This window comes from Medicago truncatula, chromosome 3 (genome assembly GCF_003473485.1).
Source record: "Medicago truncatula cultivar Jemalong A17 chromosome 3, MtrunA17r5.0-ANR, whole genome shotgun sequence".
NCBI classification, from domain to species: Eukaryota; Viridiplantae; Streptophyta; class Magnoliopsida; order Fabales; family Fabaceae; genus Medicago; species Medicago truncatula.
The window spans coordinates 48,956,092-49,065,608 of record NC_053044.1 but is presented as its reverse complement, the minus strand read 5'-3'; the positions used below and the strand labels follow the sequence as shown (position 1 = coordinate 49,065,608).

General features: G+C 31.8%; 9 protein-coding genes and 1 long non-coding RNA gene across 16 annotated transcripts; 4 read left to right on the top strand and 6 right to left on the bottom strand.

Moving 5' to 3' along the window:
• Positions 1-2,988: 2,988 nt before the first annotated feature.
• On the top strand, positions 2,989-3,730 carry LOC11424392 (uncharacterized). The gene has a single exon (XM_003602789.4). It carries the CDS (start codon positions 3,097-3,099, stop codon positions 3,577-3,579), a length of 483 nt encoding a protein of 160 aa, XP_003602837.1. The 5' UTR covers positions 2,989-3,096; the 3' UTR covers positions 3,580-3,730.
• Positions 3,731-13,966: 10,236 nt separating this feature from the next.
• On the top strand, positions 13,967-18,085 carry LOC11434669 (O-fucosyltransferase 7). Its single transcript, XM_024779013.2, has 12 exons — positions 13,967-14,172; positions 14,785-14,859; positions 15,238-15,337; positions 15,427-15,494; positions 15,660-15,748; positions 15,851-16,031; positions 16,144-16,272; positions 16,371-16,504; positions 16,591-16,804; positions 16,907-17,091; positions 17,176-17,271; positions 17,549-18,085. The coding sequence occupies exons 1-12, from the start codon at positions 14,017-14,019 to the stop codon at positions 17,682-17,684; spliced, it is 1,563 nt and encodes a 520-aa protein (XP_024634781.2). The 5' UTR covers positions 13,967-14,016; the 3' UTR covers positions 17,685-18,085.
• A 440-nt stretch (positions 18,086-18,525) lies between these two features.
• Positions 18,526-22,616, bottom strand: LOC11434218 (serine--tRNA ligase, chloroplastic/mitochondrial). 4 transcript variants are annotated; one of them, XM_003602786.4, is made up of 10 exons: positions 22,295-22,616; positions 22,052-22,200; positions 21,433-21,526; positions 21,185-21,333; positions 20,964-21,056; positions 20,306-20,485; positions 19,918-20,084; positions 19,541-19,675; positions 19,360-19,453; positions 18,526-18,968 (listed from the first exon to the last, which is right to left on the bottom strand). In XM_003602786.4, exons 1-10 carry the CDS (start codon positions 22,599-22,601, stop codon positions 18,696-18,698), a joined length of 1,641 nt encoding a protein of 546 aa, XP_003602834.1. In that variant the 5' UTR covers positions 22,602-22,616; the 3' UTR covers positions 18,526-18,695. The 4 variants fall into 4 exon arrangements, with proteins under 4 accessions (XP_003602834.1, XP_024635499.1, XP_039687678.1 ...); XM_024779731.2 differs by having other exon boundaries at positions 21,433-21,533; positions 22,295-22,507; XM_003602787.4 differs by lacking the exon at positions 18,526-18,968 and adding an exon at positions 18,997-19,280 and having other exon boundaries at positions 22,295-22,594.
• An 885-nt stretch (positions 22,617-23,501) lies between these two features.
• On the bottom strand, positions 23,502-27,980 carry LOC11431241 (alcohol dehydrogenase-like 2). Of its 2 annotated transcripts, none has more exons than XM_003602785.4 (10): positions 27,683-27,980; positions 27,466-27,608; positions 27,335-27,381; positions 26,883-27,208; positions 26,531-26,613; positions 25,280-25,355; positions 25,030-25,097; positions 24,766-24,861; positions 24,496-24,657; positions 23,502-23,914 (listed from the first exon to the last, which is right to left on the bottom strand). In XM_003602785.4, the coding sequence occupies exons 1-10, from the start codon at positions 27,738-27,740 to the stop codon at positions 23,798-23,800; spliced, it is 1,176 nt and encodes a 391-aa protein (XP_003602833.1). In that variant the 5' UTR covers positions 27,741-27,980; the 3' UTR covers positions 23,502-23,797. The 2 variants fall into 2 exon arrangements, with proteins under 2 accessions (XP_003602833.1, XP_013461678.1); XM_013606224.3 differs by having other exon boundaries at positions 27,466-27,587; positions 27,683-27,902.
• Positions 27,981-35,522: 7,542 nt separating this feature from the next.
• LOC11430482 (uncharacterized) lies at positions 35,523-37,135 on the top strand. Its single transcript, XR_003009988.2, has 2 exons — positions 35,523-35,758; positions 36,780-37,135. It is a non-coding gene; the product is annotated as an uncharacterized lncRNA (long non-coding RNA).
• A 10,257-nt stretch (positions 37,136-47,392) lies between these two features.
• LOC11425587 (VQ motif-containing protein 9) lies at positions 47,393-48,849 on the top strand. The gene has a single exon (XM_003602778.4). It carries the CDS (start codon positions 47,547-47,549, stop codon positions 48,477-48,479), a length of 933 nt encoding a protein of 310 aa, XP_003602826.1. The 5' UTR covers positions 47,393-47,546; the 3' UTR covers positions 48,480-48,849.
• A 6,821-nt stretch (positions 48,850-55,670) lies between these two features.
• Positions 55,671-58,660, bottom strand: LOC11424391 (14-3-3-like protein). Its single transcript, XM_003602775.4, has 4 exons — positions 58,061-58,660; positions 57,632-57,754; positions 56,290-56,406; positions 55,671-56,194 (listed from the first exon to the last, which is right to left on the bottom strand). Exons 1-4 carry the CDS (start codon positions 58,544-58,546, stop codon positions 56,138-56,140), a joined length of 783 nt encoding a protein of 260 aa, XP_003602823.2. The 5' UTR covers positions 58,547-58,660; the 3' UTR covers positions 55,671-56,137.
• Positions 58,661-60,745: 2,085 nt separating this feature from the next.
• On the bottom strand, positions 60,746-71,542 carry LOC11429707 (F-box protein At1g78280). Of its 3 annotated transcripts, XM_003602774.4 has the most exons (16): positions 71,187-71,540; positions 70,494-70,604; positions 70,339-70,397; positions 70,074-70,216; positions 69,245-69,442; positions 68,917-69,116; positions 67,643-67,742; positions 66,932-67,507; positions 66,721-66,843; positions 65,927-66,007; positions 65,524-65,855; positions 65,144-65,401; positions 64,688-64,772; positions 64,377-64,587; positions 62,763-62,931; positions 60,746-61,213 (listed from the first exon to the last, which is right to left on the bottom strand). In XM_003602774.4, exons 1-16 carry the CDS (start codon positions 71,333-71,335, stop codon positions 61,075-61,077), a joined length of 2,934 nt encoding a protein of 977 aa, XP_003602822.2. In that variant the 5' UTR covers positions 71,336-71,540; the 3' UTR covers positions 60,746-61,074. The 3 variants fall into 3 exon arrangements, with proteins under 3 accessions (XP_003602822.2, XP_039687677.1, XP_024635253.1); XM_024779485.2 differs by lacking the exon at positions 62,763-62,931 and having other exon boundaries at positions 61,004-61,213; positions 71,187-71,542; XM_039831743.1 differs by lacking the exons at positions 70,339-70,397; positions 70,494-70,604; positions 71,187-71,540 and having other exon boundaries at positions 70,093-70,217.
• Positions 71,543-74,644: 3,102 nt separating this feature from the next.
• Positions 74,645-78,254, bottom strand: LOC11429706 (uncharacterized). Its single transcript, XM_003602772.4, has 5 exons — positions 77,934-78,254; positions 77,492-77,740; positions 76,691-76,769; positions 75,164-75,251; positions 74,645-75,066 (listed from the first exon to the last, which is right to left on the bottom strand). The coding sequence occupies exons 1-5, from the start codon at positions 78,168-78,170 to the stop codon at positions 75,003-75,005; spliced, it is 717 nt and encodes a 238-aa protein (XP_003602820.2). The 5' UTR covers positions 78,171-78,254; the 3' UTR covers positions 74,645-75,002.
• A 13,306-nt stretch (positions 78,255-91,560) lies between these two features.
• Positions 91,561-93,213, bottom strand: LOC11434668 (F-box protein At5g50450). The gene is made up of 3 exons (XM_003602769.4): positions 92,840-93,213; positions 92,593-92,755; positions 91,561-92,498 (listed from the first exon to the last, which is right to left on the bottom strand). Exons 1-3 carry the CDS (start codon positions 92,983-92,985, stop codon positions 91,752-91,754), a joined length of 1,056 nt encoding a protein of 351 aa, XP_003602817.2. The 5' UTR covers positions 92,986-93,213; the 3' UTR covers positions 91,561-91,751.
• Between the last annotated feature and the right edge of the window lie 16,304 nt (positions 93,214-109,517).

The window sequence follows — 109,517 nt, the reverse complement described above, 5'->3', positions numbered from 1 at the left end:
TGATTTGGGGAGTGATTGGAAGGAAAATGGGATTTTTGGGAAAAACCAGTTTTCTGCCCGTACAGAAGTTCATCGCTCGCCTCACGAGTAGCTGTGCTCGCCATGGCGAGTGAGCAACTTCATAGCTCGCCTCGCAAGCAGTCCAACTCACCATGGCGAGTAGCCCATAATAAAACTTGATTTTTGAAAAGTTGTTATAAGATGTTTTGGGGATGGTTTAAGGTACCTAGATGATTTTAATGATGAATGGTGAAAGTTTTAGGTTAAAAAGATGAGTAGGGAACTTAGAATTTGGATTTGAGTGAGAAAATGGCATTTTTCCCGAGAGTACCTGATTTTCACTCGCCTTGAGTTCGCCTTGAACTCGCCACGGCGAGCTAGTGTTATTGTGAACTCGCCATGGCGAGCAGATGTGCTCGCGAGGCGAGTTGCACAGTTTCTGAGTGTTGACTTGCTTGCATGATTAGTAGTGGTTGGTGTTGTTGTATTTGAGCATGGTTGTATATAATTATACATTATTTTGGTTGATTGGATTGTTGGATTGATGAATACTGATGATGGTTGAAATGTATGCTATTTATTGAATCATACATATTATTATAGTGGAGTTGCATTGCATGGTCAGTTGTATGTAGATATACACAAGTAGGTCCATTGCATATGCATAAAACAGCGGTGAGGGCTTCGGTCCTGGAGTACTAGTTGCTCAACAGCGGTGAGGGCTTCGGTCCTGATGAATGCTTTAACCATTCAAAAGCGGTGAGGGCTTCGGTCCTGTTTGGTACCACATGCATATTGCATTTCATTAAGAAGTCTAAGATGGTGTCTTGGCAGTGGTCATGTCATTTGCATGAGTCTTGGTTGTTGATTTCAGTTACTTTCTGATGGATGATGTTGGTGTTGAATATGCATTTATATATATATTCATTGTGATCATGGTGTATTGTTGATGTTGTTGTTGCTTGTGACTTATACATATATTTGTTTACAAGATAAAGTGTTGTTGATTAGGGTGTTAGATTCAATTGATGATTTTAATATCTATATTTATTGTTGTGAATCTCACCCCTTCTGCTTGAAAATGTTGCCCTTCCTATGGGTAACTTGCAGGTGATCCTGAGTAGTAGGTGGTGGCTCAAAGTCGTGTTTAGGGCTCTGATACGTGGGATGAGATTTATCATTTTTATTATTGTTGTTTTTTCCTTTCCATGTATCAAATTTTGGAACTTATGGTGTGGAGCCTTTTGTTGTCTTTGAACTATGATGTTGAATTATGTTAAGGCCTTTAATGCCTTAGACTATTGTTGGATGTTCATGAGGTTATGGATTTTGAAAACTATTCCGCTGCTATGTTTTCATAAATAATAAGTTGCTTGATTAAATAGTTTTATTTTCTATTTAAGAAATTTTGAAATGACGTGTAGCATACCCGTTGTGGAACTACTCTGATGTATATTTGCTATTTAATTGCTTTTGAGTAACGGGGTGTTACACGGCCTAAGAGGCTTTTTGAATGGCATGCAGTCTAACCTTTTAAACTAAACATGCTTCTAAAAAAAGTCTACCTTAGCCTGGTCTATCGTTGGCTAGACCGTAGGCCGCTCTGGTCTATTTCCATCCAAATGATGATGATGACGATGATATTTTCATGGAAAGAATATTAAAAATGTAACAATATTTTATTTTTCATGGTTTTCAATTTTCTTGAATTAGTTTTTCTTGAAGATTTTCCTTTACAAACGGGATAAAAACCCCAAAACAAAACAACAAAAAAGACTACATACAGGTACTTACAAAATTTTGATTTTTATTGAAGAATTTTTTTTTTTGTTAATAAAATGTTTTGTTGAGTTAAGCTCTAAAGGCTCGTTAGAGTACGATCAAACATCAATGTTTCCGTCTCAAAATGTAAACAAAATTTAGTTAACATAAGTTGATGAATTTGATATAAATCTTGAACCAAATACATTAATTTTAGTTGACCTATTTTTTCGTACCTTTTGGAATAGAGGGAGTACATAGGTACTTATGAATCGTTCACTAGCAAACTTCATTCCCTTTAGCAAAGGTCAATCCTCCAGCGACATTTGATTCACTTGAGTTGAAACCCACAATCTTGTGTGTGAGTCAACCATACCAACTGAACCAATTAAGTCAAATACACCCACGACATTGTTAGATATTTTATTTGTTATTTGTACCTTCATTTTTTCTTTATATTTCTATCAAATTTTTTTTGTAGTGATATTTCTATCAATTTAATTTGATGTTATTTGCTCAAAATATATTAAGATAGGTAGTTTGTAATTAAAGTATGCAAAAGTAAAAAATAAATTTATATTTGTGTAAGAATTCAATATTATCTTGATATTTTAAAATCTAGCAATTAGTAAATAATATCTATATTAAATATTATTTTCAACATATATGGTTGACTTTAGTGGAAAGGGAAAAACTTTCACAATATGACGAATCAAAATTTGAATTTCGACACGCATCAGATGGAATTACTCTATAGAAAAAAAATCTTATATTTTGTGTTATTCTTCCTAAACACACTTAAAAATACCTCTATTTAAATTTCGTTTTAGGCCTATAAATATATTGGGTTAGTGGTGATACAAGGCATGTATAATATATATTTTTCCAACGGTTTATTATTGAAATATATTTGCTCTTTTCTTAAGGCTAATCTCCAGCTTTATTATAAGTTGGGAATATGAATACGAAACGACTACGTTTTAATCATTTACCACAATTCCTCCACAAGGTTGATTTGATCTTGTCGACGCCAACCCATGTTTACAAATTGAGAATTTCCACGCCGCCCCATAGAAAAAGGTTTGGTCTTTTTCACACACATAAATTATAAGGCATGATCACAACCACCGACTCACTCCACCTGTTTCCATCACTATCGTCCATTTTAAAATTCATCCTAGGAATTTATCAACTTGTACTAAACCGTCAAAAAGACCATTTTGAGGAAACTCCCATGAACCATCACAGAAACTCGAACACACCCTCATGATATAACCCTCTGTCTTTATATATCCAACCAGCTTGTTCACATTATAATGAAAAGACAAGGACAACATGTTCAACCTCAAAGGTTGTCGTTCTAAGAAACACCCTAAACATATTCAATCACGCGGTGTATGTTCTATTTGTTTGAAAGATAAGCTTGATCAATTATCCACATCTTCTAGTTATAGCTCTCAAAAAACAACCTCATCCTGTTGTTCTTCTTCTACTTCTTCTTTGTCCTCTTATTATTCTTCCTCTTCAGCTTCTTCTTGTTCTTCTCCAATGCATGATTGTTCTTTCTCTACCGAGGGAAAGACTTCTTCCATCTTTTTGTTTCACAAACAAGGCGGACTCGTGAAGAGCAAATCAATGGTTGTTGTTCCAAGAAGAAGAAAAGGAGATAACGAAAGCAATGATCGTCATAGTAAAAAAAATGGGTTTTGGTTCAAGTTGTTTCATCCTAATAAGAGCAAGAAAATGATGGAGAATATGGGCATTTTTAAGGTGGTTCGTACAAGTTCTGTAAGACAAACTGTGACTGTAGCTAGCTAACACATAGTGATATATATATGATCGATCAACATTAATTGATTACTCTTCTTTGGTTCATTAGTGATTCTTTCATTCATAGTTCATCTTTCCAATTATGTGTAATTTTCACAAATTAAATCAGAAAGAAAATAATAGAGATAATATTCTTGAATTTGCATTATGTTTATGACATTAATTTCCCCTAAAGAATATATTTGTAGAGACTAAGTGAGTTTTAGAATTGACTAAAAATATAGTATTATGGAGTAATTTGATTGGTCAGTCTATATAAATCAAATCTTATGTGTATATAAATGTTTAACTCCAAGAGTTTGATCTAATGGTATAAAATCACGTCTTGAATTTGAGAAGTTGTGGATTCGAATTCCGTTAGTATTTTTGGAGGATCATAAATATATAAATACATATAAGTGTTTTTTAAATGCAAAAGTCTTTCATGTCTTATAGTAAAACACCATCTTCTCAGCATAAATATTTATTAGAAAAATCTCATGTTTAAATCTATAAATAATCTATAACTCTTGTTTCTAGATTTTCTTTCAGTTTTATCTAAGCTACTTTTTTTTATAACATTATGGTAACAAACTATTTATAATTAATTAGTTAGAGAAAAATATATAAAATTATAAATAACTATATTATTTAATAATTTTATTTTTATTTAACAAACACTTAAAGAGAAACAATAAAGGAAAAGAGATCATACAAAATGGGAAGAAAAAAATTAGTACCATGAAGTTTTATTGGATATTTGTGTGTTTTGTAGGTAAAATTAAATAAAAAATTAAATGTTGAGCACATATCCAACAAAACTCAAGGATAACGAAATGTTAAAAAGAAAACAAAAATGTTTTATAGCTTGCGTGTAAATAGATGCACATTTTTTGTATGAAAAAATATGTAGACTTGTGTAACACCCCGTTTTCTTAACATAAAAATTTCGCATAAATAATCAGAGTTTTTCAACATAAACGGAATGTCACATTCTTTTCTTAAAATCATAAACTGAATAAATAACTATTTATCCTTTAAAATTCAAATACAAGATCTTTAATACTTCGCAGCGGAATTTATTTCAATAACTAAAACAGTCTTTGGCACGAAGGTCTCTTCATAAATGTCTCATAAAAATCCAATCTAAAAACATAGTCATAAATCTTAAAAAACAATACGTAAGGAATAGAAAAGCAATAACAAAGTTCTCATCCCGTTACGTATCAGAGCACCTAAGACACACGAGAAGGAAAGTTCACACGACATCAACTATTCTTGGTTACCTGTTAGTTACCCATGGTGGGCAAACAGAAGGGGTGAGATTTCACAAACAATAATATTAAGCATATAATTCATCAATTACATTTAACAACATAAGCATCATCAATCATATTTAACAACTCATAGACAACATCATGTAATCATCATAATATTCATCATAGATAATAATATATCATAATTCACTTCTTTAATAGTTCATATAAAGAATCACAGCTTTAAACAATTTCATGATTTAACAACTTAACAACTCGACAACTTGACAACTTAACCTCTTGACTATGCAACTTAATCTTCTAATCATGCATGTGGTACCAATCTTTGAGCGTAAATAGGCTCCCAGGGCATCAAGCCCTCAACTTTATTTGAGCGTAAAAAGGCTCCCAGGGCATCAAGCCCTCAACTTAATTGAGCAAAGGCTCCAGGGCATCAAGCCCCCAACAATGAAATGCTAATGCATGGACTCGACCTCGTAATATCTTAAATCGACAACCTCTTATATAATCCAATAATTTGGAACTTCATCATCTTAATCAACTTAGACCGACTCATGCAGCTTAGTTAAATAACAACAGCAACACAACAGTATACAAAAACAGCATGACATAATAATATCAAATGCAAGTCAACAACGTCTCAATTATTCACATATAATTCAAGTAATGCATATACAATTATATCACAATATAACAACATCAAATAATAATCAACATCTTAAAACATCATATATACATATAACACTTCATCAATCATGGACAATATCGTATTCACAAACATATACATACATATACTAATTCATCAATCATAATCAATTATTCACTGTGACCTACATTCAGTAATTTGACCATAACTCAAATTCTATAAATCCTTTTGAAGTCAAACCAACGGCATTAGAAAGCTAACATTTATACCTACAACTTTCGTGTTTACACCTAAGACCAATTCTGTACCAATCAATACCAGTTTTCATTTCAAATTCGGACAAAGTTGTGCTGAAATTCATAAAAATTCACGGTGACCTATGTGCAGTAATTTGACCTTAACTCATAAACCAAAATTCATTTTCAAGTCAAAACGACGCCACTGGAAAGCTAACACAATTATCTACAACTTTCATGTTTACACCAAAGGCTAATTCAAAACAGAAACGTGTGAAAAAGACGCAAGAACATGAAACAAAGATATGCTGTCACAGAGCAACTCGGGAAAAACACACTTTTCAACCCAAAATCCCAATTTTAACTTCCCTATGCCCAAATTTGATGCCAAAGTTTGTCTAAACATTTATATACATCAAAAGAGACTCAAAACCACATAAAACTTGACCCAAAACATTATTTTAGAAAATCATCAAATAATCACTTTTAACCCTAATTCCCAAATTCTCAAAAACGAAAACCTACAGAATCAATGACTTAAGATTATTGAATGTTAGTCCCACCCTTACCTTATAGATGAAAATCACAGCACTCATAGGTCTTCTCCCTCCTCTCGGCTTTTTCTCCCTTTTCTCCAAAATTGATCGTACGTTATGTTTTTTCTAAACTAGGTTTCTCCTATTTATAACCCTTTTTCTATTTTATCTTATTTCTCTTTCTCCCCCAAAACTCTCTAAAATCTCATAACAAACTCTCAACTCAATCTTATTTCTATTTTCAAATCTTAATCTATTAAATAACAACATAAACCACTTAATAAATCACATAATCAAATAAATATATTTTAAACTCTTTTTAATAAATTTTAGACTCAATTAAATAATTAAATAAATCAAATAATTTAAAGAGGGCGTTACAACTTGCATTTAAGGCTGGACAAAACAACATAAGATAGAATATCACATGAATTGAATAATTTTTGGTCTTATATGATTTTTATGGATAAAATATTATGTTGCTGTTTTAAACAAATTATACGTGGGATAAAAAGTTGTATTGTAGTGAGAGATAAAAATTTCAGTTTTTGTCTTATCTTTAAAACAGTTTTATAAATCAAACACGGTACAACTAGATCAAATATATTTTTTACTTAAAAATGTTTTTAAAAAATATCATGCATATATATATATATATATCTGTGTGTGTGTTGGTTTTTGCAATAATACACGTACGATAACAATACGGATATAGTATTGAACTATTACTTTAAAGAAAGTATTAAACTGTTGATTAAATTAATGGTGGACGGATCTGTATCTCATAGATTATTCCTGTAGATTTGATTCTTAAATTTATATATGTCACATGTAATGACCTAGCGGTTGTGGATCTAGAATAAGAGTAGAAGTCTCATGGAAATGGAATATCCAGTTCGGTATATTACTGACATGACTTGGCTCCAGCAGTTTTTTTATTTTTTATTTTTTTAACAAAGCAAGACTAAGCATTTCATTGCCAGTAATAATAAAGTCAATACATACATATACGAATATCACATAAAATTAGGTAGTATATAGCTTAAATTTGTGGTCATCGACCTAGGTAGCAAATAGCAATATCATTTGCTTTAAATAAACTTGTAGTTTGTAAAGGAATATAAAATACAAATGTCTACATTCTAATAATATATGACACCAAATTAATATAGAGGCATGTTATTGTGAATACGTTTAATATAATTCACCACATGCTTGCATGAATAGAGTCTAACTAAAAGAGTCGAACTAACTTAAAATATCAGGTAATCCATATATATTTTCTCCTTCTCCAGAGTAAAGAGGATTCTTTTATATATTCTTTGAGCAAGAACAAAACAAACTCTTTTTTGAAACATAAGCACAAAACAAACTTTTTTTATGACAAAGAGCACAAAACAAACTTGATCACCCCTAAAGTAACCAATGCATGCCATCATGGCACATTCAACTGTTAAAGAAATATTAAAAAAAAAAATTAAGATAAATTGCTTTGTAAAAATGATGTGTATTAATTAGAATTTGACTTACATGTATACGTTTTTTACATGCATTCAATTATATGTCATTATGATGGCTTTCAATTTGTTTTTCTATAAAGTATTCCATAAAAAATATATAAAAAGTGGATTAATAGCTAGAAATTCAATGAGTGGGAAATTTGAGTCAAACCCAGGTCCATGTATGTATTATACAATATCTCTATCAATTGAATTACATTCATAGAGACAAACACAAATTTTTAATCACGGTAAACGTATTAAGAAATCGATGTTTAATTTAAAATTAACAATTATAAGATTTAATGTATTCTTTTTGACAAATTACACTCATCTCTCTTGAAGAAGAAAAACTTGAGTTGTTCTATGTTAAAGTCTATATCGTCATTTTTTATATAAACAAAATATGATAAGAATCGTACAACTTTTGGAAAATAAATATAACTTTATTTTATTTTGTTTTAGTATAGATGACAAGACAAAAGATGGGTTGACTCCAATCAAACTCATTTATTTGTCTTTAATTATTTAGGTTATAGACATAACATAAATAATAAATAATAAATAATAAAAGCCAAATAAATGATTTTTATTCGTGTCAATTCAACGGCGTAACTTTTCACTCACCTTTTATTAATGAAAGATTCTAATGGACCTCTCCATCCCTAACCTCCCAAATGTCACTCACCAAACCATCCTTTAGAAACGAAATTAATGTTTTGGCTAATGAAATGTTGGGGGTGAAAATGAAAGCATTGTGTTGGGGGTGTGAAGATGAAATGATGTTGGGTTGTAAAAAAAAGTTGAAACAGCTGATGGGCTGAAGTTTAGTAATGGTTTGGACCTAATTTGCCTTTATTACTATATATACCCCTTTTTAACCAATTAATTCTATATACGCCCCGACATAAAACAAAATGTTTGGGCCCCTACGGGCATGGGCCTAGGGAGCCGTACCCCCAGCCTATGCCCTGGGCCGACCCTTGCTTAGATCGTCTCCAATAGGGGAGTCTTAAATTTTTAAGACTTGGTATCTATTAGGAACCCCCATTTGGGAGAAAAGTTGTTGTGAGTCTTATAAGACCCAATCTTAAGTGGGAACCCCACACTTTAGTAATATTAAAAAATTGAAATGTAGGGATATAAAGTTAATAATGATATTTGATTAGTGGGTCACATTTAAAAAATTTGTGTGAGATGTTGGATTTAAGGGATTGAGTGTTTATTAAGTACTATTATTATAAAATTATAAATGAATGATGTGTATACGTGAGACTCATTTAAGTACCAAAAAATATGGATGTCGCCATTATATATGATCTTAGATCTCAATTCCAAACGGGATTATCATTCATCACTATTCAATTTGATTGATACTTTTCAATTTTTAATTTTGATTAAATAAAATAAACAAGAAAACAAAAGGAACGCACCATTTTACATTTGCCCTTCCATGTTATATTTAAAGAAACTAAGAGCTTCTTTGAAACACTTCCCAAAAACTCTTTTTTAGTTTTTAAAAACTTGAAAATTAAAAACTTTTTTGCTAAACTATTTTTTAAAATTATAATTTTGGAAACTGTTTTGAATTTTTTTAGTTTTGAGGACTAAAACTAAAACATGTAAAAGGATAACTATTGTGATAAGATGACTTGTATATTTCAAAAACTGAAAACAAAAACTATTTCAAACAGACTCTAAATTTTTTGTTTTGTTTTGATTGTAATGAAAATTAAGAAACTCGAACAAATTCCAAAAAACTTCTCCATTTGATAGTCTCTGTAATTTTCGAAAAACTTTGAAAAACTTCCCAACTTTTTTAATTCCGAAAAACACATAAAAAATTTCCATTAATTTTATAAAAACTTTGAAAAACTTCTAATTTATGACGATGATGGGGCGAATGAATGTGATTTTAGAAAGAGTTTAAATTGGTATCTTTCATAGTTTGTAGGGGTAAGAATATGATTATTGGGGCGTAGGATAATTTTTTTTATTTTAAACCTTATATATAAATACTTTTTAGTTAACCTTTCTAACATAGGCAATGCTATCTACACCAGTCGTGCTTACTAGCCCAAACTATTCTCGTGTTTTTGACAAATCCAGTCCTTTCTCTTCAATGTTTCACGAATCGAGTGTTAACTCGCCGAGTTTACCGAATTTACGTTTTTGGGTATTAAAATTGTGTCAACTCGTAGGTAAACTCAATTTCTGGTAAAATCGAAATGTTTGACGAGTTTGACTCGAGTTAACTCGGTCAAACTCGGGTAAACTCGAGTAAAATATTATAGTTTATAGTTTAAATGAGTTGTTTTTTGAAGAAAAATATTATTTTTTTATCATTTATAAATATAATGATTAAATCTTATTCACCAAAATCGTCTACGAAATAAAATTGATTTTTTTTTGAATTTTTAACGCTCATAATAGAGAACTTTGATTATTTTATATGATAATATGTCAAAAATTTACCATGATTCGTATAAACAATGAATGATGTGTTTTTATTTTTATTTTTATGAAATGATACTTTCTAAAATATAAATGCTGGCAAATAACTATTTATTTCATAAAATTAATCGTTAATTTATAGATTTAAGAAGCAAGAATACCGATACACCTCAATTTGCGAGTGTACAGTATAAGTTCCCTTAAATTAAACTCTTGATGTTACTAAATGTTGGAGACCATAGGTTGGTGTTGTTGATGTGCCACACTTATTCCATTCCAAAGGGACAATAATGATAATGAAGTTCTATCTTAGTGGTTGCTTATACTCCCATTAACTTATCGTGCACATTGCATTCACTTTATTCTACAAATTCCCCAGTCGTGTTGATCGCTCATTAGCGTTTTCTTCGCCATTATCCATCAAATTCAAAATGCTACACCATAACTTAATGTTTGTGACCACATAATTTCGATGCAAAAAAATGGAGAAAATGACAGCGTTTCTAGTTTAACATATCATGATTCATACCTACTACCAAGTCCTTACAGCACCATCAAAATTTATCATCATCGTCATCATTTGGTGTTCAAACTTGGGTTATGGAATCATTAGGAGGACGAAATCATGCATATTGTCTGACATTTTCTTTTAAGAAGCATGCTAATATTTTGAATTGCGGAAATTAAATTTATAAGTTTACACGTATTTTTCATTTTAAAATTATTTTTCACGAAGATGTCAAGTTAGTATCAATTTTTAACAATTGTAACGCAAAATAATACAAATTAGCTCTTTCCCCTCTTTTGCTCCTAAAAGAAGGAAAATAAACAATCAAGTGGTAGCAATGCACTCTCTAAGTTGCAACATTTCAACAAATTATCTTTTTGTTTTTTTTTTTGGAAAAGAAAAAATTATCTTTTATTGATTAAAATTCATATATATCTAACCAAATTATGTGGGTCTTGTAAAATTGATGAGACTCACATATATTTTAACCAATAAAAAAGAGTGTTGAAAGTTTATACTAAAAAATATGGGTATGTGTTTCTATCAGTGAGATAACATTGAAGTCCAAAACAAAAACAAAAAGATTAAGATAACAATAATCCATTTTTAAGAGGAGGATAAAAATAATCTTAAAATGTGTAATTTATTTAAGGAGCAAATCGTCACTTTAGTCCCTGACTCTGTCCCTCGCTGTCACATAGGTCCCTGATTCAGGATTAAATACAAAGAAGTCCTGACTCTGCACTTCCGTTATCACTTTAGTCCACGACGTTAAATAATTCTGTTAAGTGTGTCACAGAGATCAAAGTGAAAGTAAAAAATGGCCAGTTTAGTCCTTGAACCAAAAATCAATATCCCCAACTTGAATTTCAAATCCCTAAATGTCATCCCTTAAATTGAAAATCTCAAATCCCTAATTTATTATCTTATTTGACAATATTAATATAACATTTTTTTCTTCAAAATATACCATTATTTTATTTAAAATTAAAAAACAGAGATTAATAATATCAACATTTTTTTTACACAATCGGTTGTTTAATACTGTGTTTTTTTGTCAAAATATAGTGTTCTTTTATTTAAAATTAAAAAATAGAGATTAATAATATCAACAATATTTTTATTTTTTTTACACAATTGGTTGTTTAATACCGTGGACAAAGTTTTATCGTTAAGCATAAAAAAACACATAAAACTTTCAATACAATTTAATAAAACATACAATATTCAATATATATGAAGAAAAAAAAAAGTACAATGTTTAGAAAAAAGTCACTTTTTTTTTTTTTACAACAGAAAAAAGTCACATATTAGGTACCGTTTGACCCAGCTTTTTTTCAGCTTTTCTAAGTTTTTAAGGAGAAGCTAGGCCAAACACAATATCAATAAAGTACCTTCGAAAAAAAGTACTTTTTTTAGAATGCATAAAATTGAATGGAATGAGCTTTAATTAAAAGTTGTTGAATGCTACTTCAAAAAACTATTTCTCCCCAATTTATTTCACAAGCACCTCTCTTCAACTCCCGCCGGCAACCTTTTGTTTTATTTTTTCAATATGCTTTTTTCTTCCATTTTTTATTTTTTTTTAACCGGTCCATTTAATTTTTTAATGAGGTTCCATTTAAGTTTATTATCTATTTTTTTAAGGAATTTTATTATCTTTTTATCACTTATATATTAATTTCAATATCTTTTGATCATCACAACCTCGCAAATATTTGTATTCACGCTGTCAATTAATGACACCGAATATTTTTATTCCCTTTCTTCAACCACGGAAATACACACACACGTTAGCGTTTAGAGTAATACTTTATGTTCTTCTTTCTGTTTTTTTTTTTTGTTATGCTAATGCGTATAATTTTTGTTAGTATTGTGTAATGCGTATAATTATTTTTATAAAATTTTGATTTTAATTAAAAGTACAAGTGTAGTTGCCTAAAAAAATTATACTTATATATAATTTACACATTTATATTGTAAGAAACTATGCATATCTTTTTCTTATTAAAAAAACTAAACATATCTTTTTCAATGATACCAACAATGTAACAAATATAATATTATATAATATAAATTCTTATCTTTTTGACCAACACTAAAAATATGGTATTCTTATAACAAAATTTGTTATAGAGTATAATTGGAAAAGATACTGTACAAATTTGTATTCATGTTACACAAAATAAACGTCATTGAGTAAATATAGTATTGGTAAAAATATATCTTTTATATTTTAAACATTTTTTCCCTCAAAAAAATATTTTAGACATTTTTTTATTTATTATGTTAATTCATAATGAATTCAAAGTTTTTTTATTTACAGACAATGCATAAATATATGCAAGGTCCCGGGTTCGAACCCCAGACACCACCAAAAAATAATAAATTCAAAGTTTTGTACAATATTTTGCCAAACAGCTTTTAACTCAAAAATAACTTTAGAACTAAAAAAAAAATAAAGAAACCAAACAGCTTTGGCCTTTTTCTTAAAGAGCTTTATTTTAACTTTGTTTTAAAGTAGCTTTTAGACCGAAAAAAAGCCTGGCCAAACGGTACCTTAGTGTATATTTAGGGATGACATTTAGGGATTTGAGTTTCAAGTTAAGAATATTGATTTTTGGTTCAGGAACTAAAGTGACCATTTTCTACTTTCATTTTAGTCCATGTCATACACTTAACAGATTATTTAAGGCTAGGGACTAAAGTGATAACGGAAGTGCAGAGTACTTATTTAATCAGGAGTGAATCAGTGACTAAAGTGACCATTTGCTCTTTATTTACGTTTATCTTTTAATTAATTAAAAAAGAAAAGAAAGAATGAGAGAGAAAAATAAGGAAAAGGCCCCGCACAAAATCTTAGAAGTAGTAGGAAGCATTAAAAGAGGAGTCAGTTATGCAAAAGGAATTACTCGACTGAAGTGATCATCGTGAAATAAATATTCAGATATATAAAGAAACCGTCCACATCAAGGTGGCAATAGCACATAACATTCACAAAAAGCCAAAACCAAACACCATCAAACAAAACAAATATCATTGTTTCATTTAAATACTCATCATCATCCTCGTTCCAAACATGAGCACTCCGAGAGTCCGAGGTTCATGTTCTTTTTCTGTTATATTATTATCATTATTATTAACAACATTCCCGAACCTAGTACCTGGTTTTGTTCTTTTTCTGTTATGTCATTTTTTTTTTACTTATAATGTAATTTATTTATGATTGTTTAGTAGGGAGAAAGAGCATAATCAACTTAGGTGAATTCAGTGTTTTACCAAAAGGATCAATGCAGAAACGCAGAAAAGTTTCATTGGCCATTCTAATAAGGAGATTCCTCGGTGCAATCATTCTTTCAATAACCATTACTTGTTTCTTCTTTGTTCATGTGCACGTATCAACTTCTCCAACTGATCCTAATAACTTCAATGAAAAGATTCACATGGTTAGTATCTTTCTTCTTTTTCTCATAATAATTCATCTATATTCTGTTTTTATTTTTGTGCCATTAAAACAAAAACAAAAACACTTTTTAGGTTTGGTTATTTGGTGTGAGTTTGTTCCTATTGTTTTGGATACTCCGTGGTCTTCTCTAACAATATTTGCTAAGTACCAGATTCTGTTTTTGACTTTTTATTTATTTTTTATTTTTTATTACTTTTCTGGCCTCTCTCAATGACCCTATTTTGAGATTCTTATTGAGAAGCTTCAATTTTAAGTAAACTATTGACTTCAACAATGTTTTATTTAAATTTTCCAATTTTGGTTCACGCTTTTCTCTAGGCACTTAATCTGTCTATCTATTACCACCCATAAGAGAAATTTTTTCATAGACACAATCCAAATTGAAATTGTTAGGCACACCCTCAAATGAAATTAGAAAAAATATTTAGTCACCATCAATATTGTGCCCAAATATATTTATTTAGACACAAGTATATCTCTATGCGTAATTGTTTATTTATATTATTGCATATAGTTAGAAAAAATTGATATTTCTGTTAGACTAAATGTCTTATTAATCGAAATGTTTTTTGTTAAATTGAAAATGTGACAGTTTCGTAACCTTCAAAGCTGGACCCGAGAGTTTGTTCCACCCCATTCATCTAAGGCTCCACCCTCTGCTCCCAAGGTCTTGTATTTCCAATCTATACTACCTAAAGAACTAGTTTATTGATCTCTTTGTTTAAAACTTAACTGGTTTTTGTGTTTGCAAAAAGATAACTCAATTATTTCAATCTATACTACCCAAGGTCTTATAATGTACTAATGTTTATTAGTATCATTTTTTATTTTTTTTAAGGAATGTTTATTAATATATATCATCCAAGGCTTGTTATATTTGATTTTTAGTGTTTACTAGCTGCATTGGTGTGTCGTGTTATGTATTACCTCCTAAAAATGTGTTTCTACGCATATATATTTTAAATTATACAGAGGTATTATGAGTTTTTCCATTTTTTTTTTATTTTTTATTTTTTATTTATTTTGACTCCTTTAGTTTTGACAGTTGAATGATTCAAGTGGGGATCCAGACTATGAGAAACTATGGAAGCCACCTCCAAATCATGGGTTTCTACCCTGTACAAAGCCTACTCCTAACTACACTAGTAAGAAACTTTTAACTTTATGTTGCAATTTGTAATCGTGTGTTTGTGTTTATTGTACTTAAATGAAATGTTAAATGTTTCTCCTCCAGCTCCTGAAAATTCACAAGGTTACCTCCTAGTTCATACAAATGGAGGACTCAACCAAATGCGCGCCGGGGTATTATTTCTCTCTTTATATTACTCTGATATGAAATTTCTTTGTTTTAACGCCAAAACTTATTTCACATGAATTTATCTTTTGTATTTGATTTTCATTAGATGTTAAAATGTTTTTTAAATTGTTGTTTTGCTAGAAGCTTAAAATTTGTTGCTTTTTCTGCAGATATGTGATATGGTAGCTATAGCTCGCATTATAAATGCTACTCTTGTAATTCCAGAACTTGATAAAAAGTCATTTTGGCAAGATAGTAGGTATTTTTTATTTTAATTCTCAAGGTTTATAAAAAAAAAAATCTCTTTTTTGTTTTTGGATTTTGCATAATTATATTTTACAATCTTTTGTTTAATTTGCAGCATTTTCTCAGACATCTTTGACGAAAAGAGGTTTATTAGTTCTCTTGCTGATGATATAAAAATCATTAACAAACTTCCCAAGGAGCTGGCTAATGCCCCTAAAATGGTGAAACAATTCAAAAGCTGGTCTGGTATGGATTACTATCAAAATGAGATTGCAGCCCTTTGGGATAATTTCAAAGTATGTAATCTCTTTGTATATAAATTTCTATCTTATTGTTGATTTATCATTTATTGACCTTAATATCTAAGTTCTCTAACATACTCTACAATTTTCTTACGATTGACTAAAGGTTATTCAAGCTTCCAAATCAGATTCTCGACTAGCAAATAACCATCTACCTCAAGATATTCAAAAGCTTCGCTGCCGTGCTTGTTATGAAGCTCTTCGTTTTTCTCCTCGCATTGAACAGATGGGGAAGGTATATCAGTAGATACAAACTCTTGTTGGCTTCTTTGTTTCATTACTTTTGGATTTTTTCTTTCTATCGTTTTTTAAATACTTTTTGGGTATTTGCAGATATTGGTGGAGAGGATGAGATCATATGGTCCTTATATCACATTACACTTGCGCTATGAGAAGGATATGCTTGCATTCAGCGGCTGCACGCATGATTTATCAACTTCTGAGGCCAAGGAACTACGGATTATCAGGTAATGATGCTTCAAAATTCTGTCAAATTTTCAGTTTAATTTTTCTTCCTGATGTTTGAAATGACTAACATGAACCAAACTTACAGAGAGAATACTACTTATTGGAAAAGAAAGCACATCGATCCAAAAGAAGAGAGGGCCAAAGGGTATTGTCCCTTAACTCCAAAGGAAGTTGGAATTTTCCTTAGTGCTCTTGGATACCCTGCAAAGACTCCAATATATATTGCTGCAGGGGAGATATATGGGGGTGAATCCCATATGACTGAATTGCGATCACGCTATCCCTTTTTAATGAGCAAGGTTAGAAATTACAAGACTTTATTGTTGTTTCTTGGTGAATGAAGATTGATAAAGCATTGTTTGAACTGGTTTCTTATTTAATCTACATGTAACTAATATCAGGAAAAGTTGGCATCTATTGAAGAGCTTGAACCATTTTCTAATCATGCGTCGCAAATGGCTGCTCTTGACTATATTGTATCTGTTGAAAGTGATGTATTTGTACATTCTTACCCTGGCAACATGGCGCGAGCGGTTGAAGGCCATCGTCGTTTTCTTGGGAGAGGAAGAACCATTTCTCCAGATAGGTGAGCCTCTCTTTCTCTCCTAAGCAGATGAATTAATTTTGTAATTCATTATCCCTAATGTTTGCCTTTGCTTCTTTTTAATAGGAAAGCTCTCGTTCGTCTGTTCGATAAACTGGCGATTGGATCAATAACTGAGGGGGAACAACTGTCCAAAAAAGTGAATGATCTCCACAAAGGAAGGTATGTAATTGGAAAAAATAGAAAAACATTAATGTAAATGTCAAGTAGTTTAATAATAGTTGGATAAATATGTTTTATATACATATCGTATATCATATTTCATTTAAGTGTGATAAGATCGTAAAATCATTTGTTAGGGGTCGTAGAATATGTTAATACGTAGTTGGAATTGACTTGCATATTACTCATTCAGAGACATGTTTACACCTCAGATTATACTAATGATTAAAACAATTTATTTATTTGATTGATATTTGGTTTGTGGTGTGTTTGGTAGGGTTGGCTTATTAAGGAAGAGAAAAGGACCCATTCCTGGAACAAAGGGAGTGGACAGGTTTCGTTCAGAAGAAACATTTTATGCAAATCCTTTACCTGATTGTTTATGTCGTAAAGAATCACCACCTACAGTATAAAAAGCCTACTCAAGTTAAAGCAAAAGCATTTTCCTTCACAAGTTAACACATTGGTGAAAGAATGACTCATAACACAATCTGAAACAAATTCAGCTGGAAGAAGGTGTTATAAGGACTGGTAGCTGAGTGTATATGTCTAGAAGGAAAAGAAAGAAAAAAAGGAACGAGGGAATTTTGATATACAAAGCTGGAAGGTGACAACATGAGATTCTTATATGATGGTGCTTTTGGAAGGAAAACTTATTCATTCATTTATTCTTTGATTTATTGAGTTGAGTGAGCATCACTTATTTATGTAAAAGAGAAGAGCTGTTTAACATAGCTAGGGAGTTGTTTACATGCTTTATTGCAAATTGCATTATTGTAATTATACTTTTTGTTCCTTAGAAGATAACAAAATGTTAAGCATGATTTAATTTGTTTTGTTCCTCTCATGTTTATGTTTCCCTCTGTCCTGATTTGCTACGATGACTTCACCAAAATAATGTATAATACTCCTGAATGTCGCTTTAGTCAAAAAAAATTGTGACATATGGAGAACTTTCATAATCTATAAAAGCAATTTCTATAATAATAAAAAAAAATGGTCAAGTAATCTGGTAACTGGAGTTTACTTAGATTTACACACGAGGACAATTTTTATAAATTATTATCGAACTTTTACAAAAATTCGTGGACAAATTATTTTTAGTTTTTCTAATTTTTGTTTAAATATATCATAAGATAAACTCAAATGAGCTCTTGCAAACTCCCTTTATTGTTGGTATTCGTTAAATAGAGAAGTAATTAAGTAAAAATCGTACTAAGATTAAAAAAGGAAAAAAAAATTGACATGCTGACCTGATATAAGATTATTTTGTTGTAACAAAAAAAAATATAAGATTATTTTGTACAACAAACTAATCAGTGCCATTTTCATTTTAATGAAATTGCTTCAACTCATCTATGACTACAATCTAATGCCGCAACAGCATCCTTCAGATGAACAAAAGAATGTTATGGTACACAATATCATGATTTTCTTGTGATAATATCAAGTCCTCCCATGAATGGCCTCAATGGCTCCGGAATAAGGACAGATCCGTCTTCTTGTTGGTAATTCTCAAGTAGACATATAATCATTCGCGGTACAGCACATGCTGTTGCATTTAACGTGTGAACAAACTGTGGTGGAGCGAGATTGCCTTTAGATTTTTTTGGACCTGGGACAAGTACTTCTGATGGACGATACCGGATTCCCAGTCGACGGCTCTGATAGTCTGTGCAATTAGATGCACTTGAGATCTGCCGTTATATCAAACATGAAGAGGAAACAAGCTCAGCAGATTGTATATATAAAGCCACAGTTTTTCATGAGATGATGTTAAGCTAAGCTTCAATAATCACTGACTTAGTGCATGCAGCTATAGTGGGGATGTATTTTTTTTTTTTATCTTAATCCTCCAATTCCCTTGATAATCCACATTTCGACCGGGAGGTAATTAAAGTTTGACCAAGAACTGTTTCAGTCAGGGTTCAAACTCAAATACTCCTGATTGATTCGACCTTAACTAAAACCCATTACCCACACGAGTCCAACATCTTAGTTTAGTGTGGCTGTATTTAAGATGATTAACCAATTAGTAATTACATTAAAAAAGAGATGATGTCAGACCAAAGGGAACAAAATACTGACCTCACCAAACCGTTCTAAACCAGGCATCCATGCCTCAACATCAAATTTACGATAAGCAGGTGCGCCTAAATCTTCGGAGGCCATATCCAAAGTTCTGCAGAAATGCTCACAGTTATAATAGACGCAGTAATGGGATCATGTTATAGAATGGAGAAAGGATGTGCTAAGTAGTAACTCTCACTTGAAATGTAACCCTAGGGATGAGAACATGTCTTCTTCAATTTTAATAAGCTCTTCGTGGTAATAATCACTCTCTTCTGGGCGGCAGAAAATAAACATTTCAATTTTGCTGAATTGGTGGACACGATAAAGACCCCTGCTCATTATCAATCAATATCATAAAGTTTAGAAGTAAATACACATAAACATGAACATTGATATGTAGGATGAGACTTAAGAGTAGGAACTTTGACTGATTATATACATTTTGGCTGGCAGAAAGTTGAATATTACTGCCGATATAAATATGTGGTCAAATGAATATTACTGCCGATATAAATGTGGTCAAACCAATACCTAGGGACATGGTAGGAACAAGTAAGCTCAATAATCAATTACCTTGTTGCAGTGCCAGCAGCACCTGCCTCGGTACGGAAACAATGAGAAAATGCGACATATTTTAAGGGCAACATTGACTCAGCAAGTATAGAATCCATATGAAGTCCCCCAACAGGAATCTCTGCAGTGCCGATAAGGCATTGGTCACTGTCATCGATAGAATAAACCTGTTTGATGTTGGGATGAAACATCAATAGAAGTAATGAAATTCATTCATCACACCAAAAACACAAAGCAGAAGTATTTTTAGGGAAAATCTAATGGTGTTGCAATGCTTTGCACCATGAAGCAAGGTTGGGCCTCATTATGATTACCATTACATTGTGAGAAATAAATGGCCAACAGCCATTTACAATTTACATTGGCTAAGAAATACACAAACACAAACCTGGGTATTTTTCGCACGAGGTTGGAACCCACATTTTTCAACAACAGAGGACCGTACAATTTCAGGTGTTGTTAGTGGAGTAAAGCCTCTCTTCATCACTTCTGAGAGTGTCCAATTGAGAAGAGCCATCTCTAATAAAACTGCTTCATTTTTCAGGTAGTAGAACTTTGAACCACTGACCTGTGAAGCACCATATGTTAGATGCATGAGAGATGAGACATCATGTTATTTCTTTTGAAGATCCAAACTTCAACATAATCATTAAAATAAAAAACAAGGAATAAGTTACCATCAAGTTAACGCTTAAGATAAAGTCTTCCAATCCAACAACATCATACACAGGAACGGTCATGGATATAAACATTTAATTATGAAAAGTTGAAGGTTTATTCAATCAAATATCATATACTTTTCAAGCAAGACGTTGCACCTAAGACACTATTGTGTTTCCTATAAAATAATAAGAGTACTTTGGTAAAAAATAATAATAAGAGTACCAAATAAGTAAATTCCAAGAGAATCACGTTGACAATGAATTGTTTCACCTTTACCTGTTGCTAATATGTTATATGTCATTAACCTACACCTCAAATTTACACTATAAATAGCCATACTTTGAATAAACAATGCTTTAAGCGTTAAATTATTCATACTATACCTCTGCAGCAGCATCAAAATCAAAAAGATCAAGTTCCTTTCCAAGTTGGAGATGATCCTTGACAGGAAAACTAAATTTAGGAGAGCTGCCAACCTACAAAAATCCCAAAATACATCATTAATACTTGAGAGATACGAAATTGATACCTGAGCAAGACCAACAGGCAACCTTTTCACTCAGAGAAGAAAAAAATGAATGAAATTGGTAATAATTGAAAATACCGTCTTCCTTATCGTGGAAGAATCCTCCCCTCCTATTGGAACATCTGGATGTGTCATGTTTGGTATACACTGCGCTTCCCGTTGAAGCTCATCATTAAGCTTCGCCAGGTCTTCTTCCAAAGCAGTAAGTCCCTCCTTCAAATTCTTCCCTGCATTCATAATGTGACGGTTTTAAAGAATTTACATAAAAACACGTGCATGCAAACACAAACAAACAAATGGTTAGAAATCGTGGCAAGAGCAATGACCTTGTTCAATTAGTGTTTGGCGTTCAGATGGTTCTAATTTTCCCTTCATCTTATTAGCCACTGCATTCCTCTCTCCACGAACTCTCTCAACTTCCTGCTATCTGTAAGAAACGAATTAGCTAAGCCATTAAAAGAACAAAGATATTTTGGAAATTATGACATTACTACCATCAAGCATTTGATTGGCGGTTGATTACATTTAGGGTTTGTTTGAATTGACTTTTTTGAACTTATCTACTAGCATAAGCACTTGTGAGACTGTTTGGGAGAGCTTATGATAAGTCCATAAGTTATTTTCAACTTATTTCCATGATTTGTCCTGGATAACTTATGAAAACAACTTATATCTTATATGAAAATAGATTGACTTCAACTTAATTAAGCTCTTATACCATAAGCGATTATCATAAAGTACATTATATGAAAACAGTTTGAGTTTGACTTAATTAAGTGCGCATATTACATAGGTACTGCATTATAAATAAGCAATGCTGTGATAGAGCTTAATTAAGTTAAAAATTTGAACATTCATTCATCATGTAGACACAAACATACAACGCAACTCATTTTAGTTATTTTCCAATTAAATTAAAAGGGAATGGATAAAGAGAAACATAACCTTCTGAAGAATAAACAATTTATCATAAAGATGAAGAATGAATTCCAAATTAGCATCAGAATTGCGGTTCTTTATATTAACAGCAACAGTTTCTTTGTTATCCTTTATCCACTTGAAGTCTATAGTAGCTTTCCATTGATGTTTTCCACCTACAATAACAACGTTTTTTTTACTTCAATTACATTGTTAAGGAATGAGAAACAAACTAAAAAAAAGAATTAAGAGAAGAGGGAAATGAATGACCTTGGTCGTCGGAGATGGTGGTGGTGGTCGGAGATGTTTGGACGGCGGCGGAAGAGGTGGAGAGAGCTTTGGTGGTGAGTCGTGGAAATGGAAATTTGTGGGTTTTGTGAAGTGAAGGAGAAAGGAAGCGCGAAGAGGAACATGTGGGAGTTGAACTGAGTTTGAGAGTTTGGAAGGTTGTTCTGTTCAGATAACCATGTAAATCCATGTCTCTCGCCAGTACTGTACTAGTGCCTAAACCTCCTTCCTTCGGTTTTATCCTCAAAAATTGATAATTTTCGGATATGGCCAAAAATGCATTTGGCATTTTTAAATGGGGCACAAATATTATTATTTACTTGATATTTAAATGGGATTTGAGTAGAACTATTCATATTTTGTCCATCTCCATTGTTTGATACCAAGTTTTTTTTGTCAATTAGGCCGAGCTCATACCGCGAGTGGGTATAAACATGAGAGTACAACGATCGAGCTAAGAACCAACTTTTCACGACGCTGAACCGATTTAATGAATATGAATATGTTTCTCACTGTTCTACGGTCCTAAGACACTAAGTCCATTAAGACATGTGCCACTTCCCATATAAGGCAGGTCTTGCCCTAATTATAGTATCTCTCAGCTTTTTACTCTTTTACTCTTGTATTGGACTCACTTTGGAATTAAAATGTCGTTTTATAGATACCCCTTCGATTAAACACCATCATTATAGAGGACTTCCACCACCTTAATCAGAAATCCACTGCCACTAACCTCCCTGGTTAATCTGTGTTCTAAACCATACCAACCGTCATAAATATCACAAAGTTGCATACCAATATCATCATCATCACGAGTCCAAGGTATCCAATAATGAATGGGAGGGTCATCTTTCAACAACCTATCATTCCAAATGGATACCTAATATTGCATCATAACTAGTCCGACTTTGAAATGTATTTTGCTAGAATTCACTCAATTTATTACGGGTGTTTTTTATTTTATTTTTTTACTTTTTATTTGTTGTTATGTATTTGAAATGTTGAATTGTGTCATACATTAACGTTTTGAAAAATGACTATAAGTTTCTCCTAAATATTGCATCTTTCTTGTTAAAGATCTCAGGAAATATATCCAACCGTATTCCTTAAAAAACGACTTTCCTAAAAAATGAAAAATCTTTTTTTTTCTTTCTAAAATATCCTCCAATATTAAGAAGTTAGAGATTAATTCTTCAAAGTACGAAAATTCATTCAACGGTTTGACCTCTTTCAACAAACATCGATGTTAAAATGTGGACATTTTCACGATAGATGCGTAATCTCTGAGGTTTAACTCAAGTAATGGAGGACAAAGATCATTCATTAGCGAATGAAATTTCCATTTGTACCATTAGTATTATTAACCAATTTATTTATGAAGCTGTTTACTATCAATTTTTATTGACAGATGTTTACCATCATATGTTGGAGGTAAATGAAAGAAAGAGTTTTGAGGTAACAAAGAAATGTTGTCAAGTTAGCTAATCAAGGATCCATCCTTATAATGCAACGGATACTCTTTCCTTGAAGGAGATAGTCAAAAGCTTTGTTAATATCCTTGAAGTCCACCTCTTGTGATATGAAGCCATCCAAGTTAAGTTCCTGTAACAGAAATGACAACAACCAATTACATTTTTAGTTTTTTTTGTCAAGCGTTTGTTTTAGTATTAAAAAAGATATTAAAATCTAAAACTATTTATGTTAGTTTACTATTAAAAAAATCAATCGTTAACAAAAATTGATTTTTAACTAGTTTATGTTACCTCGTTATTTTTAATAAGAAAAATAGATTTTTGAGAAAGTTAATCCTAATAACTTTTCACTTTAGAGACAAAATGATTCTTCAACCAGTACAAGAATTTTGGTTATTATTGGCGGAATTAATCCCCCAAAAATGAATCAAATCTCTCAGTAATACATTAATGACGGATTTGTGACTAAAAATACCATAAATAAACGCACCTACATCTTTGGCTTGTGCAAACATTTTGCTGAAATGTTCCAGAATAGTAAATGATATTTGAATAATATTCATTCATGTACAAGTGAATTTAAAAATATATTTAAGATTAATCGATTGTAGAGTCAAAATCAATTTTCTCCATAACATTTTAAAGATATAAATCAATTTTACACCTCTAAATTCTCCTTAAATTGGAACCAAAGATACATAGAGCACTTACTTTGTCTAAGTACTTCTGAGCAAGGAGGGGGAGATCAGATTTTGGTTTCAAGCCTCCAAATAGTGATCCCGTAATGGTTTTGCCTTTTAAAATGTCATAAGGATTTAAAGTCAATGGCGAACCGTGCATTTCCACCCCAATTATCACCGTTTTCCCCCAACCCTAATCAAAGTATACCAACCATTAATTAGTTAATGTTATGTTATTCGGTTTTTTAAATGATTTATTAATTGCATTAAAAAGCATGCAAATGCATGTTAGAAGACAAACTTCTCGACTGCTATTAAAAGCCTCTGTCATTAGTGATGCCAAGCCTATGCATTCGAAGCAATAATCAGCTCCTCCATTTGTCATATCCTTAATCACCTATAAGAGGGGGAAAGAAAACAAAAAATTAATTCAAGATCAAATAAAAAAAAAAGTACATACGTTGTGTGAGTATTGTAAACTTTGGACTATCACGGTGGCACGATTTTGGAAGAGGTTTCTAAAATATGCTACAATGATACCAAACATTTTATTCACGTAACTTACCTCGCTTACAGATTTCTCGTTGGAGGTGGAGGAGGGATTCACAAAATCAGTTATTCCAAATTGTTTTCCTGTGTGTGTATATATGATGAGAAAGAAAATGAGGCTTCCCTATATTCAAAATAGCTAAAAGAAAACGGTGGCATTTAGCATACGTAAATTTATAAATTTGTGCACCGCAAAGAAAACTTGTAGTATATATAGTGTTTAAACAAAAGAAGAAAAATCACTGAAAATAAGGCTAGACAAAAACCTATTTCAAATTTGTCATGATTTAGATCAACGCCTATAATCTTTGAAGCTCCTCGTTGCTTTGCTGCTACAGCAACCTGCGCACCATTCAAAACTCGAGGTTAGTTAAATCACACTAAAAATACTATCTCACACCCTTTAAAAAAATATATTTGTTTTATCAGGAAGAAATATCCTAACCTAAATGTTATTTTATTTTAATTTTATCCTAAAACTAATTCTCAATGTTTTTTTTTTTTACAAAGATTTTATTTTCGTGTATGAGAATGAAAGATATGGACAGGATTTGGTGTGTGGTGTTGTTTTAAAAAATCAGTTTTAACCTTTTTTGGATTTTTTCATCCTCCTCTCATTTCTATTTTTTTTTTTTAAAGATGTAGCATGTTCACTCATGAAATCGTAGTGTTTAATAGTCATGTATTTTGTTGATATAAGTATTCAGTCTAATTTAATAAGCAATTATCATAAAAAAAATTAAATGACTAACCAAAATTCAAAAGAAGAAAATAAAAGCTAAAGAAAGTACCAAAAAGTTAGTTTTTAAAATAACAGGGGATCAAAACTTCTATTTAAAAAAAATAAAATAGGGATCAACTAAGTACATTTAAACTTTTTTTTTTTGTCTTTGATAGAGTGGGTAATCTCAAAGGTGGTTGCACTATAGACTCTTCAAATTGTTCAAACAATCGGATCATAACATTTGATCTACTCTTTTTGTGAATAAATCTTAATCATAATGTAACTCTCAATAATCACTTTTAAGAAAACTAGAACAATTTGAAAGGCGTGAGCGTTTGTTATAGCTTTTTTTAAGAAAAAAATTATTATTTTTTAAATAATCACTTTTAAAAGTATTGAATCCGTTTGTTACAACTTTTTATTAAAAAATCAAAATTAAAAAAAAATCTAAAAACAGCTTCAAATGGGGAACTGTTAAGAACAACTTCTCAAAAAATAGATTTTTTTTAGAGGAGAGTGAAAATATGGTTCAAAAGATTGAACTAATTTTGTAACAAAAAATATCTTTTATATTGTTGTATTCAAACAAACTAAATTATTTGTTTTAAAAAGGTGATTTTTATTACTATAAAATGTAAACAAACACAAAATAAATTCTAATTTTTCATAAAATCTCTATAAAGTAATCTCTAAATTATTTTATGTAAAAATCACTTTTATTTTAAACTGTAGCAAACGGACCTATAGAATAATCATCAATCACAAATGTGAATTATAAGTCCTCTAAACTTACAGCCAAGCCTACAGCACCAAGCCCAAAAATAGCCACCGTGGTCCCTTTTTCTACATCCGCCACCTTCCACGCTGCCCCAATCCCTGCAAGGATACAAATACAATGCAACCACCAAATTGAAAATATCGTATAATTTGTAGAATTTTCCTTAGATCCTTGCCGAATAAAAAAGATTCTTTAAACCGGATGCAGAAGCAGTGTTTGATTAACACGGTTGTTTTTAAAGAGACAAAGCTAGAGATCGATATCGTGCACGTCATTATGGAAACCAAACAAATGCAAACAAACTTAAAGGTTCTATGTTTTTTAATCAAAATAAAGGTCGCAAATTAAATTGAAAGGTGAGTCTAACCTGTGGAAACACCGCAACTAAGCAAGCAAGCCTTATCAAGAGGAATATCATGAGTAATTTTAACCACATGGGTTACATCCACCACTGTATACTCAGAAAAGCTACTAACACCCAATAAATGATGCACCACTTCTCCTTTCATGTCTCTAAACCTGCTTGTTCCATCTCTTGGCATGTCACGGATCGGTTTGTTCCCAAACTTTGTGCAATTGTTGCTCTTTGTGCTCCCGCAGTCTATGCATTCACCACAGTTTGGGAGGAACACTGGCACGACCAAGTCCCCCTCTTTCACTTCTTCCACATTCTCCCCTACACTCTCCACGAGTCTACACTTAATTGTAAATAACAAATATTAAATGAGAAAGTTTAAATCTAATATGTAAACAATTATAAAATAATCATTAATATCAACGTTATATTTTTTTTTTCTCCTTCAACTAAAAAAATATTACCCCACAGCTTCGTGTCCTAAAATTCTTGGAAACCTAGCAGTAGGTGCCTGAAAAAGAAAATTACGGGATTTTCATTTGAAATAATTATAGTAACTACTACTACTAGTACGATGCTTTGGATTTGTGCTTACTGAAGAATTCATTTTCCAAAAGGTGACATCAGAGTGGCAGAGAGATGTGCATAAAATTTTGATCCGTACTTCCCATGATTTAGGTGGGTCTAATTCAACTTCCTCTATCACAAGGGGTTCACCTGATTTTTTGCATATTGCAGCTGTTCCATTTCTTGAACAATTGTCAAATTAAACAAACACTTCACAGAAATTAAAGACTAAAGAGGAATCATACCTTTGCATCTTATTGGCTTGCCAATATATTCCCTTGTAACGCTTCTGATGATCGGCATAGCAGCTATCCACAAAGATTGAAGACTCTCAATTTGGTGATTACCCTTCTTCCTTTCTTTTGTAGAGTTAGGCTGTGCCTTGCCAAACCTGTTAAAACGGGGAGATAGGATTCAAAAATATTTCACAACTAGTCCATTAGAATCACGAAATTATTACATATAATATTCTATATCTTGGACATAGCTGTTTTGGTAAACTATTATTATAGAGGCACATTATTGGGGGCTATTGGATACTAGTAATATTTCTGTCTAGTTAACGAGTGCTCTTTTAAGCATGTTAAATTAAGTAATTATTCTTTTAAAATATAAGTTTTTAATTTTCAATATATTGATTACACAAACTTTCATAAAAAGTTAGTACTACAATTTAAAGTCTTTAACCAGTGCTCGTGATACTAGTTAACATTTCCCATAATATTTTATCGTTTTTAGTTAATTATCGGTGACCAACTACCACCACCGGCCTTTTCTTTTTAGCATATTTTACACCATTACATTACATTTTTCTATTAGACAATTATTTCATCTAAAAATTACTATTATACTACTAATTTAAAATGTCAAAAATCAAACTGTTTTAGCTTTTGAATTATGTGATTCAACCTTTGTTCACATGCATGCATAAGTACTGTGTTGAATTTTTAACGAACCAATTCTTGTATTATCAAAAAGATTTAAGTTCCCTCGAGTCATCAAATGAATACTGTGCTTGCCACATAAATTCCAACATTTTGAGAATCGATAACTGTGCAAGAGACAGGATAATTTTGAAGAAAAAGACTTTGTAAAAAATTCATAACTGGGAGGTCTTTAAAATTTAAATCGGGGAAGAATACCCCTTTCGAAAAGTAAAAAAGGGTTCAATTTGATTTTTTATTTATTGTGACTTGGTAATTGCTAACTCAGTTGTTAGAATCATCAGTTTTTTTAAAAGGTTGTTGGATCATCAGTTAACAACCACATAATCTTTTTTTTTTTGGAAAGATCAAGACCACATAATCTAATATCATCATCATTAGTAAAGTTTTTTTTTTTTTTTTTTTCCAGAGGACGTTCGAATAATGTTATTTGTAGCGTGTGGTGTGGAACCATTTTGAAACAAATCTTTATACGTTTTTAGAAATAGCTTGTCCTCATGAGCTTTAGCAAAGCTCATTTGGTAAGGGATAATGCATAATATATATAGGGGTTAGGGTTCGAATCCCAGACACCCCACTTATTCATCATCTTTAAAGTAAATTTCTCTAACCACTAGATTACCTGACAAAAAAAAAATAGCCTCTTCTAAAATCCTTTCTTTTAAAGATGTCCACATCATCATAATTCTACTTGGCATTTGTTCCAAAAATTTCTTCTAATTTTTAATACAAACTTAATAATTATAAGGCTTAAACACACTTTCTAACCCCTAAGTTTGCAAAAGTTGCAATTTTGGCCCCCTATTAAAAAAAATGGTAAAAGTGACCTCCTATGTCTACCCCTTTTGTAAAACGTCAATTTTGACTTGGTCATACCTACATGGCATGCCACATGTGTAATTAGTTATTTAAAGAAAAATAAAAATGTCATGCATATATATATAAAAATTAAAAATAAAAAAAAATAAAAAAAGGAAGAGGGAGAACCAAGCACGACAATAGCAGCAACTACATTATCATTCATCTTCATTCAAAAAATATGTTCATGGTATCCTTCTCAAAATTTTCATAACATTTCTTTTTCAATTATTAGGAAATTCTATAACATTTGCCCTTTTTCCTTCTTCAACAGCGAGAAACCATAAGCAACTTTTTCTTCTTTTTTTGTCATATATTTTCCTTCCCAATCTCATCTATTGCAACAATGAATTCAAGTTCCCATCAACAAGATGAAAACCACCAACAACAACATCACGTTTTTTAGGAAACAAAATTTGTATTCAATCCCTATCAAATACATCTCCCAAAGACTTAATCCATCTATCATTTTCCTCCTCTTATCCGGTTCAATTGTCCAACTAAACAACAACAACACTGGCATTCTTACTCTTTTCTCTTTCTCGTTCCTGACTTTTCTCTCTCTCCCTGATCTAGTTGTGGCGAAACATGGTGGAAAGGATGGTTGTTGTAGGAGGTCGTAAGTGATGGTGGTTGTCAGATTTGAGAGTATCACATGTGGTGGTTGTAACAGCCCGATTTTTAGCTAGATTTATTTTAATTACTTTTATTATGTGTTTTATGTGTTTGTGTGTGATTATTCATCATTGGGTGCATTTTCATGGGTTTCCGTGTTATAAGGGTATTTTAGTCATTTTAGACTTAGGGGTATTTTGGTCATTTTGTGAGAACGGTAAAATTATAATTTTGGGTGAGAATTACTTTTAGTGATTAGTGAGAATAGTTATTTCATTAAGTTACTATAGTAAATTGAGATTTTACCGTTTAGTGACCGTTAGTGACATTTTACCGTTAGTACTTAAATATCGTTTGGAGTGTAGAAATATTTTTTTGTTTGAATAGAAATGGGTTAAGCCCACTAAGGGTTATACCTAATGAGTTGTCTTAGGAGAATATCACTTCATTCATTTCATAAGATATTTTCTAGAGAGAGGTAGAGAGAGAAAGTGGGAGAAGAGAAGAACAATGGTTAGAGAGAGAAGAGGAACTTGAAGAATTCAAGGGTTTGAAGAATCATAGGAGAAAAATGAAGCTAGAGCTAATAGTTGGAGATAATTAAGGTAAGGGGGGTTAGTTTTTATCATAATCATTTAGTTAATTCTTTTTCTCTTGTTCTATGCATAATTGATTATGGGAATAAGTGATTATCATGAACCCAATCTTTGAAATTCGTGCTTATGTTGTAGAGATATGTTTGAATATGTTAATTTGATGATTAATGAATTGTTGATGATGAAATTGCAAGTTCATGATGTATGAAAATGGGTAGTTTGTAAATTATGCTCAATTGGTGAATTATGCATGATTGTTGATGAATTGTGATATGTTTCATGATTAATGGTTGTTGTTGTTGTTTAGTCATATGGTTGATGATAATTCATGGCTTGGGTATGCATGATTCATAATTTGTTGTTGAGAAATAAATTGTTGTTGTTGGTTTGGTGAAAATGGGTACTTATGAATTTTGCTCAATTGTTGGATTGGGATATTGTGCTGTTGAATTATGGTTGAATTCATGTCTAAATGAAGTGTTGTTGAATTAGATATGTTGTTGTTGTTGAATGATATCATAGGTATTCCATTTTGTGAAGTGGTGGTTTGATTTGGTGAAGTTGAGTTAAGTGTTCATGTGAAGGACCAAAATGAACTTTTGATATATACACCACATGCATTTATGTGTCAATAAGTGCATATTATGACATGAGTCTTATTGATATATGTGATTGGTGATTGTTCATGAAATGTGATTAATGACTATTCATGATAATTGTGATTGGCAATTATGAATGAATATTTGTGAATTGATAATTGTTCATGAGATTGATGATTATTGATGTGAGATATGGGGGTGTGATGTAAGTATTAATGTGTGGTTATTATTGATCAAATGCATGATGTTAATTGAAATATTCATGATAACTGCTATTTGGATTATGATAATGTAATATTTACCCCCAATGGTTTTAACCGCCTACCTGTCTGTATGGATGGGTAGACGTTGTGCAGGAGTTGTGCTTGGCGATATCGGGAGCTTTCTCCGATATCGGTTTTGAGTCGGCTCTGATCTAGGCTTGTTGTGTCGGTCTAGATTAGGTTATTTTTGGATTTTGTTTTGTTGGAGATTACCCGTTTGTTTGGGATTTTTGAGATGCATCTATGTGATGTAATTTATTGCTTCATGACATGTACATATTTGGATTACTCTGGTTTATATTCTGCTGCAACTGTTGAGGTTTATATACATGTTTATTGGTTTTTGAATTTTGAATGTGGCGTAGCCTCTATTTCTTGAATAAATGTATTATTCACATGTTTAATTGTTTAAATAGAAATAGGAGTGTTACAATGGTGGTTGTGACCAATGGTTGTCGGAACTGAGACTCATCTCTCTCAAGCAGCAGTGGATGTAGAGAGATACGGTGGTGGAGAGGACGGTGATGAGAGTGGTGTTGGTGGGTAGAGATGAATCTGAGAAGGTTGATATGGTGGTGGTGGTGCTGTAGACATAGATTAGAGACGATCTTGTGGTGGTGATAGGAGAATAGCGGTGGTGGTGGTGGTGGTGAACAAGATCGGAGATGAAGGTTGAGGTGGTGTGGTGATGTAATATTCTGCATTTTTTAAAAAGAAATGGATGAAAAAGATGAAGGAATTAGGTGAAGAAGATGAATGTCGCATAATCTCTTCGATTAATACTTTCATTTTTCATTTTTTTAATTATGTAAATACACATGTGGCCTTTTCCATTTTTTTAATTAAAAAAATACACAGCTGACAATTTTTTAAGTTAAGTGGCATGACACATAGGTTTGACCAAGTCAAAATTGATTTTGCAAAAGAAGCTAAACATGAGGGGGGACTTTTGCCATTTTTTTTTAATAGGAGGCCAAAATTGCAACTTTTGCAAACTTAGGGAGTAAAAAGTGTGTTTAAGCCTAATTATAATTATTATTAAAAATCGTTTTTTATTTAACATTAAATTGTACATAAAATATATAGTTGGTTACAATCAAATAATTATTAATATAATTATTGTTTAGATTAAAATTTATATGTTACATAAAAAAATTTGTACGTTACAATCAAATAGTTAATAATATAATTAGTATTCGATTAACATTTATACGGTACCTTAAAATTTTGGTATGTTACAAAATTATAATAAATAACTTGGTTAAATTATATTTTGAATTTTTATACAGTAACCTACTAATTAAAAATTTAATTGTAGTAATTAATTTTTAAGGATATATAATTAATTTTTATTCGTTACAAAATTATATTATTTAATATTAATAAGATATTATTAAATTTCAAATGTTATGAAGTTAATTTTTTTAGGTTACATGAAATATAATCTATCCATTTAATGCACATTTTATAATATTAAAGACGTTGCTATGGTACTACCTTTCCATATAATATTAATTTTAACACGGTCAAATTAATAATTAATAGATATTAATTGCTATGGTACTACCTTTCCATATAAATAGTAGCGCTTTTGGGTACGAGTACACAACACTCACAAAATATAATTCTTCTTTTTCTGTTCTCTGGTTCTCTGATATCTATATTCTAAGTTATTTCTGTAATTTTTTCTATTGCAAAGAAAAATGTCTACGTAACACGACTTCATCTATGATGTTTCGCCAAGAAAACAATCGTGAACATTGGTTGTGAGGGTTGTTCGTGCTTGGTTTGTTCAAAACTACAAAAATAAAAAACTACCATTTTCATGGAGTTGGTTCTAATGGATCGAAATGTACTTTTTTCAAATCATTTTTTTTTTAAAGTATAGTGTTTTAATCTTTGTTATTTAGGGTGGTCGAATTGGTGCGTCTATACGAAGAATATTGATCAACAAGTTCAAGGAGCAGCTCCAAGAGGGAATGGTGTTCACGATTTCCTCATTTGATGTTGCTTGCAACAGTGGTTCGTGTAACACCCCGTTTTCCCAACATAAAAATTTCGCATAAATAATCAGAGTATTCACATAAAACGGAATGTCACATTCTTTTCTTAAAATCATAAACTGAATAAATAACTATTTATCCTTTAAAATTTAATAACAAAATCTTCAATACTTCGCAGCGGAATTTATTCAATAACTAAACAGTCTTTGGCACGAAGGCCTCTTCATAAATGTCTCATAAAAATCTAATCTAAAAACATAATCATAAATCTTCAAAAACAATACGTAAGGAATAGAAAATCAATAAAAAAAGATCTCATCCTGTTACGTATCAGAGCACCTAAGACACACGAGAGAGAAAGCTCACACGACATCAACTATTCTTGGTTACCTGCAAGTTACTCATACGAAGAGCAACATTTCCAAGCAGAAGGGGTGAGATTTCACAAAACAATAATATCAAGTATATAATTCATTAATTATATTTAACAACATAAATAACTTCATCTATTAGTAATAATAATTCTTCATGTAATAATTCTTAATAGTTCAACCAACTTCTAATCATCATTTCATAATAACATAACAACACAACTTAATCATCAGTTAATAATAATAACCATATACAACATGACATAATCATCACTTAATGATAATAATCATATAAACAAACAACATATTCATCTTAATCATAATCATGTAAACAAACAACATATTCATCATCTTATATTGATATAACAACAACATAAACAAGAATGATTAATAAATATTAATACTTCACTTAGTTCTTTATTAACAACTCATTGACAAATGACAACTCAACAACAACGACAACGCAATTTCTACAACTTATCAACTCGACAACTTGACAATCTTGACAACTTGACTATGCAACTTAATCTTCTAATCATGCATGTGGTACCAATCTTTGAGCGTAAATAGGCTCCTAGGGCATCAAGCCCTCAACTTTATTTGAGCGTAAAAAGGCTCCCAGGGCATCAAGCCCTCAACTTAATTAAGCAAAGACTCCAGGGCATCAAGCCCCCAACAATGAAATGCTAATGCATGGACTCGACCTCTTAATATCTTAAATCGACAACCTCTTATATAATCCAATAATTTGGAACTTCATCATCTTAATCAACTTAGACCGACTCATGCAGCTTAGTTAAATAACAACAGGACATACTGTCAGAGAGCAACTCGGGAAAAACACACTTTTCACCCCAAAATCCCAATTTTAACTTCCCTATACCCAAATTTGATCCCAAAGTTTGTCTAAACATTTATATACATCAAAAGAGACTCAAAACCATATAAAACTTGACCCAAAACATTATTTTAGAAAATCATCAAATAATCACTTTTAACCCTAATTCCCAAATTCTCAAAAACTAAAACCTACAACATGTTAAATCCAATTTTCAGAATCAATTACTTAAGATTATTGAATGTTAGTCTCACCCTTACCTTATAACTCAAAATCGCCGCTTTCTAGGTCTTTCTCCCTTCTCTTGGCTTTTTCTCCCTTTTCTCCAAAATTGATCGTACGTTATGTTTTTTTTTCTAAACTAGGTTTCTCCTATTTATAACCCTTTATTCTATTTTATCTTATTTCTCTTTCTCCCCAAAACTCTCTCAAATCTCATAACAACCCTTAAATTCAATATTATTTTATTTTCAAATCTTATTCTATTAAATAATATAATAAGCTACCTAATAAATCATATAATCATATAATATATTCTAAACTCTTCTTAATAAATTCTAAACTCAATTAAATAAAACAAATAATTCAAAGAGGACGTTACAGTTCGTATCAACCATCACGCAGCGAATACAAACTGAATTTCACAATCAACATAAAAGTCAAACTATCTCAAATTGCTTTGTTCCTAACAAATGTGTATTCATTTATGTAACATCCTCAATTTTCATGACCAAATAATTGTGTTACTATCATTACTTATTATCCTTCAATGTAAGAATATTTACACTATTTATAAAATCTTATGTGTTCTTAATTATGGGTTAATGTTAGAGAATTAGACCAAGTATAGGTTAGAGTGACCCAAACCCATTTGGTAAGAAACCCAAAATTAAGGTAAAGAATTAGGTGGAATTACTACTTTTAACCAAAGATTTTTCAGTAAATGACCCACCACCAATTTACCCTATATAAATAGTCACAACACACACCAAAGCCTCATTTTTTAATAAGAAAAGAAAAGAAAAAGAATAGAGGGAGAGAAACTGAAACACGAAGAGAAAGGAAAGAAGAGGAGAGAGAGTTGCAAGGCAGGAAGAGAAGAGGAGAGGCTGAGAGAGACAGAGAAGCATGCTGATGGAGAGAAATGAAAGGGAGCACCAACCCTTATCCAAACAAAAGAGGAGAAAGAGAAAGGCACCATTGTAGGGGTTAGAGCCACCATGAAAATTGCAAGGTAACATAGTCTTATCCCAAATTCAAAATCTCTCTAGGTGTACCTAGGATCCCTTACTAATTAATAATGATTGCATGTGTTTGATTTAGGGTTAATAATAGAAGTGATAAATTAATTTAAATTAGAAAGATGCAGAAAGGGATCTTGAATACGCAAACGGTACTTTATACTGTGATTATGGTAGTATTATTAAAAGTTAAGAATCACTTGATTTGATAATAAAATTGTTGTATATTGTGGGAATTAGTATGGATTTATAATATATGCTTTTCTTTTGGTTGTTTCCAATTCCCTATTTAAGTTTTCAAGGAAAGTACTTTGTATTTGTGACATTCATTGAGTGTGGTTGAATTCTTGTTTGACCTTCCATGTAATTAACTCTTTTTGGTTCACTTTTGTGCTGAAGGTGCTTGTGTTCAATAATAATTAGCCCATTCAAAAGAAATTTTGGACATACAAGCAATAGGAATAGAATTCCTTAAAAATAATATTCTAATTTGTTTGTAGCTTGAAGTAAACCATTTGATCATTGATCGCATATTTTCTTCTACTGTTGTGAAGTGTTTTGAGTAAGTGTTTGTGTGGTTGACTAATAGAAGTTAGTTTTAGTTTAACCTAACTACAAGAAAGCTAGCACCTTTATGTCATCATTTCATTAACAGATGAATGGTCTTTAGATACACTCATGCTCAAGACTACATAAACATTAAAAAGAATAAAATAACACTGCAGGGCAAACCTGGGTAACAATGGATCCCCAGTTGAAAGGCAAATCCTGAGTGTTCAGCTAGATATAATACTGCAGGGCAAACTTGGGAAACGATGGAACTCCAGTAGAAAGGCAAATCCTGAGTATTCAGTTAAGATTAATGACACTGCAGGGCAAACCTGGGCAACGATGGAAATCCAGTAGAAAGGCAAATCCTGAGTGTCCAGCTAAAGTGAATAAGATTATATTTAATTTAGGAATACGAACTCCTATGTACAGTAATCATTGTTTATTTGATCAATTGTTTAACAGGTATAAGAGTTCATTATTTGCTAAAACTGATGAGAGGATTTTCTCCATGCCTAGTACACCAGGCATGGTTGGGAACATCAAAGTACTTTTTATATTCTATGTTATTGAGTCTTTGTGCTCACTATGTTTGGGTGATATTTTCACGTTTAGCTCGACATTGGAAAGTTGAAAAGTATGTCCGGACTACTCGTCGGCAATTCAATGTAGAGCTCCTTTGTTACCGGATCACAGTCAGGGTCGTAGATTAGAAGTTGTTTTCTGTTGTGTCATATGATTTTATATTTAATGAATTTGGTATATTTAAAGTTTCACAAGGATTCAAGTTTTATAAAATGTCATTGTACATTAATTTTTAATTTTCCTTGTCTCTTGTATTAGACATCTTTATAGATGTTACAGTTTACACCTACACTTGATGTTTTCAATCAATCTTACGACAACAACTACTTGGTTGGTAAATGACTATAAATTTCTTCATGTACATTGGAAGAAATATTATTGTTTGTTTACAAAAATAACACAATAATTTAATTATTTTTGTAACGAAGATAGTTTTATTTTTCAATGTTACAGTATATTTTTAGACGTTATATAATTATCTTAATGGTTGAATTAATAAAATGTTTTGTTTAATATGATTCAATTATACGTTATATTCAATCGTTAAATTATGGAGACAGAAATAACTAAAGAAAATGTATGATTATTTTGATGGAGGATTTTTTTTTTCACAATCATTTTAGTAAATACATTTTCTAATAAATGGTAATATTTATGACCTTTGTTTTTTACCTTTATTTTTAGTTGTCAGATCTATCTCGCATTAGGATACTAGAAGAGTTTTTTTAACCTACTCTTAGGATCACCATTAATGAGTTTTAGAACTTGCATGTAATTGAATGGGTTGATATAGATTTCGTACTTTTTTCTAACCAACGTTTGATGGACGTTTTAGTCTGTGAGATTCAGTTAGGAACTTTAAGAAGGAGGAAGTGTTTGTTTGAAAAAAGGGGAAGCAGTGAATTCGAAATCAAAATTACAGTAAAGTATAACAAAATTAGGTTAGAGTGTTTTAGTTTGTGACTCATGATCTCTAATTAAAAAAAATGATGGGAGGAGATTAAAGAAAGTTGTTTTCTCAATTTTTTCTCATCGAAGATAATTTGCTTCCGAGAGAAATACCATCTCCAATCTTAAATATAAAAAATAAATAATTATATTTTTTTATCTGAAATTAAAATAAATATAACTTACTTTAACTCTATTTAATGTTATTTGTCTTAATATACATTTTAAACCAACGTGATCATACTTGTTTAATATATTGAATGACTGAGAAACCAAAGTTAATTTGAACTCTTATTAATTAGATATATTTTTAAGAATATATTAATTATTTATATTGTTTTTATATTTTAAGTATAGTTGTACTTTTGCCCATTAATTTATGGCTCTCATAAAAATATTTCTTTTAAGCAAGTGAGATGCAAATAGATCGGCATCACCCTAATTATATTAAAATATTTTTGTTTGTAAAAAAAAAAAAGACTGAGGGACATAGTGCCTAACCCAATTAAACCAAAAAACTAACCAGCCATATGATAATACAATACATGACAATTCAATGGATAAAGAAACAAATCCGAATTCATAATTAGACTCACACATCACATTGCACAGTCCAGCGAACCCGCAGTACGGGCACGAAACCAAATTGTAAAAGAAATGTGATGTGTGAACTGACGAGTCCTGAATCCCAATTTTGAAGACGGTAAGAAAATGATCGCCAACACGAAAACAGATCCACACGCCACCAACCCACTGCATCTAACATGACAACAACAAGCTTCAAAGGCTATTTATAGCCATACAGTTCACTGTTGACAACGACGATAGCGTCCCCATTTTCGGTGAGACTATATATGAAAAAACGTAACTTTGAAGCAATGTTGAGCTCATAATCAGAATCAGATAGTGAAGGAAAAATTCAACCACGATTTGCAGGATAACACAAAACCCGATGACAATGACGGCGAAAAACCCAACCACCGCTGTTGAAACACAACCACAATGCTCACTAACCCAACCACTGCAAAACAGAGATTCACGGCGGTGTCAATAAACCAAGAAAAAAAAACCTAATCCGCAAAACATGAGACAACCGCACCAGACTGTCTCCGTCTAGAAATCAGATTTGAGAGTAACAATCCATGGCAGGTGCCGACTGGTTTGATGGAACCGATCCTAAAAAAGGGTTCTAGGAGGTGGTCAAAGAATCACACCACCACCTCCTTGATGTGTGGGGTTACATCGTGAAGGGAAGGTTTGGATTTGGTAGGATGAGCAAAGAAGGAGGGTGGAGGAGAAGGAAGGCGGTGAATCTCACAAAAATAGTTATATCTTTTTAAAATTTATCTTTTTTTGTCCTAATAAACGATGAGTTATTTATTCAATTTCAAATATGAGGATAAAGTACCACATAATGTCCTACTTTTGGTATGAAATTAAACAAAAAAAAAATCAAATAATATATGAAAAACCTATTTATGTGTAAACCCCGTTAATTCTTTTTTAAATAAAATGAATCCCGTGCTTGACACGGGAAGTTACACTAATAATGTACAAGTACAAGACACAAAATTAAAACCTAAGGGGGTGTTTGTTTCAAGGTTAAGAATGACATTCCCGGGAATACATGGCTAGGGAATGATTATACCCATGTTTGTTATGAGGTTGAGAAAAAAATATTCCTGGGAATGGAGTAACTTCCCATAACTTCCATTATTCTCATGAATATATTCCCATGTAAAGAGATGGGAATGTGCATTCCCATGATATTATGCATAGATTTAAAAAAAAAAATTGTAACTTCCAATTTTTCCAGGAATGTCAAGTTATTTGCCAAACACTTTTTTTAACAAATACCCAAGAATCAAATTTTCATATTTTCATTCCCGGGTATGTTATTCCCGAGAATAATTTATGTTTCCCAAAAACAAACGCCCCCTTATATTGATCCAAACTCGATCCTTACATGAGATTTGAGTCCAACAAGTACGTGACAGTACTTTGATAAGATTAGGTTGATCTCAATACAAGTCACATATAATATTTTTGTTTGAAAAACAATCAACATATTTTTGAGTCATAGAAAACAACAAGACAATCAAAAGTAACATAAGAAACAAGGACATAATCAACAAATCAATAAAAAGTAGTGGAACCATTAACGTTACAAATCAATTAGCAATTAGTACTCTATATGACCAAAATAAATGGTCTATAAATTAAAGAGTACAATCGTCACTTAAAAAACAACGTTTGTGATGGTGTGAGGCTGAGCTGGAGAAACGACGACGTGAGATTGAGTCGATAGAGGCGAGAAGTGGTGGTGTGTGAAGTGAACTTTAGGTTGAGGTTCCAAATAGAAAGTGAGTAGTATGAAAGTGAAAGAGAGACCAACTATGAGAGAGTATGTAAAATAATGTAAAAAGAAACCGAGTTTTAACCGCCGCAAATATTAAAAAAAAAAAAAACGCTAGAAGTTTTTGTGACCTTTAGACCGACCGTAACTTTTGCGGGTAAATCTATACCTTCTTGTAGTGGATACTGAATACATGCATAAAAGAAAGAGGTTTGAATACTTTAAGCATTTTAGAGCAATGTAAACAATTTAGAGCATAAAAAGTACCGCAAATAAGAAGTACAAATGTCATCAACAACAAAATCTAAAGCTTACAAACACTATAACTCACGCAAACAAACAAAAATCAAAGACCCCAAATCCTAAACACCCATGAGACCCATTAAACTTTTCACATGAGTTTTGAAACAACACCATGAAATAAGTTTAACATCCTCGGTGTATAATGTGACTCCATTGAACAATTTAAAGATTATTAAAAATCATTATATTTATCATTTTCAATAGACCAAATCAAGGTCAACCAAATAACATACAGTCTTTTGCGAATAATACGCACAAAAACAACCCACCAAACAAATGAACATGAAATCTATAACCAAGATAAAATGTCATACCACAGCACAATCACACTTGTCCAAACTAAGGACGCTAAAAAAATGTTGAAGGCAACTCCACTTCACATTCATTCACATGAATCGAGATTTTTCATTTAAAATACCAAGTTTAAACATAAAAAAAATTAAACTAGAAATTTATTTATGAAAAGAAACTAAGGACATAAACCTAACTCACTAGAAAATAACGGATTAGAAACAAAAATTAGAAAAATAAAAAGCATCTCATATTACATAAAGATTTCATTCCTATATTCTTAAGTATAGTCATATATCACTGCATCCCTCCAAGAACCAACAATACACATATAAAAAAATAAACAAATTATCATTTGTTGATAACCATTTTTTTAACTGTCGCCGGTTAATGAGTTTATGATAAGTTTAAATTCTATTTAAAAGAAAATTTCATTATATTATGTCGACCTCTCAACCAAACTTTAGATAGAACGGATTTGTTGAGTCTCTTTTCTTTTAGGCTTTGTTTACGAGTTTAGAGGGGAAGACTTGGAAAAAAAAAAAAGGATGAACAAATGGAAGAAATAGAGGAAAATGGAAGGGGAGGGCTATGGGGGGTTCATTTTTCTTCATAATATTAAACCCTCCTCATTTGGGGGAACTAAAAAATTGTATTGGAGGAGGATTTTTGGGGGGTTTAAAGGGTTTATATGAATTATTCAAGTTTAATTTATGTTGTATATTATTTTTAAAATTAAAAATATAGTAATCATATGCATTAATTTATTATTCTCTAAAATACTACTCTTATAAATAAATTGAAAGATCTCTTTATTTTTCCTCATATTTTCCACCCTTCAAAGCCTTATCTTTTCCTCCCCTCCAAACTTGCAAACGAAGCCTTAGAATAAGGGGGTTAAAGACACAAACAACAAAATCCATTCCAAAAAAAACTATTGTTGCTTGCATGTATGAGCTTAATTACACGGAATATTTGGAATGTATATTCTTAATATATTATAATATCATTGTTAATTAAGTGAATGCCTATCCAATAATAGAGGCTGTTTACCACAAAATGGCCTTGAAGAACAAGAGATTAAGTTCTTTTTATCTCAAACTTAGAAGAAAACGACATATAAACTTCACGTCATTTATCAATGTGATCAAACAACATTGTCGATACATTGATAGACCAATCAATATAAAAAGGAAGAAATGGAAAAAGCATAATCAGTGGCATATCTGAGATTCCTACGCTCTTGCAACCTTTAACACGCATAAACAAATAATATATATAAGTTGCTTTCTTATTTCTCAGTCAAAAGACTTGGAAGGAGAGTTAATTCAAGAAAGAAACATTACCAATGACCTTTAACAAAAGATATTTCTTATTGCCGTTTATTAATCATTTGCCTAGTAAATGTAATGTAATGCATCTAAGGTGGGATCACAGTCCCAGAAAGCAAGGGCACCCAGCACATAGGGAGGGCCAACTCAACAAGTTTGTTCACGACAAATATCTCGAAGTACATTTGAATAAAACTTTCTAGGTTGTTCATAATCAATACAAAGTCTAAGATACACAAGGAAGATATATCTTGTGTCATGCTTATAGTTATTTCAATAATTGGTTCAATAAGGTTCACCATAAAATTAAATAAAATCTTTATTGACCTAATGTGGTAGAAAATATACTTATGTATGATGCAAAAGCGATGTATTTGTGCACATTAGAAAATATACGAATGGAGTTTTGATCCTCTAATGTTTTAATCTTTAATCTACAAAATTGTGATATGATAACAATTTTTTATTTACTCATTACATAATTGTTTTACAAAGTCTTGCACATGCAACACGGTATATCCGACTTTAAAAAGAAAAAAAATTATATTAATTTTTAAAAAATATTAAAATAATTTGTATTCTTGGTTCTTTTTTAATTGATTATTACAAATCATGTATCTAGGGCTGACCCAATTAAATTGAAGTTCATGTTCAAATATTAACTGAACCTATTCACTTTTGATGATTTTTTTCCCTCTTCTAGTATATGAAACCAAACGTAAAGAGTGTATTTTTTTTTTAAAGACCAAAGAGAGCTTTGTTATTGTTTGTGGTACAAGATTCTTATTCTTAACCAAATTAAAAGGAAAAACATACAAATTCTAGTACAATTCTGAGATTCAGAAGTGTTCCCAGAAACAGCCAAGTTAAATTTTAAGCTCTTATACATAGATCACCTTAAGTGACATATACACCTTTTGACATCCACGCACAATTGTAATATATGGCAAAAACGTTGAAAGAAGAGATGAGATGGAATGATGGTGTGATATGAAATTATTAAAATACTCCTGCCACATAGGGATGTTACATAAAAAGGGTGTATATCTATTTTTTTTCCTTAAATTTAAGACGGAAGATAAGCACTATGATGAGTGAAAAAGTCAAAGAAAACTATTTTGAAGACGTAATAATGATTTGGTCTACATAAAAGTGCCTTCATATGCTTAACATTTTTCTTTGTGCATATTTCTTTGATCGTGTTGGTGGCCATTAACGGATAGTGTATTCTGGCCAACGGCTGTGCAATATGGATCACCTCTCTTAAACTTTGCCATTAAAGTTTATTGACTAAAATTATATAGTCGGAATATAAGTTAAGAAGGTAAAAAAGATATTAAAAATCAAATTTACATTAAAAAGTTAAATTTTAAAATTTTTAAGATGTTAAATGTACCACTATTTATGAGAAAGAAACTTTTATATTTAATTTGTAAACTTGTGTCGCAAGGGTACTAGTTAACGTTTCACTTTATACTGAAGTGTTGACGGTTTTGTCTTATAGTAGTATCAAAATAAGTCATCCTCGGAGCATATGATTAATCTAAAAAGTCGGCCCTAGTTTTCTAGTGAGAGAAACTCCAACTTCTCTCTAAACTTTCTTTCTCCTTCGTTCATCGAGGAGGGGTGGTTTTAGGTCATTTTTTGATCTAGAATAATCCATCTACATCTTTTTTCCCCTTTTCTTTCAATCTAAATAAGTTGTTTTCACATCTATCAAGTTTTTTCTTTTCTGTTTTTGTGATTTCGTCGTCTAAGTGCGGCGTTGTGTTGTTCGTCGTCTTGTGTGGCGTTTGATTTCGCGTCTTGTCACGGTGTTTGTTCAGTTCCTGTTGAAATAACTACATCAATCAATTACAAATTCAAACAATGATTTGGACGTCAACTTTGCAGATCCGGAAGCATGGATATTTGGGTGATTTAGGTTTTATCATATTATTTGTAGGCATTTTGCCGTTGTATGCTATTAACTTGGGTGATGTGAGTTTATTCGCAGATTCACCCTTTACGTTTTTAGCGATGTTTGTATCTGATGTACTCTATCGATTTGAATGAATGAATATCGTTTTGTTTTTACAAAAAAAAAAAGTCATCCTCGAGAAATTGTGGTTAGACCAAACACAACTTCGCAAAAGCGGTTAAATGGTGGATGACCCGATAACAAAAATTTGATAGCAGGTGGTCCAACATATCTTGAAGGAGACTCTAGTATCATTTTAGAGATCTTGATTAGGCCTAGCACAACGCCACAAAATTGACTTGTGGGTGAATGATTGCTTTCACTTGTAAACACATTGCGAAACCATTTTTATCCGACGTGAAACTCTTTAACGATCTAATGAAAAAATTATACCATAAATTATGCGTTCATTACATTAAAACTTTTAAAATTGATTTTTGTTTCTTTAAACCCGTCAATTTTTATTTTTTTTTAACATTTGTTAGTATGTCGTTTATTCTTATTACAAAAATACAATTAATATGTTAGTAAACAGTTTAAAAGATTTTTCAAAAAGATAGACGAATATCGACTTAAATTGAATTAGTGGAGGAAATCTATAAAGAAAAATAGACAAATCTATATAATTTTTTTTAGGCAAAATTACACTTTTAGTTCCTTAACTTAATTTCAGATAATTTGATCATTATTTTTTTTTCATTTCAATTTGGTCATTTTTGTCCATTTTTATATACATTTTCAACCTTCAAATCTAATATTTTTATGCAAACATAGACGAGAATCATAGATTTGAAGATTGAAAGACCATAAGAAAATGAAATCATGAATTTTAAGCTTAAAAATTTATATGAAAATGGACAAAAAGGACCAAATTGAAATGAAAAAAAGATAAAAGACTAAACTGTTACCTAAAATTAAGTTAAGGGACTAAAAGTGTAATTTTGTTTTTTTTTATTATTATTTAGAGACGTAAAACATGTGGTTAAAGGCTTCCTTAAAAAAAAATGCGGTTAAAGGCTCATCAGTTTTTGCGGCTTTTTATTTGACATTGATATCCTTTTTGTTGCTAAACTAGTGTAATGCTACTACTCAGAATGGAAAATTAAGGAGGTAGAATGTGGTCAAAAGGTTGGAAAAAAGAAAACATTCATAGAATCACTGACTAATACAGTACAGAATAACGGACTTTTGACCAGAAGTTTTGGAAATAGTGAACCCTTTAATTACATGCTTAAAATGCTAAATGCCCACAACCACAAATAAACCTACGGTGAATATGGCTCCTAAAGAATAACAGAGACCTACTCTTAATTTAACATTTCATCCGTTTTAAAATGAGTGTCATTTTAGCCAATTGCACATAGATTAAATGTAATAAAGTAGTCAAATGTCATAGCAATTTTACCAAATTATCCTAATCAACCATTGGTTTGTTTTTCATTAAAGAAAAAACAATATTTTAAAAGTAATGTAATATAGTATTAATTGAATGATACAATTGAAAAGAAAAAGTTATTATTGTATTGAAAATGACATTCATTTTAAAACAATTTTATTGATTAAAACGACATTCATTTTGAAACGGAGGGAGTAGGACTTCCATTGTCAGTGAAATAATTTTCTCATATGAATTGTACTCCATATGGCATATATATATATATAAAAATGTCAAATTATTATTATTATTTGTAAGAGGAAACAAGGACCACCACATGATTTAGGTTACAGTACATACATGGAGATAGAAATCCAGAGCCAAACAAACATTTTATTTTTCTGGTTTATTTGTTCTAAAGTGCTAAAACATCTTTTTGGTTTTTCTATTTTTGGGCGTGTCATCATCCACCTTGTACAGAAATGATTTAAGATTCTGTGCTTACGGCCAATTTGGTACTAACATCCAAAAGAACCCGTAACAGGTTTGACCAGCCATGAATGAGGATGACTGAATTTGAAATCAGCCACGTCAATTGTTTCCTTACAACTTCAATTTCAACTCCTTTTTTTTTGCAATATTTTTTGTAAAGAAAAATGACAATAATCATTATAAATGTAGGCGCATAAGTAGAGAAGTATGAGTTTCAATAACATTGTTACTTTTTCCTTAAAAAAAAAATAACATTGTTACTTTTTTTTAAGGTTTTGTAACGAGTTCTAGGAGCGCTTTTTAAGTATTTTAATTAAAAAATTATTTATTTAAAAAGTTAAATATTTCAATTTTCAATGTATTTATTACATAAATTTTTACAAAAAAAGTTTTTGTTTAAGGTCTTTAAAAAGTGTATTTAGGTAGGGTACTCATTAACATTTTTTTCTTCATATAGATAAAAAAAGATTCATAGTAATTTAGAAAAATGCTAGCAACACATTTTTTTTTTATTTTGGAAAACTCATGTGAATCCAATCACCTTGTCTGAGACAATTTTCAAAATTTGGGATCGACATAAGTTTGATCCAATAAAAAAATGTGTCAAAGATTTTTAGAAAGAAAATATATATAACACTCCTATTTTTGTTAAAATAAAAAAAACACTCCTCGTAAATTTAACATGCTAAATTTGTGTATGTCCACAAGAAAACATGTCGATTTTGTGTGTAGGTTTTCCTAAAATATTATTTTAATATTTTTTTAATATTGATGTGTCTAATTTAATTTTTCATCTTTCTTTAAAGTGTGCTCTCAAGTTCAATTTTTTTCCTTGCTAATTTCAATGGACGAGTTTTGTTTATGAAAAAGGAAACGCGTTAGAAAAAATAATATTAAAGAAAATGTATATAATTAAGAAAATATATTAAAAACATATTTATTTTAACTTTTTTTTATGGTCAACATTTGAATGTCACTTAACGTGAAAAAGAAATAATATAGATTTACGTACAATGTAATTCTGTGTGCAAATGTGATGTGCGAAGAATCAAATCTAATTAAAAATATTCTAAATCTATTTTTTGGTCAAAATAATAAATCAAATTTACAAATTAGCACATAAGACCGAATTAAATTTTATACTATATTTAAGCGAAGAAAAATAAAAAAATAGGAATGCAATGGCTTTCCTTCTTTTGCGATTCTTGTCTGTTCTCTTCTTTTTATCCTAAACTAGACTCTAGAAAACAATATAAAAAGAAGTGAAAGAGATGCATGAAACAAAAAGAACACAAACAATATCTCATTATTTAATTTTTATCATCAACATCACTATTCACCACCTCACTCAATAGTTAATTTCATTTTTTGTTTGTTTATCAGTGGTGTATTGAACCATTCCTCACTCTATATTTAAACCATCCTTGAAAATATAAGCACACTAAATATTATTCTATTCAATATAATCTTCTCTTTCTGACCCTACTCTACTCGGTGCTGAGATAAGAGAAAGAAAAACCCATATCCACACACAACAACAACAACAACAACAACATAAGTGAAATCAAAAATCAAAATTGTGTGTAGTGTGATGGATAATAAAAGCTGTGAACAATCCTCTGCTTCAGCTTCAGATTCTAATACTTCTGATAGAGATCAATATTTGAGACACCTTAACAAGCTTTCACACAAGATCTCAAAACCAATTATCAACAACAAAAAACAACCCACTTTTGAACCTATTCAACCACAAACTCAAACTCAAACACAAAACCTTAATAATCCACTGCAACACCAACCACCAGTGTACAACATAAACAAAAACGATTTTCGTGACGTTGTTCAAAAACTAACAGGTTCGCCTGCACATGACCGTATCATAACACCACCACCTATTCAACAACCTAAACCTCAAAGTTCACGTCTTCAACGTATCCGTCCACCACCGTTACCTCATATCACTAACCGTCCACCTCCGTTACTTAACCACCGTCCCAATCTTCTTCAACCGCAAAACTTCAACTTTAACTTTAACGCTGTTAACTTTAATCATAATAGCAACAACTTTCCTGGTTTAGGTAGACCTCAAGCTCCGTTATCTCCGTTACCACCGTTTCCCACCGTTCACGCCGCCGCTGAATCTCCGATTTCAGCTTACATGCGCGATCTGCAGAATTTCTGCTCCACCATCGATTCCAAAGGCTTCTCTGGTTTTTCTCCTTTGCCTCTTCCTACTGTTTTACCACCTCAACCAGAACAGCAACAACAGCAAGAAAATCAACCGCCACCGCAGCAGGAAGTTGTGCCGCCGCCACCACCACCGGCGACGGTGGCTCACTCGACTTCTTCATTTCAGATGCCGTCTTCTCCAGGTCCATTTGGGTGTTTGAATTCACAGCTAGCATCTTATCCTTTGTTGTCACCAGGTTTATTGTTTTCCCCCAATTCAGGGAATTTAGGGTTTCCTCAACTTCCTCTTTCTCCAACTGTGCCTGCACCAAGTCCAAGATGGAGAGAAATTTGACTTGAAATGTGGTAAGAATCGAATGAATCGTGGTTTTTTGGCTCTGATTTTGGGATGTAAATGGTAGTGGTGTGGTGAAATGTGAATTTATTCAATTTGTGGTGGTTGGACTCAAAAACTAGCTTAGTCCATTTCACTGCTTAGTAGTACTAGTTTATTTTATTTTATTTTATTTTATTTATTGTGTAAATGGGGTATCAAAGACAGAAGAAAGGAACAATTTTGCAATTGTTTTTTTACTCTTTTTGGATATTTTGGGGGGATCACAAAAAACAGAAATTAGAAGTTATTATTATACAGATATAGTTGGATTATCATGCTGTTTTCAGTTTACAAAAACTATATTGTTATTGACAGTTTATTTTATTAATTAAACATGTTTTTTTCTTCAGTTGTGTATTATTGTCCTGGTCAAGCTGATATGTTATTTGCAGATAAAGTTTGTTTAATTTTAGCATTTCAAGTTAGTTTGATATGTGATTATGGTCCCTTGTGTTCCTTTTTGAGGGACTGTGGCTATCTGTTGTTTGACATTTCCCTTGGGATAAAGGGGAAATTGTTGACTGGTCTTGCAATTATACATGTGCTAGGTAGGTAGTGTGTGCTATTCAAAGATGATTTTTGTTTTATAAAGTTAGGTATTCACAGTGTTTGATATTATTCTTTCATTTGGTCAAGAGGTTGAAATTATTCTGGCATTTTTGCTCAACATTAGCATGATTGCTGATCAAGATCCTGAACAAGATGGTAATTTTACTTTCAATGTACCATTTTGTTTTTACTGCCTGCAACTTTACGACGGACATCTGTAACTCAATGCATACAATGTAACTTAGGCATTCAGATTTAGTGTGTCACTTTGTTTAATAGGTCTTTTATAAATTTATTCCGCTATTTATTCTGGTTATGACTCTCAATTTTCGCTCTTTGGTTGCATTCTTTATGCTTCATATGTTTGAGGTTATTGGTTGTGGTTCTTTTATTTCATTTATTTGGTTTTACATTGGTTGTGGTTTGATATCTTTTGCATGAAATTTTATTTTGATGGCATCTCAACTGAGTTTATTCTATCATAAGTATACGAATTTAAGATGATGACAATGCAGCACGAATATGGTGTCTGATTTGGATTGTGGTTTTTGAGATCAGTGGTTTTGATTATATGTGTGTAAGCTAAAATCCCAGGACAAAGAGTAGGATTTAAATTGGTTTTAATGAATCTCTATGTAGACACTGTTCTATTGGTGCCCCTTGTAGATGTTCTCAAGTAATTGTTGTGTATTGCTTTCGGGTTGTGAGTATGTTTATATGATTACTGTAACATTATTACAATATCTACTAGTTTTCTGCTGTGATTGTGGAAAACTACTGATTCCTTTGGTTTAGGGAATTGTTGTTTCTCTCATTTGTGTTCAGATCTGTGAAGTTGAACTCTGCATTTTGATACGAGCTCGAACACAATATATCACTAATTCCTACTAACTCACTTTTTATTTATCTAAACAAACAATGCCTCACTTTTATCTATTGAGTTCTTCTTAGTTCTGACACGAGAACATTTTGATTGCTTAGTTTTAGATGTGTTTGTTGGGAATGGATCATCTCGTTGAAATTTCCACCTATTGAAAACTAGGTGCTTAGTTAATAGCGGCATGGATTAAGGGCGCGGCTGCCACATCAAAGATTGTGTTTGGTGTGTGGCGAAGTGCATCGTGTTTATTGCAACACTTCTCTTCCGCGATATTGAAAACTAGATGAAAATCTCCATTTGCCCTTAAAATCTAAAACATTAGAAGGATTCTGGGTTTTTTGCAACGAACCATCCTCTGCGTTCGCTGCGAGCTTCCTGTGTCCCATTTTCTTGTAGATGTTTCCTTCCTTCTCAGCTTCTTCCTTCTCTTCCTGCGAGCTTCCTGTTTTTGTTTTGTTAATGTTTGCTTTTGTATTTTGTGGTTTTGTTTTTCCACTTGTTCGTTACTTTAAAATCTTGTGGGCTTGAGTTTCTCTACTTCCTTGACTTTTGTTGTTATTTATGTTTGTGTTTTTGATCAAGACGACTTGTGACTTTCGCTAATTATGAATTTTTATGAGTTGAGTTATTTGTTTATTTTAAATTAAATGTGTTTATAGTATACTTCATGTAATTTGTCTAAAAATTGATAAAATAGCGGTCAACCCACCTCATACTATCCCATTTTTAGGGTTGGATCCTCGATTGACTATCTAGATTTAGCATATGTTTAGTTTCACATTTTGGCTCCTTTCGCTGCAATTTAACAAAAGCTCCAAAACCAAGCTTCTTTAACAACTGTTTCGTCAGCACGGATTTCATGGACGCACCATTGGAACATATTCTTGACGAGAAGAATAAATTGAGAGGATTCATTTTTGTGATTGTTTTTGTTTAGATCAACCATCAAAGTTGATGACAACATTATAGCAAATAATCATCTAATCAGTTTGGAGTTAATAAGCCGATTTTAATTATATGTTACCAAGAATAAAGATCGATCCAATTTGACCCTTCATAATTTCTTTATACTACAATTTAGAATTTAACAAAATATAATATCCGAATAAGTCTTGAACATTTTCATCAAGAGTTTAATTCACATTTAAGCTGTGATTTTCCTCAAGGCTTTATCATAATAAAATGTGATTTTCCTTAGAACTATTAAGCTGGTGAACTAATCTTGATATTCCTCTGGATAATGTGGCTGTGTTCAAAGTTTTATGGTACTTTAACTTTGTGCTTTTGAAAATTACTAGGTTATGGTAGACCTCAGACCATGTAAAGGTAGCATATCAGCATTGAGCACTAACATTGCCTTTTAAGGAACACTTCCATTAGAAAATCAATTCGTTTTTATGTCTTTGACTAATAACTGTACTAGAGAGCATCCAATGTTTTATTCATTTGAAGGATGAAAAGTAGGCAAAACTAGTTGAGATACTTAAGCACCTGAATTGCAACATTAAGTTTTCTGTTTGAGCAAACACTTTACACACGCAACATAAAGACTAAGATTTATTACATACAAGAAGTGTTTTGGATTAGACCAATGCTCAATCCATCAAGAGACCGAGTCTTTCTAAGTCACTAGGTCATAGGCGGACAATCATATAGACTTGCCCTAGAAACACCCTAGAGGACCGAGTCAATTCGCCTGATCGAGTTAAACCCGTCTGACTGAGGACAAAAAGCATGATCAGTCTACAGTTGTCCACAAAGACAACAGTCGAAGCTACAATTTCCGGTCTTAACACACTTATCATCCTACGATGAAGTCCTACTTATTGTTGAGGCCCAAACACAATTACACAACTCTTAGATTATATAAGCTTTACTCTATCACCTTTTGAAGGTGATGCTTTGTTCCAACCCTAGCCACCACCTCAAGCACATGATCAAACCAAACACCACCGTTAAAGACGCCTTCTTCCACCAGTCTGTTGTACTAAGGTCTTGAACTGAACATAAAATTGAAGTGATTGAGAAATTAAAGAAAAATGTGATAATAGAGTGGACGACTTGAGTAATGTTGTGTTGTTTCTCAATTACAAGGGCCAAGAGTTTTGTATTGTTATATAGTTTAGTGCATGTGTGAAATCGCACTAAATTTGATGAATGCACAGTAGCATCTTAATTTTGTTGAAACTTCAAATTGTAGTTTTTGTTCATTGTGATCCCACTAAACTCATTGTTGTTGATGAAATCTCTAAGACTGAACCACGTGTATCTTCCGTCAAATTCTCTTCCTTTTCATTTCTTTAATTTTCTGCACTTATTTTTGTACAAACCAAACAACTGAAACAACATCAAGATCTTTTTCTGCTCACACATTCTAATACCAATAAAATTTTACAGATTCAGGAGAAACCTATACGTATAATCTTGCTGCAAAATATAGTTTTTCACTTTCAGTCTAGCTGTGGAGCACATGATTGTGCATGTCCTTGGCAATCCTTTCTAGGAGATCAGTAAAATCTGGATGCAATGATGCTATAGCTAGTCCCTATTAATAAAAAAAAAATTACTTATCGGAACTTAATATTTATTCAACTAATGTAAATTAGATCATCAAAAGATAGGATCCTGAAACAAAGAATAGTAAACAAATATAGAAATGCCATCTTTTGTAGATTACTAGCTCTCACCGAGTATAAATGGACAAGTATTTTTCCCTAGATTTTGTTGAGAACTATATAAGTTATAAATTTTCTTTGATCAAATTCAAAGAGTTTAATGATACTTTCGTAAATTTTTCCTTTGTAAATTCTTTGGCTTGCGCGAATCGATCAAAAATATGTCCAACGAGCATTGCGATGGTATTTTTTATTTATAAATAATTTCGACCAAACAATATAAGTGGTGGCGTGTAGCATATATAAACTATGGTTCCAATTTCACTCAATATCAAATAAAAAGACTACTTAAAAAGACTACTTGATGCAACGTAAGTATAAACAGTAGCATGATCAATGTTGAGAAAACAAATAATTAATATAAAAAATAAAAAAAAGAGAAAACAAATATATATAAATTCAACCAATAAGTTTAGGCCACCGTGAGACTCTTATGCACCTAAGTTTAGGACGTAATCGGAATCTGACCAATATTATAAACGATAATTTAACTTCTGAAGCTAGATCATAAGTTTGACATTTGAAACGTGCTACATGGAGACGAAGGTTTTAGTCTCAGGAATTTATCGAACCCATACACGACGGATTGGAATTGAGCGATTTGAATGAATAGTTACGGTGATTTTAAGACATTTTATAATAAAGATGAAAGAAAAATACTACTAGTTAAAATGAAAGAGAGTAATAAAGGAAAGATAGAGAATGTCATTATATTTTGTTGCAAAGAGTAATTTTTACATCGGAATGTGTAGTGAATAGGCACACGCACGACCCTCAATAGAGTGAAATTACAAGATAGGTTGTACGCTGCTTTAGTTAAAATAGTTTTCAACATTAAAATAAATCCTTTAACGCCATTGTCTTGGAGCTTTTGGAAGGATGAAGTGTGGTTGGTTAACACGTGAAGGATTAAAATAAAAATATGTTTTCTTGTCATGTTGGTGGCCGTTTTGATTAACGAGTGCATAAACAATAACAATTTTGTAATTTCACTAAATTAAGATAAAGCCCTAATTTTAACCTAAACTCTATTGCATAATTTTATTGTTTTAACCCTAATGCTTACACCTAATCTCCTATTTTCATGAACAATCCTAATGTTCTCACCTAATCTTCTTATCTTCTTATATATTAAAGTTAACCCGTAAGACCTAATTTTAACCTAAACTCTATTGCATAATTTTACTGTTTTAACCCTAATGCTCACACCTAATCTCCTATTTCCATGAACAACCCTAATGCTCACACATAATCTCCTATTTTCATGAACAAAGCAAATCGGCATCGCTTTATTTCCCCTATTTCTTCAAAACAAATCACCCTATTTCTTCAACAAAACAAATCGCCCTATTGGAATAAAAGAGTTTTGAAAGATTATAGCAACATTTTTTTTGTTAATATTACACTTTTCATCAAAATTAGAACTGAACTCTCTTTGTTAAATATCTACCACAAAATGCACCAGAATTTTGCAATCTATATAAACAAGTGGAAGAAACATTTCAATAAACAGTTAAAGGGTATCATTTACGGTAAAGGCCAAATATTTGATAAAAGGAAAATTATTTAAATAAAACATTTTACATGTTGAGGTTAAGAATGAGCTATTTTTAGGTACATAATATAACATTAACATATAATTTTTACAAAAAAATGAAGTAACATTTTGTCAAAAATAAAAAAAAAAGATGAAGTAACATACCAATAATATAATATTGACATATAATTTTAACAAAAGAATGAAGTAATACACGATTGATAAAAATTAATATTTTTAAGGTGAATAAGTGTGGTGTCTGAGGTTCGAATTTCAACATCTGCATATACTTGGGACCACATATTTCATTCTCTTTGATATGCATTGAGATTTGTTTTTGTCTACTACATCTACAATATATATGACCTGTACGGTAGCACTGGTGGAAAGTCTAGTTACACATTATCAAACAAACAAAAAACTATTAACCCTACTTTTTTTTTTTCTTCTACAAAGTCACATAATCCTAATCCACACACGACAAAAAAAAAAAACTATTTTGCCCTACATTTTTTTTTTCTTCTACAAAGTCACGTAATTCTAATCCATTCACGACACAAGACACATGACGTGAATCGAGGGATAACTCACGAAAATGAACTACCAATAGAAAAAGGTATAACATGTATCACGCTAAAAAGAGATGTGATGCAAGTCTTGGGTTTATCCATATTTATTCTATATTATGTTAGTCAACTGCAATTGGGATTTAGAAACCATTTATACCGCAACATAGAATTGTTTGAGGTTATTGAGGGCATCTCTTAGTGACTAGACTCCATAGAGCTATCAAGTGAGCTACATTCAAGTACGACTATTGTTTTTTGACATCCAATATGTCTTGGAAACACAAATAAATAATTAAAAAATTCAACAATAATTATCTGCAGTCAGTTTTTTAGTTATAAGTCAGCAGTTGTTAACTACCGCCGAGGTATATTTTCCTTGTGTTTTTTGAAAATTATGATGTTAAAAAAGCAATTGTCTTCAAGTACAGGTCACCTCTAATATTGAAAGTTCAAAGTCCGGCGACTTTAAGTACACGTCGTCTCTGGGGCAATAAGAACCTTAAATGCTTAAAGAGTTAACCATTGCTATTGAAACAGAACCTTAAATAATAAATTTTTATGAAAGTGTGTATAATCAATGTATTGAAAATTAAAAATTTAACATTTTTTAAAAACAACCCGCTAATCAATCTTTTAGAATGCTTAAGGGAAAAAGTTGCGCAGGAAAATAAAAACATAACCCGCTAATCAATCTTTTAAAAAAAAAAAAATATATATATATATATATACTTTAATGGATTAATATTAGTGATTTACTCTCCTTCGGTGTTATTTAACTAGCCAACTAAACTACATTCGCGTCAATTGATTAAAAAGACATCAATCCGCTAAAAAAAAAAAGGGTAAAGATACGGTGATAAGGAAACCATTTCTCTGGAAAACATGAAAAAGAAAGCATTGCAAATAAATCAGATGACATGTTAAAAATACATTTCGTGATATCAAAATGAAATAAAATGAATTAAAGCCTAAAAATGTCTTTGAAAACAGAGTTGAAGAACCAACAATTTAGAAAACAACGTGAATGCCTCAAATATAAAAACTACCAAGAGTTCCCTCGATTATAACAAGTGATAATCACTGACGCCCTACTACGACTTCATGACCCATACAAAAACTAATATCGTCACCAAATTTGGCGAGATCAAGTTTTACTAGAAAGAAGAGAATCTTAAATTTTCAATTCCATATAATAAAACTTAAGTGTCCTCAAGAAAATAGGCAATAATTTGTAAAACACTTAAAAATGGAAGGACAAACTAAAACAGCCCAGGACATCCAGAACTCATAACAGACATGAATTCCTAAAATCTCAGCACCCAAAGAGATTAGCAACAAGAACCTTCTTCCTTCATTCATTAACATATAGAGGAGAAGTTTTGATTCTAATTGGCAGTAAAATTTGTTTACTGCTGTTCATCAGGTTTAGGTGCTGCTTCTTTAATTTCATCGGCTCCATCGTCCTGAAATCAAACAAACCAAGATCAATACACCAATTGAACAGGAGGAAAACTAAAATATATGTGATGCAGGAGTTATGGTATAACCAAATCAATACCTGCATGTCAGATGTCCATAGGGTGAGGTTATCACGAAGAAGTTGCATGATCAAAGTGCTATCCTTGTATGATTCCTCGCCAAGGGTATCCAACTCAGCAATTGCTTCATCAAAAGCCTAGTGATTACCAAACAAAATATATTCTTCATGAGTATTTAACGTAATATACTATTAGAACAGAAAAAACTAATAACGAAGTTATGCTCTTGCTACTTGGACGGACTATAGAGAATTTCAAAATGAAAACTAAGGCTTTGTTTGGGAGTTTGGAGGGGAATGGAAGGGAGGGGAGGGCTTTGGGGGGTTGGAAATATAGAAAAATGGACAAAAAATTCACATTTTTTGAAAGAACAATTTTTTAGAGAATGATAAACTAATACTTATAAGTTATGATTAATATACTTTTAATTTTAAGAATATTATAACATAGATTGAATTTGAAAAATTCATATAAACCCTCCATAGCCCCCCAAAACCCTCCCACAATACAATTTTTGAGTTCCCCCAAATGAGGGGGATTTTTTATTATGAGTAAAAAATTAACCTCCAAAGCCCTGTCTTCCCGATGTCTTCTATTTCTTCCACTTGCTCCTTCCATTTTTTCCAAAACCCTCCCATCCCCTCCAAACTCCCAAACAAAGCCTAAAGGTATAAATTCCATGGGGACTACACAAGGTGTACCTAATGTTATTTACACCAGTTCCTACAGGCTAGAGCAAGGTGTCGAATATTGATTAGTTGCGAGCTACTTAATTTAATTGTTCATAAAACATTATTTTCTGAGCAAACCACCAATAAATAAATAGTTGACAACTCATTTAGGTGTAGGTAAAGTAGGCAATAATAAGGGTACAAAAAAGCGAGGTCCATGATCCAAAAGTGGTTAGTAGAATCCAAAACGCAAACATCATTGTTGCTTCAATAAAACGAAATGAAACATTAAGTATGCACGAAGTTTATCTAATTAATTTAACAGCAAAAGTAGTAGATTCCACCGCTGGGGGGCCAATTTCTTCACAAATATCAAAAACTCTGATCAAATAGTGTAAGGGCATCAGAGTTTATCTAGTTTTACACTGTTTAAGCTAGCTTATGTAGACAGCTTATGCCATGTTCATAAAATGTTTTCAGCTTATTTCCATAACTTCTACAGGAAAGCTTATTGAAAAAAAACTAATAGTTCAGACAAAAACAATTTGGCTCTATTTTATCTTGTGCTTTTAGATGAGAAAAGCACTTATGCTATAAGCTACAAAATAAGATGTTTATCCAAAAAGGCCTTAAAATAAATACATAAAAACACAGTAAATGATAATCAGTCTCGAAAATTCTAAGTTCTAACCTGTTTAGCAAGATTGCAGGCACGATCAGGAGAGTTAAGAATCTCGTAGTAAAACACAGAGAAATTCAGAGCAAGACCCAGCCTAATTGGATGAGTTGGTGGCAATTCAGCATTTGCAATGTCCTGCAAAACAAAGGAACACATTCTTCCATCACAAACCTTTCAATTACAGATTCACAACGTATGATATTCATATATTAACCAAAGATTATGAAAAATATTGCAAATGTCTACATGAAACATGAATAATCGTTCAATATAACCCAGTAAAACAAAGAATCATATAAACATTAACTAAAATTAATTACTATAATCATGTAGAATTGATAAACTTCGTTGAAAGTGAAAATTACAAATCTGGAGAAAAAACCTAACAGATCTGATCTGAATCGCAAAATCGAAAAAAAAAAAAAGGAAAAAACGGTTAACCTGAGCAGATTTGTAAGCGGCGAGAGTGCTCTCAGCAGCCTCCTTACGCTCGGCACCAGTCTTGAACTCAGCAAGATACCTGTGATAGTCTCCCTTCATCTTAAGGTAGAAAACCTTGGAATCACCGGAAGCAGCGGAAGGAATGAGACGAGAATCAAGAAGCTTGAGAATACCGTCACAGATGTTAGAAAGCTCTGATTCGATCTTAGATCGGTAGTCACGGATGACGGAGACATGATCCTCGTTGCCGCGGCTCTCCTCTTTCTGTTCGATCGAGGAAATGATACGCCACGAAGCACGTCTTGCTCCGATGACATTCTTGTAGGCTACAGAGAGAAGGTTCCTCTCTTCAACGGTGAGTTCTTCGTTATCGGCGTTGGCGGAGACTTTTTCCATGAACTCCACCATTTCTTCGTAGCGTTCGGCTTGTTCGGCGAGCTTTGCCATGTAGACGTTCTCTTCCCGAGGAGAATGAGCGGCCGCCATCGTTGAATTCTAGAGAGAGAAAGTGAGATCTGGTTTTAGGGATTTTTTTTAGAGAGAGAAAGCGAATGAGTTTGTGAGAGAAATAGAAAATGATGAGGAAGACGGAAACCACGAAAGGGAAAGGGTGGTTTTTGATGCAACTGTGGCCGATAATTGCGTTGGTGGGGTCGTTTTGGAGATTCAATATGAACCGTTGGATGTGAAGTTTTTATTTTTTAATTAAATTATTAATACATGGAAATTGGAAATTTGTGATAATTAAAGATTAAAAATAGTAAAATTGACAGCTGTATAACACGGGGTTTTGATTCTCTTGTGTATTGTGTGGCGGAAATTATGGTGTCTCCCTGTCATTTGTTTGTGAACCGGGAATAGGGTTCGTTTTTGTTGGTTTGAAAAGTTTCAACTTTGGGTATGAACCATTTGAACCAAAAAGGTTACCGATTTCTTTTGGAAAAAGGTTATCAAATCAAATGAATAATAATGATGAATTTGGAAAGTAAAGTGAATGGGGTTAAGTTGGTTGTTAATGGGGACATTTGGATATTGGATTCGACTATCCATTGCTTGGGCCCTTAACAGTGCTTTTTCAGTACTTTTCTTGTCTTCTTTTTCTTTGTTGGTCCAAGTTAATTAAGATCAATTAAATTGGTGGCAGGGTAGGTCATAGTAGGCACTAGGCAGGCACTAGTAGATTCTGAAAAATAAAATCTGACAAACCTGTTACTGCAATTGGTAACAGCATTTCAAAACCATGAAACCACAAATTTACTTCTTGTCTTCCAAGACCCGAATTCAATCAACATTGTAAACTTGTAAATAGAATTTTCAAAACAGGTCATAAAAAGAAGCAAGAGTTTCTTTTTTCATCCTCCACATTTGCTTCGAATAATGAAATATGATGACTTATAATCCAAAAAACTAATTTAATGGAGGATAAGACCATCTTCAATGAAGGAGTCTTAATCTTTTAAGATTTGGTACCTGTTATATACCCTCATTGGGGAGAAAAGTTGTTGGGATCTTGCAGCTTAAAAATACCAAAAACATCATTTGTTGTAAGGCTGTTGTTGAAACGTAAACAAACCAATCCAAACTTTCCTATACCATAAACTATAAACTATTGTATAAGTTTTCCGAACAACCAATCTAAATCAGAAAACATATGATATGATTTATCAACACCATATTCAAACTGAAAAACATACAATTTGTTCAAAACCTTTCAAAACGCTCACAATGTGGAGGGACTTCCCATCACTCCCTTCCTCTCTTCCTCTCTACTTCATTTATCTTCGAAGCTCTACTCTCCATTTCCCTACAAACTAAAACAAAAACCTAAAAGTGCAAATGTCCAACTCTTAAAAACTTATTATGGGTCTCACACAAGTTATACTGTATCATCGTACATAATTATCTGAATCCTTGTGTTGTCCTCCAATTGGGAATCAAAGATATAAAACCATCAATGCAAGCAAAAAATTCTAAAATTATCCAAGCAAAGGAAATATGGTTGTAGGTTACAAAAAACACCTCTTGTTGTGCACTGTCATTGAGATGGTGTCACAAATCACAGTTCATGCAAACAAAATTTGCATAACAGTTTTGCTGTGTTAGTTGAAAACACACCTCTTTAATAAAACAACAAGGGTTTGAGTAGCAGCTCCTGGATTTGAGTGCTCCGAACAACACTCCTTCTACACAATTGTATACTTGAAATTCTTCTGTGAACTTTAATTTTAAAAGGAAGAACAACACTCCTTCTACACTTGAATTTTGTGAACTTTAGTGTTATGTGTTATTTCTAACGCACTTCAACCTAATACAACTTCATGTACCAGTTGTAAATGTCCGAGCTTGGATTTCTAACTTATTTATGATGTACTTTAACATACAAAGCCATGTATTTCTAATGTTTGTTTGTTTTTTCATCTCATACCATACAACATTTTCTAATCCAGCCTGTTCAAAAAAAAAAAAATACATTTTCTAATCCAATAATAGGCTCTAAGAATCCCCGTGAGCTTAGCTCAGTTGGTAGGGATATCGCATTTTATATGTAGGGGCCGGGATTCGAACCCCGGACACTCCACTTCTCCACAATTAAATTGTGTGAGCTCTAGCCACTAGGCTACCTGACCAAAAAAAAAAAAGGCTCTGAGAAAATAAGGAATGCATATCCAAGGCCGTCTCAACCAATATAGGTAACCGATCGGGACATATTTATATATTATATAATATAATTTTGAATTACACAATATTTTTTTTTTAGATTTACGGTTAATTTAAGCCAAGGAAAAAAATGTTATATCTTCACAACTGCAAGCAGATACACTTTATTACAAAACTAAAGAGAATATAATTATTTAAAAAACAATAATGTTAAAATTTTGTCTTTTCTAGATAAATATTCTCTTTTTCTTCTCCTATCAGATAAATTAAACATGTATGTATAAAAATAAAAATGTATTATCACTTGGGCTCGATCATGCATTCAGGCTCCGGAAATATTTAAATGCAGCAAATGGTCAAAGAAAGCCTTTGTAATTGTTCAACTCTCCCCACACTGTCATCTCAACTTCTTCCCATGACTCTGATGATCTCAGTTTGTCCCATATGCTAAAAATAGCTCCCAAGACATTATCGTCATGCAAAATACAATAACACCTACAATGAAAAACAATAAAGAAATCAAAAGGAGTTACATCAATAACCGCATAATCCGTGAAAGCCTGAAAGTCAGGGGAACAAGGCAAACATTTTTGTTTGTATGGGCACAAAAGATTGTTCGTCTAACTATAATGTATAATTCACATTAAACAATATTTAGGCAATATTGGATATCTAATGACGGGTGAAATGGAATTGAATAAAAGGATATGGTTTTAAGGTATGAAGTTAAATAGCATGGAATAGAGGTATTCAATTAAATTCTACTTCATCCTATCAAACAACCCAAAAATTAACAATTAATGTCATTACATTAATCCGAACATTAACAGATAACCAAATTGGCCACAAGAAAAGTCAGTAAACCTCAACCATTCAAAGATCAGTTTATTTTCAATTTCATAATCAAGGCAACTAATAACTTCATATGCATGTAGATTAAAGTCTTTGTTGCTTGAGCAAAATCAGATGCGATAATCATTTGTAAACAGGAATTAGAATCCATTTCTTAGAATTTGAGCTTTCTGCCTAAACTCAATCCCAAAAGTTAGTTCAATAGATGAGCATTGCACAACCTTATAAGGTGTACTTTGGTCATACCTCTAGTTGATTTGGAATCTCAACACGCACATACTTCCTAGGATTAGACATATGGACAAAGTCCATTAACAATACCTTATCATGCTTAGAAGTTAGAACTGGACATCTAGAGCGCTAAGAGCGGAGACAAATATGGTTGGCCCAATAACAGATCTAGAATAAACTCGAATATCATATTAGAATTTAATCTATAAGGCTTAATCAACCACAAAAGTTAGCTCAAGGGGCGAAGATTGCTCAAGTGCTACAAGGACTCATTTGACCATATCTCTAGCAGATGCGGATTCTCGACAACATTGACCAGCATCTATAGAAACTTAGTTTCAATTATAAATCAATAATTTTACGAGTTATACAAACAATCACAAAACAAGGTGGGACTCTAATTTAAGTAGAGAAGATAATAACATGACTGATTTCCTAGTGTATATCAATCTTCTCAACTACTACTACCTAATTGGGAGAGCAATAAGCATGACTATTTCCCTGGCGTATGATAGAACACTAATTAAGTAGAAGATAATGACATTAAACAACACCAAAGTACATATTATTAAAGCAATATCTTGCTGTTCCAGTGTTCTGCCACTCCTTAAAAGATTATCTCTGTTCATAAAACTGCTAAATACCTCATATAACTGTCCCTGAAAGGTACCCCACTAATAGATACGAAAACAACAACAACAACAGCAGCAATAATAATAATATTTCATAAGCTGTCACTTTACAGTTATTTAAACAAATCAACTGCAAATAGCAGTTTCTAAAATTAATAAAACTAAGACCTAAGTTTCCTAGAATGGACTTTCCAGAGAATGGACCTAAGTGGGTTTTGGTCTGCAACCTTATCAGGGTTATAGGTATATTACTTCATATATAAATTAAATCCATAAATTCAAATTGAAATACTTGATTAATGAAGAGAATTATATTGAGAGTCACTTACATAGCAACATATGAAAGTCGACCAAACTTTAGACCACCCTCTGTTGACTCGTACTTTGATATGTTGCCAGAAAAAGGAAGTTTGTAACTTTCTAAAAATTGCTTAAGAAGATATGAATCGCCTCTAAACACATCCAAATAAATTGGTATCAAGTCAAAAATAGGATCACCTGCAAAATAAATGAAAAAAGTCGGCTAATATAACACCCAAATAGGAAAACATTGCATTTCTTTCACGGCAATAATATGTTTCAAAAATATCTTTGAGTGGAGTCTAAGGTGCTCTAGACAAAATTGAGTCACTTATGAATTATTTTGCAGTTGGTTATAAATAGATTTGAGAGATCAACAGATGGAAGTAAAGCAAGGACTAAAAGTTCAGGAGGCAGACAAATCACTACTCGGTTTCAAAAAGGTTAAAACAAATGAGTATGAAAATACCACACATATAAATATAGAGAAAGAATGTTTTCTTAATGGGTCTTGGTTAATGTGACACAGATGAAAAGGTAAATCTTGAGGCTGAATCCAGAGTTCCTCAACTCTCCACAGTCCACATGTCCAATCTCAACACCTTTCCCCACTAGTTCCCCTTTCACCAATTTATAACATCTTATAACTAACAGAATTTGTATCCTGTTAGATAGATCTTACAATACCCTTTTTATTTCTCCTCACATACACTCTCTTAATGAGTGGTCTACTATCAAATATCATTAGCAAACTATGGAATACTGGACCAGTAGTTTTTGAAGTCAATTAGTGGCTACTCATCAAACACTCTTTAAACATCATAGGCAAACAAAGGGTTGATGATGATTCCTAAACCAGAAACAATTTTCCCAAAACAATGATGAACCAGTAGTTTTTGAAGTCAATTAGTGGTTACATTTTTCCCAAAATATTTCTGTGATTTCTGTCTTTTCATGAACTATTACCAGTTGAGAACTGGAGCTGAAAAGAGATAATTCACACAGAGAAAACAATGATTTATTGATAGATCTTGATCAATGTGACAGACACGCAAAAGTACAATCTTGAGGAATTTGAGAGCTACTCAATCATCCGTTATTTCCAATCTTAACACCCGTCCCCACAAATTCCCTTTTATCCTATTTATAGCATATTCTTATAACTAACTAAATTGTTTTCTTGAGGTAGTTATTACTTACAATACCCTTTTTATTTCTACTCACATACACTTTCTTAATGAGTGGGCTGCTGTCAATATGCATCACAAGGCCAACAATGACTTCATAACAAAAATTAAGCAAGTGAATTGTAAAGGATGAAACTGCAATATTACAATTACATGCAGAACATCATTTGGCTGAAAATCATAAAAATGGTGGAGAAAGAAAGGAAGTGAAGTGATGATCATAGGAAAATTAAACCCTACATGTCGGGGTCAATAACACAAGCCTTGCTCTTCTTTAAAGAAAACACAGCTCAACTCTACGGATAACTAATAAAATCTTGCAGATACTGAAAGCCCTTGATAAATTATGATACCATGCCATGACAACATTCCAATGTAAGCCATTTCTAATAAAGACGGGTATTACTGGAATTGGATGTAAATTTATGAAACAGGTAGAAAAGAAAAAGTACTGACCCAGAGAAAGATCACTGAAATCAAGGAGGTAACTAGGGCACCAGGATTTCACTCCAACGTGGTCACTCAATAAACCATTGTCCCCCTCGGCAGCATCTTCTGTATTCCCACTGGAGGTAGAGCAAATTGATGATGGTTCCATGTAAATATTATCATCCATAATGTCAGTGTGTATCCAAGAGCATTGTTTAGAAGCGCCACTTGAGAAATTCTGAAGTAAAATAGAAGTTGACAAAAACCAAACTTAATCTAGCATATCCAGTGGGAAAAAAAAATATATGTTGGGATGAAAGAGTGAATTTAGAAGAAACCTCATTTATATTTAGCAGCTTAGATAAATCAGATGGTAGATATACATCGATTTTCTCAATCAGTTTGCTAGGAATTGGATCTCCCCTACAAAGTTTTAGTACGAAGCATCAGAGGCCCTCCATACAAATAAAAATGACTAATGCGAAGATTCACCATAGAAACTAGCATGCAACAGAAGCACCAAGGCAAAACCAAAAATGGAATACATTTATCATGCATGGATAAAATATAATCTAAGTGAGCCAAAGTCAAAAGAGAGTTTATAAACAATTGAAAACACAACTGCCAAAAGTAGCACTTCCTTTAATCAGGAAAAGCCATAAAACTTTGAAACTTCAAACTTAAAATGATAAGAAGATCATTAGATTTTAAATTTTATGCATGATAACCCCTCTCTCATTCTTGAACTATCCTGTTTATCAAGAAATTGGAGAGCTCAATAGAACTAAGTGTACCACTTGGTCAAACGGCTTGAGACATCCTTCCTCTTCTTTTTTAAGATTCTGGTGAAGATTCCCCATTCTGCTGCATTGTTTGATTTACAATTAACATTTGCAATGCAACCATTCACCTCAGACCAGTTTAATTCACGTTCAATATCAGATATAAATGAATTATTTAAAGGTGGATGTGGCAAAAGATGAAGGTGGCGCATTTGCTCCCCCAGGAAGGAGGCCAAGTTTGTTTTATCTTCCCACGATAGTCTGTCTCTTCTGCAAAATAATGAAAACAAACTCTAAAATATTAAGAGAGTTGTGTAGCTTGCAGAAGTAGGAAATTTGAATTGCTATGCTGTATGATGAAATTATTTATAAACCACAAGGACAACACTTACAAGTCTGCAAACATATTCCCTTCGCATCGCTTAATTATCAAATATGGCCATAAACTTGAGTTACCAGCTAAACTAACTGATCCGTCCACCGGAACCCCAGCATTCCTATACTCAAACAATTGCTTGCCCCATACCCCAAACGGGAAACCATCCACATTGCATTTCTCTGTGATAATATTGCTCTTCAAAATGACACTGGGAACTCCTTTTCCATCCCAACTTAAATTGGTATAGGATCCGTCTTCAAGATAAACAACCCCACTGGCCATAACACTAGGAATATGTTTCCTGAGAGGGGAGTTGGCTTCAAGCAGCAGACTATAAAACTCTAACTGTAAGAGATACAATATGAAAGTTAGATATGTACAGAAGATGGAATGAAAATAGAATACCAATCAAGTACCTCTGTGCCTAAACCATAAAGCGATGCTTCCAGTCCTTCTTCGACAAAAATCTTAACAACATAGTTCCCCACTAGATAAACCTATTTACAGAATGGAAAATGTTCCTAGTTAGAGACTTTATACAAGTACTCTACAAGATAATGAATGACTATACCAGTACCGCAAACCAATCTCATGTCAGAATTCAATAGCAGAATCATAAGAAACATGGCTAAGTAAATAGATAGCATATCATGCCAAGTTATGGTAAGCACCAACGAGATAATTTCAGAATGAATCCTACTGCTTGAAGACAAATTTTAAAAACAAGCCATCATGTTTTACTAATTGCTGCCCCCGGCTCCTTTGTATGATTAATATTACAAAGGCATAAAGATACTATACAGATTTCCAGTTCCACCAAAGGTAACCTGTTCTATTCTCAATTCAATATGGAAAGGTATCTTGAAATGAAAACTAGTTTTTAGATCCTAAGACTGTTGTAATTAGTCTCCAAATACAGGTCCAAAATATTGATAAAGTACAGTAAGGGAGGACATGCTGAGGATGAGAATTTGTTTCTTACATGGGAAAGACTTTAAGTAAAACATCGGAATTTTGATTCAACCAGAAAATCCTTCTAATTTTCTAAATGATCCACTGAATTATATTCTAATTTTGAAGCAGTCATCAATATTGTTTGGGACACCTAGGACCAATTATTTTATATGAAGCATTTGAAATTTTGATGCACTGCAAGCTTCTCAAAAAATACAAAGAGTAAAAATAATTAACTACATAGATAAAAACTCACAGGATTGCTACCCGAACCAACAGGAAGCCTTTCGTCATCTGTGGGAGGGGGCAAGTTGTTGAAGGCACAAATTTTTGACAGGCATTCTACCCACTTGCCGGCATTTAGTGCAATACATGCTCCCTGGACATGTATAAACAGAAAGAAGTCAAAATCAGATAATATACTTCCTTTGTGAACACAGAATGCATTACTTTAGAAACAAAATTACCTTCCATATTAGATCTCTCATATCTGGTTTTTGAATCCAAAGCTTGGATAACCATTCTCTTAGTTCCCGTTGACCAATGCTGTTGCCCGAGCTCCACTCAAAATTGTAGTGGTCTCTATCCTTATCCAAAAACATGGATAAGAAATTTATATCATAAGAAAATCCACCTTTCCATAAATTATAGCTTCTGGACGCACCACTTATATTTCTTTCTAAACATAGATCATCTACATCTTTCAGAGTTTTGGATCTTTTCTCTTTCCTTGACAAATCAGAGTAACTTAAGTTTTCTTCATTACATGACATGTTCTGTATGACATTTTCATAATCATCTTCTTCAAGAGCAAGCAAACCTACACGGCAGACTCCTTTATGACGATAACCAGGTGCCATATCCAAACATACAAATTCGAAGTTATTAGAATTCACAAAATTCTGCGTGACTGCAATAGTTGTTTCCAAATTTAAAATGCAGTGCCACCATCCACTCGGAACATAAATTGTCTCTCCAGGTAGTTGTGTACATTCAATTGGCTTGTCTTCGTCAGCAAGAAGAGGATAAAAATCTAACCACCACTGTAAGCAAACATATATGTAATTAATAATAAAAAATTCAACAGATAGACACAATGAACTTGGCATCCTAATGGCAATAATTACTTAAACCCAAAAGAGGATATGTAAATCGCTCAAATTGCAAGACTGTAGAACCTGCAGTGATGAAGGAGTCTCAATACTGACATCGCCATCTTCTTCATTAACATGTACCGTCACACCTAAAGGCACTTTTCCAGGAGGATATAATGCCCACCTATCAAACATTAAGCAAATCATACCTCTTGAGCATTAATTATTTGGAAAATAATCAAGCACTAACACAGAAAATCCATGTACCAAATTACAAAAAATTCAAGTTATTAGTTGTAGAATCATTAAAGAACAAGAACTCTAATTTAAGTTAAATAGTTAAATACACTTCTGGTCATTGTAGTTTTAAGAATGTGTTAATTTTGGTCCATGCAGTTTCACTTGCTCAAATCAAGTCCACTCATTTTTCCAATTAAGCAAACCTGGTCCTAGTGTTAATGTTTCAATAAATTGCTAATAGAATGTGTTGATTTGGACAATAATTTTTGACATGACAAGAGTGAAGGATGACCTCCCGGCCTATTCACGGGTGGTAGATTATTTTCTGTTCAAATGTAGCCACTACTCCGTACTACTACTGCATAATTAAGCATATTTGTTTGTATCTAGTTGAATTTGATAATACTTGGCGACTTCTTGTCCTTTGTGCATTTTTATTTCTAACTCCTATCTACTCCCATCGAAGACGCAGAAGCCTGAAAATAGTTAAATGTCTACAGAGGATTCAAGAGTCTTTGTTTTAGGAATCCTTTTAATATTTGTCTATATAATTTTTTACAAAACTAGTCCTAACAAGATATTAGCACTCTCAGTCTAAAAGTGGCTAATCATACTTCGCAAAAGCTATTTCAATCCTAATTCCTACAATCTTACTAATTCCAGAGAGAAAATTTTGCTTTGAATCATTAAAAGCATAAAATGGTGAGCTAGTTTACGTTGCATCAGCAGTCAAAATCAAAAGTGAAACTTGTAAACAGAACAACATCTTTGCATGGACGAGCCAATTGACTTGCAGCCTAAAGGCACCTAGCTTCCCAATGGGGAAAAAAACACCTGATGCCAAGTTAGATCCCTAGTGATGTCTCAATGCTCATATTTTATCCACCTCTCCCTATCCCCTTCCTTATGTTTTGGGAGCCTAATTGTAACTAGAAAAAGAAAAGAGCAGTAATAAGCTAGAAGAACCAAGTAGCCAACTAATTATGTTTAAGGCTTGAAGTAAAAATAACGATGCACATGGTTTCCTCAGCTACCATGTAAACAGTCATGGTCCAGGCTACATGATTCAAAACCATAATGCAGATAAAAAATTCATGTTGAGCATCTTATTTTTTTACCTTTTACGGCCAGAAAGAAGAGTATTCCATGCACTTGTAAGAGCTGGATCAACATGCCAAGACGCACCAGATCTCTGTGGTCCAATTATAAGCCACCTATAGGATGGTCGTTTATCTGTATCTAAGATATCAAAGAGGTCTTCTTGAAAAAGATGAGGTACACAGTAATCCTTCAATAAGCTAGGGGCATGTTCGCCAAACTGTTTGTTAAATTAAAAGTTAAAAGAACTCCCAAAATCTCAAATTTGAAAACAAGAAAAAGTGAAAGGAGTAGTGCGGGGAGACAGGGAAGAGCATTATTGAAACGGGAATATCTCAACGCAAGCACCTTTTCGTCAAAAATATACAATGGGTCTTCATCGTGTTGAACTTCCATGTATGAGACATAATCCTTGAACTTCATGGAGACCTTTTTGGAACTCCTTTGAGAAATTTTAAATGCAACGTCTCCATAGTTTTGTAGCAGCTGATCAGTTGTCCATTTCTGCCTGGCAGGCCATGCATCCGCCAGTCCATTAAGCATGACCTGAGAGGTGTGATCCATCAAAATTACATTTCAACAAAACGAAAACCACCAATGTTTGATGGTTCAAAATTGATAAATTCCAAGATATCTAAAACGCAACATCAACTATTATCCCAAATACACAAAGGACGGTTGTAGTTATAAAAATAATTAATTCACATCTCTCATTTTCCATCTTTACAAGAAAAAGCTGGAAAAAAAAACACTACAGCTACCCAAATGCTTCAGAGATCAAGAGCAAAATATGTAGACAACTATATATATAATGAGAAAAAAAATAACAATGATTCCACTTTTTCAAAAGAAAAATACTATCAACACATGCTTTTGAACACAATCTTCATTATCATCCACGTTTTAAAAGTCAACACACTGGCCTCGTAAACTGATCATTTTTTAAGTGTATTGACTTTTAAAAAAGAGATATTTTCTATCACATAAAAATGTGTATTGCCACAGCATTAATTTCTTTCACAAAAGTTCTAGCAAAATAAACAATGGAAAATAGAGCTCGGGATATTTTCTTTTCTCCAGGAAGACAGCTCAAAATTAATGGTTGACACTGAAACAGAACCAACAGAAGGGGAAAAATTTATGCGGGTTTACTACTAAATTCTTTAAATCTCTGTACCGGTTTCTTCATGTCATACTTGTTGCTGAAGTCCTTCAATGAGATGTCATTTATTCTTTCCACATTACCACCCTCTGTATAAAATGTATCCAATGTGGTATGACACCGGTATAATCTCCGATACAAAAACAAAGAGTTGAATCCTGCAGGAAGGTTAACATCAGTGGTGTATACAAAAGCCTTGTGACTTTTTAACTCCATACAGCAAAAAGTTTCCTGAAAAAATATAGGACAGATCAGATCCTTATGATATCAGAGTTTTTACCATCAAAATGTAAAGGCTGCTGTCTATGGCACTCTTTGTACTTCTCCGAAAGATTCAAACTGCATTCAAAATACCCGATTCCAAATATGTTAACATTAAATAAAAAAATGTATAAAATAGGCAATTGTACATTGAGAGAGTGAGCGACATCATACTTATTGAGAGCAGTTTTCTTCCAAGAGCCTTTGTATTGAAGAAAACCAGATGCTCCTCTTAGGCATAGAGTCATCCATAGTGGTTCTTCGTTGGATAGTATATACATCACACTGCCAATAAATAAATGAAGAAAAAAATTAACCGTCATTTATAACAGCTAAAGTGCTCAAGAGCTACGTCGTGGTTAATAAAATTATAATAGCAAAAGCAAAGTTTCTAAGAGCCTGTTTGGATTGACTTATTTGAGCTTATTTAATGGTATAAACACTTGTAAGACTGTTTAGAAGAACTTATGAAAACAGCTTATGACATGTTCATAAGCTGTTTTCAGGTTATTCTCATAAGTTATCCAAGATAGCTTATGAAAATAAACTATAGCTTATACGAAAATAATTTAACCTTGTGCTATCTTTTGTAATAGAAATAGTTTATACATAAGCTCTTATGGTGATAAGTGTTAATGCTTGCAAATAAAGCTATTTATCCAAACAGGACCATAATCAATCCTCAATGACGCTCATATAAGAAATTCAAAATTCAAACGGAATCATTTATACTATTGCCATAAACAGGTTCCAGTGATTAATGCGATGAATCAAAACAAAAGCCAAAGTAAAATTGAATGAAACAGTGCAATCAGATTCCTTATCAAATCGATATTGAAATATGAAACCAAACGATGAAGGAATTACCTGCTAACGCAAGCAACGCGAGCAGCATCTTGAGGAGTGAGTCGTTCGAGAATTGAGCAGAGGATTTCATCGGGAAGAACTCGAAGATCGCCAAGAGCGTCTATTCTGCGATCTCTCTGAATGTGAGTGTGAGCTTGTTGAGAATCCATCAAATCTAAAATGGAACTTCGATTTTGCTTTCGATTTCAATCAGTCGCCTCTTCGATATTGCGCAGAATGAATGAATATATACATTCCTGGCATCTTAACCCGTTTTTCTTTTCTTAAGCGCTTTCTGTCCGTGTGAGAAGTTTCCGTTATTCCTACGCCACCTCCATCACATAGACAAAAGTGATTCGATTCCTCTTGCACCAAATTGATTGTAAAATATTTTGTTGTAATCTCACTAATTAATCCGAGCAAATATGTAATTGTAAAATATTTTATTGTAATCTCACTAATTAGAAAGAAAAAAAAAAAGTTATTTATAACACTGTAATTGTAACTTGTTAAAAAAACTGTAATTGTAAGAGTAGTCTCTATTTTAATTTTTTTTTATAGTCTATAAAATGTAAATAAAGATTAAAATTGAATTAAATATTTTAAGGATTAAACTTAAAGGTTATATTTTTTGTACGAACTGAAAACATATTTAACACTTAATTTTAATACTTAGTTCTTTCACAAACAAAAAAACTAATTATTTTTTAAGGAGAAATAAAAAATTAGGGGCAAAAAAAATTCATTATTATTTGAAGTTCTGATTTAAAGGTTTATCACAAAATAGGAATATATTTTGTGATGGTCCCCCTAAATGAATCTCTAAATATAGTTTTTATCTAAAATTTATTGTTAAATTCATTTTCACATATCTTTATTTAAATATAAATTATTTCATATTCATATTTTTACAAGAAGATGGCAGTGTCAAAGTTAATTGAACACCTAGACATTCAAGCGTCGAAGATGTCATCGAAGATGTCATCGACGATGAGATTTAGAAGATCTATAGAAGTTGGTTATAAATACTTGAATTATGCTTATTTTTATAGAGGTCTGATCATATTAAGTGTCATTTTATATTGATATATTGATTGTTGCTTTAAGAAAATAAAAACATATTAAGTATCACTAAAATTACATTTTTAGTCCCTTAACTTACTTACAGGTAATAATTTGGTCCTTTATCTTTTTTCCATTTCAATTTGGTCCTTTTTGTCCAATTTCATATACATTTTCAAGCTTCAAATCTAATATTTTTATGCAAACATAGACGAGGATCATAGATTTGAAGACTGAAGGACCATAAGAAAATAAAATCATGAATTTTAAGCTTAAAAATTCATATAAAAATGGACAAAAATGACCAAATTGAAATAAAAAAAAGATAAAGGACCAAACTGTTGCCTGAAATTAAGTTAAGGGACTAAAGGTATAATTTTGCCTTATTTTTAAATACGACATTAAGTTTTTTCTCCAATATTTTCTCAAGTAAATAGGGTGTTCCCTAAGCCATTAAATTATAATTCACAATGCATTTATAAAAGGGTTAAATATGTTTTTGGTCCCTACATTTTACGCGATTTTAAGAATAGTCCCTACATTTCAATAAATGTTTTTAAAATCCCTACATTTTTTCTCCGTTAGCGTAAATAGTCCCTGTTGTCAAATTTCTAACGTGATGCCAATGTTGGCGGTTCAATCTCCCCGGAAAACGGCAGGGAACTTCACCACGATCTTTCTCCGCAGCGTCGTAGATGCGGATCGCCGTTGTTCGTCACATTTCTAGTGAAATATGTTGGTTTAGAGGGGAAGATTTGGAGGCCGAAAGCAATGATGTTATCGTTGAAAGTGCTTGCTGTTGCGGGTGTGGAAGGTGTTGTGGTGGAGATTTGGTGGGGTGGGGTTGAACTTGTTATGATGGCTTGTGTTTCATCAACATGACACTGATGGCAGGGACCAATTGCACTAACGAATGAAAAATGTAGGGATTTTAAAAACATTTATTGAAATGTAGGGACTATTCTTAAAATCGCGTAAAATGTAGGGACCAAAAACATAATTAACCCTTTATAAAAATAACAATTAATTCTCCAATATTTAATGAGAATAATTCAATAAAATCATTTCACTCTTTTAAATCATTTATTAATGTTTTTGTCTTTATGTAAAACAACCTTAAACACTAAAATTGAAATGGAGAAACCTTAAACACTCAAATTCAAATAGAGGGAATAACACCAAACTTATATGGCAAATTCTATGGTACACCCACTCTTTAAATTAATAGTTAAATAAGTTATTTTTTGAAGAAAAATATTATTTTTTATCATTTATAATTATAATAACTAAATCTTATTCATAAAAAATGTCAACAAAATAAAATTACTATTTTTTGAATTTTTATCACTCATAATCGAGAACATTCATTATTTTTTATGATAATATGTAAAAAAAATTACTATAATTCTTATAAACAATGAAATGATGTTTTTTCTTATGAAATAATGTTCTATAAAATATAAATATTGAAAATAGCTATTTATTACATAAAAAATGATCGTTAATTTATAAAATTATGAAACAGGAGTACCGGTACACTCAAATATATTGGGTGTACCATAGAAGTTAATATACCTCAAACGATACATAGATATTAATCTTATTTTTAAATACTAACGGTGTATTCCCCTAAAAAAAATATACTAACGGTGTATTATGTATTCTATTTTCATGGACCTGGATTGATCAAGATAACTGATTAATCACTACAGTGTGAGTATTTGAGTTGTTGGGATCACTACCATGTCCGCAGATTTAGCTTGTTCACAATGAAGATATTTTGGTCAGTGTATTTAAAATTTTGAAAAAATCAACTTTACGTGCAAAGGCCAGGTTTGGGGAAGTTAACATTATCAGAATGTAGACAACAATGAAATCCAGGATTATCTTGTTCATTTTTTATTGAACAACAATTTCAGCATTGATTCTCCAGGTGTTTAGCGAAACTGGTGGTGCTCTTGTTCTAGCTAAGGCTTCCAACTCTCCTCGCGCTACATTTCATCTTATTTCTAGTTGTATTTTTTTTGTATGCAAGGGAGGGGAAGAGTCCCGATAGAAAACAAAATTCAAGACTTGTATTTGTAACATTATATATGATGTAATGACATGAATTTATTGGCGTAAGACAAAAAGGATTATGATGCGAGAAATAATTCAATCGGTAGTTCAATCAAGTCATCCTTGCTAACCAGAAGGGTAGGACTCCAGAATTGACGATAATACCACGTGCTGTTGAGGGTAACTTTAAACCTAACTAGTTTCATGTATTCATCCCTTTACAGAAATCATTAAAATGTTTCATTAATCATAACATGGAATCTTTGGACCAGCTCAGATTAATGATTTTCGAAGAAGGTGTAATAGGTTTGGGTTTAATTCATACACATCGACGGTGTAAAAGGGTTATACACTGTTAATTAATCATAAGCATCAAATTATTAAAAACTTACTTTAATCCTGACTAGTACCAAAGTCGCACAATATTTTGGTTATGATGTGCTAAAAGTATAAAACTTTCTACACTGAATGTGTATCATAATCAAACTCAATAGCTATATGATCATAAAAGTAATTCACTACACTACTTTCTAGATTTAAAAAAAAAAAAAAAACTATGTGCTACGTCCCTCTAATGAGAATCATTACCCTCTAATGTGAACGTTTAGGAGAGACAACACTGCTTCATTGAACAGAAACCATGAGAAGATGAATCAACACAAGGGTACCTCTGGAGTGGGGCCGAATCAGGAAATAGTTGATGTTTTCAACATCGCCTTACTGGTTTGTGATAGGAAGCTTCGAGAATATTGGGGAAAACAGCTTCTCCAACTCAAGTAAACTGAAACCAAATCAATGTAAAGAAAACTGAAGTATGTTAACTGATGAACTTCTAGTTCCTAAGGTGCAATATAGAAATAATCTGTTAATTCACTTACATCTGATATTTTTGATAGGCTTCATTTTTTTTGGCCAAGAACAAATCACTATCTTTGGGAACTCTGGGAAGATTGATTACAGGAGTACCTGCAAATTTTACAGGGGAAAAAACATAAAATATCATTATGAAGTACTGGTAACAGCATTAAACTAAACCTATAATTACAAAGTACCAGTGACAACATTAACCTAACACCCATGGAGCCAGTGTGATTCAAAACACAATTTTCTAAACGGCTTACATTTACAGAATAAGAGATATATTACTCAAAACACGGTGGAACGATCGAAACTGAAATTAAAATTCAGAAACAAGTACATTAAAATAACAGAAATTTCTGAACTTTTTGAATAGTTTATTGCTTCTTTCATTAAGTATGAAATATAAGTAAATACATGTAATAACTTTTTTATATAGTTTACCGTAATAGAAATAACAATTGTTAATGCTTTTAGCCACGCAAATATTCCTGGAAAAGTGAAATTGGCAATACATGATATTCCCATTTTGGTAAAAGTTTAGAAGAAAAAAAATTGAGCCTTTTTTATTTTAAAGTAATTGACATAGGTGTGTTCCTTTACATGGGTATGTAAATGGTAGCAAGTAGGAATATCCTGCAACTCGTTATCTTCAACATACACTTCTTTCAATCACATTATTTCTCTCTTTTGAATTTGAAATAACATTCCCCAAAATTATTAAATACTAACCAAACATGTTTACTAAGCATTTCACTTGGGAATAACATCAGTAATCATGATACTGAGGGAATCTCAGAAACTTAGGAATATGCTATTTACTTCACCAGTCCAGAAAATAGAGACGAGCAACTTTTGTTCAACTTCTTCGGAGATAGACTAAATGTAAGAGTAGCATGGAAGAATAAATTCTGAAACTTAAATTGTACATAAGTGATTTACTATATGGACATGTGTAAATAACTACTTGCATAGAATAGCGCAAAATTGCAGGCAGCATATCTGTCCAAATAACAGGAACTTGAGAAAAAAATCCAATGCACATAAACAAGGGGAAAATATGTCATATGATAGAGATGTTAACAATAGTTACTCATCACAAAAGTATAACTAAATCTTAAACAAATAATCCATCCAGATTTTACCCCAGACAAGGAACAAACCAAAAACCAAAGAACAGTACCCCACAGCACTTCACAGACTTAAACAGAAGGCTGGAAATGCCACAGGAGAGTAACAAAAACATAGAAATTGTACATGACAAAGTAGCTCAAACCACGAGTTATTAGAAAGAAAGTTCAATTGATAATACGTGCACAAAATTAGATTGATTACACATGGTAATTTACAAATGTATTAATCTAAAAGAAGTTCTGATAATATAATCTTTATATTCCCTTCCATTTCCCATAAAATAGTTTCAAATAATGTGCTCCCACATTGCAGCTAATTCACAGAAATGTGCAACCTTGGAGAAGTGAAACTGAAAATCGTTCTTCTATACACTACCATGTAAAATTTTAGAAGGTAAGATGAATAAAGCATACTTGGAAGTGGGGCTGGGCGTTTCATTGGCACATCTTTCTGAACTTTTAATGACAACTCTTTGCCAGGCAGCTCTAAACCCTGTCCAAGTAAAGGTGTAACAATAATGTTAATATATACGATGCAATGTAAAGCAGACAAATATCTTGGATAATCTATAATATAAAACTGGCCTTGATGCTGTATGGGTGTGTGTTTGCTTTAAACTTAGATCATGTTTTGATGAACAACTTAATAAGCACTTATAGGCTATAGCATAAGCATTTATCATGTAAGCGTATATGTAGAAACTATTTCTATAACAAAAAATAAATGCATAAGCATTTATCATGTAAGCGTATATGTAGAAGCTATTTCTATAACAAAAAATAAATTAAAGTCAAATAGTTTTTATATAAAGTATAAGCTATTGTAAGCCGACCCAATTTAGTGGGATAAGGCTTTGTTGTTATTGTATAAGCTGTTGTAAGATGTTTTCATAAGCTATACTGGAGAGTTTATGAAAATAAGTTGAAATCAGATTATTGATGTTATAAGTTGTTTCCATAAGTTCTCCCAAATAGTCTCACAGATGGTTATGTCACTAACATAAATAAGTCGATCCAAACAGACTCCTAAGAGAGAGCGAGAAATAATCACAGCATTCTGCTAAATACCAGGGGAGATACAAGTTGAAGGCACACTCGATTATAAATATGGTTTTGATGTTTATATGGATATGTTTACAATGGCATGCTAGATCATTATTCATCACTATCGATTGAACTTAAGAATCAGAACAAAAGCGAAAAATAAAGCTATACCTTCCCCTTTTGTCTTCTTTTCAATATTTTGAAATGGCATTTTTTGACATAATGCATCAAGTGATAACGAGTATGCCTGGAGCATAACTGTTCTTGGATATCAGGGTTCTGCTCTAACCACTCAGAAATTTCCTTAGACTTAACTACCTCGTCCTTGTTTAATGTTTCTAACCAAGCATACACAGGAAGCCATTGATCAGTGCGTTGAAATCGTGCATGAGGAACATCAACATTATTTCCTTCCTTTTCCTGCATAAGAATGAAATGAATGATTATCTACGACGCACACGGATACAGACAACAGTAAAACTTTAAAAAGTTAATTAATCGCATATTATAAAGTTAGTTATGATTAGTTGAAAGAAATATCTTCCATCAGAGGTGTCGGTGCTAGAGAAACAAGTATGAATAATTAGAATTGAAAATAGAATGAAATAGTGACCTGATTAGGGAGTCTCATGCAATTTTGAATGGAGATGAGTCTATGGCAAAGATCTGGGCGAGGCATGGATTGGATACCCTCAGGGAGAGAAGAGAGGTTAGAGTCGATCCAAGCTTCAACCTCCGCCATGGTCACTTCCTTGGGCTCCGGGAAGGAGCACAGCCATGCTTGAGCCATCGTCGCCCATTCTTGTTCTTGCTCTTGTGCTGCTGCATTTGCGTCGCCGGAGTTCGACATGTTTGCTTCCTGGTTGCGCACCGAGGGTGGAGGGTTTAGTTTGGGTTCCGAGTAAAAGGGGGCAATAAGTAAAAAGCAAAGGGTTTTGCTGCAATTGATTTAGGCTGAAATGTTATTTTTTCCTATTTAGTTGTTATTGCTTTGGTCCATTAACTATAAAAAATATTGTTTAACTATTTAGTTTTTTTTAATCTTGTTTTAGTCCCTTTTGTTAGGTTTCCGTTAGGGTTTAAAAAAAAAAAAAATTAACTTCTGGACACGTGCCACTTTGTCATTGGCTCTGAGATTTTTTTTTTACAAAAAAAATAATATTCTTATAATATATATATTATATATATATATATATAATTTAAAAAGTCCCAAAGTCAATGACAACGTGACACGTGTCCTTTTGTCATTGGTTTTGAGAATTTTTTTACAAAAAAATAAAATATATATATTAAAAAATATTTTTTTTTGTAAAAAAAAAAATTAAAAAAAAATTATCAGAGTGAGAAGGTGACATGTGTCCACACTTAACGTTTTTTATTAAATCTAACAGAAACTTAACAGAAGGGACCAAAACGAGACTAAAAAACAACTTAAAGTACTCAAACAATCTTTTTTTTTAGTTAAGGGACCAAAGCTCTAACACCCCGTTTTTCCCAACTTGAAAATTTCACATATAAATCAGAGTAATTCAATATAAACGGAATGTCACACATCTTTTCAAAAAATAATAAACGGAATAAATTCACTATTTATTGTCCAACTTAAACATCATATCATTTATTACTTCGCAACGGAAATTATTTCAACGTTTAAAACAACCTTGGCACAAACGCCTTAATGTAAAATCTCATAAAATTATTCCAACAACGTGTTCATAAAACTTCATAAAATAATACGTAAGGAACAGAAAGCAACAACAAAATTCTCATCCCGTTACGTATCAAAGCGACCCTAAGACGATGACACGTGAGAGAGTCGACTCACTTCACAACTAATCTTGATTACCTGCAAGTTACCCAATTGTGAGGGTAACATTTCCAAGCAGAAGATGTGAGATTTCACATTCAATAATAATAAGCATTTAATTCATCAAATGCATTTAACAACTCAAACCTCATCAATTAATAATAATAATTCTTCATATATTACTTCATTAAAATATCAATCAATTTCTAGTCGTCATTAATATCATATTCATCACATCATATACATTTGAATCTCCTGCGAATCCTGCATCGATACCTGCCCGATACTTCCCGATACGTATCCGAAGAGTATCCAAATATTAAATTTTATTTTTAAAAAAAATAATTATCCGATACGTCTCGATACGCACGGATACTTGTGTTCTTTATATTATTTTGATTTCTGTTTTTTGTTTGTAAAAAATAAGAATAAAAATATTATATTACTATAATATATATACATTTCCTTTATCTTTCTTTGGTGCCAGTACGAGTCACACCACACCACACTTTGGCCACCGTCGAGAAATTAGGGTTTAAAGCTTCTTGTGCAACCTTGTTCTTCCTCATGTTGTGAGAGAAATTGGGGTACTTTCTCTTTTATCCATTCTTTGAAAAGAAACAAAATGGATCCAAAAAGGGTAGAAGATTTGGTTTATGTGCATACTAATCTTTGACTCTTGTCAAGGAAAGAAGATGGATATAAGAAAGGACAATCAAGAATGTAAGACATTGGTGGAGATGCGCATGAACCGCTTGATGATGTTGGAATTGAGTTAGCAGAGTTGTCTTTGGATGAACTTGATTTGGAAGCTGATTTGTATCTTGATGATGGGAATGGAGGAGAGGAGATGTAAATGTTAGTTACTTGTTAGTGTTAACTCTTAGTACTGATGTGTTCTTTTTTGGATATAGTGCTTCTTTTTTGGATTGATATAATATAGCACTAACAAGTTCCTTTTGGATATAGTGTAGCATTGATGTATAGCACTGATGGTGCTCTTTTTGTATATATTGCGTATGTAATTGACTAATGACCACCCTCTTAATCGTCAATATTATTTATATTTATGTTAATGTGCTACGAGTCTGGTTTCTTGTGTTTGTTAATATATTTGCATATTAAAAAAATGGTTATAATTATATTGTACATTTAATTATATAATTTTTTTTTATTAACGTATTCCAGCCGTATCGTATCTTTATTTTTGAAATTTTTCCGTATCGGCGTATCGGTGCAGTATCGTATCTCGTATCCGGGCTTCACATCATATAACAACATAATCATCACATCATAAACATCATCATATAACAACATAAACATCACATCGTAAACATCGTCATATAACAACATAATCATCACATCATAACATCATCATATTATAATATAAACATCACATCATAACATCATCATATAACAAAATAAACAACGATTAATAAATATTAATACTTCACATAGTTCTTCATTAACAACTCATTGATAAATGACAACTTAACGACAACGACAATGCGACATCAACGACTTCAACTCGACAATGCAACTACAACTTCTTAATCATGCATGTGGTACCAACCAGGGCGTCAAGCCCTCAACATAAAGAGCATAAATACACTCACAAGGCATCAAGCCCTCAACATATAGAGTATTATTATACTCACAGAGCATCAAGCCCTCAACTTAAAGAGCAGAAGCTCATAGGGCATCAAGCCCTCAACTTCCAATGAGTATGCATGGACTCAGCAACTTACAACTTAGACAACTTCAACAACTCATATGACTCCAAAATCTTGGAACAACTACTTACGACTTGACAACTTTGACCTACATATGCAACTTAATGATTAAATAATCAATAACAGCAGAGACAATAACATACAACAACTTCACAACATAACATCATTAATAATAACAACTTGAATGGTATAACAACATTATCTTTTATATCATACATTTTCCACATAAATATATGTAACTCAAATTAACAACTACTTAATCATTTAATTCAGACTCACTGAAACACAATATAATTATGAACAACTTTCATTCCTACCCCAAAGACCAACTCACGAACTCATTAGACCCTTTATACAAGTTATTTCTTTTCTAAAAACATCTCTAGATGGCTAGGATAAAGTCCCTATACTTAGGAAGAAGTTTAGAAGCAATTGGAGTGGAGAAAATTGCATTTTTAAGGTTTCTAGTGTGACAGAATCGTGGCACGTTGGTCTCCCATCGTGGCACGATTTTTCCAGCATCTCTAGACAACATCATATTTTCAACCCTCACGTTTTCGCTCATAAAAATCAAACCGTTAATCTGTTTTCGATACCGTTTTCACCTACATGTTCCTGACACTTGGCCCTATCATAATCTACAGAAAAATTCAAGTTCCAACCACCCAAAAAAAATTGATTTCCAAACCTCACATAATCCCCTATTTGCAAAAACGTTTAGACACCGACTTTTCAAGCGAAAATCCTAATTTTCATCAACCCAACCCCAAAACAGGTTCTAATCATTGTACTGTGAACAATCTAAGGTCTGAACACTGTTTGTTCATTAATTCGACGGGTTTCTATCATCTAATCAACCAATTACAACTTCTAACCCTAATTTCGCAAATTCCCAAAACTACAACCCACAACCTGTTAAATTCAATTTTCAGAATCATATACTTAGAATTATTAAATGTTAGTCCCATCTTACCTTAAATTAGATGATCGGACTCTACAAGATTGCTCCTTTTCTCACAAGATTCTTTCTTCTCTGACTTCTCTCTTCTCTTGGTTTTCTCCCTTTTTCTCCAAAAACAGGTTTCACGTAATCCTTATTTTCCAATTCTAACTCTCCCTTTTATATAAATCTTTAACCTACTTATTTTATCTTATTTCCAAATCTGCCCCTCACACCTCAATATTCTATTTTAATATATATATATATATATATATATATATATATATATATATATATATATATAATATAAAATATTTCTATAACAAATATATCTCTATAACAAATATATTTCTATAACATATATATTTCTACACCAAATAAGAAATATATTTTTACACCAGATAACATATATATTTCTACACCAGATAACAAATATACTTCTACACCAAATAACATATATATTTCTACACCAAATAACATATATATTTCTACTAATAAATACCAACATATAATATAACAAAATATCACTCATCAAAATAAATAGTCTAAATTATAAAAAGACATCTAAACTCAATAAAAAAAAAAAAAATAGGGCGTTACAAAAGCGATATCAATTAAATACTTAAGAGACCAAAAGAGCATTAAGCCATTGATTAATTAGGATTAAATAGGCAACTACCAACCCATTTGGGGTTGGCCTAGTGGTTGGCTTGGGATCTTGGAGTTTGCTCCTCCAGAGGTCTCAGGTTCGATTCCCTCTGGAGCCAATTTCGATGGGCTAAGTCCATACAGAGCTTGCTCTGGCTTTAAACGGGCCCCCCGCAAGTGGGCGGTGGGATTGGTCCCCTCGGATTAGTCGATTCTTGATCGGATACCGAGTTTTCAAAAAAATAAAAATAAATAGGCAAATACCCTGAAAATTCATCGCTCAAGTTTAAATGAGAAATAAAGTTGATTGGTCCCCCATTGGAAGTCACGTGGACGATGCAGATGAGGGGACACGTTACAGTGCGGTGATCCACATGGCTTGGTGTGATTGGGCGTCTAGCCCGTCCAGGACATAATCCATGAGTGTTTTGTTATATGTGTATTTTGAACATTTAGTTGCTATTGGATTCAAAACTATTGGACTTGGCTTACGTGGTGGCATTTAACATAGGAAAGCATAAAAGTTTCCCGCTATGGGAAAGTTAATTTTAACCACTAAATCAAGTAAAGAACATTATGTTATCATAGACTCTCAACACTACATTATTTTGCCAACTATCTTCCATCATCTCTCTCCATCGGAAATTAAAAACTCATCCTGAACTATGATCTAGAAATCAAATTAAAATCATACAACTCTAACAAATCAAATCAAATCTCAATAAAAAGAAAGGGTATTCTTAACGAGTGCCCTCGGGGCACTCTTTAAGCATCCCAAATTTAGAAAATATTCTTCAAAAAAGTCAAACGTTACAAGTTTCAGTGCATTGATTACATAAATTTTCATAAAAACTTACTATTAAGGGTGCTTAAAGAGTATCCCGGGGGCACTCGTTAACATTTCCCAAAAAGAAAACTACTAGAAAATGAAAGAATTTAATTTCATTTATTCTAAATCAAATATCAAATGAAGAAAGAGAAATGATATTTGTACAACTATTTTTTGACAACTTTTAGACAAATTTCTTTCTCATACTCACATTAGATTCTTACTCTCTCTCTCTTTCTCTCTCTCCATTGTTTTGACCAATGAGAAGAGAGAAAAAAGGAGGTTGTCATAGAAGTTGTTAGCAAATGGTTGTTCAAATATCATTCCTCATGAAACATGTTTATACACAAAATCAGATTTTTGGATCATTACTTTCGGATGCCATTTTCGGCCACCTTGAGCATGCTCAAGAAAAGCATACATCGGATTTGTGTTCTTCGTGATGAGATCTTTCTATTGTTATAATTCTTCTTGCATTATGGGCAACTCGCCAGAGAGCCACCGCACACCACCGCGGGCGAGTTTTTGGTCACCACTCCGATCGGAATTGAAGAACGAAATTCAAACCCAGATGGGTGGTGGTGGTGACCGAAGAGCCACCACACATCTCTCTATAATACTTTTTAAAAGTTTGTATCGTTTTGCTTATGCATCAAATTTTTCGAAAAATTCATTTTAGTTACTTTGTGTATTTTACTTCTTCTTAAAAAAATGAGGCGGTAGATTTGATGTTGGTGATGGTGGGTGAGTGAGGCATGAAGGAGAAAGGATAGTGTTGGAAGATGGTGTGAAAAATAATACGGTGATGAGAGACTATAATAAAAGTGTTTGGGTATAAATTGTTTGTTTGTGTAAAACTATTTTCCTATTCGACATAAAAGTAAAATGAGAAGAGATAGGGCTATTTCGCTTGCGGTCAGAGACATCAACCAAGCGTAACAGCTGCAATCTCTCGATCGATTAACGGATTCTAGCTTTTTAAACGATATTATCACAATCACTCGACAATGTCATTCGTGTCCAAATGTTGTCGTTATTTCTAAGGGATCGTTTACACATCGATTTCCCAAACATTTAAACAATCACAAAGTCGATTGGATAGTTTAATCGACGATTTCCCAACCGATTAAATTACCCAAAAACATCAAGTCCTAGATTAAAAGTGATTATCAAATATTAACATCCATGTCTAGAGTGATAACTTAAGATAGATTTTTATTTTATTTCTAGATTCAAAAGTATGTGTCCATATCATTTTGAATCTCAATAAAACATTAAAATGCAAGAATAACAACAATATTGAATAAATAGCTAGAACCATGTATTAAATGATCAAAAGATTACATAATAGCTTGTTTGAATACCTCAAAACCACAAGAGTAGATGTAGCTAGATATGTCTATGATAGCTTTGCAAAGGATGATGAAAAGATGAAGATTCCATGACAAGATCCATGATGTCTCAACAAATCTTGGCTTGAATCTACTCCTAACTACCTTGCTTTGTGTTTCTCTCTAAAAACCAGAAAAATGTAAATAAAACAGTAATGGAATAATGTGGAAAGGGAAGAGAAAACTATTTATATGGGCAAAATCCGCAACATTTCGCTTGCGCGAGATGCATCTCGCTTGAGCGAAGCACCTAAAAATCCCACTCTGGCCAGTGAAGATATGCCATGTGGACCTTATCCTCTGAAGCTGCTAAAACTCGCGTAAGCGAACTGGAATCGAGCTTGAAAGCGAATCCTGGAAGTGCTCTCTGGACAAATTTCGCTTAAGCGAAGTGGCTTCTACTGATGAACTTTGCTTGAGCGACTGGGAAGCGAGATTGGAAGCGAAACTGACTATTGCTCCCTGGAACTTTCTCGCGTACGCGAGACATCTCTTCACTAGAAGCGAAGTGGAAGCGAGTTGGCTACGAAATGAGGAGTTGCTCCCTGGAACTATCTCGCGTAAGTGAGTTATGCTTGGCTTGGAACATTGTTTCTTGGTCCTTGCTTGTCATTCTTGCACAAGTTGAGTAGAGTAAAGCATTTAAAGCATAAATGGTTTAATCACAACAATTGATTAGTTTTCCTTAGATAATTTGTATAACAAGTCACTGAAATGCATATTTTAACATAAGAAATATATTACTTTTGAGCACTTATCAGTGATCCCCAAATACGTTGATGGTAAAGTATATAGTGCACCTCAAATCAATTTTATCCTTTGTGCATATTGTTCAAGAATTTGGGTTAACATGATTTAAAGGGAATTTATATAGGATGCTTCCAACTCATAGAGATTTTGACCATGTTTTAAGACCATTTCAAAGTGTTAGCTCGTGACATTAATCACAGGTTCCATTTAGCTTGGATCTATTGAAGTTTTGGTCTATGATGAACCAATTTTTTCTACCATTAGATTAGATTGTCCTATAAAATCTTATCATGGTCCATCAACATCAAATTTGACTCATCAATTCTCTCTCATTGCACTCTATTCTTCTTCCTTTGTCTAGCCAAAAATTCATTCACAATTAAAAATGAATCAGTTTCTTCCATTGATGATCTTTTGGCAATTGATTCATAAAGCATTAGTGAAGCTAACTAGCTTTCTTCAACTTTCAACAATTTTCTACTTCACACCAATCTTATTCTTTCTAAAAAATGAACCCACCGTGCAAAATGAAATGCCAACCTCACTGAAAAAGATTAATTTATAAATGAGTTATGTATATAATTGAAGAATCTTAGCTTCAATTGCATGTAAACTTATGCATTAATTTTACATCTTCCCCTATTAATATTTTATATTTTTTTTGCAATCCTCTATTTTTTTCTGGGTCACTGAAACTTTTTTTTTTATTTTAAAAAACATACATTTGACTTTTCAATTATTTCATTTTTTGATCCATAACATTGGACTTGCTGCTATCTAGCTTTTAACAGATTAATAACTTACGTAATGTTATCTTATTCAAGAAATTAATGTTAATTCAAATTGACAAAACTCAAACAAATTAGTGAGATCCATAAGATGAATAACCCAAGATACCAAAATTATTCATAAAAAAATAAAAATAAAAAAAATTATACCATTTTTCTCTCAAATTTTTATTTTAGGATTGAGTTTTTGTTAACAATGAAACAATCGGTTCAGAGAGAAAAAATTAGAAAGATTGTAGTTGTACTACGTAGTTGAAAGAGAGAAGAGATAAGGTACAATGAGCGAGATAGAGTTGGGGTTAGATTTGGTATGGGTGGAGCATGATAGAAAATCTAATCAAATGGTGGTTAAAATTGGTCCATGATGGACCAATATTTTTATGGGTTCATTTTATACAAAACCTTAATCACATGTGTGAAGTTATTAAAACAAGTGTCTCAAATAAATGCAACGTGCTTACATGCATCTTTACTTTAATTATCTAATGTTAGGTCATGAGGATGTTGAGTTTGTACATGATATTCATGCATGTTTAATCGAGTTGATGATATTGAGCAATGAGCATGTAGATAATATTGATGATAAAGACAATCATATGGTTTAGGATGTTGAGCTAGCTTAATATCTCGTGTGACTATGGAAATAGAGAGAGAGGATGTTTCCAGCAACAAGCTTTATCTTTCCAAATAAAATGTTGATGATAAAGTTACTGAGGAAGTGCTTTGTAATATTAACAAGGATACATCATGAAAAGGTAAAAGAAAGAATAATATATTGAATGAGTCGTGTGGTAAAGATAGTTACAAGCTTTCTTTAGGCCAATGGGTATGCTTATTATTCTGAGTATTTGAAGACTTTTGAATCTACGATGAAAATGGGAACAAAATCTATATTATTTGTGTTTAACTCGCTTTTTTGATTTGGCCAAGTTAAACTAGAACATGGGATGGAGTTTGAGTGTATCTCTGAAGAGATAATAATATGGAACTCAAATAGTGTGCCTTCAATAGATGTTGATCTAGTAAATTATTTTGACATTGTGGCATTATTCTATAATTTGGGTTATCGTGACTTTAAAGGAATGTATTGGATGAACTCAGCTCACTGTAAATTTTAGATATAGTTTAAGACCACTACAAAGTGATAGTGGAATTATCCGTATGAGTGAGGTAGATATGAAAGCAAGCTAGCGACTCAAATGAACGTAACATGCAATATATACTTTAATTTGAGGATCCAAGTTAGATCTTGAAAATTAACCATGAGTTTGTAGGTGATATTCATGTTGAAGACACTCGTGAAGAAAAAACACATTTGAAGTGCAAATTAAAGGACTTCACCACAAGCTTCCAGCTTCCATATAAATTAAAAGTATTGATGATAAATATAGCGAGGGAGTGCATGGTAAGATTAACAAGCTTGTAGATCAACCATGGTCCATGAAACAATAAAAAAATTTATTTTAATTAGTTTATGAAGAGGAGGGACCAATTTGAATATTTCTAGATGAGTATGTGTGAATTTTGAAATGTGAATAATAGAGATTTATTTTGGGTCGTTAATCGAAACATAGAGACATGTTGTTAATCGATACATAGAGACCATGATGTGTTGAAGAGACTGATTTAAGTTTTTTGAAGGAGAGATTAATTTGACCATTTTTCATGAGTCCGATAAAATTAAGGTAAAAAATAAATATAAGGACAAATTAGCCTGAAAATTTGACATATTATTGTCATTTTACACATTAGCAACAACGGAAAGCTTCGTAACATTACATTTTACATATTAATGTGTCCCCGTTTGTGATTGCCAAATAATATTTCACGTTTTTTTCTTGATAATTATTATATTATTTTTTTATCATAAACTACTATGAATATTTAATCGTAAATAAATGATGATAGTCAAGTGATTGAGATCATTTAGTCAATAAGTTCCACTAGAAAACGAATTGTTTAAAGAACACCGATTCGATTCTTATGTAGAGCAATTATTGAGAAGACCTTGTTAAACTCCGGTCTTTACTTACCACATGAAGAAACTCTAATCTTCTCCTATATAGAGAGGCCTCTGTCTAAACTCTAATTCATTCACTCTTTATTAAAATACTTTACATTGAACGCCTAGTTTGGTTAATTACAAGTAATTCTACCAAAACTTATAAATAAACGAAGTGAAAAGACAATGCTTCATTGTGTTTTCTACGGAAAAAAAATAGGATAAATTGATGTCTCAAATAATTCGAAGATCTTAATTCTCAAAATTTTAGATAGATGATGATTTGACATTTGAAAGAAAAAAAAAAGTTTGTTTAAGATGAAGGATATGAGATATGAGAGACAGAAAAAAAAAATGTGTGAATCCTTTAAAAATTAATAAATAAATAAATAAAATAAAAGTAATTTGTTAGATTTCATTTTAAATAAAATATTATATTGTTCGATGTAACTTTATCCAAGTTGGTAGGAATTTTGCATGATATATATATATGGTGTGGTGTTTAAACCTCAGACATTCACAGTTAATTCTTAACTATTAAACTTGCTTAACAAAAAAAATTCATTGTTTTTTTTTAAATAGTTGGATGAATTAGATTTATTCAGTTATCAAAGAGTTAATGAATTAAAATTTAAAATATGATAGATTTGACAGATGATGGATAAATGGACTCAATTGTCGCGACCATTTTTTGTTTTTTGAAAGGATTGTCACCACTAGTCTTATCACATCATTAATGATAAAAAAAAATATCTTGATGAAAAAATATCATAAACAATGATGGAGACAAAAAAAGATCCAATGGTTGTAATTGAGGGACCAAAAATTCAATTTTAGGAATAGAATAATTAAAAATTATTTTTGGTCAAAATATGGAAATAAAAAATGCATTTTAAGTCTTTAAGTATTTCTCGCAAAGTTAATTAATTTAAATTTACCAAATATCTCTATTGTTTTAAAATTTTAAAATTAGGGGCTAAAGATTTTTTTTTTTTAAGTGTGTACACCTATAACCTATTAAGCTCTTCAATTCTGAATTTTTAAGATTACTATGATATAATATAAATATGTTTTAATATGCAAATGACCTCTGATAATACGAAGAGCTTTGATTGATTTATTTATTTATTTTGGAATAAAAAGGATTTTGATTTTTAATCCTGATAAATATTTTATATTTTTATTTTTTTACTAACATACAACTTTTTTATTTTGATCTTTAATGCTTTGTTTTTTTTTTGGTCAAGTTTAATGCTTTGTTTTAATCCATGCAAAATTTATTAATGTTGAAATTGGTAGAGTATTTGATTTTTATCTCTTTAATTAAGGACTACAACAATAAATATTAACAAATTTCAATATCAACATCTTTTGTAGGAACTAAAACAAAAACATATTTAAACCATGTAACTATCTCCTATCAATTGCAGGAGAGTTTTGTACAAGAAGTCAAGCAAATAGACATATACTGATGGAAGACTCTTATATTCCAGAGATCCTATTATTTTCCTTGATATTTTAATGATATTTTTTACGACTATAATAAGAGTAGTTTTGAAATGCAATTGATGTGAACCTTTGGGCATTAGTAACCATCGAAATCGTCATGAGTGAAAGAGATAGGCTCTTTGTGCTGTGTGGAGACAACAACAATGACGTATCTATCTAACCTGGAAACCTGCCTCATTGCGCACTGCACATGTGTGCTGTGTCGTATTGGGCTTTTCAACAACAACATCGATAATTGTCCAAACAAAGCCCATTTTTGAAAAATGTCATGAACGTGATGTACCGTACCCACGTCACTGCAAGGTACTACTGCTGGTAGAACCGTAGTTAGTGGTCTGGTTGGTATTTTATACGGATCATGCATGCCACTCTCATCCACCACATGCATTACATATGAATATGATGCACCACACCAAATCCAAACTCACGCAATCCGCATGAGTAGGGCACCCACAAGTGAATTTCACTAGTACTATTTTTCCTCTGGGATGAAAAGGTCACTACTTTAAGCTGATAAGATTTTTAGCCAACAAATATAGACTTCATTTGTCTCATTATACGATTACGTGTTTTGATTTTTAATAATGCAAAATTAATTCTAATAAAAACCCATCAAATTTAAAGCATTCAAATATGCACTATATACTTTTTAAAATAAGTGTGCACTATATACCTTAATTCGTGGTTAAGTCGCCTCTAACTTTAACCAAAATAGCTAATTGATGTACTCACTTTCCACTTAATAAGAGATACCAAACAAATAAGATGACACAAGACACAAACACCATTGGACAATATGCTTTTAGATTTCCCACTTTATGTCATTCCCTTGCAATCCTTTTCTATCACTACAAAATTATACACTTAGTACACTATTTATTTAAGGTTAAAATATGGTTTTAGTCTTTGCAAATATGTTTCGTTTTGGTTTTAGTTCCTGTAAAAAAAAAATTTAGAGGGACCTTTTTTAAAAACAAAATATTTTGCAGGGACCAAAAACTACAAAACTGGTTCAGTTATAATGTGTCACGTATGCAAATCATCAAAAAAATGGGATAAGTGACTATTTTCAAAAACAATAAATTTTGCAGAGATCAAAAACAATTTTTTTTATACAGAACTAAAACCATATTTTAGCTTTTATTTAATTTCCTCTTTGTTTTCCATCTAATGCTCCTGTTTTCTTTCTTTACGATAACGCTACCGTATTTATTTCCGTCTAAATACTGCTTGCGTCGTCATAAATACGACTATTCCCATGTTTTTTTCTTTTTCCTCAAAAAAACCAATTGTACAACTTCCATTTGTTAGCAAAAGTTATAATTGATGACCTTGAATATATTAATTGGAAAAAACCCAAAACTATGTTTAGAGAAATAATCTCAAATGATTGATGTACACTCCAAAAAATAGGATGACTTCTCATATCATAAAAAAAAATAAGAAACTGGTATCTTTCACTCTCAAAAGATAGAAAACTAAAATGTCAGTTTAATCAAAATAAAAAACCAATGAATTGTTGCTTGTATAGGGAAACTAAATAAGTACTAGTTCAACTTGTAAAATGTCGAAATTGTTAGATTAGATGTCATGATCAGACTAGTACCTCTACTTGTATGTTAGTTTATAATGACTTTGTCATTTCGTCTATCTAAAAAAAATGATGTTCTGATTTTACAATTAACCGGTGATTATTACTGTATAAACCAGTATAGTACCATTTTTGTTTTGACCAAAAGTAAATATTAATAATTTAAAAATAAAATATGACCGTACTTCTAGTATTTTAAAACATTTTTTATAGATTAAAACAGCAGTTAATTTGTGATGCATGAAGTCCTAGCTAGCTAACCAACAAGTTTTTGAATAACATTTCCTGATATTTTACTTGCATCTAACAAGTAATAATAAACTTTCAAGTAATTTTTCAGACTGGAAAACAAGACAAAAATTTGTACCAGCTATACACATACAGAAATCACACCACTAATTTCCATTTTTTCTAACTAACTTTTTTTGTTTTTTTGACCTTAACTAATCAGCTGCCACCGCATCATCTCCCATGTTCATATCCCCGCCGCCGCCAACTACAAAACCATCACCACCACCACCATTCTCATCCAACCACCATTCCATCGGCGAACACTCCATCTTATGCCGCAATTTCCAATCCAGTGCCTGACATGCCCTAGAACAATAGTTAACCTTCCCACAAACCGAACACCGCCGGAACTCATGCGGCCGCGTCTCCGCCCGTCCACAACCGATATGCGCACACAGCCTCAACCCATCTTCCAGAATCCCTAAACCAGATTCAAACCACTCTCTCAAAAACCAGTTCACCGGATGCACCTCCGGCACCTTCACGTTGTACCTATTCTCTTTTATCAACGGCACCGCCATGTTACTCAGGCGACTCAGTATCCCTTCACAAGAACCAGCGCGTGAAGGTGACGCTAACTCAAGAAAGCGATAGACTAGTAAAATCTCTCTCACGTTAGCTTGCACCAACAACCGTCGTCCCTCCGTGACATTCTGTTTGACGCCGTAACCGTCTTGAAGACAATGGCCTAACTCACGAAGCGCGTCGATATGGCCGAGAAGTGACGCGCGTGCAGAAAGTGCTACTCCAGCACGTAGATCTTTGTCTTGTTTAGTGCCTCCGCTTCCGTTGAACTGAATTACCGCGAGTGAGTATAGCGCCGGCGCGTGTAACTTCATCGCCGCCTTGGCTATTAGAGATACTCCACTTCTTCGATTTCGTAGACAGTAAAATCGGATCTATTCCAAGAAAAAATAACAAACAAATGAATAAATAATGATTATTTATTTTTTATTTTCATTTTCTAAACCCAGAAAAAAAAAAGTGACTGACCATTCCAAGAGTATAACAAGCATCGACGTTACCGACGTTAACACAGCGTTTAAGAAAATGGTGAGAGTTCTCAGACCAGTTTTTGGGCTTAACGGCGAGTACTTTTGGCCCAGCTTTCGATAAAACCATAGGATGAAAACCCAAACGGTTCAGTCTCTTGCATCTGTGTTACATAAAATAATGAATATGAAAAGGAATGAAATGGGTTTTGTTTTGTTAGGGAGAAGAAGAAGAAGAAAGAACTTACGTTAAAAGGGTGTTAAAGAAATGGGAAGGAGAAGAGGCAGTAGAGCTGAGCTTGGTGAGGATAAAGACGACGATATCATCGGGAAAATCTTCAAAGAAGTCTTGATTGTGATTCTTCTTGTGTGGGTGTTTCATTGGTCTTCTCATGATGGTGTTGTTCGCATTTGAGAGAGAAGAGAGAGAGAGAGAGAGAGAGAGATTCTTTGTATCTTTGATGTGTTCTTGTTATGGGATAGGATAGATAGATAGAGATGCTCTCTCTGCAAATAATATGAGTAATATGGTTAGAGAGGAGAGGAGTCTGTATATATATATGTGACAAATGAATGAAACTGTCAAAAGATGAAACGGAGGCGAAAGGTGAGGTGAGAAGTGTTGTTGCTTCTTTATATTTGTATTTCAAGACCGGCAAAACCTTATGATAATGGACCCACGTTTCACAACCGTCGGTTTTTTCATTTTTATTATTCTACTATTTCGCAACGTCATTTCATATTCCCAAAATCAAATAAACATTTCATCCACTTCAAATAAAGTGTTTTTTTATTCTACTTTCTTTTTAACGAAAAATAAAGTTTTTTTTAAGGGAAATTATAGTGTACCGGTACTCCCACTTCAAAAATTTTTAAATTAACTATTATTTTGAAGAAATAAAGAGATATTTATTGATATTTATAGTTTAGAAAATGTCATTTCATAACATCATTTCATTGTTTATAAAAATCAAACTAATTTTTTTCCATTTTATTATAAAAATAATCAAAATTCTCTATTATGAGTATTAGAAATTCAGAAAAATTAAATTTTATTTCGTTGAAGTTTTTGGTAAATAAGATTTAATTATTATAAATAAAGGTAATAGAAAATAACTTTTCTCTTCAAAAAATAACACATTTAACTATTGATTTATTGATCTGGTATACCAATACACTCAAACAAACTAATAGAATTTGCCTTTTTATAATAGTAAACACTAAAATTATCCGCCCGCGTGAGCAATTGAGCATAATTTAATGAAAAACACTGAAACTTTTTCTTTTCAATTATTACACTATTTTCAAAGTATTAATTTTTCTTTAATGAAAAATATATCAATAATTGATTAGGATAATTTGATAAAATTGTTATGACATTTGACTATTTTATTCAATTTCTTAGTATATGTGCAATTGGTTGAACGACATTTATTTTTGAAACCGATGAAGTATGTTTTAGGAGTAGAGTTTAATTAGTCAGTATATAATTATAAACATTGACAGAGAATAATAATCAATTTTTTAGTGGTATTGATATAAACTAACCACACCATATACTTGGCATAGAACCACAGAATATACTGATCCGATTGTTAGTACCTTGAAAGGATTAACAAAAGAGTTTAATGGTTTGAATCACAATAAGAAGATAGAAGAAACAAACAATTCGTTAACACAAGCCAAGAGAGAAGAGATCGATAACTCAAAAGTGTTTTTCGGTGCGTCGATTGAATTATATGAACTCTCTATATTTATAGAGAAAATTTGCAACTGATCTAGGAGATGCTTAAGGGCAGGGATAACTCGAATTAGATAATGTAACAAACGGTTCAATAAACTTGGGAAGTAAGCTGGAACGCGCGGATAAGACTGTAAAGATTCAGATAGAGAAATTCTTTCTTGATCACAAACACAAGAAAAAAGTGTTTAGGCACACATAATTGAACAAAATTAAAGAAAAAATAATCGAAGCATATAACTAAATTCTTTTTCATTTATTTTTCTCTACTTGTGTGAGTGTGCTCAAACCTTTTTTATTTGTATTTGTGTTTAAGCAAGTCTTCCTCGATTCAGATAATTGAATCAAATAGACACGAAAACGTGTTTTTTTAATAAGAGAAATGATATTTGTACAACCATTTTTGTATAACTTTTGTATAACTTTCTTTTTCATATTCACATTATCTTCTTATTCTCTCTCTTCCTTTTTCTCTCTCCAATGTTTTTGACCAATAAAAAAAAGAAAAAAAAATTGTCATAAAGATTGTACCAAATAAAATAATATTAAAAATTTAATTAAATTAACATTATAGAGTAATAAAAGAATCATTTAACTCAACTCAAGCCTGAACCCCAAGCACGGCCAGAGGGTGGTGTTGCACGTAATATATACATTTTTGCGAGTGTTTGCTTCGTTCATTAAAGTAAGTATCCATGGACACAACCTTTGAAGTCTCTCTCTTCATATACAAATACTAGTAATATATGTGATCTATCAAATACGATTCTTTCATTTTTTTTTTAATTCACATAATACTAATTTTATTCAATATAAGACTTAAGGATCAATTTCAACACTTGTGTTCTAACATAAACATTATTCTTATTCCGTCCCATTTCAAATGACATAATTTAAAAATTACGTATTTTTTATATAAAATGTTTTGACCATATCTTTATATTAATATACAAAAACAAACTATAACATATAAGATTCTACAATACATTTGAGTTGGTCTGATGGTATTGACTTAGAATCTAAGAGTATGTTTTCCCTCAAGGTCTTAAGTTTGATTCCCTTATATCAATTTAGATGGGTTAATTAACTTCTCAACACAAAAATATACAAGATGTTATTGGATTTATTTCGATGAATACTTTCAAAATATTAAATATTCATATTTTTTTCTAATAAATTATTTAAAATATTTAAGATCAAAATTATACATTAATATATAACAGAGAGTCAATTAAATTACATAATGTGGGACGAAGTATTAATGTTATAAATTTCTTGAATCTTTACTTGTTTTGATTCTTGACAAGGCCAAAAGACCCAACTCACCTAAAATTTATTAAAATAAAAAGTATTTAAGTAACTTAGGGTAATGATGGCTCAATAAGCTTTCAAAGTTCTGAACTTCCCAAATCCCGTCTACCTAAATTCAAACTGGGTCAAACATCGGAGTGGAGATGTGGGAACGTTCCACATAGTGCGATGTAATGGGGTCTGCTCACTATACGTTTCGTTATTTTAGAGAACCAATACGTTTTAGGTTGAATTTTTCTTTTGAGAAATTTAACTTTTTTAAGTCATGTAGTGGTTAAATTTATACTCTCTCTCTCATATTGTAAGTAAAACTCAATTTTTTAAATATTTAATAAGTGATGTATTTGATCTGTTATAATCATATATATTATTTATTAAATGAGCATAAAAAAATAATTTTTATTTACAATAGTGACTAGAAGAAATACGTTTGAATGTGAAAATATAAAATTTATATGTTTGGGCTACGACTCGAAAGATAATACTATCAACTGAGTTATAATTACGAGACATCTATTTTATTTCTTTATTTTAAAATAGAATTTTTTTCACATTCTAATATTATTTTTTTAGTACAAATTCATATCCTAATATTTTACTATCATGTAGATAATCCTTATTTCATTCAAAATGTTTAATTTGTATTGGCAACATTTTTAAAGTTCCTAAAAAAAAACACATATGACCTTTTTTTTAGAGAGACAAGCATATATGACCTATTGCCTTATTTTATTTTTTGTTGTTAATAGGTTCCTCGTTTTGTAATTTGAAAAGACATAAGAATGACAATAACAAGCGATTAAAAAGGTAATACTAAAACGTATGTGTACTCATTGGAATTGAAATTAGAGAGTAATATGAAGAATTTTATATCTCATCGAAAATCCAAACTTAGTGGTAAAAAAATTATGCAAAAAATTAAATAAATCGCGGTGATGGAAATACGGATGAACCGAAAATTTATTAATTTTTTAGAGAATTTTTTATTAATGTAATGCAATATATGTAATTACACATATATGGGCCGACTTGATAGACCTATTGAACTTTTCTATACGCTTTAGCCTGATTTATTTAAATTAATGAACTTTTAAAAAGTTTGAGCATATTCTATTTGAGGAATGTTAACAACGCTCACTTTTTAACACTCTCTCCAACACTCACTATTTTATTGGATGAAATCAATGTATATCCCATCACAGAGTGTGAGTTCAATTTTCAAAGTGTAGACCTATATGATTTAACCAATAAGAGAGTGAATATTAGAGAGGTTATTCAAAAGAAAGTATTATTAACATTACTCATTCTATTTACTAAACGAATTAGGCCGGATCAAACTTTGAGTAGACTGGATTATGCCTTTGATGAGCTGCCTGCCTATTTCCACCCTACTTTCAAGGATAAAATTTTAATTTGATAGACAAAACAATATTGAGTTATCTTAATTATTTTGTTACCTTAAGATCAAAAAACTTAATTAATAGTATATCTATCTTGCCGTGACCATCAAATGGATTGTACAAGTTTACTCAACAAACCAAATAAAATGGTGGACTAGTAGGCCAAATTAATCAAAGCAAATACACATGATAATAGATATATCGAACTTTCACGTTTAAGTAAACAATATTAATGGATTTAACATGGTAGGTGGACCCTGGAATGAAGATATATGACACGAACAACTACTGTCCCAAGCCAATATTAATCTCTTTTATAGTATTTGATTAATTATATATATGAACTTTCACATATCTACGCATAACGCAAGTTGATGATGGAATAAAAGCACAAGTTGGGATCAGGCAGGAAAGAGTTTTGGAAAATAAGTTAAATGTATAGATATTTTTTATATGTACATGAGTGGGGACATGGGGAAGAAAAGAATTGAAGTAAAGTAAATTAATGATTAATTTTTTTTTTTTGGGCCAATGATTCCCCTTCTATCTGTGATCTGGATAAACCCTATAGAATTAATGTAGATTTGGATAAGCTCTGAAGGTGTGAAGTTGGTGAAACACAAATCCTTTTCCTCTCCTATACAGTCCCACCAGAAAAAACATGGAAATATTCGACCTACGGTTTGGTAGAAAACAAGACAAGTACTTCCCTTGATCTAAGTGAATTAATATATGAAAATTTTAGCACATAGAATACGATTCGTGAACCAAAGAAAGAAAGGATAGATCAATAAGCCAAAGCCACCTAACTAAAGAAAAATTTGCATTACAGCGTGATTGTTGCATGGTTTAGCAGAGAATGATTTATCCTTATTTATTAATTTTGTTACGTCTGCAGCAATTTAATCTAATTTTTTCCCGTTCATTTACTTTATTAGTTTGCAATTATTTAACCTAATAAATTTCATCTAAAAAAATACATCTGATACGATTATCGAATTTTCTTTTATAATATTTTCAGATTACATACATTTTATGAAATGTTTTATTTTGTCAACTATGTATTATCACATTTATTTTTTAACCGTTACCTATCATATATTGCATTTTATTATTCGTATATCAATCCTTTTACGATAAACACGAGCGGAACACGGGTCAAAAATCTAGTATTTCTTTATATAAAATACATACTCCATCTATCTTATCTTATATAAGTAAAATTAGCTCACATTATCTCTAATAATGAAAAAAGCAATTGCATTTTTTAAATTGCTCATCATGAAAACCTTGTTTATATTCTAGACCATTAAATTAAGTTTATTGAATATATTCGAGACCTAATGATCCAAGATATGTGGGTGAATTAATTTAACTTCCTAAAAAAAAAAATATTCAAGATATATATAATACCCTAAACTCTTTTTTTTTTTTGGACAAGAAACACCCTAAATTTGATGCTTGGTGTTCGCGAGTTTTTCTTAATAAAAGGAAATCGTCATTTGTTGTTTAGTACTTCCTCCGTTCTTTTTTAAGTGTTACTTTTGGAGAAATTTTTTGTTCCTATTTAACTGTCACTTTTAAAGTTCAATACAACATTAAATGTTGTTTTATCAATATTGTCCTTAGTTATTTATTGCGGAGAGAGAAATATATGAAATGAGATATTAAATGAATAAGGTCATTATAGTAAAAATATAGTTTATTGCATCAAAAGTAGTACTACCTCCGTCCCTAATTATAAGACCCTTTTGAAAGAAAAAAAATTGTCCCTTTTTATAAGACCCCTTTGCTATTTCCAACTACATTAATTATTTCTTTACATACATGCCCCTATTTATTATACATCTTTTTCTTCAATCAACAATAAATAACATGTTGAAAACATAAACCAACTCTCTCTTAAAGGATAAAATTGTAAAAACGATAGTAATTACAAACATATTTAATACAAATATTCACTATCTTAATTTCCGTTATTTTTTCAAAAGGGTCCTATAATTAAGGACGGAGGTAGTATCAATTGTTGATTGTTTTGATTTGTGTAAAATATCAAAATATGACAATTAAAAAGGAACGGATGTAGTACTATAATAATTAAGTAAGGTCCACGTCCGACTTTGTGTTGCTAAATAATTAAGGTGCCATGTAGTTTTCTTGGTCAATCAAAACGAAGCTGGAAGGCTGCGTAAAAGATTGACGTATAATGTAATGGAGATTATATATATATATATATATATATATATATATATATATATATTGGTAAAGTCGCTTCCATGAATTTCACATCAAAATTGTTTTGTACGTATAATAATATGTTAGAACTATCCCCGTAAGCTTAGCTCAGTTAGTATGGATATTGCATATTATATACAGGAGTTGGGGTTTGAACCACGAACACTACACTTCTCCACAATTAAATTGTGTGAGCTCTAACCACTAGACTACTTGACAAAAAAAAAAAATGTTAGAATTCACATTCCTACAATCGAATATACTTACAATTATAATTTGTTGAATTAATAAATCTCATCATGAAATTGTAGGGTAAAAGATCATATATTCTTTTTTTTTAGATGGATGGACTCATAAGAGAGGAAAGTGTCATGCCTTACAATTTCGATAATTTTAACGATTAAATTAAGATTTATAAAGGTATAAAAATTATCTTTCATATGCAAAGGATCCATTGAAAAAATTATATAAAATTGGTTTAATTATATAAATGGTCCCTTAAATAATTATGAGATTTCAATATGACCCCCTTATTAACTTTCGCCCCATTCTGGTCTCATAAGTTACCTCCGTCAATCAAATAAATCCATTTTGTTAAATTCTTTGAGAAAAACATAAACATTCATCCCCTTCATCATCTAACCCAGCAAAATTCATCCTCTTCATCACTAAACCCAGAAAAATTCATCATAAAAATTCAGAAAAATAAAAAATTTAAAAAACTCAAAACACCCATTTTCCAATTTTACTCAATTTTTTCAAAATTCAACAAAATGGTTCATAAAACTCAAAACACACCCATTTGCATGCACGTGCTTCATAGTGATTAATCAATCATCACTTGTATTGATCCAAATCACTTTCTTCACAATAATTTTCCTTCTTCTACTTTGCTTAAAGGAAGCTCAAAGGAAGAAGAAGAAGAAGAAGAAGAAGATGATGATGAATCGAAATAGCAGAAATACAATTTGCTTCCTTACACGCTTCCATCATCAGCAACACAACCCATCTTCTCAATTCACTTCAAAAACAGTTTTTGATGAAAAACATCTCTCCTTCTCCGACCACAACACCACCATCGGCCTCCGTTTGCATTCTCCACGCCCTTTCTCTACCCCTTCGTCCATCACCACTCCATCAATCGTCGTCGCCGTCGTCTATATCTTGATAAGAGAAAACCCGGACAAGGGAGAGAGCACCAGAAAGAAAAGAGAGGACCCTCCAGATCTGAATTCCACCACACAACCTTACACCGACAACGACCTCCACCGCATCTCTCTTGCCGACCGCCGCAAAATGAATCTTTCTGTCAAGATCTGTGTTTTTTTAGAGACGGTGATAGTGTGGTGACTTGTGGCCGGTGTTATTAGAGAGAGAACTCAGATGATAGGTATGAAGAGGAGAAAAGTTGCAGAGAAGATGAAAGAGAAAGAGAAAGAGAGAAATTGAGAAAAGAGTAAAGAATTGTGATTTTGAATTGAGAGAAGAGGGAAGAATTGTTGATGAAGAGGGAAGAAACAAAGAATCCTGGTTGAACAAATGTATAACGTATTCTTGTTGGTTTTCTCAATATCATAGAGGATTAGACACGACACAATTCAGACCAAAGTTATGTTTTTCTTAAGAAACAAAAGTTGTTCATTTTTTTTTGAAAGGAGAAGTTGTTCATTGTACAGGATGAAGATAAGCTTAATGCTGCTAATATTGATTGATGCATATATCTAAGCAGTGAACCAAAAATCTTTTCTATTGAGTGAAAAAATTTGATTGGAATTAATAACTGATAAAACAATCTTGACGTGGAGAAAAGATTTTGATTTTAATGAGTTTGACTAGAATTAAGGTTTTATGGATTTAATTGAATGGTTTAATTTGAGTTTTTTTTTTAATTTTATTATTTTTTCTGGATTTTTATGATGAAGGTGATGAATTTTTCTGGGTTTAGTGATGAAGAAGATGAATTTCTTTGAGTTTGATGATGAAGGGATGAATGTTAACGTTTTTCACAAAGGATTTAACAGAATGAATTTATTTGACTGACGGAGGTAACTTATGGAACTAAAATGAGGCGAAAATTAATAAAGGGACCATATTGAAATCTCATAATTATTTAAGGGAGCATTTATGTAATTAAGCCTATAATATTTTTTTTTATTATTCTTTTTCTTTGATGGAAATTAAATTCAGAAAGGTAAACCAATTTTTTTTTAAGAGAGCAAAATACAAATATATTAAACAATTGAAATCAAATTACAATAGTGTTAAAATTTAAATCCCTCAACAACAAAAAAAATAGTATTAAATTTTTTTTTTGTCAATTAGCCTAATGGCCCCTGCACATATTGTACATTATTCCTTATCAAATGAGTTAAACTCACGAGGACAATAGTGTTAAAATTTAAAGATGCAAAAGTGAAAAGATAAAAACACCAGAACATAATGACGTTAGTACCACAACAACAGCAACAATAACAATAACAAAAATAAGCTACCAAGAGTAGCCAACCTAAACAGGGGAAGGATTGAATACTCCATTGGTAGAAATCCTTAATTATTGTTTTAATTTAATTATAGATCAAAAACTTCACGACATCAATAAGAGGATCTTTAAAACCGTCTTGACTATAAAACATGAATTGATTACATCATTTACAAATATCCACAAACAAATCATCCATAACAAATGAACCTTCACTTTTTTTCTTTCTTTCCATGAAACACTAAATTTATAAGTTCGTAATTTCGGGGTCACATTCAATGGATGCTTGCCAATTTCCCCGCCGCCATGTAATCATTTTCCGGACAAAAACGTGTTGTGTGCGTCAATTATTGTTTATTTTTTCTTGCAAAATTGCTAACTCATCCGTGGTGTGCGAGTGGGACAAAATATAAAAAAAAATATTAGGACAATAAATCGAAAATAAAATCACAAGAAGATGTTAACAAGAAAAAAGAAAATGAGCAGATTTATATCATGGAGTCATGGAATGTATTTTCTCACAAAAAACTTCTACCAAAGTTATGGGGGAGAGAAATTAAAAAATGTTTTCTTTTTTGACAAATGAAAAAAGAGGTGCAACACAAGGACAAATTAAAAAATGTTAGCAACACTTGTTATGCGACTCGTACCATTTTTTTTTTCAATATTCATTTTTTGATGGGGTCAATATACACTCTTCTATTAAATAAAATTTATGTGATATTGTCCTTAAGCTTAACTTGGTTGGTAGATACATTATATATATATAGAGAGAATGTTACTAATAGTTTTTTTTTTTCTTTCTAATCAAAGGATTGAACTCACATAATTAATCATAACCCAAATTCGATATCTGAATAGAACAAATTTAAGTCAAACTTTATTTATCTTATGAAGGTTAATAAAAAAAATAACATTTTTTCTTAAGAGAGATTGATGTATATAACATGAACCCTCTCATGCTATCATTGCCGTCTTGCGTGTTGTTAAGTATTCATTCCTTCCATTTTTACTTTTTGAGTCGTCTTATGTGAACAAACGTTAAACAGGAGCATACAACATGAAGGACGTTATGGGATTTTATATTAAAAAAGTGAATGCTTTATAATAAGTATGCTGTGTCAACCAATATGAGCAAATATGTGCTTCTACGTGATACTTATAAATTGCTTTCAAAGTAAATTCTACCTCATATTTCTCTTGATCTTCTCTTTAAAATTTAGATAGATAAAACTTGGTGAAGAAGGGAGAAAATTGTTAAAAGAGAAAAAGAGAAATAAAAAATAACCTAAAATAAATATGATGTGTGGTATATAATAATAAGAGAAAAGTTGAAAAAATAGAGGCGAAAGAACTTCTCTTTCCATTTATTTGGTTAAAAAAAAGTGGGAAGAGAAATTTAATTATTTTGAAAATGATATATAGAATTTTACTCCAATGAGAAGTTTCATCCCTAAGCTGCTTAACTCACAAATATAATTTATCTCTCTTCTTCTATATTTCTTGTGGACTCTCCCATTTTTACAATTTTAAATGCATAAAATTAATATTATAATCCTGTTGAACTGAAGTTTCTTAAATCAGCAACTTTGACTAAATCTATAAAAACTCAAAATTTTGTGGTACACCAAAGCAATATTTTATTACCCTATGATACCATATACTGATATGATTTTTCCCAATTCCCTCAGTCATAGATCTAAAATGCGTATGGCTAAGGGCTAAGGCAAAGTCAATAATGCAAATGCAAGAGATGAGTTGGGCTTGTGCTAAAAATAGACTGATTAACGAACCCCACATAGTTGTTTGCTTCCAGCACGCTTAAGACAAAGAGAGAAAGAGTGAACTGTGAAGGGAACTTTGCCACCTTCCAAATGATGCTATCAAAATGTGTGTAAGTGATATAAAATACTTGGAGCCATAATTACACCACTAATTGCTTCCACATGCATGCTTTGATGTGTGAGCTTCTAAAGATGCAAAAGCAACTTAGAATGCTCTATTTAACCTATCCATCCTCTCAAATCATTTTAGGAGTTCATACAATTTTTTCCCATATTTTTTCTAAAGTTTAATGGAGATGCACACGGTTTAAAATAATTTTACATCGTCGTCAAATGATAGTTCGTCCTATTATCCTATATATCTATATTTTTTTAGACGTCAGTGTAGAGTTAGTTTACACATTGAAAGTGTATATATGTTCCCTTTATTTAAAAAACTCCCAAAATGATTTTGAGAGGATGCACTCTTTCTAAGTATTTCCACCTTGAGCCAATCAACTTTTTTTGTTGTTGTTCATTAAGGTAAAAATAAACAAGGCAAGGAAACTACTATTTACACGCATGGGTCACTTTAATTTAAGATTCCATCAGTACTAGTACTATACTACATCCTTTGGCATGGATCTATCCTCTATAAAAGGGCATGAGATGATACAAAAGAATGGTCACCTAATTTTCTCCATACCCAAATGGTAAGAAATTGGGTGTGTCTGTGCTAAATGTTTCTCATATTGAGGCATTCCGCAAAGGTGTTTGGTACCATATTTCAAAAGTAACATTTATGCACTTCGATATGATCGATATCTGGCTAGCTAAATTAGTGTGGTTATGGCACGGCCATAAACTTTGTAGGAGTAGTTTACAATCACCTTGGTTTGCACGCTAAACAAGTTATTCGAATTGTGAAGAAACTTGATTGCTCATTTCTGGTTCAGTCTACAAAGGTGCCGAATAAAGACTATAATAAATATTGACTATATTGGTCACACCATAACAAACTCCTTGTACTCGTTTGATGTGAAAACTTAATCATCAAATTAATTTTGATTGTGTTATGAAACTCCACCCTCCCTCGTCAACTTCCCACCCCCTCTTATACATCTTGACAAGTGACGCACACGGATCAATTGTTATTAACCTCGCCAACCTATTAAATCGAACACAAAGAGACACCTCAACAATCCAAGGGTCGTCCCAAAAATAAGAATTCTCCCCATTAACCACAAACTTAACTAAGTGATTTTCAAACTAAATTGTGATTCCACTAATAAACGCTCTTCATATAGAATGAATATTTTTGTGTCAACACCGTCCTTCTCCAACCTCAACCCTAAGCATCAATCACCATCACTAATTTTGATGAAAATTGCTGTATGCACATGTTGTTTGGCTGAGAAACACATATAAAAGACGAAAATATCCCTCGATAGTTAACTGCCGAGGAAAAATAAAATCGGCTGCAGTTAACTACCGAGGAAAACCTCGGCAGTTAACTACGGAGGAAAAGCAATTTTCAAAAATAAATCTCCTTCGACACTTAAGTACCGAGGAGTTGTTTCTAGCTTTTTAAAATCAAGTCTAATGGGCAAATTAGCAACTATTGTTTCTTACAGTTTTTATTTATTTATTATTATCATGTTATAGGTAAGTTAGCAACTATTAATCTCCATATGCAACATGTGAGGCGCACAAAAATTAAAATTTCAATAATTATTCCATTATTTTTGTTTTTGCAGGCGTCTGCAATGTATTTTCTTAAAGTTTAAACTATTTTTTGGTGAATTCTTAAAGTTTAAGAATTTTAAATGCTAATTAAATTTACAAGGACATATGCAATCTAAATATCACACAAATATGATAAATGTAGAACTTATTGACGGTATGTGAATTGAAACCCAAAATAAATTAATGTAAATATTTGTGAAAGATGTTTTTCCAAAATGCAAAGTGGGTGGAGTATGAAGGAAAGATTGTTTGTGAGAAAAAGCAATTCATGTCACACATAAAGTGAATTATTACAACCACCGATTCAACTCAATATTTAATTTGATCAGATTGAATAAACCTCTCATTATCTGAAATAAATGGGAGGAGACAAGAAAAGAGGGAGATCAAGGAGAGAGACAAACGGTAATTAAAAAGCCATAAACAACTCCTTGGTACTTAAGTGCTGAAGGAGATTTTTTTTTTTGAAAATTGCTTTTCTTCGGTAGTTAACTGCAACCGATTTTATTTTTCCTCGGCAGTTAACTATCAAGAGGTATTTTTGTCTTTTACATGTGTTTCTCAGCCAAACAACATGTGTATGCAACAATTTTCAATTTTTATTGGATGTTTGCAAAAAAAAAAATACAGTTAATATGAATCAAACTCAATTAGCATTATCCTCTAAAACAAGCCTCAAATATCACAAAAATGTATAATTATATTTAATCATCTTATCTTGTAGGTGTATAAATACTATTGGCAAAATTACATTCATCGTCTTTTAACTTAATTTTAGATAACGATTTCGTCATTTATCATTTTTCAATCCACTTTAACATTAAAAACTCATCGAAATAAAACCATATATATGAATCTTAAAAAAAAATCATATAAATTGATCAAAAGGATAAAAATGACATAAAAAAAATATAAATGAAATAGTCGTTACTTAAAATTAAGTTAAGGGACGACGAAAGCAATTTTGCCAGTAATTTGATTCTGAGAGTCTCTGTTTTTATTGTATCAAGATAGTGCAAATAATATCATAGAAAAGACAGTGAAATATGACTAGATACCTTCCTAAAAATTCTTTACAATACATCCAGAGTTATCAAACCAATTAATTATAATTTATCTTTTGACAAATTAATTATAATCTCTCAATCAAATAGAGAACAAGTTTCCTATATTTTATTAAGTTATACACTTATATATAGGAACCAAGCAATTGAGTAATTCCTGTATATAGACAATATTGCTTTTCAAAATAGTAATACATTTATCTTTTCCTTTTTCCTTCATAATAAAAAATTAAAATGAGACGTTTTTCCTCTAAATTCAATTGTTTTTACAAACTTCTGTCTTCATTTTTTTCTATAAATTTACAAGATATAATTATTTTATGGTACGATAACATTTTCGTTAAAACAAGGATGAGTGATAGTTGAAATTGTGTCAGGAGCTATGTTTGCGTGAATATCACTTCACATCATATTACTAACCATCCCTAGCTCCAAATTAAAAAATCGATCCGACCATTTATCTGATTATTATTGAGCATCTCAATCATCCAATGTGGCCATATGTATATTTCTGATATGGCCAAAATAAATCAGTGTCTACAGTACCAAGGGGGTTTAATTTAATCTAGCAGAAGATGTTAGAATATCCTGCAACATAACAAACTAAAGTTGAATTTTAGCTGAAAATATACTTACATTTAATGTTTGATAATGCATAGAATAAGATTATCTTTAGAGAAAGAGACCCTTAAAATACTAGGACAAAAAAAAATAGCGTCGATCATCATAAAATTATAAGTGACGTATATGAAAAAATCTACTGGAAATTTTACTTTAGGAAGTATTAATATGTATGGAAAAGGATGACCAAGACCATCACCAAACACAAAGAAGAAAGGAAAAAAAAAAACTAAAAGCCTCTAGAAATCATGACAATGCTCGTTTTTTTTTTATATTTATTTAATGACAACGTTCGTATCAACAAACAATAGAGGCAGCGAGACAAAAAGTAAAATAAAATCAGAAATTTAACTAGAATTATCCATATGTAAATCATATTTGGCTAAATTATCAAACTATTCTATTGACTTCACAAAAAATATGAGACAATAAGTAATGCTTATCTCATTATTTAGCAAGAAACAATGATACCTAAGGCTACACTCATTTAACACCAATCCCAAATTCACCTTCTAATCATACTCAATATCAATGGCTCTAAAGCCTCAACCAAAGATGGTTACTATATATGTAGGCACTCCGTATTGATATTTCTATTTTAACACGAAAAATAAAATTAGATAGCCTATTTTTCGTGTCATTAATTAGTAGAAACTCTAGTTATATGATCAATTAGTTAATCTACCAAACCTTGATTTGAGCGAAAAATAACATTAGGACTCTTTCTCCATATAATTCAAACACATGCAAACCAAATGATGATTAGCCTCTCAACTAACAAAGTCTCATCTATATTCTATGCAAAACTATTGTCAGTTTTCAATACACCCTCTCAAATTCAATATCATTGGACTAAGCGAGTGAGTGTAAACGGTGTGTGACCTTAAATAGATAAGCTCTAGAATAAATACTAGCTTTTTTACAATCCAAATGATAATATATTTTGAATAATTATAATCAAAATATTGTATTTTCAACTGCATCATGATTTAAATGTAACCAAAAATAAGCAGGAGAAAAATATTATTCAATTGCCTAATTGATACACAACATATGTCCGGCAGAACGAGGATAAATTGTTAATTATTTCAGGAAGTGATGCACCCACTGAATTATGTGGTTGGGCAGATTTAGCATAAACTTCTTAGATTATTATAAGTAGAGTTGAACTTTTTAACACTAAAATTGACTACAACGAGAATGGAGGGAGAGGAGTTAGGTAGCGTATGAAGGACTAATTATTTTCTTTGCCGTGAAAATTGCCTAGTGGACCGTATTCGTGGTACATACATATTGATTGGTGTTGTGGGCTCCTAAGTCGTGTTCTCCTCTACCAATTGAGATTCAGCTTTTCAACCTTATATAATAGATCAAATTAACCATCACTGATGTGGACTACTGCAATACATGGGGATAAGGCTGAAGGTTGTCAAGTACATATCTGTTTTTTTCTAAGAGGAAACTAAGATGGGAAAAAAGATAATCTATCATACCAACCAAATAAAAAATGGTTGATACTTGTTCTTGTGAGATTTGGTTAGATTGCATGAGATGGGGTATGGCTTGCTCCCATTCAACACTTTGCTCTTGGTGTGTCCACCACCTACTCTTTCATAGTTTCTGCTATATCCACACATAGCCAATGGCCTTTGTGTGAACTAGTACATACTATACATTTATAATTATAAACGCACCATACTACAATTTTTTTTGAATAAATCAACGCACCATACTACATAAAATTACATAATTCTCTTTTTTAATGTGATGGATTGACTTTAGTTAATATTTTTATATGCAAAAGTGACATTGATTTCTTATGTGTGGGATAATATGGATTGGATTAGATCAAACTAGGTATATAACGCGTGCAACGATTAATTTTTTTATAAGTTTATTGGAAACGACAATTTTGATAGTTCTATTGAACTATTATTTTTTTTTTAAAAACATCAATATTAAAATAGTTTTAAACTTTTTTCATCATAAAGTGAAAGAGATATTTAAAAAAATGGTGATGCTAAGTGCTAACCAGTATCCTTAGGGCAATGGTTAAGGAAACCAAAATAAGAAAATTTGTATTGAATTCAACAATTTTTTAACTTTTAAAAAGTCAAATCTATTACAAAATAACATTCCAAAATAGAAATGTAAGAATGACAAAATAACCTTGAAACTGCTTAGGATGTAAAGAAGTTTGAGCGAAATTTAAATAAATTTCCGTCATTATTGGTTTACCATTAATTTCATTTTCTTAATAATCATAGTTGTTTCATGAATAGTGTACCTGTTTCGTTACGGATGGGATTCGACTTATATTGACTTCGACTTATATCCTTATAACTGAAAATAATGTCACAATTTATTGTATAACTATTAAACAAAAAATAAATATATTCATGTCACATTTTATTGTATAAGTAAAAACCAAAAATAAATTTTTAATGCATGACTTTGATGCATTTTATTGTATAAGTAAAACCAATTTGAAGTTATAAAAGTGAATGATAATACTAATTGGAAGTTTCAAATATCAAGAGGGCGTTTGATATGTTAAAAGAGGAGT

What these genes read in the sequence shown, in the direction of transcription:
- LOC11424392 (XM_003602789.4), top strand. Translation starts at nt 3,097, where the DNA reads ATGTTCAACCTCAAAGGTTGTCGTTCTAAGAAACACCCTAAACATATT.
- LOC11431241 (XM_003602785.4), bottom strand. Translation starts at nt 27,740, where the DNA reads ATGCCGATCATCAGAAGCGTTACAAGGGAATATATTGGCAAGCCAATA. An exon ending in CAAGCCAATAAGATGCAAAG is followed by an intron (nt 27,609 to 27,682) that starts GTATGATTCCTC and finishes GAAATGGAACAG; the next exon opens with CTGCAATATGCAAAAAATCA. An exon ending in TTAGGACACGAAGCTGTGGG is followed by an intron (nt 27,209 to 27,334) that starts GTAATATTTTTT and finishes AATTAAGTGTAG; the next exon opens with ACTCGTGGAGAGTGTAGGGG.
- LOC11434668 (XM_003602769.4), bottom strand. Translation starts at nt 92,985, where the DNA reads ATGAGAAGACCAATGAAACACCCACACAAGAAGAATCACAATCAAGAC. An exon ending in TTCTTTAACACCCTTTTAAC is followed by an intron (nt 92,756 to 92,839) that starts GTAAGTTCTTTC and finishes TATGTAACACAG; the next exon opens with ATGCAAGAGACTGAACCGTT. An exon ending in CTTGTTATACTCTTGGAATG is followed by an intron (nt 92,499 to 92,592) that starts GTCAGTCACTTT and finishes TTCTTGGAATAG; the next exon opens with ATCCGATTTTACTGTCTACG.
- LOC11434669 (XM_024779013.2), top strand. Translation starts at nt 14,017, where the DNA reads ATGCAGAAACGCAGAAAAGTTTCATTGGCCATTCTAATAAGGAGATTC. An exon ending in TCAATGAAAAGATTCACATG is followed by an intron (nt 14,173 to 14,784) that starts GTTAGTATCTTT and finishes AAAATGTGACAG; the next exon opens with TTTCGTAACCTTCAAAGCTG. An exon ending in CTCCACCCTCTGCTCCCAAG is followed by an intron (nt 14,860 to 15,237) that starts GTCTTGTATTTC and finishes TAGTTTTGACAG; the next exon opens with TTGAATGATTCAAGTGGGGA.
- LOC11434218 (XM_003602786.4), bottom strand. Translation starts at nt 22,601, where the DNA reads ATGCCAAATGCATTTTTGGCCATATCCGAAAATTATCAATTTTTGAGG. An exon ending in CCAAACACTAATTGAACAAG is followed by an intron (nt 21,334 to 21,432) that starts GTCATTGCTCTT and finishes TTATGAATGCAG; the next exon opens with GGAAGAATTTGAAGGAGGGA. An exon ending in GCTGCTGGCACTGCAACAAG is followed by an intron (nt 19,676 to 19,917) that starts GTAATTGATTAT and finishes GATAATGAGCAG; the next exon opens with GGGTCTTTATCGTGTCCACC.
- LOC11424391 (XM_003602775.4), bottom strand. Translation starts at nt 58,546, where the DNA reads ATGGCGGCCGCTCATTCTCCTCGGGAAGAGAACGTCTACATGGCAAAG. An exon ending in CCGCTTACAAATCTGCTCAG is followed by an intron (nt 57,755 to 58,060) that starts GTTAACCGTTTT and finishes TTTGTTTTGCAG; the next exon opens with GACATTGCAAATGCTGAATT. An exon ending in TATGGACATCTGACATGCAG is followed by an intron (nt 56,195 to 56,289) that starts GTATTGATTTGG and finishes GTTTGATTTCAG; the next exon opens with GACGATGGAGCCGATGAAAT.
- LOC11429706 (XM_003602772.4), bottom strand. Translation starts at nt 78,170, where the DNA reads ATGTCGAACTCCGGCGACGCAAATGCAGCAGCACAAGAGCAAGAACAA. An exon ending in AAAGAAGACAAAAGGGGAAG is followed by an intron (nt 76,770 to 77,491) that starts GTATAGCTTTAT and finishes TTACTTGGACAG; the next exon opens with GGTTTAGAGCTGCCTGGCAA. An exon ending in GCCTATCAAAAATATCAGAT is followed by an intron (nt 75,067 to 75,163) that starts GTAAGTGAATTA and finishes ATTTGGTTTCAG; the next exon opens with TTTACTTGAGTTGGAGAAGC.
- LOC11425587 (XM_003602778.4), top strand. Translation starts at nt 47,547, where the DNA reads ATGGATAATAAAAGCTGTGAACAATCCTCTGCTTCAGCTTCAGATTCT.
- LOC11429707 (XM_003602774.4), bottom strand. Translation starts at nt 71,335, where the DNA reads ATGGATTCTCAACAAGCTCACACTCACATTCAGAGAGATCGCAGAATA. An exon ending in AGACTCCTTCATCACTGCAG is followed by an intron (nt 67,508 to 67,642) that starts GTTCTACAGTCT and finishes GTTTGCTTACAG; the next exon opens with TGGTGGTTAGATTTTTATCC. An exon ending in AGCTGCTAAATATAAATGAG is followed by an intron (nt 64,588 to 64,687) that starts GTTTCTTCTAAA and finishes ATTTTACTTCAG; the next exon opens with AATTTCTCAAGTGGCGCTTC.